The 105669-nt window shown below is 46.7% G+C and overlaps 10 protein-coding genes, 1 long non-coding RNA gene and 3 other non-coding genes across 27 annotated transcripts; 8 read left to right on the forward strand and 6 right to left on the reverse strand.

The window, feature by feature from the left end:
• Positions 1 to 247: 247 nt before the first annotated feature.
• Positions 248 to 6671, forward strand: LOC101167257 (amino acid transporter heavy chain SLC3A2). Its single transcript, XM_023951363.2, has 8 exons — positions 248 to 628; positions 1912 to 2102; positions 3628 to 3801; positions 3943 to 4040; positions 4167 to 4309; positions 5078 to 5369; positions 5446 to 5496; positions 5594 to 6671. The coding sequence occupies exons 1-8, from the start codon at positions 345 to 347 to the stop codon at positions 5927 to 5929; spliced, it is 1569 nt and encodes a 522-aa protein (XP_023807131.1). The 5' UTR covers positions 248 to 344; the 3' UTR covers positions 5930 to 6671.
• zgc:109986 (uncharacterized) lies at positions 6666 to 13651 on the forward strand. Its single transcript, XM_004082136.4, has 8 exons — positions 6666 to 7107; positions 8229 to 8350; positions 8435 to 8573; positions 8657 to 8778; positions 8891 to 9001; positions 12696 to 12802; positions 12889 to 12979; positions 13057 to 13651. Exons 1-8 carry the CDS (start codon positions 7011 to 7013, stop codon positions 13168 to 13170), a joined length of 903 nt encoding a protein of 300 aa, XP_004082184.1. The 5' UTR covers positions 6666 to 7010; the 3' UTR covers positions 13171 to 13651.
• A 129-nt stretch (positions 13652 to 13780) lies between these two features.
• baz1a (bromodomain adjacent to zinc finger domain, 1A) lies at positions 13781 to 30270 on the forward strand. Of its 2 annotated transcripts, none has more exons than XM_011490131.3 (30): positions 13781 to 13957; positions 14248 to 14381; positions 16344 to 16622; positions 16870 to 17049; positions 17189 to 17287; positions 18563 to 18650; positions 18728 to 18853; positions 20407 to 20646; positions 20712 to 20807; positions 21407 to 21545; positions 21858 to 21986; positions 22062 to 22382; positions 22587 to 22752; positions 24311 to 24418; positions 24676 to 24749; positions 24833 to 24912; positions 25000 to 25238; positions 25317 to 25537; positions 25614 to 25744; positions 25816 to 25958; positions 26025 to 26176; positions 26250 to 26321; positions 26393 to 26478; positions 26553 to 26717; positions 26797 to 26996; positions 27288 to 27398; positions 27469 to 27623; positions 27699 to 27880; positions 28202 to 28289; positions 28918 to 30270. In XM_011490131.3, the coding sequence occupies exons 2-30, from the start codon at positions 14269 to 14271 to the stop codon at positions 29091 to 29093; spliced, it is 4359 nt and encodes a 1452-aa protein (XP_011488433.1). In that variant the 5' UTR covers positions 13781 to 13957; positions 14248 to 14268; the 3' UTR covers positions 29094 to 30270. The 2 variants fall into 2 exon arrangements, with proteins under 2 accessions (XP_011488433.1, XP_078797264.1); XM_078941138.1 differs by having other exon boundaries at positions 13840 to 13883.
• Positions 30271 to 32715: 2445 nt separating this feature from the next.
• On the forward strand, positions 32716 to 36850 carry cfl2 (cofilin 2 (muscle)). The gene is made up of 4 exons (XM_004082135.5): positions 32716 to 32853; positions 34745 to 35052; positions 35613 to 35689; positions 35770 to 36850. The coding sequence occupies exons 1-4, from the start codon at positions 32851 to 32853 to the stop codon at positions 35880 to 35882; spliced, it is 501 nt and encodes a 166-aa protein (XP_004082183.1). The 5' UTR covers positions 32716 to 32850; the 3' UTR covers positions 35883 to 36850.
• A 1272-nt stretch (positions 36851 to 38122) lies between these two features.
• Positions 38123 to 43213, forward strand: snx6 (sorting nexin 6). 2 transcript variants are annotated; one of them, XM_004082134.5, is made up of 14 exons: positions 38123 to 38217; positions 38372 to 38422; positions 39932 to 40036; positions 40117 to 40227; positions 40401 to 40522; positions 40593 to 40716; positions 40793 to 40888; positions 40961 to 41066; positions 41147 to 41222; positions 41298 to 41337; positions 41414 to 41500; positions 41578 to 41737; positions 41804 to 41889; positions 42187 to 43213. In XM_004082134.5, the coding sequence occupies exons 1-14, from the start codon at positions 38212 to 38214 to the stop codon at positions 42238 to 42240; spliced, it is 1224 nt and encodes a 407-aa protein (XP_004082182.1). In that variant the 5' UTR covers positions 38123 to 38211; the 3' UTR covers positions 42241 to 43213. The 2 variants fall into 2 exon arrangements, with proteins under 2 accessions (XP_004082182.1, XP_011488431.1); XM_011490129.4 differs by having other exon boundaries at positions 38168 to 38217; positions 38375 to 38422.
• Positions 43214 to 43991: 778 nt separating this feature from the next.
• On the forward strand, positions 43992 to 47451 carry psma3 (proteasome 20S subunit alpha 3). Its single transcript, XM_023951354.2, has 11 exons — positions 43992 to 44135; positions 45508 to 45590; positions 45680 to 45803; positions 46046 to 46147; positions 46221 to 46294; positions 46403 to 46475; positions 46548 to 46613; positions 46849 to 46895; positions 46979 to 47046; positions 47168 to 47232; positions 47309 to 47451. Exons 1-11 carry the CDS (start codon positions 44115 to 44117, stop codon positions 47351 to 47353), a joined length of 768 nt encoding a protein of 255 aa, XP_023807122.1. The 5' UTR covers positions 43992 to 44114; the 3' UTR covers positions 47354 to 47451.
• Positions 47452 to 47517: 66 nt separating this feature from the next.
• Positions 47518 to 62407, reverse strand: arid4a (AT-rich interactive domain 4A). 5 transcript variants are annotated; one of them, XM_078941140.1, is made up of 25 exons: positions 62269 to 62407; positions 61276 to 61330; positions 60065 to 60175; positions 58241 to 58306; positions 58053 to 58143; positions 57639 to 57718; positions 57458 to 57555; positions 56505 to 56637; positions 56336 to 56415; positions 56161 to 56237; positions 55906 to 56069; positions 55746 to 55818; positions 55573 to 55667; positions 55399 to 55496; positions 53076 to 53301; positions 52782 to 52993; positions 52517 to 52678; positions 52364 to 52439; positions 51485 to 51695; positions 51335 to 51397; positions 49777 to 51258; positions 49600 to 49704; positions 49273 to 49428; positions 48640 to 48786; positions 47518 to 48556 (listed from the first exon to the last, which is right to left on the reverse strand). In XM_078941140.1, exons 2-25 carry the CDS (start codon positions 61279 to 61281, stop codon positions 48453 to 48455), a joined length of 4116 nt encoding a protein of 1371 aa, XP_078797266.1. In that variant the 5' UTR covers positions 61282 to 61330; positions 62269 to 62407; the 3' UTR covers positions 47518 to 48452. The 5 variants fall into 5 exon arrangements, with proteins under 5 accessions (XP_078797266.1, XP_011488429.1, XP_011488430.1 ...); XM_011490127.4 differs by having other exon boundaries at positions 52358 to 52439; XM_011490128.4 differs by having other exon boundaries at positions 52517 to 52681.
• On the reverse strand, positions 56742 to 56826 carry LOC111946897 (small nucleolar RNA SNORD53/SNORD92). The gene has a single exon (XR_002872710.1). It is a non-coding gene; the product is annotated as a small nucleolar RNA SNORD53/SNORD92 (small nucleolar RNA).
• LOC111946899 (small nucleolar RNA SNORD53/SNORD92) lies at positions 57903 to 57987 on the reverse strand. The gene has a single exon (XR_002872712.1). It is a non-coding gene; the product is annotated as a small nucleolar RNA SNORD53/SNORD92 (small nucleolar RNA).
• On the reverse strand, positions 59417 to 59501 carry LOC111946898 (small nucleolar RNA SNORD53/SNORD92). The gene has a single exon (XR_002872711.1). It is a non-coding gene; the product is annotated as a small nucleolar RNA SNORD53/SNORD92 (small nucleolar RNA).
• Positions 62408 to 64016: 1609 nt separating the features above from the next.
• On the reverse strand, positions 64017 to 71249 carry timm9 (translocase of inner mitochondrial membrane 9 homolog). 2 transcript variants are annotated; one of them, XM_020713425.3, is made up of 4 exons: positions 71109 to 71249; positions 68019 to 68067; positions 67017 to 67112; positions 64017 to 64431 (listed from the first exon to the last, which is right to left on the reverse strand). In XM_020713425.3, the coding sequence occupies exons 1-4, from the start codon at positions 71150 to 71152 to the stop codon at positions 64297 to 64299; spliced, it is 324 nt and encodes a 107-aa protein (XP_020569084.1). In that variant the 5' UTR covers positions 71153 to 71249; the 3' UTR covers positions 64017 to 64296. The 2 variants fall into 2 exon arrangements, with proteins under 2 accessions (XP_020569084.1, XP_004082180.1); XM_004082132.4 differs by lacking the exon at positions 71109 to 71249 and adding an exon at positions 69917 to 70184.
• Positions 71117 to 92273, forward strand: LOC101166019 (interferon regulatory factor 2-binding protein-like B). 6 transcript variants are annotated; one of them, XM_011490124.4, is made up of 25 exons: positions 71117 to 71384; positions 72271 to 72340; positions 72866 to 73058; positions 73136 to 73206; positions 74255 to 74339; positions 74427 to 74529; positions 74996 to 75110; positions 82867 to 83029; positions 83167 to 83690; positions 83766 to 83838; positions 83933 to 84157; positions 84236 to 84449; positions 84532 to 84723; positions 85443 to 85555; positions 85932 to 86048; positions 86184 to 86356; positions 86432 to 86556; positions 86646 to 86842; positions 86906 to 87059; positions 88526 to 88685; positions 89914 to 90164; positions 90233 to 90285; positions 90478 to 90570; positions 90723 to 90828; positions 91488 to 92273. In XM_011490124.4, exons 1-25 carry the CDS (start codon positions 71117 to 71119, stop codon positions 91592 to 91594), a joined length of 3945 nt encoding a protein of 1314 aa, XP_011488426.1. In that variant the 3' UTR covers positions 91595 to 92273. The 6 variants fall into 6 exon arrangements, with proteins under 6 accessions (XP_011488426.1, XP_078797269.1, XP_078797267.1 ...); XM_078941143.1 differs by having other exon boundaries at positions 90236 to 90285; XM_078941141.1 differs by having other exon boundaries at positions 85443 to 85554; positions 85928 to 86048.
• Positions 92274 to 93441: 1168 nt separating this feature from the next.
• dact1 (dishevelled-binding antagonist of beta-catenin 1) lies at positions 93442 to 100031 on the forward strand. Of its 2 annotated transcripts, XM_078941147.1 has the most exons (5): positions 93442 to 94103; positions 96154 to 96283; positions 96884 to 97009; positions 97086 to 98071; positions 98141 to 100031. In XM_078941147.1, the coding sequence occupies exons 1-5, from the start codon at positions 93537 to 93539 to the stop codon at positions 98873 to 98875; spliced, it is 2544 nt and encodes an 847-aa protein (XP_078797273.1). In that variant the 5' UTR covers positions 93442 to 93536; the 3' UTR covers positions 98876 to 100031. The 2 variants fall into 2 exon arrangements, with proteins under 2 accessions (XP_078797273.1, XP_023807120.1); XM_023951352.2 differs by having other exon boundaries at positions 93446 to 94103; positions 97086 to 100031.
• On the reverse strand, positions 93611 to 95586 carry LOC144989121 (uncharacterized). The gene is made up of 2 exons (XR_013653276.1): positions 94914 to 95586; positions 93611 to 94817 (listed from the first exon to the last, which is right to left on the reverse strand). It is a non-coding gene; the product is annotated as an uncharacterized LOC144989121 (long non-coding RNA).
• Positions 100032 to 105669: the final 5638 nt, after the last annotated feature.

Raw genomic sequence — 105669 nt, forward strand, 5'->3', positions numbered from 1 at the left:
CACGTACACTCGGAAATGTTTGTTCAGTAATCTGATGCAAAAAATAAATAAATCAATATACCAAAAATTTGTAGCTGTCAATCACGTTAAATGTGCTCAGATATGTTTTTATGTTTTTTCCTGAAATTGTTATTTTTGGTCCTTTAATAACATTTAAAACATAATTATTGTATTTTTTCTGTTTTTGCGTATTATTAATTAAAAATGAGAAAAGAGATGGGGGGGGGGGAGTCAAACCTCAAATGTCCCACGGGTTTGAAAGCATCATTTTGCCGCAACATTAGCCAGTCATCTGTCGGAACCGGAACCACAGAGTTCGGGTGTGCACGCAGTTTCTGATCCTCATGGACGCGCAGCAGAGCCCCGTGGAGATGAAGGATGCTCCGCGGGATGCAGCGGATGCTGAGACCGATGTGAGCGAGGCGGAACGGGAGAGGGAGCCCATGACCGGGACCGGGGGGGCAGACGCCGATGAGGGGGCTGCGTCTGACGGGCTGATGGAGCCGCCGGCAGCGGAGGCGGAAAAGAACGGGACCGTGAAGCTGAAGGTCCTGGAGGAGGATGAGGAGCAGACGAAGTTCACGGGGCTGAACAAGGAGGAGCTGCTGAGGGTGGCTGGGAGCCCGGGGTGAGAGCTCTTTGGACCGGTTCTGCGCGTTGGTTCTGATGATGTGACGGGGTTCTGCAGCTGCAGGTTCCTAGTGTCTGAGCTGCTGTCGGTTGAGAACATCATGTTCCTGAAGGTCCAGCTCCGCTGATGTGTTTCCTGCACATCTTCTCCATTTCAAACGGTTTAATTTGTCATTAATCCCACCAGCTGATCAAAGCCAAAGTATGGGGGGTGGGGGTGGGGGGTGCTGAAATAAATGTGTGTCCTCCAGATCAAAGATCCTCTATTGACAGGACTCCCATCCCTCATGGATCATTGCTCCTCTTCTGTTGTGCTCTTTAGGAGAAAAACTGAACATCATTTTGGTTAACATCTTTAAAATGCTGAAAAAAGCTCAAATTTGCATTTTATTTGGTTTCACTCAGTTAAAAGTGGCAGAGACACTAAAATCAGTGCAACTTCCTCCATAAACCTCTTTTTGCTTTCCGCTTTACGGCTGTTACAGCATATTAAACCTTCATCGGCTCCTTGTTTAAAGACTCACTCTTGTTTTTAACATCCAGCTGATTCCAAAGTGGATCCTGTGTGCCGCTGAAATACATTTACAGTTTTATAGGATTTACTTTTGGCTCACAGGTGGACATTAGGAGAGTAAAGGATGGTGCACTTCTCGGTTCTGCTGAATCGGATCTTCACGCTCATTCGCCCTCACGTGTCACTGAACGCTCCAGAATCCGGAAGGAGGGTTTTCGGCCCGTCTGTCTGACCTAAATGGTGCTTTGTTGGTGGTTAATTATAAACACAGAGATGTTCATGAAGCTGAGGGATGTTTTTGCTTTTATTCCTTATTTGTCGTTTTGTGGAACAGAACATTCTCCCGCTTTATAAATATGAATGAAACCTTGTCATCACCAGCTTCTGTTACAGGGAGGGTTAGGATCTGGAGGACAGACTAAGGACTAGCCTCCTCCACGGTGGTTAAATGTACCCCCTAACAACAGGAAGAAGGTTCAAATCCCGGTCGGGTGGTCTCTCCGTGCATGGGTGGCGTCTTCCTCTGGTACTTTGGCTCCAGGCGTCCAGAAACCCGTTTCCTGGGTTGATCTGTGACTCTAAATTGTCCTCTAGAAGTTTGTGGTCCTGTGATGGTTACCTGTCCAAGGTGGGGATGGATAGACTAATAGAGGGGAAAAAACTACAGAAAATCTACCCGGTAACTGGGGATTTAAAATGAGTCTTTAAAACAGTTTCTTTCAATCGAACAACAGAAATGACCTGTTTTCCGCTCCTGCTGCCTCCAGGTGGGTGAGGACCCGCTGGGCCCTCCTGTTGGTGTTCTGGATCGGCTGGTTGGGGATGCTGGTGGGGGCCGTCCTCATCATCCTGCGGGCCCCGGTCTGCAGGGAGCTGCCCCCCACCGACTGGTGGAACGAGGGCCCGCTGCTCCAGATCAAGAACCTTCAAGCCTTCAGCGAAACCAGGGACCTGAAAGGTGGGTCCGCCCGCCCGTCCCCCTCGTGGTCCCCCTGGTGGTCCCCCTGGTGGTCCCCCTGGTGGTCTCCTGCATTCTCCTGCAGTTTGGTTTTCACTGAGCGGCCCAAAGTTCTGGTTCTGAAGAAGACGAATGTCAGAGTTCAGGATCAGCGGTTGAGCCAAAAGAATTCTGGCTTCTTTTTTCAGGTTTATCAGGATATCCACAGGAAGATTTGGAACTATTATGGGATGGCCACTAAACCTACGACTTGGCGGCCGTTTGGTGGCAAAGTGTGAAATTTGTCGACTTTTAACATTTTTTCCCACAATATGGATGAGGAAAACTTTTGTTAGAGCGATCTTCACAAAATTGAAGTCTACAACCACAACAACAGTTTTACTGACCTTTGACCTTTGATGCAGGCATCTTGTATTTTACAACAACAAATACTCTTTAGTAGCGACAAAAAAACCTTAACTCCCCCAAGGGATTTAGATTTATTGCCTCCCAACTGCTCGAGCATCAGTGGGAAGCTACTTGGGGGGGTGGGGGGGGGGGGGGGGGGGGGTATACAGACCTTTGAACAGCGTCACCGTGGCGATCCCACAAAACTGCTGTTTCCCTGTAGCTCACACAGTTTGTACAGGAATACTGTGAAAATGTAATACATGAATTGCTGGCTTAAGCTGAACAAAACGAGATGACACACGATATGAACATATTAGGAATGTGGGCGTGGCTAACGAAAAACCTCCGTTGCCAGGGTAATCCAAAATCTTTGCAGAGTCTTCTGAGAATGACATCGACTTGTTCGTCACTCCCAGGCGACCAAAACGTTAAATGGTTGCTACGGAGATAAAACCAACAGGATAGCCGCCATTTTGAAAAAAAGTGTCTTTTTTTAAATAATTTGTCACCAAAAGGGGGGCGATGGGGGGGCCGGGTGGTGCCTGCAGACGATACAACACCGCCCTTGGCTAAATTTTGTTTTGTTTGTCAATTGAGTGTTTGGCATTTTTACCATTTATTGAGCTTTTTTTCACTCAAATATAATTGTAATTTAACAGTGAAATCCTTTGTTAAACTGACAGGAAACAGAAAAACCTTCACAATAAAAGCAGAGGTTTTGCTCAAAAACTAATAAAATAAAAAAATTCAACCTTTACATTGATTTGGAAAGGGAGAAAGTGCTGTTGCTCTGGGGTTTTAATCATTTTATGAACAGAATTTTACATATTTAGTGGGAATGTGGCTAGAAACTTTTGTCACAGGGGAAGAGAATAAAAAGTTGACTTAAAAATAAACAAAAAAAACATTGAAATGATCCGAAGAGAATTTGGGGGAAATGCAGGATATTCGAAAAAATGATGACCAATACAGAAAGAGCTTTAAAATAATCGGGAAATTATGCCAAACCTGTTCAGAAATGGAAGATCAACAGACCCAAAGGACCTCCAGTTCTTCAAACAACAACATCTAGAACCTCAAAGGTACTTCAACAATAAAAGAGTGACGATGATGACACCTTCTCTGTCTTTGTCAGGTTTGGAGCAGAAAGTCAGCACCTTGTCGGGGCTGAAACTCAAAGGTCTGGTGATCGGTCCGATCCACGCCGCTCCGGCTGATGATCCAATGAACCTGGAGTTCGAGGAGATCTCTCCGGAGTTTGGGAACCTGGAGCAGTTCAACAGCCTCCTCCAGACGGCTCATAGGAAAGGTGAGACGTGTGCTGGAAATAATTCCAGAGACGGATAAAGAGATACTTTCTTAACGCAGAAGATCATGATTCTGATCTCCATCACTGATTTGGACCGATCGCGTCACACGTTAAACGGACTCCTTTTCCTTCTCCGTCCAGGTGTTTTTGTGGTTTTAGATTTGACTCCAAACTACCGGGGATCTTCTGGACCCTGGTTCTCCAGCGCCAGTGTGACTAATGTGGCAGAAAGACTGAAGGTGAGACAGGATGGCCGCCGAGCCTCATAAAAGAAGCAAACGCTGAAGCCGTGGCCCCTGGTGCTCCACAGAGTTACTGAATCGTTTCATTATGAAGTTATTGATGAGAAGAATCTCTGTCTTCAGTCTGCGCTCGTCTTCTGGCTCAGTGAAGGAGTGGACGGCATCCAGCTGCCGGGGGTCGAGGATTTGGCCCGCATGGTTCCTTCCCTCTGGACTGACATCCGGGCCATCGTCCAAAACGGGACTGACAAGTATCCCAACAAGAGGTCAGAGGCTGGATGGATGGATGGAGGGAGAGAGGGAGGGAGGGAGAGAGGATGTATGGATGGAGGGAGGGAGGGAGGGGGGGTGGATGGATGAGAGTACAATTAAAATCAAACTTTATTTATCAAGCACACAATGTAACACAAATATTTTATTTATTTAAAAAAATTACCGGTAACTTAAAAAAGTTATTACACTTACAGTGGTCGATATCACTGGACAGATAAAACGATTTTAATAGATAAAAGAAAATGAAACAAAATGAAATAAAGCAAAAAAAAAAAAAAATAATAAAACAAAGAATATGTTTAACCAAAAGCACACATAAAAAATGTAAATATCAAACAAGTATATTCCTAGAAATCAGGAACTCTGGGAGGCTGCTCCACAGGAAAAGTCCTTCATAACTGAATGAAGCCTCTGTGTGAGTTTAAGATCTAACTTTAGGAATGACTGAGAGTCCTGAACCAGAGAACTTCTGGGTCCACAAGAGCTCATACTGGAAAATCAGAGATATGATGGCCTAAGAACGCGAAACCATTTATCAACCAATAAAACTACTTTAAAATTAAACCTTAATTGCATAAATGAGAGATTATAAATCAGGTGTACTGTTTTCCCGCCCCCATCTCCCTTTTAGTAGTAGTTGATGGTTGAGGGTTTGATATCCTCCAGGGCAGGGCATTACAATAATCTAGAAATGGGCGGTCTCTGGCATTGCTTTGACATTACAAAGAAAGTCCTGTTTTTGATGTGTTTTCAATAATCAGAGTCCTGATCGGAGTGACGGAGGCATCCTCTGCTGAAACCGTGTCGGACCTTCTCTCCTCAACCGGAGTGGACCTGCTGCTCTCCGGCGTCCTCTCTGCCTCCGACCAGACTGAGCGTGCTCACAGCGTTCAGGTGCTGTATTCCAACCACAGTCAGACCAAGCTGGCCTGGAGCCTGGAGGCCCCGCGGGACCTGAGCCGCGATCTGGTCAAAGTGAACCAGCTGCTGCTGCTGACGCTCCCCGGGACGCCGGTGTTCATCGGCGGAGACGGGATTGGGCTGAAGGACGAGGTGAGGCAAACAAAGCTGCGACAAACATTATTAAAAGAGATGTTTATGCTGTCTTATTAACACTTCTGTGTTACAGGACATCAAGGTAGTCTGGGACTCTGAGACGGAGCTGAATTCCTCTCTGCAGGTAAACACGATAAGGAGCCCTTCTATTCAGAAAGGGTTCTCAGAAAGAGGTCCAAGTTTTGGTTTTTGCTCACGCTGTGTGTCCTCTCTGCCTGCAGGGCGAGCGAGGCGAGCGCAGTTTTTTCCAGTCCATCAGTGAACTGCGCGGAAAAGAGCGCTCCCTGCTCTTTGGGGACTTCTCCCTCCTCTTTAACTCTTCCTCCTCCCTGGCGTACCTGCGCTTCTGGGATCAGAGCACCCGCTTCTTGGCTGCTTTCAACTGGGCGGCGGAGGAGGTGGAGCTCCAGCTGAGCGGGGCGGGGCTTCCACACCACGTCACAGTCGTCCGGAGCACCAACACCAGCGCTCTACCCGAAGAGAGCAGCGTGGACCTGCGGAAGCTGCGTCTGGGGTCCGGACAGGCCGCCCTCGTCCGGTTCCCCCATGATGGATAAACGCCGACAGAGTCACGAGAAAGGTCACTGGAAAGGTTAAATGCATGAAGATGTAAGCTGTGTGACTTCAGGAGAACACTTCCTGCCACCATCAGCGTAACTTGAGTCAACCTTCAGTTGGGATTCTGCTGATTTGAACCATTTCTTTATTGATCTGTGGCTCCTCCTCCTTTAATGTTTTTTTTAAGTCAGTCAGAAAGCTGATTCAGTCCATGACATGATCCCACTGCCTCCAAAATAACATTCCCAACATTCCTGATCCATGCCCATCCAGGAATCTCAGATTTATTTGAAAGTTTCTCTGCATTGTTCCTCCTCTTCCTCCTCTTTTAAGATCTGCAATCTGAAAAACTGCCATTTCTACAGAGATGGAGCAGAAACTGGAAGTCTGACAGCAGCAGGAAACACTCAAACAACCCATTTGCAGTGTCACCTTCTTTGGCTTTCGGCTGCTCCCCTTAGGGGTCGCCTCAGCCAATCGTCTGCCTCCTTCTAACCGCACCCCCAGCATCCTCTTCGCTCACACCATCATTTGGGATTTGGCTTTGATTTCATGCATTTAACCGGGTTTTGGACCTTCTGGTTGCAGAATTTTCTGGTTCATAAAGATGAAATATTGTCAGTGGGTCAACTTCCATGTGACTGAGCGGAAGAGTATCTATATGTGATGTGCTCACTGTTTGTGTTGTACATTCAACAGAAAAAATAAAAACAAAAGATTTCAAGCATAACTAAAGAAAAATGTCTTCTTGTCTGTTTTTTGTGTGTTAAACTGTTGTTTAAAGACTAAAGTATATGTATAATACAGAATCTATTGTTTTTGTTTAGAGCCTATTACCGTATTTACTGTAAAATATCACATTTTACCCGCTTTCCTATCGGTGGCCGCAAAAATACATTTCGTTTGAATCACCACTAGGTGGCAGCATTGCGCCTCGGACTTCTTTGGAGCTCAAGAAGAAGAAGGAGAAGCGCGTCTTCTTCTCACAATTCTGAGGCACGTGAACATCAAATATATTCCTAATATTTGTGTCGACCCCCTACTGTATTCTGTTTTGGTTCCGGTTCTGGAGGCTTAAAAATGAACTTCGAGGCGGGCAGGTTGGAAGTCCTGCAGCTGCTGAGCAGATTGAGTCCCTCCGAGCTGCCGAAGCTACTGGACTGGATGAATAACTCAGGTGAACGCACGTGCACGTAGAGGATGTGACCACTTTGGGTGTGACGTCACCGGAAGTTAACCAGTTGTGTATTGGACGCATTGAAAGATGGACTTTTAAATGCAAAACATTCTTAAACGTCTCCTAACAACACTTATGTTTTATTTTCAACAGGGATATTACAAAGTATGTGGTCACGTGACCATACAGTTATTTTTTATAGCTCTTTTTTTATTGACAATTCGTTATTCAGCCTGAATTTGAATGCATGAGGTAAACATGCACAGGCACTGTATATTTTAAAATAAGAACTTGTACAGAAGTGTTCCTCAGACAAACCCATCAAAAACATGTTCAGGACTATATATAAAAAAAAGTATTATAAACCAATAAAGCAAAATTAAATAAAATAGGGTTCCGCTAGTTAGAAGTAATTGAAAAAGATATAAATAACGGAAAAAAATATATCAATTTTTCCTTAGAGGCCAAGTATGTTTTTAAATTTTAAGTATTTTAACATGTCTTTTCCAGATATGATGTCATTGGTTGTGTCCGAATTCCTTCATTTCTCACTACCTAGTCAGAATCTGCAATTCTAAAAACTAGTACCCCAAAAATATCCCAGGAGGCAACTACAGACCACAATGCATTGCGTTTTTCATGTGAAACCATTTGGTGGTTTAGCCCTGTCAATCCAACCCCCTAATTCAGAGTCAGTCAATGGCTCGGCCTTAGAATCAAACTCACAACCTTCCAGTCGGGGCAGACACTGTGAATAGACCTGTTTCCAGCTAATTTCTTTCTCGTTTTTTTAATGGGCTTAAAAGCTGGAAGTGAAAGGGCAGCTTCTTGATTTCAAGGACAAGAAAAGAGAAATGGTGTCTAAAACTTAAGTGAAAAAAGAAGTTTAATTTCATTTTCTTCAGACTAAAAAGCGAAAACAAAGGTGGAAACTCTGTCAAATCTGTTTCGATTTCATGGGTTCTCCTGAAGATCCAAACAAAGTTCTTCGTGGCGTGGGACACGTTTGAGGTTCCTGTGTTGTTGATCCTCATTAAAACATTGCTTCTGAGAACACTGAGGCAAGAAGATGTTCAGTGAGACTCAGGAGGGACCTCCTGCTGTGTCACGTTTGTCCTCAGACGACCTGGATCACCTGCTGGACGACAACAACAAGGTGATCCTGCAGAACATCGCAGACGACCTGAGGGCCCAGCTGCCTCTGGACGCTATGCTGCCCTCAGAGACCACAGCCCACCTCAAGGTATGGAGTAATCAGATTACCACGGTGTTAGAATTCAAAGATCTAGAGCTCAGTATTTCAGATGGTCAATGTTTAACGTCTCAGATGCAGCAGTGCGCACGCCCCACCGTGCACGTGGACAGCTTCCTGTACTCTGACGAGCAGGTGGACTCTCTGTGTGAGGAGGGGGCCATGAGCAGAACCTACTGCCTCAGATGTGGATCCACCCAGACCGCTCCTCTAGGTGGGACTCCAGCTGCAGAGATGGTCCAGGTCTCTGGTGTTTGGCTGTCAGAGGTGGTCACCGCCATCTTCTTCTCCCTGCAGACTTCATCTCTCACTCCTTCTCAGCGGCAGAACTTCAGTTCCTGTTCCAGAACGTCCTTCCGGACCTGAGTGGCCGGACGCTGGTGGACGTTGGCTCCAGATTGGGGGCGGTGTTGTACGGGGTTAGAGATCAACCCCCCCTCCTACACATTTAAACATTTGGTTCTGAGTTCTGTTGAGGTTCTGATGTCATGAGCGTTCAGTATGTGTGTGTGTGTGTGTGTGTGCGCACAGGGTTACGTCTACAGCTCAGCCTCTAAGCTGGTTGGTCTGGAGCTCAGTGGGGATTTTGTCCAAATGCAGAACGACATGCTGCAGAAGTACCAGATGACGGACAGAGTCCAGGTTGGTCTCAGAACCTCCACAAATAACCAGTCGGGATGCACAATATTGGATTTTACGATGGAATTCAATGTGCCGATCATTTTAAACACACTTCCAATGGAGTCCGAAAAACTCCACACTCAGTGTTTCTTTTCTTCACAAAAAAACACAAATACATCTAAATGCACTTTCTCTTAAATTATTGTGAATTTCTAAATTTTTTGTTCCGTTCAGTCCGACTTAGCTTGTCGTAATTTGCATATCGGGTCTGGTAGTGCCTGTATGAACTCCTTAAAAAATAGAGCTAGTTTCTTGGTATATTGTCTTGTATTTCACTGAAAAAAATAACCCAATTTCAGTTTGTTCTGGAAATTTTTTTTTACAACGTAAGTTAGCCAACAGCAATCAAGAAATCGTACACACAAGTGTGTGTTATTGACATATTATTGGTTTATAAGAGGAGCCGGTGAGAATGTAAACACGGGCTGCATTTGTCCGGACTTTGGACACGCCAGAGTTATGGTAATTCAGAGCATCAACCGCAGAGCTAAAGCGCTGTTGTTAAAGGGTTAAAAAAGAGACAGAGCTGTGATTTAGAGTGTTTCATGGTTTAAACTGCTGCCGTAGCCACATGCACCCGACCGGGGGTGGACCCGTACGGGTGCTGAGGGTTTGTGGGGTTGTCCAGGTTCGTGGAGGGTCATAGAGAGGAGCGGCTACATCTAAGGGGGCTCAGGTGTGTCTTGCAATTCCCTTGAGGCTCGTATGGCCACCTTAAGGGATATCATAAAAATGGAACGTACCATTAACATGTGTAGTAAGTGTGATGTGAAGTATTCCTAAGGATAATGGAAGTTGCAGACACTCGTGATGAACAGGTGATGCTGTTGTACGGTGCTCTGATGCAACACTCTAGTCCATAATACTCCTTACTGACCGCTCAAGTGCTGCATGCACAAAGTGTGCATGTGATACAAAAGTACCCTTAGGATGTCCACGCCAACTAATTCCTTCCCTACGCACTACATAGTGCACATTTTGTAGTGCTGTCTGAATCTACAATTTCAAAATCCAGTGCCCTAGAAATTTCTCAGAAGTCTCAGCGAAAACCAGTGTGCATCGACACTCACTAGATCAGCGAATATAGACCACAAATTTTGCCAACAAATGTATTTAAAAGTATTTTAACCGTCAACGTGTTTATCTTCAGAAGACAGTGGACTCATAAATAAGAGTCTCTAAACCTCATATCAATTAGATTTTAACTTCGTGAATTCAATTACGTCATATTCGCCATTTAAAAAAATGAAAGGAGCGAGCTTGGTGTCTGAATTGCTCTTGGTAAATGGCGTATACTTATATAGCGCTTTTCTACCTTCAAAGCCCGAAGCGCTTTACAGTCAGTCACTGACCCATTCACCCAGTCACACACACACATTCACACACACACATTCACACACTGGTGGCAGCACCGCTGCCAAACACCGGCGCCAACCTCCCACCAGAGGCAAGGTGGGTTTCAGTGTCTAGCCCAAGGAAACATTGACTCATGGGCGTGCAAGGCGGGAATCGAACCTGCAATATTACGATCATGGGTCAACCGCCCTACCGCTGCACCACGGCCACCCCTTTTGACATTCACGGCACTACATGGTCCTGCACTTTATAATTTTTTTTAAAGTTAGGGAGGGAATTCGGACAGAGATGATTGTCTAAGTTTCTCATTTCTAACAGTATTGCTGCATGCAAGGAGCGCACTTACCACGTCGATAACACGGGCTCTGTGTGCAGTCAGCAGGATTGGGGGGGTGGGGGTTGAAAAAGAAAAAAAAATACTGACTTACACACCTGCTTCCTTTACTTACAGTACAGACCAAAAGTTTGGACAGACCTTCTCATTAAAAGAGTTTTCTTTATTTTCATGTCTATGATAATTGTAGATTCACACCGAAGGCATCAAAACTATGAATTAACACGTGGAATTATATGCATAACAAAAAAGTGAGAAACAACTGAAAATATGTCATATTGTAGGTTCTTCATAGTAGCCACCTTTTGCTTTGATTACTGCTTTGCACACTCTTGGCATTCTCTTGATGAGCTTCCAGAGGTAGTCACCTGAAATGGTCTTCCAACAGTCTTGAAGGAGTTCCCAGAATGCTTAGCACTTGTTGGCCCTTTTGCCTTCACTCTGCGGTCCAGCTCACCCAAACCATCTCCATTGGGTTCAGGTACGGTGACTGAGAAGGCCAGGTCATCTGGTGCTGCCCCCCATCACTCTCCTTCTTGGTCAAATAGCCCTTACACAGACTGGAGGTGTGTTTGGGGTCATTGTCCTGTTGAAAAATAAATGATGGTCCAACTAAACGTAAACCGGATGGAATAGCATGCCACTGCAAGATGCTGTGGTAGCCATGCTGGTTCAGTATGCCTTCAGTTTGGAATAAATCCCCAACAGTGTCACCAGCAAAGCACCCCCACACCATCACACCTCCTCCTCCATGTTTCACGGTGGGAACCAGGCATGTAGCGTCCATCCGTTCACCTTTTCTGCGTCGCACAAAGACACAGTGATTGGAACCAAAAATCTCAAATGTGGACTCATCAGACCAAAGCACAGATGTCCACTGGTCTAATGTCCATTCCTTGTGTTCTTTAACCCAAACAAGTCTCTTCTGCTTGTTGCCTTTCTTTAGCAGTGGTTTCCTAGCAGATATTCTAGCATGAAGGCCTGATTCACACAGTCTCCTTTGAACAGTTGTTGTAGAGATGTGTCTGCTGCTAGAACTCTGTGTGCCATTGACCTGCTCTCTAGTCTGAGCTGCTGTTAACCTGCCATTTCTGAGGCTGCTGACTCAGATGAACTTATCCTCTGCAGCAGAGGTGTCTTCCTTTCCTGGGGCGGTCCGCATGTGAGCCAGTTCCTTTGTAGCGCTTGATGGTTTTTGTGACTGCACTTGGGGACACTTTCAAAGTTTTCTCAATTTTTGGGACTAACTGACCTACATTTCTTAAAGTAATGATGGACAGTCGTTTTTCTGTACTTAGCTGCTTTTTTCTTGCCATAATCCAAATTCTAACAGTCTATTCAGTAGGACTATCAGCTGTGGATCCACCTGACTTCTGCACAACACAACTGATGGTCCCAACCCCATTTATAAGGCAGGGCACACCTGTGAAGTGACAAACATTTCAGGTGACTACCTCTAGATGCTCATGAAGAGAATGCCAAGAGTGTGCAATGCAGTAATTAAAGCAAAAGGTGGCTACTATGAAGAACCTACAATATGACATATTTCAGTTGTTTCACACTTTTTCCTTATGTATATAATTCCACATGTGGTACTTTACAGTTTTGATGCCTCAGTGTGAATCTACAATTTTCATAGTCATGATAATAAAGAAAATGAGAAGGTGTGTCCAAACTTTTGGTCTGTCCTGTACATGTTAAGTGATTGCTACAACTCGTCTCTCCCAGCATGCCTGTAGAAAGAATGCATAAACATTTTCGCCCTTCATTGAGTGGTCTACGGGGGCCACTTGCATTTCCCAGACGACCATTTTTCGCCCACAGATGGCCCGTATCCACCCGTAAAGGCAGGTGGGACTAAGACTTCACCTGTCAACACTGATTTCATGCCCAAATTCCGGTTCATCCTTCTTCCAAACAAGTCCAGAGCTTCTCAAAAACAGTCGCCTCCTCTGCTGTGTCCAGGTTCTCCATGCTGATGTTTGCACCCAAGATGTTCTGCTGCAGAACGCAGATGTGCTGATCATGAACAATGTCTTTGAATTCTTCATGGAGCCCAGCGAGCAAGTCAGGTGGAAACACAGAGTGGCACGAAAAAGACAAAAACAAAAAAAAAAAAAGCTGCATGTCTTCTAAAAAGAGCGTTCTTTGGTTTCAGAGCATGGACTTTTATCATGCAGAACTTCAGGAGGGCAGGATGTCTGCTGGTTACTGTCCCCAGTCTGCAGGAGAGTCTGAACCATCTCCAGGTAAAACCAGCATCACCCACACCTGGTTGATGTCCTCATGACATCGTCCTCATCAAGATTTCTTTGCTCCTCTCCAGATTCAGTTGCAGCCGGGATGGCTGGAGGAGCTTCCTGTGGATCACAACGTCTATCTGGGAAAAGATGCAGACCCCGAAAGCCTCGCTCTGATCCACCTGTACAGGGTCATGTGATCGAGGAACGTCATACCTCAGACACACCTGTGCCAGGTCATGTGAACAAGGAGTATCCCACTTGTTGTTTATGTGACAAAGGACAGCCACACCTGTCTGGGGTCAAGTAATGACAGGCAATCACACCTGTTCAAGGTCATGTGACTGAAGACATTCACCCTTCTGGTTCTCCTGTGATATAGACAGAGGACAGTAACGTGTGCAGGAACAAGTGACAGAACCTGTGTAGTATCATGTATATAATTGGCTGATGTAGTCATTTGTGCAGATGTGGTTACCTGAAGACAGACACTCAACAGATCACATAAAGTGATTTATATATAATGCAAATTCAACTGATAAATAAAGCTGTTCTCTGTCTTCCATGCAAATTCTAGCTCATTATCTTCTTTGCAGTAAAAAAAAGACTAATTTTACCACACTTTTCTGGAACAATTCCTCCATTCTCCGTTTTTTATGTAAATAAAAGGAAAAAACTAAATGGGTCAGTGTTCTTGGATTCGAGAGAAGTGAAGAAGATCATGCAGGTCAATATTTTTTTTATCCAGTTCATTCATTCATTCATTCATTCATTCATACAGAGCTGGTGTTTTTCTGGAGACATCCTGTAGGGGGCGGTAAAGAACAGGCAGGTTTCATGCACTCTACCAAAGTAGTAGTAGAAGAAGAAGAATGAGTCTGAAGTGGGATAAAACTTCGTCAACAAGCCGCCAGTGAGTCGCCTCAGCCCGCGACTCTTTCTTTTATCTTCGCACCGGCGGGAGCCGTTCCATCGTAGCTCATTTTGGTAAAACATTTATATTTTTAAAAAAGTTCCAGAAAAGCTTCTTATCGCGGATTTGAGCCGCGTGCTGAGCGTTTGGCGTGGAATTGGGTCATAACCGAGCGCGTCGGCTCTCACGTTCAAGAGGAACACATCCATGCGGGCAGATTATCGGCGCGTCTAACAAAAGACTCGCTCCCCTCCTCTTCCTCACTCCGCCGCGCTCAGACTTCGGTTCCGTTCGGACGCTCCGCTTTCTTGTGTCGCCGCAGTTCGGATGTAATTGTTCGATTTTCCCTCCTTTTTTATTCCAGCGCAGAAGCGGAGCTCCCGAGATGCCGCTGCTCCACAGGAAAGCCTTCATCCGACAGAAGCCTCCGGCGGACCTGCGGCCGGATGAAGAAGTGTTTCTCTGTAAAATCACCCACGAAATCTTCCGGACCTACGAGTGAGTAGCCGCGAGGCCACCGATAACCGCGGCGGGGAGTTCGTGAAACTTTCTGTACTAACTAAGCTAACTTTTTTTTCCGGCTGGAGGAGGAGGCTGTTGCGGGTGGGGGGTGGGGGTTCCCTCCGCGGGTCAGGTGTCTGTCTGACCGGCCGGTGGGGCAGGTGGCCGGTTAGGGCAGCCCGGGTTTGTTGGCAGGAGGAGGAGCCGGGAGTTTTGACCGGGAGTGAGCAGCGACGCCGCCTGAGTGTCAGCCGCTCGTTAGCCGTTAGCAACCGATCCGGCTGTAGCCGCCGAACGCGCTCGCGCCACGGCGGTAAAAGTCGTTCCACCATTTAGAGATGCTAAGCAGGAAAATAAATTCCGAAAAAAATCTCCTTTCTGAGCCACATTTTCCCTTTTACACACTTATTTTTGAGTTGATGTACTTTCTCAGGAGTAAAGCTGAAGAAGATGGTGACACAAAAAACGACCTGCTGGGTTTTCGCTGCTTGTTTATCAGAACCAACCATAACGTTCACTAAGTGTTGTTTTCAGTGATAAAAAGCTTTAATCACGTGTCATTTCCGCTGTAATCACGCCGAAACGCGGTTATTACAGGATTTAGACCAAAGCTGCGTCTGTCTGGGCGGATTGTCTCTTTATTGGAGTCGAAAGGTTTAATCTGCCGATTAAATAATAAACCAAAAAATACAAAACAAGTTTTTCTTCCCCTGTTTTTTTGTCTTTGTTTTGCTTTGGCGTTTTTCTGTTTTGCTTTTGCGTTTTTTCATTTAGTTGAAACATGTTTTGTGTTGCCAATGTATGAAAGTGCTTTTTAAACAAAGTTTGATTTGAATCAAAAACCTTAAATTCTCATCTTGGGATTAAATGTCTCAGGACTGGAACTATTAAAAAACAAAGTAAAGTCAGTGTAAAAACATTTTTTAAAAAAAATTAAAGGTATGATTTTCTCTTAAAGCTGTTTTCTTAATAGCAAAAAAAATCATACTAATTGTTGATTGAATGAAATAAAAATGTTCATATTGTTATACGATATCTTTATTGTATGAATCTACTTGATTTTGCACTTAAATTCGTCTTTGTAAAATATACAATTACATTAAATTAATTTAATGCAAAGTTATTTATTGATCATTTGCTCCACTGGTGACATTTATTTCATAGTATCCAATACTTTCTTTATTGCACCAATGTGATCTCATTTACTTAATTCTTTTATTGTTAGAATTCTAAAATGTTATTTTGCTTCTAAAACCAATAATTTGCACTCTCGGTTGGATGTTGACTGTATTTCACACATGTTCAGTGACAAAGTAAAATACATTCTAATAATAATAATACCTCCTGAAAAATGGCACTTTAGATTAAATTTTGTCAAATCAGTCGTCAAAATAATCGTGTTAAAAGAGAAACTGTGAATTTCTGGACCAGAATTGCGTCGATTTAGTACTTGGCCCTCAAATCCTGAGAGTTGGTGCACATTTACTGAGTAGTGAACAAAATCCAGCTGACGTTTGTACTTGTTTCAGTTCCACTCCAGAGATCCAGACTTTTTATTTAACTTCGTAAGACCCGAACTTTAATTTGATGCCATTTTTATTTTATTTTTTAAACTTTCACTAGACCTGTGTATGCCAGGTCGATAGAGGTTAAAGTGGTTCTATTTAAGTTTCTACGATTTCTCAATATTAGCCCTTTTTCACGTATTTTACATCCTCACAGTGTTTCATTTTTGGATGATATCATTTTTTTTTCTTTAAGCTTTAGTTAAAGACAGTTCAGTGTGACAATCCATTTAGGAACTCTGAAAGGTTTAAGATGCTGACATAGAAGTCAAAGAATATGAGTGAAAGTGGAGAAATCGGCTTCAGTAAATAGTTTGAGCCGATTCTAATCTTCGGATCAACTTTTGTCATGTATGCGGATATCCACACGTGAACATGTACCTCCCTTCCACAGTGAGTTCTTCGAGAGGACCATCCTCTGCAACAGCCTAGTGTGGAGCTGCGCGCTCACGGGGCGAGCGGGCCTCACCTACTTGGAGGCGGTGGAGAGCGAGCAGCGCGCGCGGCAGAGCCTGCGCAGCTTTCCTCGGGCGCTGCTGGTGCCCCTCCTCCACCTGGCTGCGATGAGCCAACGCAGCCGACTGGTGGAGCTTTGCGAGGACGTCTACGGTTTCGTCAAGGACCGCTTTTTTCCCGGGGAGGTGGTGGAAGTCAGCCGGCGCAACGGGGCCAGGTACGCACTGGGGAAGTGCCGCATCGCTTTTCAGGCTGCACAGTTTTCATAGTAACAGATGCTGCTTTAGTTTCAGTTCACCGTATTTGTCGGTTTGTGACTGAAAATTATAAAGAAATTGGTGTTCTTGTTCTTTAATCTTTGTGTTTTTGGGAAAACTTTTTTTTTTTTTGTTTGTTCTTGTTGTGGTTGGTAGTTTGACCTCCGAAACCTCGGCACCGACACCGAACTGAATCTTGTGTTCCAGGCACATGTGTGAGATCCTGGAGGTGCACTCGCCTTACTCCAGCGCCAACGGAGTGGCGCCCACCAACGGAGCAACGGGCACCAACGGCCACACCGACCCATCTCAGGTGGACACCATCGTCATCAGTGACAGCGATGAGGAGGACGACGCCTTCCAGAGTCCCGTCGTACACGTCAAAGGGTCAGTCAGGCAGATTCTGTGCTGCTATAAAACTCTAAAACCAGCTTTGAAAAATAAATGTTCCTCCTTATTTGAGTTTCGGTTAATGAAATGAGAATCAGATGCTGGTTTGAGTTTGAACTCTGCGTTTGTTTTCCAGGAAAAAAAAGCCTTTGAGTCCTTCTGTGTTCAAATACACCGTGAGGATGATGAGTGACAAACACAGCGAGCCGTTCACCGTCAAAGCCAATCAGATCAGGTGAGGAGCTTCACCTGGAGTTTGTTCTGCCGGTTCAGAGAGGTTCTGTGACCACCGATCCAAATGCAAACTAGGGTTTGCAGTCTGAATGGTCTGGTTTTTGGTAGGCCTGGGCGAAAAATCGATTGGATGAATTAATTAGAATATTTTGTTACAGGCGATTTAAAAAAACAAAAAAAACAACGAAAAACTCAATCGACTCCTGCTGCTTCATCACCGCGATGATCAAAAATCCCACACCGTCACAGCTCAAGTTAAGATCTTGTGGGACACATTTGCAAATGGTACCCATATATACCGTGGAGAAGACGAGGGTTATTAGTTTAATTAAAACCTTAGCCCCCAGATATGAATTGTATTGTTTTAGAAAATGGTGCTACTCTCAAGGTGAATGTTTGTCTCCTTTTAGTCTAGACTACAAAGTGTGACTCAAAACACAGCTGGGACTTTGTTTCCTAGAGTGTGATCATTTTAGTATTCATCCCAGAAATGGGGGCTACATTTGTCTTGCGTTTGATTACATAAAAGCAAAATTTGCTTTAACTTAAGTTGTCTGTCGTTTGTACTTGTTGCTTTCCTTAAGTGGGAAGAATCGGAAATCGAATTTAAAAAAATAAAATCTGAGATCTTATGTTTAGGCCATATCGCCCAGCGCTAGTTTCCAGCTGGTTTAGCGTGTTTCACTGATAAACTGGAGCACTGATGCTTTGGTGTCGGGCTGCAGACGCTCCCTCTAAAATCCAGAGTTTGTTTAGTTTTTTCACGTTGGATAAAAATACGACAAACGTATTCTCCTGAAGAAAACGGAACAAAAGAAGCAAAACCTCAGTTTGTTGTGCAGCAACCGTTAAATGATGTTGCTGGAGTTTTTTTTTTCCTGCTTGTTTTTACTATGAACTGGAGTGAGTGACTCCTCCCCCCGTGGCGTTCCAAACAGGAAGTACGTGCTGAAACAGCTGTGGAGCAGAATAACAATTCTTGCTCTGATACCTTTCTATCAACACGTTCTTGATTATCCTCCTTTTTTCATGATATTTTATTCCGTAGTTTAAGTCATTCCAGTTATAAATTGACCAATCAGATAACTCAAAAGTCCAAAATCCAAAACTAAAAACGACGACAGAATTGACTTAATTTCTATGGATGACATCACACTCGCTCGCCCAAAGTCTCAGATGCAGTCGAGGGTTTTCGCCGGCCTTTTCTCTGAGTTCTTTTGTTAAAATTTAACGCCCCGGTCAAAGTTGCCTGCTGACCTTCATCCCCGTCTTTCAGTCGCAGGAAGTCCACTCTGTCCAGAGAGAAGCTGAAGCTGCTCTACAAGCAGCACTGCGAGCCTCAGAGGGGCTTCATCATCCTCAAGGTGAGGTCAGAGGTCAGGACGGTGACCCGTCGAACCGTCAGAACAGCGGTTCTGAGTGATGTGTCCTCCCGTCTCAGGCCTCCACCGTTAAGAAGTACCAGCTCTCCGAACAGACCTTCTCCCAGTTCTTCCCCGATGAGCCCCCCCAGGTCCCGTTCAGCTCTCCCTCCTCCAACGGTGGAGTGTGCGCCTCACCTGGACAGGTACGCGCACATCCAGATTTGTTCTTTCTATGTCTTGTTGAAGAAATGCAAATGTTTGGAATTTAAAAAATGGATTTAAAAAAAGCAACCTTGATTCATCAAACGAATGAGGTGATTCTTCTGAAAAATGTTATTTTTGACAAACAAAAAATGTTTTGCACATAGTTATTATATTCTTAAAGTCTTGATTGTTCAGTTAAATATGATATTTATGTAAAACCTTATTTTCATAAGCTAAACTTTATTTTGTAATTAAATGTGACAAAGTTTAATTGACTTCAGGATCATATCAAATTGTAAACTTGTGAATTTTGTTTTTTAGCAGCGATGAGTAATTGTTCATTATTAGTTAATGATCCGGTTTCAGCAGAATGGCTGAAACAGAAAGAGAAGCGAAGAAAAGTGATTTTTATCCGAGCTGCAAACTCTTCTTCCTCATTTCAGCTCGGGTGATTGTGGGGGATTGAACCTTTGTGTTTCTTCATCCACCGTCTGCTTCTTCTTCTTGTTGTTTTGCAGCAGAATTATCACGGTTCTGCTCAAACCTGCAGGTCGATGCTCCTCAAACGTTCCATGCAGCAGTAGTGGGGGGGGCTTTAAAGTTTGTTAGGTTCCACAAAATGCAACAAAATAAATATCCAAATGAAGATCAGTGTTTGATGGTCAAAGCGACTTCCTCACAGTTTTTGACGGAACTCTGCCGGCAGGTGGTTCCAAACCCAGATCTTCTGTGGATGTAGACGTTGACGGATCCTTCTGTGATGCCATTTCTGTGGGGAAATGGCATCACTTCCAGAACTTTAGTATGAAGATGGTCCTTAACGACTTCGGCTGGATGTTTGGAATACATTTAGGGCCAGTCTTTACCTCTGTGATGACGGTGCATGACGGGTAAACTGTGTTTTCTCAGCGTGGAGAACTCCTCTTCCATGTATGGAAACGCAAACCTCCAGCGTGCTTCAAGGTTTCCTTCAGAGACTCATTATGGTTCTTCTGTTGAAGAAAAAGCTTCCTTCCGTTTGCATCTCTTCCGTGTCCAGGCCTCTCTTAGCAGTAGATGGGTGAAATTTGGGTTTCACTGGTTTCTGCCAGTTCTGAGCTGATGAGCTTCATGTGTCTTTCATCTTCTGCACAAAGTCTCCTTGGCCAACCACAGCGTCTGCAATCCTCAATGTTTCTTTGTGCTTCTTCAGAAGACCGTGAACATCTGGAAACTCCAGTCTGCTTTGAGATCTTTGTCTGATAGAGACTTAGCTGATGCAGAAGAGCGACCTCCTGTGCTTCATCTCTGCTTTGTGACGTTAGTTTTTACAGAAAGTGTCGCCGTTCTTCATCCCAAAGCATGAGGACCTTAGTTCAGATTCTGATTTTTCAAGAGGTTCGGGTTTTAACTGTGATATCAGAGCAAATGTAAATGTTCTTTCTGGACTTATCTGTCAAATTTGTCTCTTTCTCTCCAAAACATCATCTTTAAATAGTTGAAACTTACTGATATCCCTTCAGTTTAAATGACCGTAAAGGAGGAGAACTTATGCTGATCTTTGTGTTTGCAGGCGAGTCTGTCGCCTCTTCAGGCTATGGAGGAGAAGCTGAAGCTGCTGCAGAAGAGGGAGGAGATGGCTGCTGCTCAGGACAGAGCTCGACTGAAGAAGGAGCGAGAGGGGGCACAGGAGGCCAAGAGGAGAGAACGGGAGGACAAGGACAGGCTTAAGGAGGAGCAGAGGAAAAGGTTTGAGGAGGAGAAGCAGAGGAAGAAAGAGGAGAAGGAGCGCAGGAAGCTGGAAAAGGAGAGGGTACGTCTGGCCACGTTAACGTTCGATTTGTGAAAGAGCAGAGAAGTGATGGAGGTGATGCACAGGAACGCGAGAAGCTGAAGGAGGAGAAGAAGAAGTATGCCCAGAGACTGAAGCTGCTGAGCAAACCCATAGAGGACATGGAGTGTGAAGGCCTGAAGGTCAGTGAACGCACCATCACTGCTAAGGATGGGGGTCATTTCTACAAACACGGAGGTTAAGCAGACATTCAGTTTTGTGTAGGGATAGAAAAACCTAACCCTGAAAGGGTTTGGCCACCAGGAGGCGCTGTCCAGACGTTCTGGAACCCGCTGTTGGTGATTGATCAAGGAATTCGTTTTAGATTTCTACGATCCTGATCTGTCTGCGGGAAGTTGGTAATCAAATCAACTTGTACCTTCATACAAATTTATTTCCTTATGAAATATTTGATACTGGAAAATAGCCTTTGGATTGAGACACACTAGGTTTATTTTGCTATAACATAAAAAAGACTAATGAACTCCTGCCGCTCAGAAGAAACTATGTCCACAGAAACGATTTTCCTTAAAAACAGCTTAATCCTAATTAAGAGACCACTGGGGTTTGTTGAAAATAGATGAAAAAAGGATCTTAGTGGGACTTTAATGGTCTGGTTGATCAGGTGTCTCCTCGGCTTCTTTGTGGTGAAGGTGGAGGAGGATGGCGTGTCCTCATGGATGAAGTCATCAAAGCCTTGGGGGTCTTCAGTTCACGAATGGACCTGTGTGTGTTCTTTCAGGAGCTCCCCAGTCCGGTTCCAGTGAGAACCCGTGTTCCATCCAACCTCTTTGGAGAAGCTCTGATGATTCTGGAGTTCTTGCGGGCTTTCGGCGAAGCTTTTGACCTGAAAGACGAGTTTCCGGACGGCGTCACTCTAGGTGAGAGCCTCGCGGCGTCCGTGTTGGCGGTCGTATTGAATCGGTCGGAATAAACATCGGGTCAGCTGCAAGTTCTGCAGCATCACAGCTGATCCGCCTCAGTTTTTGTCTGCAGCTTTGCATCAAGAGGAATTTCTGTTGTTAAAGCCTGAGGTGGTTCCAGAACCGCTGCTGATCCGGTTCTAGGGTTACTGGGTGAAGCGCCACATCCCGAGGCGCTTCCGATCTGCTGCTTGTCTCTCGGAGGACAAACTGGCTTGGTGTAATTCAGGAAGGAAAAAATCTTGCTGACAGATCTCTGCTTTTTCACAGAGGTTCTGGAGGAGGCTCTGGTTGGTTCTGATCCCGAAGGTCCTCTGTGTGAGCTGCTGTTCTTCTTCCTGACGGCCATCTTCCAGGCTCTGGATGAGGAGCAGGAGGAGCTGAAGGATCAGGCTGAAGGTGGGACAGAACGACCCCAGTGTGCGCTGCGTTGTTCCGCGTGGTGGATGGCTTCAGGTGTCTGTTCTCCTGCAGACCTGTGGGACGCCCTGGACGACGACTCTGACCCTACCCAGTTGGCGCTGAGCGCCGTGGCCTCGCTGGCCGCGGCCTGGCCTCAGCTGCATCAGGGCAGCTCCCTCAAGCAGCTGGACCTGGACAGCTGCACGCTCTCGGAGATCCTGCGCCTGCACATCCTCGCCTCTGGGGCCGACAGTAACCATGGCAACGCGAAGTTCCGCTACCAGAAGCAGGGCGGGTTTACGGTGATGGATGACCCGTGCGTAGAGCTCCGATTGGCTGAGCCAGCACTGCTGAAGAAGCTGTCGTCCACCCCGGTGTACGACCTGACAGCAGGTTAGTGTCTCGCCCCAGTCCTCCTGCAGGGGGCGCTGTGGTTTAGCTGCTGCTCTGAAGTGCAGAAGAAGCATTCCCCGAGGTCTTTCTCAGAATCTCTAAGGTGGTAACTGCTGCATTAGTTTTGAGAACATAAAGAAACATCTGTGTGACGTCCGGCACTGTAGATCTCTGAGTGAAGGAGCTGCTCTTGTTCTCACGCAGAGGAAAAGCTTAAGATCCTGAAGGCTCTGGTGGGGAAACTTCTGACGCTGGCGTCCAGCAGGGATCTGATCGAGGACTGCGTGGAGGAGCAGAAAGCCGCGAGGCAGGAGCTGAGGGAGATCCGGGCGGAGCAGCACCGCAGAGGGAGGGAGGAGGCCGCGCACAGGTGCTTAAACAATCGCGCATTCATAACAATGTCAATAAATAAAACCACCAGATTTGAGCTTAAAGATGGTACCTCAAAAGGATTTAAAGGAATGCGACCACGGAAATGCGGTAAACTCAGGTGTGTCCCTCATCAGCATCACAGGTGTTTCTGAACCTGTTATCAGTCTTTCTGCCTGTTCAAAGGTCTCATGTTTGTTTATTCTCATTTTATTATTCTCATGAGAAGAATTGATTGACTTGCCAAAGTAATTGAGAGGTACTCGGCATGCAGTAGTAGTGCCTTGCAAAAATACAGATGGAAAAGTACAAAAATAGTAAAACAATTCACTAAAGTCCAGGTATGTTGGAATGAAAAGGTGCCGTTAGGGTTAAAATGGGTCTTGTAGCCTGTAACTGCACGTGTAACAGTAGCATTGGTAAAGAAGTAGTTGTATACATGCATTCAGGTATGTAGTAGGTCTGCACAATAAATGGTAAATTTATTGTTATCGCAATATCAAGCTGTGCAAATCTTATGGCAGCTTGAAGAATTTAACGAATCAAATAAATCCCTTTATGCATTTGACCAAGGGGATGGTCAAATCCACGCTGAAGGTGGAGCACAGAAAGAGAAGGAAAGGAGCAGCACGTTAAAGGTGAAGGCCATAAAAAGCTCTCTGACGTTTGAGCGTTCAGAGGTTTAAGGTCCACTGAGATGAAGATAAACTTTCAAAGGTGAAAGTGTCCCATTACACCATCAAGAAAAGTCTGAACCAAAGTGAACCTCATTGGGGAATGATCATTGAGGACCCCACTGTTTGGGGGTAAACATTAACGAAATTTCCCAGAATGCATCTGGACAAGTCCCTCTCCGGTCGTCTTTGGATCTATTTTCAAAGCGTTCCCAGTGGTCTTTTAAGCACGATTATGCTGTTTTAAGCCTAAATTCAAAACCTGTGCCGATTTCTAGGACAAGGTTTCTGGGACCGTTGGTACTGAGCAACCCCGCCCACTCTTCCCGTCACCCTTAACTGAGAGCTCTCTGTTTTCATGCCCTCCCACTAGCCTATAGCCCCTATGCATCTTTCAAATGTTTTTTTTTTTTTTTTTCTTCCCATTTGCTCCTGAATTTGAATCAAAAAATCCTCAGAAATGCAAGTTTGAGCTTAATTTTCTTCATACAAGTCCTCCATCAGAAATTAGTCGTAGCGACTTCAAAACCAAACAGTCGCTGAGAGGCTGACGCTGGGTCCGGGTACTGAATGACGTGCTCAAAACAACCATAAAGCATAACGAAGTTTTAATAATGAAAAATGAAGGTAATTAACTCCACTTATTGTATTGTGATCAAAAAAGAGGAAAAACATGAGTCAAGAAAAAAGCGTATAAAGCGGTCAACAAAATATTTTGTTTGATCAGAGTCTGTTTAAATGATTCTCAAACATTTATTTACATGTCAATTACTACTAGTGTTGGTTTCAAGTTGCTTCGGTGAACATTGCAGATTTTTTTCTGTTGTCTTGTCAAATCTGAGTGATCTGGATCAGAACCTGACTTACCGATTCTGCACTTTAAAGAGTTCGTCTGCGAAAGGAGGAGAAGCTGAGGGAGCAGGAGCTGAGGATGAAGGAGAAGGAGGAGAAACTCAAGGAGCAGGAGGGTGTGGAGCGCCTTCCACTCAACGGGTAAGGATTTACCGCTCCGTGTAGAACAACCGGGTCAGGGTTTTAGCCGTTTCTGCTAAGATTTAAAGGGTAGAGAACCTCCTCTGGCTTTATTTCAGCAGCCTACAGTTCTGCTTTGGACCTGGTCAGGAAGCGTTTTGTAAACGTCGAAGTCTTAGCTTTTTTTCAGAACCTGCAGAGGTTCCACTGATGTTCTTCGGAGCTGTCTGAACATGTCAGATGTGTGGAAATCCACATTTTCTGAAATTGTTTTCCAGCGAAACGACTGCAGGACACCAGGCTGAGGATTACAACGGAGAGTTTCCTTCATCCTCCAAAAAGGAGATGAAAGGTAACGGCAGTCCAGGAGGTCCACCTCAGGATCTGCAGGAAACGAGAAGACTGTCTGAACATAATCAGTTCTTGTTTTTGCAGCTGAAGGAGAGCAGAAGGAGAACAAACCTCTTCCTCCTCCTACTCTGACTAAAGAGGAGCTGGAGAAGGAGCAGGAGAAGGTGGGAAGCGTGTGACGCAGCTGCTTCATTGGCCCCGTCAGGGTTTAGCTCAGACACAGGATGACCCCGCCTCCTTTGTGCCCGCAGGTCAGAGAGCTGCAGGAGCGGATTCAGAAAGCGGCGGCCTGCACCTGCTTGCTGCCGCTGGGCCGCGACCGCATGTACCGCAGGTACTGGATCCTCCCCTCGGCCTCCGCCCTGTTTGTGGAGGACGACTATTCTGGCCTGACCGAAGACATGCTGCAGCCGCGACCGAAGCCGAGCGAGGACGGCGGCACCAAGACGGAGGAGGGAGGGCGTGTCGGTGAAGAAGGGACCACAGAGAGGTTCGGTCCCGTCGTAAATGAGGACTTGGTGGTTTTTGTGAGAGCAGAAACCAGAGCTCTCTCTCTGTCACCCGACAGTGCCGCTTCAAGCCCCGCCCCCCCATCCGGGGATATGCTGCCGGTGAACCGGCCCAACGTCTGGTCCTTCTACAGCTCAATGGAGGCGGTGGATCAGCTGATTGAGGCTCTGAACCCCCGAGGTCACAGAGAGAGCAGCCTGAAGGAGGCGCTGCTGCAGGACAGGGAGCGCCTGCAGCAGCTGCTGAGCGCCTGCGACTGCAGCGAGTACACATGCACAGGTGACGCCTGCGCAAGCGGCAGCCGGCAGATGACCCGTTCTCTGGCGCAGCTGGTTAACATGTTCTGCTTGTCCAGGTGAGCCCGAAGGGTCCAAAGGAGGTCCAGGTGGTTCTGCAGCAGCGGAGTCCATGATGGAGGGCAGACTGAGAGACCTGCTGCTGGACCTGGAGGACCGCGTTCACCAGGGAACTCTGGGAAGCCTGAAGGTGACTAAAGCTGTCGCAGCTGCAGGTGAGATGAAGGTCAGAGCGCTGCTCACCTGTCTCGCTCCGTTCAGGTGCTGGACAGGCAGGTGTGGCGCGCGGCGCTGGAAGCGGGAAACTACGAGCTACTGGGCTCTGACGGCAGAGAGAGTGTGAGGGTGAACGGGCAGGCGGACGCCACGGAGGGGGACTCTGCACACCTGAGAGCCAGAGACAGGTGTGTGGCTGCGAGGCTCATTGAGTCTGAAACGCCGGCAGACGCGCTGAAGTGTGTCTGCTGCAGGCTGCAGGAGCTGAGGGCGGACGCATCAACTTCATGTGGGATCAGCGGCAGCGGCACCCCTCAGGTTGTCAGCCGTTCGGTTCGAATCCTGTCCCAGGCCCTCGCCAACATTGAGCAAGGCATTGAGCGGCGTTTCCTCAAACCTCCCCTGGGTGCGTCCTGGGACCATTTGTCAGCATGTGGAGGTTTGTGTTGCTTTGATGCCAACGGACCTTCTCCCTGCAGGAGAAGAAGACGTCAAGAAAGACCACAAGATGAAAAAGAGCAAGAAGAAGGAGGAGGACCAGGCCAGTGATGGTAGGACCTCTTGGACCTGCAGGTAAAGGCAGGAGATGTGGTTTTTTGTTGCCTAACTGTGTGTCTGTCAGATGGCGGCAGCGACAGCGGCCGGGCCGTGAAGACCGTGTTGGAGCGCTGGAGGGATTCTTTGCAGGCCTGCAGCAGCTTGTCCCAGGTCAGAACCTCACACCTCCACCTGCTTCTAACGTCTTTCCTGAAGGCTTTCAATAAAGTTTTGTCCACCCCCAGGTGTTTGTTCACCTGTCCAGTCTGGAGCGGAGCATCCTGTGGTCCCGCTCCATCCTCAACGCTCGCTGCCGCATCTGCAGACGCAAAGGAGACGCAGACAACATGCTGCTCTGCGACGGCTGCGACCGAGGACACCACACCCACTGTCTGAGGCCCCGCCTCAAGGTAAGCCCCGCCCCCGATGCCGTTTACAGCCACCGGTCCAGAGGAACCACGATGAGGAGCCGACACCGTCTTGTTTCAGTCTGTTCCAGAGGGGGACTGGTTCTGTCCCGACTGCCGACCCAAACAGCGTTCTAGCCGCATCCCGTCCAGACAAAGATCCTCTATTGATGAGGAGGAGGACGAAAGCCAGGAAGAGGTGGAGGAAGATGATTCTGAGGAGGACGAAGATTCTGACGATGAAGAAGACGATGAGGAAGAAGAGGAGGAAGTAGTTGAAAGGTGCGGATCAAATCCTGGCTCCACTCCATCTACACGCGTCATTACCTGGTATTGGGCCGTCCTGTCATGATGTTCAGAAGATGTATCTGAGACCCGGAGACGCTTTCTTTGTGTCCACATCAGAGCAACTAAACCCAACTATTTTAAAAATTTAGTAGTATTTAAACAGAGTCTTTTCCAGTGGGACTGTGAACTAATAGACCAAAGAAGATCCACAGTTTTCACCACAACTCGTGCTGCGAGAAAGCTTATAGTTTAAATCCCAACTTAACATTCTTTTAATCTTTGCAGTTCTCGAAAGAGCCAGGCCCCGCCCCCAAAAGGAAAGACCCAATCAGCACCTTCCAAAGCCCAGCAGACCACACCCAAAAGCAGCTCTGTCCCATCAGGAAAGACCTCCAAGTGAGTACGAGTTTCTGATGGCGCCCAGGTGATTCTGCCCAAACCTGAGCTGACGTGAACCTTCAAACAGGTCCTCGGGGAAGAAGACCACGCCCCCTAAGTCAAAGTCAAACACGTGCAAAGCTCCGCCCCGCTCGGGGAGAACCGGCGCACGTCTGAGCCACGAGAACTCGACCCCAACAAGCAAAGCCAAAACATCCCCCGACCAAAAGAAGTCGCCGACAGGTAGCAGTAGTGGGGGGGTCCAAGGTGAGGGGACGTTAAGGACGAACCACCCCCACATGTTCTGCATCTCCACAGACTCCACCCCACCCAAGCCCTCCAGAGCCATCCTCTCGCCAGCAGACGCGTCCTCGTCCAGCCGGCGTTCCTCCGGCAGGAACCACGGCGTCCACGAGCTGTCGGCCTGCGAGCAGCTGACCGTGGAGCTGGTCCGACACGAGGACAGCTGGCCCTTCATGAAGCTGGTGTCCAAAACCCAGGTACCGCGTCCGCCGCCGTGGTGCACGGTCAGCCGCTCCGCGTTCTCTCCAGCATGAAACCAGCTTTCAGAAAGCTGATCAGATGAACTGCAAATGACCGGATCTGCTTCTGTTTTAAGTCATTGAAATGAATGTAATATTTAGCCGCTTTTTAGGATTAAAATGTCAAACTTGGTTTTAAGAGGTTTTAGGTCCAAAAATGTTTTATTTTTTATGACCGTTTGCAAACTAACAATGACTTTCACCAAGAAAAAGTTATTGTATGAACGCAGGAAATCTTCCAGCTGAAGAGTCGCTCACTTCCAACGCGTTTCTCCGCAGGTTCCTGACTACTATGACATCATCAAGAAGCCCATCGCCCTGAGCACCATCAGAGAGAAGGTCAACAACTGCCAGTACCAGAGCACAGGTGAGCTCTGCTCTCAGCTCTGCGTCGGAGTTTCAGGCTGCATCCGCTGATGGGCTTCTATAGGAAGAAGGCCGGTGTTGAGTATCTGAATACTCAGATAAACACAGTCTGATCTCGAAAAATTAAATATCTGGGACACTGACGTGCAATCTTTTTAAATGTAGTGGGGTATAGTAAAAATATACTCCAGGGGATGCGGTTATGGCTCTATAATAGCGTCATAATGTTGGATTTTAAGTATAAAGGAAAAATTACAAAGTGCTGCAGTCCACAGGAAGTAAATGAATCTTTAAAGCTAGTGAAGGTTCGGATTTTCAAAGTAAAACTATAAAGTGTTTGTCATAGAGAAAAAAGATCAGACTGAAAATAATTTCACTGAAACGGGGTCTGAAAAGACAATTTTGTTTTAGATAGTCGACGATTTGAAAGAAATGCGTACTGAAAATGAAAGTAAAATATGAAAACCTTGTGGTCATCTATGTGACATCATGTGACTGTCTGCTAGCACGGCAGAGACGTTTTTCTTCCTCATTATAACCAGCAGATGAACGCCGGCGAGCGCAGATTTCTGGTTGTAACGATCAACGACTGTGTTCCAGATGTTTTAAACCCCGCCCTCCGTCCACAGGTGAATTCATCTGCGACGTGGAGCTCATGTTCTCCAACTGCCTCCAGTACAACCCCCGCCACACCAACGAAGCCAAGGCCGGCGTCCGCCTGCAGCAGTTCTTCCACTCGCAGCTCAGCGGGCTCGGCCTGTTGGAGCGCAGCGCAGCCCCGCCCAGCAAGCGTCCTCGCCACTGAACCACGGCCCTTCAATGTGGGGGGGCCACTTTTTGGACCCTGGGCAATCTGTGACTGGTGTTCTTAAGGTCACTTAGCTCCGCCCTTTTTCCCCCTGTTCTGAGGTCAGTCTTAAAGGAAGGAATCGTCGCTTCAGCAGCCCGCCACGTGGGCCGACGGTCCTGGACACGCCAGGGCCCGGCTCTGCTGCAGAACCTGTCGAACCCTGAGCGGGTTCAGCAGAAAAAGTAACCACTGAAGAACATTTGCACTGATGCAACCAGAAGCTGTGAGGTGGCAGGTGTTCACTCAGGGACAAATCTGTCGACCTGTGAGCTCAGGGCGTCCAGAAAACGGCAGTCCATGTGATGGAGGAAGTTTACACAAAATACCGCCAGAATAAGAGCTTCTGTTTAAAAAACAATGACCAACGCTGTCCCTGTACTGAGCCAGATGGTCAGATGACCAGAGCAACACAGCTGTGGTCATGTGACCAGCTCCAGCTGAGTGACGGAGTCTTCCTCAGAGCTGCTGCGTTCTGGTTCAGTCTCAGAAGGTCCGGTTCTGTTTCGTTATCTCAGGTTCTGTCTGGATCTTTTCGTTTTGTTTGCTCAGCAACTCCAATTTAAATTAATTATCATCCAACTTTTTAAAATGAGTATGTCTTGATGCTGTTAAAACACATAATTATAGAATTTATATATTTTTCAAGAAAATACTTTTGTTTTTTTTTGTACTCTGGTTCTACTTTGGTGCCGTGTGTGTTCAGCCGTTTCCGTTCCTAAACTGAAACATCTCGTTTCCTCGTCAGCCTCAGAGGTGTTAAACCATGCATTTGTGCATAAATAAATTCCAGTTTTCAGAACACTTTTGACAAACCAAACCATTTGTCACAAAAATTAAATTATTTCTGAAAGGCAAAGTTTTGAAAGAGGAACGTCTGAGGTGAAGCTACAGGTGACTCGGCAGCTTCAGTTTCCTCGCTGTACGATGCAGGCAGGTGAGGTTAAGCCCCTCCTCCCCGCAGTCGTGTCTCTGTTTTGTGGTTGGACGTCAACTGTCGACACTACACTGGAGCCCCTCCCCCTCTCTTATTTATTTAGCTGTAGCCCATCTTTGGGTTTATTTATGCCCTCAGCTTCCTCTCAGTTCCACCTGTTTTTGTTTTGATGTTAAAATAAAGAGTTTTTGTACTTGCCTCTCTCTCCTGTCGTCTATGAGGCTCGTCCCATCACAGCTTCAGTCTCTGAAGTGTTTCTGGAGCCACACGGGTTTATGAATCCGATCCCAAATGATCAGATTAAAGGGTCTATGACATCACAGCCCGATTTTAATGAAACGCACAAATAGGAATATTATTTACATGAATATTTTCCCTATTTTTTTGCTGCAGATGGTCCCTGACCTGCTCCACGAGGTTCAGGTCAGAGGTCATAGGTGGCCGTACCATATTAGGCACTCCTACGTTCCGAGGTCCAGCTGTGACAGTTGTGGTACCATGTGGTGGAGCGTCATCATCCATGAACAGGAAGTTGGAGGTTTTCTGATGGATGATGATACATGAACCTGCAGGGACTGGACCATCTACGATAATTCAAATCGTTTTGCTCAGACTGTTGTTCCTCCACCACCAAAGTGATCCCTGGGCACCATCGCTCACCTCAACGACCACCATTTCTGTGATCGATACTCAGTGCTGCATTGTCCAGGTCACATGGTCTTTATGTCTCTGTGTCAGTGGAGTCCCCTGCAGCGGTCGTCTCAAGTCAAAGCGGTGGAGTAAACCCTAGTATCACATCTTGTGAACCGGCCTGCAGCTGTGCGGCCTTTGGTAGTCCTCAGATGCTAGTCATGGTTGTGCGGCTCCACTCCTGGGTCTGTCACAAACTCTGACCGTAGCCCTGAGTCTAGGTTAAAGTCTGCTAATGACACTGTGAGACTACTGCAACACCTGGCCGACTACCATCAGCCTGAAGGCGCGGTATGGTCAGGTGTTCGTCCGTTAAGCGGCGCTCTGTGTTCATGATTTTCTGGCTAAATGGTCTTTTTACTGAACACTGAAAAGGTTTCTCCAATTGAGTTTTTTTCTTTTATTTTGGCCCCAATAAGCAAGACGTGCTGAACACAGTGAGACAGACCATCATGTGGGAAACACCAAACCAGGTGTGTCTGTTGCTCCAATGCAATTACAAACGCTGTGTTTACTGAGTTTTGCATTTGAAATGTGACTTTGTGTCATTTGTGCTGCGTGTGATCTTCTTTCATATATCTCAGTGGCTTTTCATTCAGATGTTTTGTTTCACTGCTGTACAGAGAGGAGCTGATAAAGTTAAGCATCTGCTCCAGATTCAAACGTTCTTCCTGCTTTGGTTTGGTGAAGATAAAAAGTTGCTTTTGTCTCATTTTGTGCTCCGTTGGTTTGAGTTGAGATCATGCAGGAGCGGCTGGAAAAAACAGATCTGAATGTAGACGAAGCAGTTTTTTTATTTTTATTTTTTAGGAGTTGAGCAACAACAGAAGACTGTTAAATGTTGACTCATAATGTAGATGTTTTTATTTAAAACCTTTTTAATGGTTTAACTGTTTTAGAATCTCTGATCAGGTGTGAATTTATAGATATTTCTGTTTTCTCACTTCAGTTTATCTCACAAATGCAAGCAGAACTTTCCCAATCGATCAACAGTCTGAAGCAGGAGGGTTGAGTCTGATCTGCAGGAAGCTTATCTGCATTATCACATATGTATTATTTGGCTTTGCATTTTAGAAAAATCATGTAAATCATTTTATTTTCTGCTTCAGACTTTCAGGTATTTCCTGTTTCCTCGTCACTTGAGAGTCTGACAGATTGCTACAGGAGCATTCTCAAACCGGACGAGCATGTTTGCTTTTGCAGGTAGGATCATCTCTGTGGGCTTTGTCCTCCCTGAGCTGGGAGGTGCCGCCGTGTCTGGAGCAGCTCCAACTTCAGCGTTGTTCGCTGGTTTATGAGCTGTGGACTTTGCACACACCTGGATCCACTCACACCTGCAGGAAAAACAGGTGTGAGTGGATCCAGGAGACTTTGTTTGAGTCACTGACATGGGTGGAGTCAGACCAAAGGAATGGAGTATTATCCGGATAAGAATATTTATTTATATTCTTACACAATACCATTTCTTCCTCGAATTCTAACCTTAAATCAGAAAAAAAGGATGATGAAAAGTAAAATAAAAGCAGGAAGTTGACTCCAGAAGAGGAGGAACTGTCTCTGATGGCATCTCCAGAAGTTGCTCAAAGATGGTGCAGAGAGCTCCTTTTCATGGAGGATGCTGGTCACAGCTCTGTTTGCAGGTCACCCTGGCCTGTTTAGATCCAGATGTGAGCTCCTGGATGGGGTTCTGTAGTGTAGATCTGCTGTGGTTGTTTTAGGAGGCTAAAAAAAGGCGCCTGTTTCTCCTTCACTGCTACAGAGAACCGCCATTCAATCACTATTTTTGAAATGACTTCAGTAAATATCCCTGATAAAGATCTCAAATCTCTACATCCAAAGGTTTGTTTTAATTGTGCAGCACTTCAGATCAACGTGACTGTCTGCGCGCGCTCCGTATTTAGCCTGCATTTACAAATAAAGTTGATTAAAAGAAAAAAGGGCTGCCTCGTGGCCCCGCCCACCGCCCCGCCTATCAGCCTCCGCGCCCCCCTCCTCCTCCTCCTCCGCTCGGCTACATTCCCAGTTAGCTTTGAATCCCGACAAACCTCGCTCTGAAACCGACGCAGCGCGCTCAAACCTCCGGACAAAATGGTAAGAACCGAGTCAGAACCTTCCTCCGGTCGATTCGTGGTTCCGAAAATCCGGTTCGGTGGAGTGACGGTGCCTCTTGAGTGTTTAGTGGGATATTATTAGGCGGGTCGGCTGGTAGCGTGTTGTTAGCTAGCATGGCTGCCGCTTCTCCCCGGCGGTTGATCGGTGTTTAGGAAATCTACATACAGCTGGAGAACCGGGATTTTATCCCGTCATTTGAACAAAGACACACAAGTTTTGCAAATTGTTTCGGCTCCGGTTTCGGTGCGCGCGGAGCCGAGTTGGGCCGCGTATGCCGCCCGTGCCGTGTGGCCCGGGGCGGCCATCTTAACAAAGCGCTCATCCTGTTCGGTCAGCCAACCTACACCCATCCAGGCCAACTCGAGCCGGGCCGGAGAGCGAGTGCGAGGCGGCGGTGTTGGATCTGGGAGGGCGGCTTCGTCCGGATGGTCGAGTCGGAGCGTGACTGTGCACCTGCGGAGGCCTCGGGGCTCGGCTGCAGCCAGCGCTTAATCAGCTAATTCGTTCCCGGGTTTCCGCACCAATCAGTGCGGCCCTTTCATTCATCCACAGACGCCGCTGCTCGGCGTTTTTCGTTTTGACGCGGTCACGTCGGTCGTTCAGAGTACAGGAACGCCATTTTTCTGTGATTACAAGGCGTTTATGGCGGACAGGAAAAGCCGAGGCCGATAAAGGAGCACCTTTTTGGACTAAGCTGCCGCATCGGTGCTCGTCGTTGACGCACCCGCGCATTCTAAGGGTTTCCTGACGGTTTTTCACCCGAGTTTCTAGTCGGGTTTTTCACGTGTCTCTTCAGGAAGGAACTCTCGATGACTTTTTCTTTATTTATTTTTCCTTCCACACTTTCAAATATCCAAACACGATGGTGACCCGCAGTAAGACACGTGCGGGGCTTCCTTCAGTGCGTTTCCTCCATTGACGCCGGGCCTTAATCTGACCAGCAGACCTGCCTTTTTTTTTTTTTTGCCCTGACACCATCACAGACGAGCTGGTTTCCCTTTTCCATTGAATCCTGTCATTTGCATGTAGCCTCCAACAGAGTGGAAATGTTTGTTTCTGTCTCTAGATATGTCCAAGTTGGTTTGCAGAGTTTACACCCTATAATATTAGCTAAATAAAAGGCTTAAAGAAGAAAAGCTGCAGAGAAAATCTAGAGATAGAAAACAATTAAATCAGTCATTTCTTTTTCTTTGTGCAGTTATCAGACCCAACATTAGCCTGCAGTCATGTGGTCTCATTTTCTCTTAAAACATACAGTGGGGGGGGGGGGGGGGGGGGGGAAATGTAAGCAGGAAGCTGTGTGTTGTTTTTTTTAAATCCGCTGGAACTTTTCTTTTCCTTGATGAGCCGGGCTGGAGGTTCTCGTGATGTCATTTCCTTGCTGTGACTCACAGCGAGAGGGCGAGGTTCACGACACTCCCTGCAGTCGCTTCGAGTGACACCGCAGAAGTCTGAGCTCCTGCAGGAGCGGCGCCGGCCGGGCCGTTTTTCAGGAAAGATGAACGTTACGCTTCTCCCGGATTCTCTCCTGACTCATCAGCCCTGCTAGTTGTTTTTTTTTCTCCCTGAAAGTCGATGCAAAAAGGATCCGGGCTGATGAGTCAGGACGTTTTTGTTGACAGTCATGAAGGAGCTCAACTTTTGTCCGTAGTTGGTAACGTTTAAACTATAAAGGCCGGCCATATCTAACCTAATGAATTAACCTTTCACTGTAACATTGAGCTTTTATTAGGAACCCGTTGGGTCTTTCTTGGAGGCTCAGCAGGATTTAATGTACTGGGGCTCCTGTGTAGAAACCTGCTCCTGCTTTTGGGAAATGTCAGTGAATGAACCGCCTTCCTGTATTCCTCCTCCTCCACCTCCTCTGCAGGCATCAGGTGTGACAGTTACCGATGAAGTCATCAGGGTTTTCAACGACATGAAGGTGAGGAAGTCTTCAACTCAGGATGAGGTGAAGAAGAGGAAGAAGGCCGTCATGTTCTGTATGAGCGAGGACAAGAAGAATATCATTGTAGAAGACGGAAAGCAGATCCTGGTGGGAGACATCGGGGAGACCGTGGACGACCCCTACCTCTGCTTTGTCAAGCTCCTCCCTCCCAATGACTGTAGATACGCCTTGTATGACGCCACCTATGAGACCAAGGAATCCAAGAAGGAGGACCTGGTCTTCATTTTCTGGTACCGTAGCATCATTTTTACTAAATTAAAATGAGCGAAAGGTTAAAACGATGCCTCTGCCGTTCTCACACTGAGTCTGAAATAACTCCTGAAGACGAAAGACTGGGTCTATTTCTGCAACCTGGAAGGCTTTTCAAGAATTGAGTGTTCTTTATTTAAAAAAGGTTCATTTATTTAAACAAAAATTCAAATATCTGACTATAAGACATCTGTTGTTTAAAAAAAAAACAGATAAAATAAAGTGTAACTGCTTCTGTGAATGTTGGAAGCTTTTGATGGGATGTTTCATGTTTTGCCTTCAGCTTATTGTGATGTAAACAAACCCAACTTTTCGTGGTCAGACGGGCTTCACGCTGCCCTCTTCCTCCTTTACCACCCAAACACACATGAATCTATTATTTCTATTAGTGTTCTTATTGCCCTTGTTAAGATAAAAAACGCTCTTCCTAACCAGAACCTATTCCAATTCTGTGTTTTTTGAACCAAATGTGAGCAGCAGTTGTCCTCTGTGTTTACCCGAAGCTGCAGCTGATGGGGGGGCTTTTATTTTGGTCCCACAGGGCTCCGGAGAGCGCTCCTCTGAAGAGCAAGATGATCTACGCCAGCTCCAAAGATGCCATCAAGAAGAAGTTTACAGGTGAGGCCGCCTCCCGCTCGCTCGGCTGATACTGGGAGAGCACCTGTGATCCCGCTTTGACCCCGAGCTCGTCTCCCCAGGTATCAAACACGAGTGGCAGGTGAACGGCCTGGATGACATTCAGGACCGCGCCACGTTGGCGGAGAAGCTGGGCGGGAACACGGTGGTGACTCTGGAAGGCAAGCCGCTGTGATGTCGCAGCAGAGCCGAGCCAACCGCTGTGCCATCAGGACCGAAGCAACCGACCCCCCACCCACCCACCCAAACACGCCACTTCACCCAGCAGCTCGCCATGTCTGTATCCATGTCCTGAAGGAGTTAGCATCTCTAGGCCTCTTTGTTCTTTTTGTTCTGGTTCTTTTGCTTGTTTTGTTTTTTTCTCAACCTAACAGGAGATCTCAAGTAACAAAATGGTATGCAAGCACCCCTCCACCCCCCAGCTCACAAACAGTACAACTCACCCCCACCCCACCCCCCTCACTGGTCGTCTTTCCCAGCCAGAGTTTTGCCAAAAAGTCGGGAATGAAGGAAGCAGCCACGTGTGGAAGAGGGCGCCGCCCAACACTGCCTCCTGCCGCACACGGGTCACACTTTGTCCATGTGACTCCCCCCTCCTCTCTGTAACCCCCCCGGTGTTGTGTTAGACTATGCATCCCGTTTTTCAGCACTTTTTGTTGAAACATTAAACGTTGAATTCTGTGTTTTCTTCTCGTTCCTGCCCCCCCTCCGCCTCCAAACACATCATCCTTCTAGCCGTTTGATCGTCGCCTTACTTTCAGTTTGAATGTAATCGTCGAGCAGAGTTAGAGTGCACTTTTATTTAGTCAAGAAGCACTACAGACGCAGAGTTCACCCCAGCAGTGAGAGATGACCCCCCCCCCCACCCCACCCCCCAAAAAAACACGCCACCTCCACCGCAACAAGATCCGGAGCCTTAAAGTGGAACGTTGTTTCTGAGATCACAGGAAGCCACTTTGCAATAAAAGCCTGTGGCAGATCTCGCGCTTCCCGCCGTGTCTCCTTCCACCAATCACAGCCACACCTGGGAACATACGACACGCATAACGGCGCCTCCTGTCTGTGGGAGGAGCATCCGCAGATTCTCATTCTGTCTAAAATGGTCTTATTGAATACAATAAAGCTGAAGGTCTCGAACTTGAACTGAAAGAGGGAATTTTTGGGTCTGAGATGTGTATTTTGTGATGTTTAACACGCTTTTGTTCTGCTGTGCTAAAAGGTGTGAAATCGACATTTTGGGGGAAGTAAAAATCCTAGAAGTTACTCAAATATTCAAACATCAAAAGGTGATGAATTCAGCTCCTAAACTATTCTAAAGCTGGTTTAGAATGTTCCAAATACATGAATTTAACATAAGTGAGCTAATTTACACCAATTCAGGAGTGAGGTTTTCTGGGTGCAATTTTATATGTTCCAAAAAACCTAATTTAAACAAAATTTACCTTATTTGCATCCTACTGTTTTTTGTTCTCTTGAATGGCTGCTTCTGTTTAGGTCATAACTAGGTGGAGGTGAAGTTAACACACTATGATGCCTTCAGGCTCTCAATGCCTAATAAAACTCCTATAAAGCTGACATTTTCTGTTGTTAGAAACACATGTTAAGATCGGGTCTCCTTTCAGAACAAAGTATATCCTTAGTAAGGAGGTTAAGTCATATTATATATATAATATATATATAAATTCCAAATTTAAAAATGCTTTGAGAAAACTAGTCCAGGATGCTGCAGCTCCGCGTCCATTCAGCTTACAGTTATAATGGAAACAAATTCACATAATGAATTATGACTAAGTTATTGGAGATTCTGAATAAAAAAATCTTGCCTTTTTTTTCTTTTGTCCTGAAATCAAACAGCATAGAAACAGTAAATTGATTTAATGTGAGCCTGAAATGTTCAAAGAACAAAAAAACTTAAAATTAAAACCTAATATAATTTTTCTAATGCTGTTTTTTGTTGGTTTGAGATGCAAGACGGTCAAATATAGAACCTTTTTTATTTATTCCAGTGACTCAACATGGCTACTTTGCTGAACGACAAAATGTTATTCTAACAAATTTTTGACAAAAGAATTTAGGGATAAGACCTTTGATCAATCTAACAAACATCCTGGAAGAAAAATTTAATACACTTACTGAGGTGTTATTTGCTTAAAAGAAAACATATTTAATTTTAAATATATATCATTATAAGCTTTCTAAATTAAAGTAAATGGCTTTGAATACAACTGTTTTGAAACCACATAAAATGTATTTAGTAACGTGAAATAATCGCAAATTTAAGAAAACATTTTTTAAAAGACGAAGTTTAGTGAAACTTCATTCCTGAAACAAATAATTGATAAATTAAACCTTTTTCTGGGTAGAACTGTCCTCTTTTTGTTGTTTACTTTGATTTGTTGTTATTTATTACGCCGCCCCTCCCCCTAGTTTCCAATGAGCTGCTTGATTCTCTCGCGAGATCTGGCAAACCACGGCCCACTTCCTGTCACCAGCCGCTCGCAGCCATGATGGTGGGTGTCCGCCGCCTCTCCTCGGGGTTCCTTCTGCTTTCCGTCCCGTTATTCGGGTTGAGCGCGGCTCTGCCGGGCGTGCGGGTTTTCCGGGGGGTGTTCCAGCCTGTCTGGAGCCGGGGTTGAACTTACAGGTCTGTTTGTGTCTCTGCAGCAGGAAGGGCTGGACGACGGACCTGATTTCCTCTCCGAGGAGGACCGCGGGGTGAGTGCTCTTCTCTCCAGGGGACTGTGTGTGTCTGTCCGCGAAGATGTCCACCTGTCTGTCACAGCACGTGCTGGTTCGGATGCTCGGTTCCGATATGCTCAGTCTCGGGGTTGGAATTGTTTTCTGCACGTTAGCAGTGCATGCTAACATTAGCTTGGATTGGAGCTAACGGAACTCGTCCCGGGATTCTGGCTTTATTATCCGGCCCGGAGCCACCTGACGGCCCGGGAGCGGCCGGGGGAGGGAGGGCAGCCGCAGGCCGCGAGCTCCGCCGGTGAGGTCAGCTGTGAGTCAGCTGACTGTCCGTCATGGTGAGCCCATCGGCGGGCAGCGAGGCCCTCCCTCCGTACTATCAGGAATAAAACCATTAAGTGGAAAAGACTGAAGGTTCTCCAAACACCAGAACCATCTTCAGTGGATCCTCCAGTGTGTCTGGTCTCTGGTTGTCCTACAGATGAATGAGTCTCCTCCTCCTCTTCGTCATGTGAGCGCAGCTGCTTCACTGATGCTGACTTCAGAGCAGACCTGCATCTGAGAGGGACCACACATTTATAAGTTGGTGACCACAAACCACAGCGCCTCAAAGTCTGAACACAGAAATAAACAAAATGGACCTCAATTCGAACAAATTATTAATATTTTACGTCTTTCTGATCGCCTTTGTTTTGCGGATAGAAAACTTACACACATCAAGGCTTTTTGGACTTATTCCATACCATATCTGTGCTCTAAACATCATCATTTTGTCACAGGACATTGAAAAAGTGATTCCCAAGTTTTTAATATTTTGTAGCAGATTGTTCGTTTAATTTTATTACATGCTTCACATGTAATTACATGCTGTGTTAAGGGCTTGAACCTGCTTTTTCCCAGGCTTCTTTACATTATTTGTCATGATGTGACGTGTGGGATTCAGGTCTGCAACGACGAAGGTCGTGCGTTTCCTCAGTGTCCTCAATGTTCAGGGGTTGGTTTTGGGGACCTTGGACGAAGCTGTGAAATCGATCCAAAGTCACGAGAAAGCTGCTGCTGGTTCACAAATGTCCGCTAAGTCCACTGGACCTTTTTCACAATCATAAATGAAAGTATAAGCGATCCCAGTGAGCAAGGCATATTTTAACACAGTAAATGTTCCAATGTGGAAACCAAGTTCCTTAACGGTAAAGTGGACATGTGCAAACAAACGGCGTGCGCACTGACACCCTTTAGCGGTGCCTACATCTGAGAATTTGTGGTGGTGGTAGGAACCAGCATCTTTGTGACCCGGATCAGCTGTGATTCGGAAACACAAACCTGTACTTTTGGTGCCGATAAAGAAGTTCTGGAATCTGTCGGTTATTTTAAGGAGGTTTGACTGCTCAAAGCAGTTCTCCTTCAGACTGCTAGTTTATGCCAAAAATTCTGACATCAGATTTAGAAAAGAGAATTTTGATGTGAGGTGCGCTGCCAGCAGAAGCTGCTCTCTGTGACTGTTGCATCATGGGATTTGTGGTCTGTATTTTGAAGCCACGGGCGGTCAACGTGGATCTGGAGATGGACGCGACGCTGCAGGTGGACATCTCAGACGCTCTAAGCGAGAGAGACAAGGTGAAGTTCACCGTCCACACCAAGGTGAGCCTCAGCCGACTCGAGCCGTGACGCTCCTCGCCGCTTTGTTGCTCGCCTGCCGACGCGCCTCGTGTTTTCCGCAGAGCACGCTCCCCAACTTCAAGCAGAACGAGTTCTCGGTGGTCCGTCAGCACGAGGAGTTCATCTGGCTGCACGACTCCTTTGTGGAAAATGAAGACTATGCAGGATACATCGTAAGAGCCTTTTTCATCTCCGCTTCTTTAGAAGTCGTTCTGCAGTCGGGTTCTGTGTGACAGAACCCACCTTTGTGGGTCTGTGTGGTCAGCAGCACGTATGTAACCGGATCCTGAGGCTCTCCTGTTCGAGATTTGAAACTGATGCCTTCCAACTGTGTTTTGGACACTAGATCCCCCCGGCGCCCCCCAGACCCGACTTTGATGCGTCCAGAGAGAAGCTGCAGAAACTCGGGGAGGGAGAAGGCTCCATGACCAAGGAGGAGTTCACCAAAATGAAGCAGGAGCTGGAGGCGTGAGTGGACTCGGTTGTTATGTATGCCCCGCCCCCCGCTGGTTATGTCTGACCTCCTGTTTCTCCTCAGGGAGTATCTGGCCATCTTTAAGAAGACGGTGGCCATGCATGAGGTCTTCCTGTGCCGCGTGGCCGCCCACCCCGTCCTCAGGAAAGACCTGAACTTCCACGTCTTCCTGGAGTATAACCAGGATGTGAGTGTTGGTCTTTGAGGAGCTCCTGCAGAGGTTCCTCCGTTCTTGCAGCTGTGACTTCTCCCTGTTTTTACAGCTGAGCGTTCGAGGGAAGAACAAGAAGGAGAAGCTGGAAGATTTCTTCAAGAACGTGGTAAAGTCTGCGGACGGCGTCCTGGTGGCTGGAGTCAAGGTGAGCGTGCGTCCAGGTGAGACCGCGCCCGCCTCCCCTCGTCTCTGAGCCCTCCGTTTCTGCGACCCTCAGGACGTGGACGATTTCTTCGAGCACGAGAAGACGTTCCTGTTGGAGTACCACAACCGGGTTAAGGACTCCTCGGCCAAATGCGACCGGATGATCCGCTCGCACAAAAGTAAGAACATCGCCCGCAGAACGTCAGCGCCGATGTTTGTGCGGCGGTGCCTGAAGGAACCGTCTCCTTTTCCCACTCAGACGCCGCCGATGACATGAACAGAATCGCCTCGTCTCTCTACACGCTGGGGACGCAGGACTCCACAGATCTTTGCAAGTATGCTGGCGTTCTTCCGGTCAGTCTGGTTCAAACCTCCTCCTCCTCCTCCTCACGTCGTTTCTTTTCCGGTAGATTCTTCCTGAAGGTGTCTGAGCTGTTTGAGAAGACCCGGGTGCGTCTCCAGATGTTGCAGCTGCTGTTTGTTTTTCTGCTGCTTGTTTTTGACTTTTTCGTGTTTCATTCTGAAGAAAATTGAGGCTCGGGTTGCAGCAGACGAAGACCTGAAGCTGGCCGACCTCCTCAAGTACTACCTGAGAGAGTCTCAGGCAGCAAAGGTCAGGCCGCTCCCAGATGGCTGAGGTGTGCGTTTGAAGGCCAGTTACCATGGAAATGCTCTTGTTTGTGTCCGCAGGATCTGCTGTACCGCAGGAGTCGCTCTCTGGTGGACTACGAGAACGCTAACAAGGCTCTGGATAAAGCACGAGCGAAAAACAGGGACGTTATGCAGGCGGAGAACAACCAGCAACTGTGCTGCCACAAGTTTGAAAAGATCTCAGAGTCTGCAAAGCAAGGTGATCCGTGCAGAACGCAAAGGTTCACGGCGGCGTCCTTCCTTCTAACACCAGTTCTCTTCTCAGAGCTCATCGACTTCAAAACGAGACGAGTGGCTGCCTTCAGGAAAAACCTGGTGGAGCTGGCGGAGCTGGAGCTCAAACACGCCAAGGTACTGAGGGCCTGACCACACCTGCTGGTCACACACGCCTGCAGGCCACGCACACCTGCAGGCCACGCAAGCGAGGTTCCTTATCAAACTTTTTCTGAATTACAGCACATCTGTTGCTGCAGTTTTGTCAATTCCATAAATGTTTCAGCTGCAGGGGGGTCACAGGGGGTCACAGCTCAGGTGCAGCAAAAAATAGGTTGAACTGATGCCGTTTTGTCATGCTCAGCCTCCAATCACAGCCTCTGGCTGTGGCCCCGCCCCCTCACCTGTCCAGTCTGACCCGTTTTTTTCCTGCAGGGGAACCTCCAGCTGCTGCAGAGCTGTCTGGGTGTCCTGAAAGGAAACACTTAACTGTCTGGACCCGCTGGACCCGCCACGAGGACTGAACCAGTGGAGACAGACGAGCGACACTAACATTTCTGAACCGGAGAGCGAGAACAGGAAGTCCGTTTCCGTCATCAGCTCCACTTGGTCCTCCTCTCCTTCTCTGGTTCCACATCAGAAAGTGGCACCTGTTCTGAACCCGGTCCAGCAGAACCACTTGTTACATTCATGGCCTTCCTCTTCTCGTTTTTGATTTGTCTTTACTCAGAAAAAAAAGTTTGGGGTCTTTCAGCTGCAGTGTGGATCCGTCCAGTAGACGTGTTCCAGCCTCTGCAGCTCAGAGGTTCTGGAGCTCGGCGTGTTCCCGACTGTGCAGACGAGGTTGTCCTTCCTACAGAGTCTGAGCACACCGAGGGGTTCCGTCTCGCTCCGAGTCCAGGTGGAAAGCATCAAACTGGAAGCTTCTGGGCGGGTTCTGAGGGTTCAACTGGACAGGAAGCTGTCCTGAGGAGAACGTCCGGACTCTGAGGAGGCCGAACATCTTGATGTGTTGGAAATGGCGGCTCGTTCTGTTTCTGCTGCTCCTCCTGGAGTCCGGCCCCCCTCCTCTACCCCCATTATCAAAGTGTAATAATAAAGTCCTTGTATATGTTTTTATGAACTAACAGACGCTCATCATCCGTGTGGCTCGGTTCTTCTGGTCTGACAAGCTTCTTCTTTATCTTCTCGGCGGTGGAGCTTCAGTCTTGTTGCCTTAACGTCAGTCACACTTTGATTTCCTGTAAGAACAGAAAAAAAAATGAATCACATGTTCAGTTCCTGTTTTTTAACAGCACTGTAAATGAATGTTCTTCACTCTGATGTGACCAAAGCTTTCGGATCCAGATGGAGATGTGAGGAATAAACTCACTGGTTGTTTGGTTGAACTTCAGCAGGTCTGTAATCCACACGGCTCTCTCTCTCACGCTCAATAAAGTCTTTATGGACACTTTTCTTACAAGTTCTGTGTGTGAACCTCTTACTGTCTTCTGCCTGATGGGGAGGGGGGTACAGGTACACCTGAAGGTCCTGCGAGGTCTCTGTAGCATAGAAAAATATTCACTGGTGCTTCAGTGTTCACAGGAGCATCTGGTCAAGTTTTATTTTGAAAGGGACCTGCAGAAAACCATGTTCTGTTCAGGGTTTTTTATAACAAAGAGCTGCATGACCTCCAACATACCTGTTGCAGTGACACCCGGACTCTCCTCAGAAGACTGGAATTAGGTTTTAGGTGAATACATTAATGCAGTGCAGTCAAAAATGGTTCAAGTATTGTTTCAGTAAAATATAAGTACATTAAAGGAGTTAAACTGAATAAAGTAAGTATTTTATTGTAAGTATTATAAACAAGTGCAGACGTTTATTTGCATATTTTTCAATCTGAATGTTTTTCAGGGATTTCACTGTCATTTTTAAGGTGTAATTTATTATGAGAAGAAAACAGAATAGAATTTTTAAAGTTAGTTCAAAAACTTGAAAGCTATAAAATGGAAACTACGACAAAAATAAAGTAAACATTATTATTTTAGTTATTTTCACATGTTCTATTTCAAGCAAATAAATAAAAAATATGATGAAGTCAAGAACCCAGAACTTGACAAAAATAACTGGGAGGTACAATACTTTTTACAGCTAAAAGATATTATTTTTCTAATCAGAATTTAATTGTGCTTATTAAAAAAATACAAGTAAAAAAAAAAACAAATTGGGGACTTTACTGTGTTTTTTAAAGGCAAGTTGTGATTAAAAAGCTCTTCGTGGGTAATGTGCTGAAGGAAAGCGTTTTATTGTGAAGGCGACCGGCGGAAGTGATCGAGCGTCACCGGAAACACGGGCTGAAGCTTCTTTAAGTTTGTGTGAAAATGAGTTCCATCGGAACCGGGGTGAGTCTTTTATTGCCTCTTTTAATCCAGTACGTTTGTGATAAAAGTGCTAAATGTTGTGAGTTTGAGTCCATATCGGTTTGAGGGGGGAATAGGCCGGTCACATTACCAGGAGCGTGGGAACACAGCAGCATGAAGCTAGCCTGTTAGCCTGCTGCTGAGTCACAGAGCGGCTGCTAACAGACGAAGTGAAAGTAAAACCTGTGTTTAAAAAAATTTATTGTTTGTTTTAGATACTTGAAATCAGTAAGATTTGAAGACTGTTCGAGAGAATTCTCCGGGATTGTTTGGCCTCTTTATCTTTGCTTGTTTGTTTTTTTCTTCTACGTGGAGTGATGCTAGCAGCTGAGCTAGCTAACAGAACTGGTGAAAATGTGGAAATCAAAATCGCGTTGTTTGGTAGATCTGTCAGTTTGAAGCGATTTGTTTCTGGTCTAATGTTAGGTCAAATTGACTTTTTTTTTTGCTTAGACGAGTCTCTATAATAAAACTACATTTTTTTTAAGCTCCTGTTAGTGTTAAAACATAAAAAAAATCTATCAATCAAGGTTGTCTAAAAGCGCTACACTGGAAGCCTAAAATCAATTATATTGAATTACTTTTGTTATATTTCCATTCTTTTCATATATTATCCTGACTTTTTTTTTAATGGTTCAGTTCAGTCCTGATCATTAAAACAATCCTAAATATATTATAAAATTGCATGTAAAGAGGAACGGATGAATTTTCTGTGTGATTTATGTTTTGAGCTCAAAACTGTGGAGAGGAAAACACCTGAAATAAAAACGATAAGCTGTGGATGTGATGGATGAGAATGGATCCAGTGACCTTGTTTGACCTGCTGAAACCAGGTTCAGTCGCTCGGTCCAACCCAGCACTGATCCCCTCCACCGTGAATGCAGAAAAACTGATGCGGAGTCACTTCTATCACCGGATGAGACCCTAAACTGAATCTAAAAAAGTTGTTGTGGTCAAGATTTTTTTTTTACTCTAGATGTGTAGAAACATGCAGCATATTTACAGAACTAAAAATGTTTTTTTATTTTTAAATTATATATTATATTATTTAAATTAATAATAAATTGATTACTGATGGTCTATAATTGTTTTTAATCGGTACGTCACAACACCTGGTTGGTCAATAATGAAGGCTTTACACTCATTTTTGTAGAATTTCTTTAAAATCAGACATAAAAAAAGTGAATATATATTTTTGTTCTGGTTATATTTGATTTATGGTTTGGTTGATTACAGCAAATCAAGGCTACACGTCCCCCCCTCGAGGTCTGGGTGTTGTCCTGGATTAGTGGACTTCTGTTTGTTCTCCTATTTTGCGTATAATGCTGATGTTGTGTGTTTGTGTGTCTTGCAGTATGACCTGTCTGCCTCCACTTTCTCCCCTGATGGTCGGGTCTTCCAGGTGGAGTACGCCATTAAGGCGGTGGAGAACAGCAGGTCAGTTCCGTCCTCCTTCTCCTTCCACGCCTCTCATCTCAGTTTGTGTGTCTGTGTGTAACCTGTGTGTGTGTTTGTGTAACTTCCAGCACAGCTATCGGGATCCGCTGCAAAGATGGAGTCGTGTTTGGGGTGGAGAAGCTCATTTTGTCCAAACTTTACGAGGAGGGGTCCAACAAACGCATCTTCAACATTGACAGACACGTTGGCATGGTAACAGCTGATTTTTTTTTTTTTTTGTCCCCGGTTTCTCTCAGCTGCGATGGTTTAAAGCGTCACGCCGAATCTGTGGTGTTTTTTTTTCTTCTGCTGCTCCTGTTTTCTCACAACCTCCTTGCAGGCAGAGACCGTTTATTAAACTGTTTTTAAAGTGATGCATTAAAAAATGAATGAAAGATCTTCTGTGAGTGACAGTTTCTGGTGTGCTTGATGGATGTCTGTCTCTCTCTCTCCAGGCGGTAGCAGGCCTGTTAGCTGATGCTCGCTCACTCGCTGAAGTAGCCAGAGAGGAAGCCTCCAACTTCAGGTCGAATTACGGACACGACATTCCTCTGAAGGTTGGTTTTCCTACCGTCAGGTTGTCACGCCTGTTTCCATGGTGATGCTAAGGGTGTGTATGTTTTGTTGCAGCACCTATCTGACAGAGTGGCCATGTATGTGCATGCGTACACGCTGTACAGCGCAGTGAGGCCGTTCGGCTGCAGGTGGGTGTTCTTCAGCACGTTTAAAAAGACCCGTGGTGCGTTCAGGGACAGTGCAGAAGTGTTTGTAGTCTATGATCTCTAACCCCCCCACGTGTTTGCTCCTCTCAGCTTCATCTTGGGTTCGTATGACAAAGACGACGGTCCTCAGCTCTACATGGTCGACCCGTCTGGTATCTCTTACGTGAGTCGGGTGTGTTCGTGTGCGTTCAGGTGACTCCAGGTGAGACCGACTAACCAGCCTCTGTGTCTTCAGGGTTACTGGGGGTGTGCGATCGGGAAAGCAAAGCAAGCTGCCAAGACGGAGATTGAAAAGCTGCAGGTGAGTCTGCAGGAACACCAGCGAGCGTTTTACTGTGAAAGGTTGGTAAAAGCGGGCGACTGCTGAGACCACCAGCAGCTCAGGCCTTCACGAAGGGTTTCTGCTGAGCTCAGACACGATTCATGAATCTGGTTTAGTTCTGACGTTCTGGAGCTGCTGTTTTGTGACTAATATTTCACACGTTGAACTCTGCGAGCAGAGACGTTCTCACATATCCGACCGTTTCCTCCGACAGATGAAGGACATGACGTGTCGAGAGCTGGTCAAAGAAGTCGCTAAAATGTGAGTTTCACTCTGTTCATGAAGAAGCTCTGAACCAAAGAAGGCTGAAAAACTAAAATTTCCCTTTTTTTTTTTTTATAAAGAATCTACATCGTTCACGACGAAGTGAAAGACAAGGCCTTTGAGTTGGAGCTCAGCTGGGTTGGAGAAGGTGAGAAAGAACCTGTGCCGTTTTAGCTGGCCTGACCCAGAGCATGATGGGAAGGGAGCTGTGGGACTAAGCCCGTGGTCGGCACGGCGACGGCTGATTCTCCGCTTCTTGTCCTCCGCAGTCACAAACGGACGACACGAGTTCGTTCCTAAAGACGTCAAGGAGGAAGCAGAGAAATACGCCAAGGTGAGTGTAGAACGCCGTAGCTCCTGTTGGCGCCTGCAGAGGGCGGTGTTGTCAGCTGACTATCTTTCTGCTGCAGGATTCGTTGGAAGAAGAGGACGACTCTGATGAAGACAACATGTGAGCCCAGAGCTGCTGCTGCTGCCTCCGGTCTCCTCTTCGTCTTTTATTGTTCGTCGCTTCCTTTGTTTTCACATTTGGAAATAAAATTCTGGAAATGTTCAGCGGCTGCTTTACTTCTTCTGCCTGGAAAAAAGTTTGAGGTTCTAGAATGAGGCTCCAACAGTCTGTGGTTACAAAGTTTATTAGAAACTGAGAGCTGCTCATTGTGCACACACACACTTCTGTGCGTTTCTCTATTTACAAGTTTTGCTCTCGAATCGCTTCCGGAAAAACACCACAAGGAAAAAAAAAACAACCGAGGAGTTTATAGGACTACAGTACAAACAGTCTTCTCTTAGAAAATATTAGAAATCATTCTGTGCCGGTGTGAAAAATGTAGACGTGTGGTCTCTTCTCAGAGCTTTATTTACAGAACAAACGGCTTGAGGAGCTGAACGTCTGGGAGGCAGAGCAGAAACCAGGGAGGAGGCGGCTTCAGAAGCGGCTGTGGGAGGAGCTTAAGTGCATGAAGATCCAGGTGGATCTTCTCAGACCACCGAGCTGCTGTTCAAATGAAAGGAAAACTGGAGCTGAAACGCCAATCTGACCAATTCAAAGATGGCGTCCTGGAGTTTGACAGTAAATCTGCTTCTCTTGATAAAAAGAACCAAATTTCTGTTTATAAATTGATAAATTCTCAAACTTAAATACATGAGAAATTCTACTTTTAACTTCCTTTGGGGAGTTTACCAAAATAAAAGCAGAAACCTTTTTGGAAAACATTTTTAAATAAAGATTGAAAGAAAAAAACAACTTTGGGATTCTTTTCTGTTCTGACCTCCAGCGTTCAACAGCTGCAACAAAATCATCTGTCAGATTATCCTGCAACCTGCAGGAAGTGGGCGGAGCTCTGCAGCGGCTCACACTGCACCTCCTAACTGGAATTGAGTCCACAGGTAAGACGGCAGCTCCTCCATGTGCGGCCACAGGTGTGGGCGTGGTCAGGATCCCATGTGCCTCTGTGTCAGTCCCAGGCATCGTGGGATGCTGGCAGCTGACTGTGGGCGGAGTCTGTGGCAGGAGGGGACTGGGCTGCTGGTGGGGTTCGTGTGGGCGTGTCATCACCTGCACTCTACAGCGACAGCGTTCTGAGCAGGTGAGGCAGAGGACGGACTCATGCCGGTGTCTGAGGAGCCAGACGAGGTCGACACTGTCGTGTTTGAAACTGCAGGGAGACGCCACAAGTTAGCGCGGTTCCAGGTCCCGCAAACCAGCTTTGACGGACGAATCCCAGCATGCAATGCTCACCTTCTCGCTCCTTCTTCTTCAGCCTCTTCCTGCGTCGGTCGATGGATGCCACCTCAGACTTGAGGCTCATGTAGTACTTCCTGATCTCCTGCAGCTTGTCCTGAAGGAAGGAGATCCTCTCGGCGCTCGTCATGCTGTCCAGGTCATCTGAGGCGAGAGGGGCGGGGTTAATTCTGACAGAGGTGAAGCCACGTTCGGCGTGTTCTTGAACGCACACCACACGCCCAGAGGGAGCGCAGCCGGAGAATAAAAGAAAAAAACTAATGAAGAAATTCAGCAACAATCTTATCAGATCAACGTATTCAATGTTTAAAGAAGAATTCCAGAGGAGGTTTTTAGACGAATAGAAAACGGTTTCCGTAACAACAAATGTCAAACTTTAAAGCCCACGACCTCCTAATCTGAAAGATCTTTTAGTACGGGACCAGCCGCCTGTATTTTAACACATGCATCCAGGCACGCTAGTTCTTCACAGAGACTTCTGGGTAATTTCCAGGGCACTGGATTGTAGGTTTGGACATCCCGACAAAATGGAAACTGCCCGTTGTAGAGGGCACTAAGTAGTGAGTGAATTCGCCGAGTGCACCAGCACCCTTGGCGTCGCCATGACAACAGCAGCAGCAGCGTTCTCACCGAGCTGGAGCGTCCACTTGTAGGAGCGCTGAGGCGACGGGAAGCCTTGCTTGTCTTTTCCGTGAGCGGTCGGCGACGACAGGGAGGGGCAGCGCGACTTGTGAGACTTGGAAAGAGACGAGACCCGAGTCTGATCCTCGCTGTCGCTGCTGTGACCTGAAGAACAAGCAGCAGGACGTTTGGACCCTTCAGACTGAAGCTCTTCCACTTTAGGACAAATAGAACGACTCATGTCGTCTTTTGAGGTCAAAATCACGTTTAAGACTTTAAACTACGTCAGATATGCTAATTAATCTGGATCTTTATGGCGTTGGCGGTCTTGCTCACCTGCTCCGTTCTTCTCGCTCTTGCCGGGGGTGTTGGGCCGTTTTTGGCTGCGTTTGTGTTTCTTGGCGCTCGGACTGGAGTTGCACTCGTTTCCTCTTTTCTGGCCTGAAAGGTCAAAGGTCAAAGGTTACTCACAGCTCAACGCCACGGGTCGGCCTGCGGCGTCCAGGCCTTCACCTCTGTCTTTGGTGTCCTGCAGGGAGACGAGCGACGTGGACGACGGCGAGGTGCTGCCGGTAAAGCCAGGACTGGAATCGTCCTCTTGCTCCGCCCTCGTTAATGCTGGCTCCGCCCCCGTGTTTGCCGGCTGCAGCTCTTCTGGGCAGGGGACGGTGGTGGGAGTTAGGATATACGATCGGACTTGAGTCTGAAGAGGGGGCGGGCTAATCTGGGCGGGGCTTGAAGAGTGAACAGACAGGCGAGGAGGAGGAGCTTGCTGATCTCTCATGAGGAGGAGGAGGTTTTCAGCGGAGGCGGGCTTTTCCCTCTCGTCTGGGTCGTCCAGATCTACCTCGTGGCAGACCAGCGCCTCGGGGCCAATCTGTGGTTCCTGCTCTTCGTGGGGGGCGGGGGCCACCATCCCTGAGACGGTGGGGGCTGTCCCAGTACAGCTCTCCGGCCTTTTCTCATCACCAGCTGACAGACGGTCCTCTGAGTTCTCCTGTGCTTCGTCTCCCTTGGCAACAGCCTCACTCCTCCTCTCTGGGCGCAGGGGTGAATTGAGGGTCTTGGGGGAGGAGCCTGGGGTGGTCTTGGGGGTCACTGGGGCGTCCTCTGACCTGCCGTCGCAGCACAGCTTCTTCTCTGCAGATCTTTGCTCTGCAGCTTTTCGTTTCAGCGCGCAGCTGCTCTGTTCCGGAGGTGCCTCCTCCTGTGGCTCCGCCTCCTCCTCAGAGGCAGAGTCAGTGTCTGAGTTGGGAACAGGTGACTTGACGGGGAGGTGCTGAGAGGGGAGGCAGTGGAGGACCACCATGGGCTCCTCCTGTCTCTTCAGGACGCTTCGAGGGGGAGACGGCAGCAGAGAGGTCTGAGGGGGGCTGCTGGGAAAGATGGGGGCAGGGCTTAGAGCGCAAAGCGGGATGGTGGGAGGAGTCTCAGAGGCTTGCTCCCTTTGGTTGGCCTTGCGACCTCTGACACGGGGGGAAGAAGTGAGGGCTGAGCGGCTGTCCTCATCGGTGGCAGGTATTGAGGACACAGGCGGCGGCGGCGTGTTTGGTGGCGGCAGCGCCGGCGCTTTGCTAGGAGATGTCGCATGGAGAGCTTCCTGTCCAGGCGACAGCTTGTTCTTGTTGGGGAGGGGCATCGTTTTCACAGCAGGTAATGTTCTGCTCTCCTTGTCTGATTGGCTGGACATCATGGAAGCTTCTCCTATAGGCTCCTCCCCTTGTTCCGCCTCCCCTCTCTCTGATTGGCCCAGGCTTTCCTCGGACCCCTCCTTAATTGGGGTTATGGCGGCTGCTGGCAGTGGAGTTGATGTTGCCGTAGCAACCTCGTTCTTAGCAGGTGTTTCGGTGTCAGGCACCTCCTCTTTCATCTCCTCCGCTTCAGGCTCCTCCTCCTCCGGTTGGTCACATTCGCTCTCGGCTCTTCCTCGCCACGGTGAAGACTTCGGAGGCTTTTCCTCTGATTCGCTGTCGTTTGAGGAGCTTCCAGAATCTTCTGTGGAGTAAAGAGAGGCGTGTCTGATCCACTGGAGGTCAGATATTGGAACAACAACCGGGGGAGCGGTTCTCACCGACGGAGGCTCTGTCGGAGTCGTACACGCCTGACGTCCTCCTGGTCCTCCTGTGGGGGGTGTCTGCATGGAGGGAGGGGGGGGAATACATTTTTGGCACTTTGATCATCACAGCAGTAGATTTCTGTTGGAGCGCGCTCAGTGTCCTACCGTCTCCGTTAGCGATGCCGGGCACGCCGTCGCCTGCGCTCCTGCCATTGGATTGGCCGTCGCCGCCGGACAGTCTGGCCAGGCCGCGTCCCGCAGAACCGGTGGGCGTGGTCCTACTCTGAGGCCGACCGCGCTTGGCGCCCGTTGGTTTTAGTGGCGCGGCGATCGGCACCTTCTCGTCGTCCCTCTCTGCCTCGTCCTTGTCTTTGTTCTGTCAGACCACATTTTGTTCAAAAAGAACTTCAGGAAAACATGGAGACAATAACCATCCGCTGGTTTTAGGGGCCGACCCATAAATCAGCCGTGGCGAACGGCAAAGCATTAAGAAGGCGTGGCCCATTTTCGTTTGCTCTTTTTTTTCTGAGCAAACAGATCGGAGCTGAAGGCCTTTTGTGTTGGACAGGTTTTATTATCACGAAAAGAGGTTATATAACATAAAAAAACCAGGGTGAAGATTTGTATAAACCGACCCAAGAAGCCCAGAGATCACCGCGCAACCACAGCTCCACCCCCCCCCCCCTTAACTCTTTACAACCCTCCTCACCCGCCATGTTCTCCGACCCCTCCTCCCGTACCCCCCCTAATGCCCTCCCCACTCTGCGATGGGAAGGGAGAGCCCCAGAGGATCCCGGCGAGCCAGCCCCCAGGTATGTCCCACCCACACACTCACAATCTTCTGGTTGCCCCCCACCCCCCCGACACCACGCAGTAGGCTCTTCTTCTAACACGAACCAGAGTTGTAAAGAATCTTTCATTAAATAAAGGTTTTTGGGGCGATTGTGACTCCAGTGGAGTTCAGGTCCAGATGGAGGTCTGATGATCACCTTATGTTCACATGTGAGGCTCCATGATTTAATCTCATCTGTGTCTCACCTTCACCTTCTTCCTTTGCCTCCTCTTCGTTCCTTTCTCGCTTGGCCAGATGATGCGGTCGGCCTTCACCCACTCGTCATACCTGAGGAGAACACACCTGTCGCTCACTCGTCTGGACTGCAGCTGCTGCCGATGGCTGCAGCGGGCCTGCAGGCTCACCTGACGTTCCAGCCGTAGTAGTGGACCAGGTAGAACTGTTCTCCGCTGTCCGAGTCCGTCTTCTTGATGTGAGCCTCGTAGATCTTCTGCGTCTTTCCTCTTCCGTACTTCACTCTGACTTTTGTTCCTGCCAGCGAGTCTCCATCCTCCTCGTCGCCGCTCCTGCTGAGCAAACGCATCATTTGTCATGACGTGGAGGAGCGGACTCGCACAGAGAACACCATTTCACTGAACATCTGACGGATACTAAAGCAGACGGTCTCACCTGTCCTCTCTCCTGACTTCTTCCTCAGCATCCTCCTCTTCATCCTCTTCATCCTCATCCTCGTCCTCGGAGCCCCTCTCTGAATCTTCCGCTCTCCTGTTGCTCCGCCTCCTGGCCTCCCTCTGCTGCTCCTCGCTGCTGTCGGCCGCTCTGGCTGCGAACTCCAGCCTGGAGGGCGGTTTGCCGCGGCTCCCGGCTCCCCTCCTCCTCCCCTGGGGTCAGAATTACCCGCTGCGAGTTAGCGTCACGCCGGTGCTGAAGCTTCTCCCCCACTGACCGTGAGCGCATACTTACCCTCAGCGACGGTCTCTCCCTGATCTCCCGCTCACTCTCGCTATCAGACTCCTCCCTCTTGTCGTCGACAGGCTCCTCCTCTGTCAGCGTTGGCACCGAGGGCTCCTTCAGCTCCGCCCGAGCTTTCTTGTGATTGGCTAGAGTTGGAGGAGGCGGGTCGTTGTGATGGATGGTCCTGAAGGCGATGGAGGCGGAGCGGCAGTACTCCTCGAAACCAAACAGATACCTGACAGCACAGAGGTCAAAGGTCAGAGCTATGCATCTTTGAGGTGACTGCAGCTCACGGTCATTTAGATCTTCATCTATCAGAAAGGCTTTTCATTGGTCAGATCGTTTTTGTACCTTACTGAACTTGGAGACATTTTTGACCTCTGTCACATCCTCAGTAACTAGCCAAAATACCCCCCCCCCCCACCCCTAACCCCCCTTCAAAGGATGACATCACAGCGAATGAGGGCAAATGTCGCAAAATCCACCAACAAAACCAACTAATTATTTGTAGAAATTATTATGGGATGGCCACAGGATCTACGGTTTGACACTCATATTGTGTGGAAATTGTGGATTTTCACATTTTGCCACAATGTGAGAAAAGAAAACTTTTTGCTCGATCGATCGTCACAAAACTTCACGCCACCAGCGTACATCTACAACCACAATGGAGGTTTTGCTGACCTTTGACCTCAGGAACATCCAACTTACAATTTTGGCCAAAAAAACAACAACAAACCTTCAGTTCCAGCTATAAATTTAAGCTCATTCTAGGTATTTTGTATTTTTTTTTAATCTATAGCCTCATAACTCCTCGAGTATCATTGGGAAGTTTTAAAGGTTCTAGTTTTTGAACGGTGTTAGGGTGGCGAGCTCTCAAAGTGCCGTTCCCCTATAGCTAGCATATTTCTTTCTATAATTTTGGGAATATTTAAATGAAACCATACGACATACAATGTGAACACATGAGGAATGTGGGCGTGGTTAACAAAATACTTCCGTTGCCAAGGTAATCCAAATGATTCTTCTAAAAACTACTTTGACCTGTCCGTCACCCCCAAGATGACCAAAAAACAAAACGGTTGCTATGGAGATCAAACCAACTGAAAGCCGCTTTTTTTATCCATAAATTTGTCACATGCAGCTGCAACCAGGGTGGGAGGGGCTAAAAAAGAGAGGGAGGGGCCTGAGGCAGCCGCTTAGCCAGCATGTTGGTGGCGAGGAGGGTAGCGCCTGTGGGCTAATTCATTTCTGCACCAACGCAAACATCAGAAGTGATGTTTAGGTTATAGATTTATGTGTGATTTTTAAAAAAGATTGAATGTACAACAGCTATTCAATGTACAAGTTCTTCAAAAGATCCTTTTCAGGTGTTTAAGGCCCAGTTAAAACATGAACATTGGAAACAAAAAAAATAATAACAACTTGAACTAGGATATATATATATATATATATATATATATATATATATATATATATATATATATATATATATATATATATATATATATATATATATATATATATATATATATATATATATATATATATATTTTTCTATATTATGTATTTGAACTAATATTTAACTTGAAGTTTGAGTAATATGTGGTTGATTACATTCAGACATCAAGTAGATAGAATAGATTGCATCTCAGCAGTTATCTTAGGTTGGTGGAACTGGGTTCTTCCACTTTCTTGTCATAGTTTGAAGAATCTGCAGCAGCTTTTAGTCTGTCTTTTGATCTAGAACTGTAATGTTGTTGAGGTAGAGGTTAATAAAGTCAAATCTGGGTCTTAAAGACAGATTTTAACAAGTTATGGACATCTTTCCGTTTATCTTAGGAAAAATAACATAATATAATATAATCTGAAAACATTTTTCAGGGCCAATGTACACGATTGGATTCTAATCCGACCATTGATCCCATCAAGATATTTTGCACATGTAACCGGGTCTTATGGTGTCGACTCGCAACGTGGCGGGGGCGTGTCATCACGATGGTGTCACTCCATCGTGATGCCACTCACCCATCACGATGGGCGATGGTATCATGGTGCACCATGAGTTGAGCTACACATCTTTAAACTTCTACAGTAACCAGCAGAGAAGTTTAATTCCACTGCAGTCTTTTTTTCTGCCTCACAGGATTCTGTTCGTCAGGAAAAACCGAACTGTCACTCAACTGCGGAGCATCCCAACGTCTTCAACGTCTAGCTGCCCTGAAGAACAGAGAATCGGCCTCATAATGCGACACACTGGAAATAGAACCGCGTTTCCAGATGTTTACTGCTGGCCATGAGGAATCTCTTAAGAAGAATCAAAGACTCTTACTTCTTGTAGGCCGTCTTGACATTGTAAGAGGCAGCAGAGTTCAGGACGGGGATCCCCAGATCCATGTAGATCTGCTTCCAGACGGTGCCGGACTCGATCTGGAAAAACAAAACAGGTCAGCTCCTTCACAGCTTTCATCTTCTGCCGTCAGACCTGGCAGGAGGATCTGCTCACCTTGTGGCAGCCGCCCTGCTGATAGACCAGCCGGAAGAGCTTGAACAGGTTCAGGTCTTTGTATCCCAACACAGGCGGCTTGTTGATGGGAGTTCCTGAGAGGCACAAACATCGGTCACAAGCGTTTCAGCTGATCTGGAGCGGCGGAATCATCGGAACCTTCGCGCTCTCACCTCGGTCCTCCATGAACTTGTAGAGCTGCTGCAGGAAGTTGTCCCTCTCCTCGGGGTCGGCCTCCTCCTCCGGCTGCGGAACAGAGACCATCACATCTTCACACAAGCCATCTAAGCAACAAGCTGCGCCGCTTTGAGAGCAGCAGACCCCGTCGCTTACCTCCTCCCTGATGCGTTTCTTCTTCTCTTCCTCCTCCTCATCGTCCTCCTCGCTCTGTTTTTCATCCTCCTCGCTGGAGGACGTGTCCAGGATCTGACTCATATCCATCTTCCACACGTCTGGAATCTCTCCGTTCTTCAAAAACATCTGGGCCTCTTTGAGACCTAAAAGGGGGAGGAGCAAGAGAAGGATGATGAAGAGGAGCAGAGAGGATACAGACTGAAGGCAGGAGAGGGAAAAAAAAAGAGGCTTCACCTCTCCGGTTTAGGAACTGAGCCTTGGAGATGCTGATGGCGGTCACCACGTGGACGTGTCTTCTCGCCACGATGCAGCTACAAGGTCGACAAAAGGCAGAGTCAGATCAGCGTTCAACGTGTGGTCATCCGTCTCCATGGAAACGACTTTTATAAAACCAAGAGGTGAAACTCACAACTTCCCATCGTCGAAAGACCTGACCAGACACTGATCCTTCTTCACCTGCAGCTCTTCGTTGCAGCTGGTAGACACCACCTGCAGGAGCATCAGCCCTTTACACACGTGCACATGCGCACGTGCACAGCAGCACCTCAGTCACTTATTTGAAGGTGGGGGGGTCTCACCAGAGCCAGGAACCAGCTGGCAGAGTCCTCCACATTCTCGATGCTGCAGATCTGACCGAGCAGCTCTTCGCTTGGCCTCTTCCTGTCCTCCTCTTCTTCCTCACTGGATGTGGTGTCGTTCTCCTCATCTAGACTGGAAAATAAAGAAAAAGAAAAATAACTCTTACAGCCGTGGATCGCCATCCCGATGTGCCAAAAAGAAAAATGTATGTCATTGTCGTGGCGAGAAGCAGAGGATTGGTCAGACAGCCAAGAGAAGATGTGACATCATGTGACATCATCAGCTCAAAGAGCGAAACCATTCTCAGCATCATCACTCCTCTTCCTCTGCCTGATCCAGATGGATCAACACAAGATGGCTTTTTTACCTTTACTCTTTGGTTACAAATATTGATTGACGTTATTGGTGACTTCAGAATTACTACATCTATAAACCAAAGTACTTCTCCAAAGATATACTTTAGCGACACGACAGGCGTTTCTAGTTCAGGTATTTTTAAATTCGTTTGAATATTTTTTTTATTCAAAACATGTAAATCTTTCCTCGCAGGCTTTAATTTTTCCTGATGAAACTCGGAGCCTCTTTGTTTTGTCGGGCAGATCAAATAAGGAGAACTGGGCGGAGCTTACAGGAAAGAGTTGTAAACAGAAATCTCTGAGGCTGAGCAGAACACGGCACTATGGATTCCTGTGTGAGCAGGACTTTATCACGTGGAGACGAACCGCTCTGCTCTGTCAAGTACAAGTTCATTTTGGACCAGAACTGAACCAGAACATGAAGATCTGATGGTGAACGTGGTTGAGGCTGAGAAAATCAGCATCAGCTGTGCCGTTGCCACAGAGCCACACTCGGCACCAGCTGCTTCGTTTCTCACTAACTTTCTGCAGCGTTTATCACGGAGGGGGTCCGGAAGCAGCTGGAGACTCAGGGACTTCACGGGAGCAACACTCACATGGCCTGGGAGGAGCGCCGTCCGCCTCGGTTTGACTTCTTCCCGATGACCGGCGTGCCGAAGTGCTCCGGGTTTGTGAGCGGCAGCTGGTCCAACGTCTGCGTGAGGCAGAGGATATCTCAGCATCCAGACCCCCAGCTCCAGGTGGTGTTAGCACTCAGCCACCCGTCAGGAGACTCACCTCACTCTCTGCAAAGTGTCTCTCCCCCTTCAGACACAGAGACGTCCGGCGAAGAGTCTTCTCGTCGCCGTCGTCAAAAACTGAAGCGGAGGACAGACGCAGTTAACCCCTCACTGCTGGAACCCCCACAGCGAATTCTTCATCTTCATTAACTTTCTGACTGAAACATTTCCGTCGGTCTGATCCACAGCAGTTAGAGGAGCAGATCAGAACCAGCATCTGATGCTCAGAAGAAGCTCTGAGGTCGTTCTCGAGAACAGAGGATTGGTCAGACAGCCAAGAGAAGATGTGACATCATGTGACATCATCAGCTCAAAGAGCGAAACCATTCTCTGCATCATCACTCCTCTTCCTCTGCAGACGTGGGTGAGGTTTTCAGATGAGAGTGACCCCACCACGAGGCAGGAGACTCACCCACGGTGTACAGGCTGGCATCTGTCAGCTTGCTGATGACGGCCTCGCCGCACAGACCCTCGTTAGTCTTCACCTCCACGGTGGAGCCCACCTGAAACGCAGAGAGGACATCCAGCAGTGAAGCAGGAGCCGAAGTCAGGAGTTCCTGACGGAGATCACGTTTCAGGGATTCAGAGCTCCAAACCTACCCTGAGAGGACCTTTGACCTGGTCGTCCTGCACCACCTGAGACGCGCTCTCACCTTTCAGAGTGACCTGTGGACAGGCAGGAGCATGGGGGCTGTTCAGACATCCACATTTTTAACCCAGCCCTTAGAAAACAGATTCAGATTTCCGTTTAGAGACGGCTGGACTCTCCCCAAACAGAGGAAGCGGCCCTGGAGTATTATTCTGGAGCTTCTGGTGTTAATCCGGCGCCTCATTGAGACAGAAAGCGTGAAAAACATCTGAAGACTTAATTCCTCCGAATTCAGTTCAGTCGATTATTTCTCATTGGCACCAACATGAGCGGTTGTGCCTGCTTTGGATCTACGCTGGCTGCAGACAGACCATCATTTCTTTCTGATGTGTAGAAAGTTAAACGATCCAAACGTATCCCATAGTCCTAACCTCATCGTGTAAACAAGCTAGCGCCCCGGCTTTGACTCTGGTGTCGCACGGTTATGATGTCACTCGCATCCAGAATGATGTTAAGGGCCCAGCTCTCTGTTCAGGTTGGAATGGACTCACACATTGGGCCTGCAGCGCTGATCCGGTGCACTTTACGTTTTCATTTATTTTTATTGAATTTGAAAGCAGGAACACGACGGTTTCTGATGCTTCCTGTTCCCACAGACGCCACATCAAATGTGTCAAATTCACAAACAGCTGTTTACCAAACAACAGCTGGGCGGGGGTGTCGGTGCACCTCCCGCTGTCTGTTAGGGTGCAGCTGGAGGTGGTATGGACCAGAAAATGGTTTCAAAGGTCAGAGGTCTTCATAGCTGACCAACTAAAGTTCTACAAGAACAAACGGAGCCAGACTACCACCGCCTTCATTCAAAGAGGATCATAAACTACATGAAATTGTTCAAGACTTCCTCCGAAAGCTTTGGAGAACTTTATCTGCACTGACAGCTTTCACTTCTAAACCATGATGTGATGAAAACCAGCAGGAAGATCTCTTTTAGCAGTGGGATGCCACAGGGATCTGTCCCAAGCCCCACCCTACACTCCCTCCTCCCCTTTAGAAGAAAACATCACGTCAGCTGACATGACACGACAGAAGACTTCTACTGCACATTTCGAACTGACGCTGTGGAACTCTTTTTGTTGTTTTTAACCTGTTGTTTCTGGTCAGATCGCACAACCATCGGCGGCAGAGGATTGGTCAGACAGCCAAGAGAAGATGTGACATCATGTGACATCATCAGCTCAATGAGCGAAACCATTCTCAGCATCATCACTCCTCTTCCTCTGTCGGCCTCAGAGCGTATACGAGCGGTGGAGGACAACCTCCACCGCACACGGCTTCCCTCAACAGCGACGGAGGAGACCGTGAGGATGACAACGTGACCCATCCGAGGACAGGGTTTGTTTTTTGGCTTCGCTACCGGGGATTCACATGAGAGATGATGTGAATTCCATCCATGGGTTAAATTTGGTTTTATGGTCTTGACTTGGACTGACGTCTTTTGTGGTTCTGATCCAGTGCTGTTCCTAAAATCTCATTCATCTGGAATTTGTCTTTTGTTATGAAAATCTCCATCAAACTGTCAACGTTTGTGCAAAAACAAACCTCACTTGAAGACTTTCAGTAGCAATAACCGTTTGTGTTAATGAGGTAAAATGTCACACTTTGTGTGTCCAAGTGGCTGTATGTACTTTACTGTGACTAATCGACAGGAAGTGATCAGCTGGTGTGATTGCATAAGCTGTGGTTTGATCCCGTTTCCTGGGCCGTCGTCATCCTGCGGATGCACAATCACACACACACATCCAGCTCACGCGCACACCTGCCCCCTCAGGTCTTACCTTGACCTTCACCATGCGCTTCACGGTCTTGATTTTGGCTTCACAGAACGCTCCTCTGTACTTGGCGCTGACATCTGTGCCGACTGTCAGGTAGGCAGGCTCGTCCGCTGCCTGAAACACAACACAGGCCTGCTCTCAAACAGAGTCCATAGCAAAAGATGGAACTTCATTTTAACAGGAGGAGAAAAAAAATCCAGCTTCGATGAATTTATATTTCATTTAAGTTCAGTAAACTGGCAGGCGAGGGTGGACTGCAGCCCGTTCAGCTCTGCATGTGCACGGCACCATCTGTGCCGTGATGGAGGACATCTTCAGACATCCGACTGCTGCTGCGGTCAGAAGGGAAGCAACCCGGAGCTCCTGAGACTCATTTTTACCATCAGGACTTTAGGACACCAACAGGAAACTCTCATTGCTGTTGAGACACAGCCGGTTAATAAGTATTGTGGTCTGTCTGAACTGCAGCGCTCCATTTCTCCGTTCTTACGCCACTTTGAGAGCGTCTGAATCCGACAACGTGTCCAAAGCATTTCTGCCGTCGGTTGGCCGATGTTTGGGTTCTCTCACTGACCCAAGGTCCAGATCGGCGGCCTCATGATCGAGCCGAAGAAGCAGTCGTCTCCCTGACTCAGAGAGCAAAGTGTAGCTGGAGAACTTCTACAGGGAGACCCACACTTCTGCAGTGACAACACTTCCAGACCCGAGTACCGTCCAAACATTTACGTTTGTGCCTAGAACTGATGCGATATACATCCGAGCATCGGGCCGACGAACACCAGATTCTACAGATAATCTGAATAAATCCATTTGACAGATTCGGTTTTCCTCCTTCAACGGATAAATACGTTTTTCTAGAATCCTGTCACAAATCCTCTTTGATCAACGGTGTTTGTAAAAGTGCCTTTTTCTTAAAGATAAAACAACTGATTTCTGTTTCTATTTTTGGACTTTAGGAGCAGATCCAAAATGACAGACGACTTTCTGACTGACTGACCTTTAAGCGTCTGGAGAAACTGCTTTACGGGCTAATTAACACACGGTTCCGTTTCAGATACCGAAAATAACGCCAAAGTTCTGAACCTGGACTGGGATCGGAGCAGAACCGATGTGAACGGCCCGGTGTGAACAGCCATAACAAGCCGGTTCCACCATGATGGACGGGCTCAAAGAAGAGTGGACGCGGGCGCCGTCTTCTTCAGGAAAACACTCACCTTCATCTCTCCGTCCGGGTTTTACTGGGAGTCCAGCTCGAAGGGCTTACGATCTCTGGAAGACAAAAAGCAAAGCGGGAGGTGAGGCGCTGGGGCTGCTGGGAGCCGAACGGCGGCGGGGGCTGGGTCGAACCGGAGCCGCGTAAAAGCTAACAACTAGCCACGCACTAGCTGAAGCGTTCTCCTGCCCCGCTGCTGCTCCTCCCCTCCCCTCCCTCCTGGATCTGGGCAAAATATGTGACACAAACTTAGCCAACAACAGCGTCCGCCAAATGTAAGCTCCGAATCCCCGCCGGTTCCAGACCGACGGTACTAGAGGATAGAAAAAAAAAGCCCCGCGGAGGGCAGTCCCTTCACTTCCCGCTCCGCTCCCACAGCCGCCGAGTCACGTCGCCATGATCACGGCTCGCCATGTCAGTCGAGTTAGCTCGGCTAACTTTACCACGTCCCATGCTAGGGGGAGAGAAAAAAAAGCCGCCTTTTGGACGACACGAGGGCGGACGGGCTTCTGCGACACGACAGAATCCCGACACGGAAACAGAAAAGTGCGAACCGCGCGCGAGCTTCGTCTCTCTCGACTCGTTCGCGGCGACATCGAGCTATTTTAGCTAACAAGCGTCTCAACTAGCTAGTTAGTGATCACACGGTGATTTAAACTGTCTGCCACTAGCAGACAAGCCTCCGCCAACTGCTACGCATCGCTTTTGTTCCGAATATGAGAGGCGGTTCGGTCCGAAAAGCCGCGATTCGGTGTCATCGGACGGAGCGGGAGCTGCGCGAACTTATTTATTTAATAAGCGGCTCTTCTGCCTTCCACAAAGGCGCAGAAGCTCCACATTTCTTCACTGCCATTCAGTTCCCAGGCAGCCTCCGTACAGCGGCCAGCCCCACTCTCAACTGACACCCGCGCGCCCCTCTTCTTCCCGCTCTCCGACACACTTTACGCAGTAAAAAAAACGGTGTTGATCGGTTAATAGGAATATTCGTTCTTACATTCACTGCCGCGAATTCTTCCCCTCTCGCTCGAGCTGCAAAACGATACACGAACAACAAGCTGTTGAGCCCCGAGCTGGCTTTCTGGACACGTGATTGGCTGCGCTGACAGCGGGAGTGACAACGGAGACATTTCATTGGTGGGTGCGTTCTCTCGTTTCCATTGGCTGTTTCCATGCTCTGCTGCTATTGGTCCATACGAACACGGCGCCACGAGAGAAAATACTGCAACGCTTTGCCGGCTGTCCAGTCACAGCAAAAGTGACACGTGAAGGGAGGGGGTGAGGAAGAAACGGGAGAGATTCCTATTGGCTGTCCGCTGTTTGTTCCCGCAGCGCTACGTTCCTATTGGCTGAAGCGGCTTCCTTCTTTGTACCGACAGGACAGGAAGCCCAGCCCCCCCCCCCCCCCCCCGCTACGTGCTAGAAACCTTCGAACCAAACACAAAACCTTCGACACGAACACGTTTTTTCCCCCCCGTGCTCGTGCTCTGAACTTGAAGGACAATCCCGTCGGTGTCGCAGACGCGCGTGCGCCTAGAAGCCAGGAGTCGATACCGTGTTTACCGTGATTCACACGCTGCAAAACATTCGCTTCACGCAAAGACTCGCTTTGCCGCCATCAACCACCTATTTTACCGAGTCACATGATCAACTCGATGATGGCTGGACGCGTTTTTATTAAAAGGTCGCCTGATATTTCAGTTTCGTTGTTTTTTCCCCTGTCGTGGTCCGTCAAAACATTTAACCGCGAGGACGTTGAAGAGTATGGCAAGCCAAAGAGACAAAAAGTCGTCAGGAATTCTTCCAGTATCGCTGTCTGTAAACTCCACAATTTTTGTCAATTAACTCTATTTTTTGTTTTAAACAATTGACACAGCAGACTATCTGACCTCTATAGAATATTCAGATGTTTCCTTGTATTGATTTTAGACCGTCATTTATACTTACCTTCCAGCAAAACAGGATAAAAACTTCAATCTACTGACAGACATTAAACAAAACAGCAAGTTGTATTCAAAGATGCTATGAGTCGTACCTAACATTTTTTAAGAAAACTACCATTGAGTGTAGCTGAGAACTGGACTGAGCAACGGCACCCATAAAAAAATAGTTTAGTACCAAATGAAGTCGATTCAGTCGCCATTTCTTTGCGGTATGGACGCCGTCATGTTGGAGCCAGGCATCAGTAGCCGCGGTTTTGTGTGCAAAATATCTTTGATTGGATCAAAGATGGGATTAGAATTGAACTGTGTACATAACAAACGTTTAAGGTTAGGGTTACGCCACCTTTTCGGTCAGAATAATTCATTTTTACACGCGCAGAACTCTCTAAAATACCGGAAACGTTTGAATGCCCCACGATCAGATCAACAATTGTCATTTTAAGTTTTACGGTTTTTTTGCTCTCCATTGCCCGATGTTACACACGTGACGGCGAGCGTCGCTGACAGACGTGACATTGTTTTGCTGTCAAATCAGTTTGGCGCTAGAAGCCACAGAACGTCACACGGCGTGGGCTGGCTCGCCGTCTCTGTGTGCGTAGGACTTATTCATGCATAGAGAAGCAACCTTTTCAGAAGAGGGCAGTGGAGAGGGTGGCAGATCCTCATGAGGGGGGTGCGGTTTGGCACTATGATTTTTATTTATTTGTTCTGGAGTTGTAAAACTTTAGCTCTTCTGTCCAAAGGTTCTACATCAGCTGGAAGAACCAGTCCAGCATGAAAATATAAAATCAAACAACAGAAACAGAATTTTTCTTTTTTTATTAGTTTTTAACATAAAGAATTTAAACAAAACTACTTGTTAAATTAAAAAAAAACACATTTTATTGTAAAACTCAAAATGATCCTTGCAGAGTTTTGGTTTTGAACATACAGTCTAACAGCTGTGTTTTCCATCTTTCTGTGACGGAGAAACAACTTATAGACGAGTAGGTGCAACTTCAGTCCATTTCCCGGTGACGGTGGATCTGCTGGACCAGGACCGGCGTGGTTCTGCTCACGCTCTCAGAGCCGCGGGGTCCACTTCAGCGAGGTTGACCCAGCAGACCCGCTTTGGCAGCCAGAGCCTCGTTCTGCTGAATGTGATATTCCTGGAAGCGCATGGAGATCCGCTGGGTCATCTTCAGGTACTTCTGCAGGCAGGACTCAGAGCAGCTGGACTGGAACCAGAGACAGTCCCGTTAGCAGCAAAGCCAGCGTTCATCTGTACAGGCCTGCTCTAGACTGGATCTGCGACGTGACGTGAAAGTTCTGATTATAAGAGATGGGGTGTGGAGGCTTTGGGCTGTTAACCCTTTCAGCTACGTCCACACCGCCCATGGCGACGTGCATTTAAGCGACTGCTTTTAATGAAAAGTCTATGTGAATTCGGCGTTTCGCGGTCTTCTGCATTCAAAAACCGCGTAGCTACGAACGTTTTACAACCAATCGCAAGTAAAAAACGCACGCCCACTGAAAGTAAAACTATGTCAAACGTTGACCAATTGGATTTGGTAGTGACTCTTAATTTGAATTCACGGAAGTTCCAACCATTTGAAAATTGATCATGATGGATAAATGAAAAATTCCCATAATTCTATGACACCAAGTCTTTGATATATCGGAACAGAGCTGTGAAAGAAAAAGCCTGAAGCAAGATTTCACACCAAGCCCCTTCCAACTGTGGGTGCTGGACGTGTGCTGGTCTTGGGTAGTGACAGTCTAGACTCTGCAGGGGTGGGCAAATTACGGCCCGGGGGCCACATGCGGCCCGTTAAATGATTTAATCTGGCCCGCCAAAGTGGCATAAATGACATTGATAATCCTTATAAAGGTCTTATTTTCCCTGTAATTCTGGAGTCTTCTCACAAATGGTGCTCTGCAAATAAAGTGACCTTTGCTTAGATGTAGAGAGTTAATCAGCATTCATGTGGTGTTGAAAGATTTGCTTTTCTGATGTTCCTGATCGTTCCAACGGCACATGAACGCAGCATTTCTCTAATTTGGTGTTTTCCCTCAGGGGCATCAATCCATCAGCGTCATTGGCTCTAAAATGAGAACAAAATCCAAAGTTTTCACTTTTAAAACATATGAATTTTTGATCAGTTCAAGCATGTTTTCATCCGGATTCCATGTTATTTCTTTCTCCGATGAGGTGGACGACCAAAACACCCCACACAGGAGCTCCTGGTCCGGCCCTTCTGTCAACTTTTAGAACCTTTTGTGGCCCACGAGTCAAAACGTTTGTCCACCCCTGGTCTAGAGTGAACAGCATACATGTTAAAAACCAGTCACTGTTGTGAACGTAGCACTAGAAGTCGAGGAATGGACCGAAGCGTTTCCAGGAATGACGCCCACCCACTGTTAAGTATAATTTTCCTTCAAAATGTAACCCAAAGGTTTCAAAAAGACTTAAAAATGTGGATTTAAAATGAACATAACGAGAGTTAAGACATGTTTCAAAGATGCTTCGGATTGAAATGTCAGAAAACGTGTGACCGTTCACTTCCCAAGACGCAAAAACAACAACCCTCGCTGCTCTTCTTTGTGGCGCTTTCAGCCAATGGGAACCGAGGCATTCAAATAAACAGGTGTTATTTCACAGCCAGCTTGTGAAATCGGTGAGCAAGAGCGACGACGTCTTGCCTGCGCGTTTCTGCGTGAGCCAGCAGAACGTGGAATCGCACATAAACAACAAATGTGACGCAGAAACGGAGGGATTTGGACGAATTAGATGATTTAGAAAAATAGTTTAATGTGGATCTTGAAATGGATGATCCCTCTAATCGGGTTGAAGAGGACACACCTGATGAGATGACAGAGGCGGAGCCTCCAGCCTCATTTAAGATCATTACAGGTAGTGTAGAAATATGACTCTACTAACTTTTATACAGTAAAAAAAATAAATTGTTTCAATTTGGTTTGTGGCTGTATTTACACCACAGTAACTTGGAGTTAATTATTTCAAAGTGGAGCAGGTGTGTCTGTGAGTTGAAAATCCTTATTTTCTACACGTATAGCATGAGTGTTGTTTTTACACTAAACCTCATGTAGACATTCAGTTGTTTCTGTAAAGGATAAAGTAGAGTTAAGAATAAATTATTACATTAAGATCTCCTGTAGTGAAGAGAGAACGGACAGCAAAGTGCAGCTTAAGAAACCCAAGACGGCCTTTTTGCCGTAAAAAATGACCACATTTACGGCTCTGAATTGTGTTTTTTTGGGGGTATATTTTCAGGTTCATTGTAAAAAATAATGAAAAAATATCTGTTAAAAAATGTATATATATATATATATATATATAAAATAAGAGTCTGGGGTTGTGCTAAAAAGGAATAACAAGCATTGCTGCAAAAAGCTGCCGTAAAGATCAATTATAAGAGCTTATTGTAAAAAAGTAAAAGATCCCCTGGACTACGGAGCCCCTAAAGGGACATTGAAGAAGAAGAAATTAACAGTTAGTTTATGTTTTTTAAATCAGTTGTTTTTTGTCCTTCAATGTCCCTTTAAGGCTCCGTACTGAACTACAAAGGGCAGTTAGTTTAATCCGTCAGTAAAGAGTTTCAGCTATATTGCCGATTCAAATGGACTCATTGTTGCCTTTCATGAGAGTATAAACTCACGTTTCTCTACAAACAAACGAAGCCCTGCATTTTTTTTCTCTGATATATCAAACGCGAGGCGATTCTGAAGTCGGGGCGGCTTGTATCAACGACAGGCGTGTGTGGTTTCATTAGGAAAAGGCAGACAGAAGCGGGGACTTCACCTCCTCTGGTTTGACGTCTCTGGTGGTGAAATCTTTGACGCAGTCCATGAAGCAGTTCTCCGTCACCTTGTTGTAGGTTCCCAGAAACTCCTTGAACTGAAAGACAAAACCAGACAAGTCAGAAACAACAAATGGGGAGACAAGAGACCCCCCGCTTCTCTTTGGCCACAGCTCCTCTGTGGAGGCTGCGTTTTTAGAAGAAGTTATGGATCTAATGTATGGTTTTAGAAAATAAAAGCACCATAACAGCTGACTGAGATCTGGGAGAGGTATAAACAAGTATTCTAGACTTAAAGGCATCGTGGGCGACGTGGCTTTGTTGCAGGAAAAACGTCTGAGGCTCGACGCGCTCGGCAACCTGCGTACGTACTAAACGCGCGGCCCTAGAAGACACGTTGCCAGTTAAACCAGGTCCTACTTTGACCAATCAGGGATTTGGTATCGACGCTTGGATGGAGCCCTTTTTAGCTCATAGAAGTACAAACCGTTTGAACGTTGATCATGAGAGAGAAATGAATAATTGCGGTTTGATCCCAGCTGGAATTCTACAACGCCAAGTCTTTAAAATATCGGAATGTTGTGAAAGAAAAAAACGTGGAGCGAGATTCACGGGATTTACACCGCTTTGACATTTCACGCCATGCCGCTAGTAAACATGGGGGGTGGACAGTAAACTGTGGAAAAACAAGTAGCCCCTCCCTGCTTGTCCAGTGTGAACACCGTGGGCTAAATGCACAAAGGTTGACGCGTTCTTGAACGTGCGTCACATGACGCTCCAGCCTTCACCTTTAGCTGCAGTCCCACTTTCTCTATTATCTGCTTTATTTACACGTCCTTAACCTTCAGCGGAGAACAGGTCGTTACTCCTCTCCGCCTCAGTGACCACATCCTGGCGGAAATGAACGCTGAAGCGTGACCGACTTCGCTTTAAGCGGGATGCCGGGAAAGCTGCAGGAACTTTCTCATCTCTGCACTCTTGAGGTTTTGAAATAAAAGGCCCACCTGCTTGATCTGATCGGACTCAGACACCTGCATCGCCATGGTCGCCGCTCTGCAAAGGGAGACACACAAACAAACAGAATCAACAAACTCTCCAGATGCAGAGAGGCAGTGAAAAGGTGGGACACAGAGCAGAAATGGGGGTCAACAGGGAAAAAAATACCACCTTAAACGCTAAGAAGGCGTGGAAGAAGAAGAAAAACTGCTTCACAGTCCAGAGCTTTTCTGGAGAATCATCAGACGTTCACGAACCAAGTCATGAGAGACGTTTACATCACTGACGTGTAACCGAGTAACCGAGTCTGTAATCGAGCTTGAAGTGGAGGTTGTTGTTGGTTTTCTCTTCTTCTAAATGTGTGGAAACTTTCACCTTCGTCCAGCATTTTTATGATAATAGTAACTGTAGAAAACAAACAACTTTAAACATGTACAGTTGTTCTAAAGTCAGAAGATCTTCTTCTTTTCTGTCTGATTTTGTTGTAAAAGCCTGTTTATGTTATCGAAATCACACCACTTGTAAAGACCATCCATTTGTGAAATAAGTATGTTGGATGCAGCCATCAAAGTTCTCCAAGAAGTTCTGCTCAGCGCTTTAAAGTCCTCCTGTGGGGTTGTACCGATGGACGATGGCTGACTGACACCATCGTGATGCCACGCCCCCGCCACGCTGCGGGTCGACACCATTCAACCGTGTTCATGAGCCCAGAAAAACTTTATCCAATTATAACAAACGTTCACATGGGTCACACTTTCAGTCGGAATGAATCATTCGCACATGCGCAGTAGTGTTTGAAATACCGGAAGAGGAAATGAGTTCACCTGTAAACAAGCCGAGCTGCAACATACGTAGATACCTGGCAGCTTGGTAAAATACGAGATGATCTTCTAAAGGTAGTAGTCGGGACATGACCGGAAACAAAAATACGTATGATTGTTTGAAGGTTTCTAAGGACTGAGCGACATTTCTGCTTTGAAAAGCTCACACACCGCCCCAAAGCCACTGTGTGAGCTGATGGTCCGAACTCTGCCCGGACACACACTTTTACCGGGACACCCGGTTCTCATGAGTTCGGTAGCTCGTTCACGTAGAGCTGCTGGACGGATGGCAGTCCGAAGTCTCCCACACATAGCACACACGTAACAAAGCATCCTCCCTTCCCCTCAAACACAAAGCTATACGTCCGTCTGCGCTGCTCAGAGACACGGTCGCTCGGTCCACCGGTCCACTTGAATAATCAAGTGCAGGAGCGGGCTAATTCTTTTCTATTTCGTTTGTTTTTTTGTTAAAGTCACTTCGGTCAGTTTGTACTGGATCATCGCGGATGAGTCATTAGTTGGGAAATAAAATAAATAAAGTAATAAAGTAAAAGAACGGATAAGAATTTTATAATAACGACAAATTAATCCCCACCCAACCCAACGATATCATTGTCCATCACGATGTTTTACTGTGAACATCGTCAACCCTATCCTCCTGCCTGCTTTGAGCTTTAGTTATCTTCAAGTTCTGTTGATTCTCGGAAGAAAATAAAACGTTCCAACCAAAAGCCCAGACTGTGAGGAAAAGACTGCATCAGTGACAATCCCAAACCTCCACAGTGAGTCTGGGGCAAAACTCTATTGGTCCTGATGAAAAATAGACATATTTTCCCTTCAAACTTTATTAATCCTGATCAAAATAAGTTGTTTGAAGGTAGCAGAGATTTGGCTTTGTCCACCCACAGTGCACTTTGTGTTCCTTTTTTCTAGTTTCGGTACAGCTAAGATAATAAATAGACAAAGAGGCGCGTGCTCAGCTCAGAGGCTAACAGTTAGCTTCTTCCTCCTCCGATTATGTTTTCCTTTTTCTCGGAAAACCACTCATCATTTGTGTGTACCCGTGTGATCATGCAGGGCATTACCTGTGCCGGGACGCGTGCTACAAGGGCGCGTGCTACAAGATTTCGTGAAGGGCGCTCTATGGAGCGCGTGCTCAGTTGCTTCGAAAAGCCCGTCTGCGGTGAAACTCGTCCCGCACGACGATAACAGCCACGCAATTTTAGAAACTTGGCCTTCGGAGGGGAGAGAAACAACAGACTCGAAACCTTTGAGGAAGAGAAGTACAAGAAAATCTCAAAAGGAACCAAGGAGGACCACAGACATGCTGCGTTCATGGAACCTCGGAATCCCAATAGTTTACATTATAAAATAGTTTTAACATTAACGACAAAAAACAATAATACTTTTATTGATAATATTGGTTTTGGATACTGAAATTATATTTTACGTATCCACGTATTACACACATTATATTGTCAACACAACGAATTACTCACGCATCCAGGGACGTATTCAAATTTCCAATAAATAGCTCATAATTTTAATCTCTATATTGCCTAAAATATTCCAAACTTTTATAAAAGTTTAACTGAGTTATCTTAAAATTAACCAAACACAAATAATTATTTAATCTGCGATACTTTTAAATATGAAGTTGTAAAGTCCGATGCGTTAAAATATGAAGTGGTAAAGTCCGTGTTACAAGAGTGTCCCTGAAAGCAGTCTGACAGCTGATTGGTTAAATTTTACTTCTACGTCAAAGTTTCTCGTCGCAACATTTCACAATCGTGCACTTTGTCGCCATCAGGTGAAACATACCAGGTAATGGAACTTACGCAATCTGGTTTAAGGAAAAATAAGTAAATGAGATAAAACAACACTAATAATTTGTTTATACACATGCACAGAGGCAAAGTGGCCCGAAGTAAAGTATTGATATTGTTTTATCCACTTAGTCCGCCCCGCCGGCAGAGGGCAGCATCGGTCTTTGAGCGTAAAGTCTACAGGAAATTTTATAGAAAAGAAGTGTGTCTGTTTTTAGGAGTTAGTGGGAACGTATGGTTATTTTTCTTTTATCGCTTTATTGATCTTTGTTTTCTCCTTCTGTTGTTTTTTCTGTTTGGATTAATATAAGCCCCATCTCTTAAAACATCCACATTTTGCTCTAAAGTTAAACCAAACTGCGTTATTATTTCTTAATTCTTACAAGCGGGAGCGGGAAGTTTGAACGGAGTTAGCTTACTTTAGCCTGCTTGCTAACAGGTAAGGGCTCACCTGTCGACATGTTGTCCTCCTCCCCTCCCCTTCCCCAAGGCCATAGTTCGGTTCGGTCCTCGTGCGGTTCAGAGACCGCGGAGGTTTTGCTCCACTCCACTCGGGTCTTTCTGCCGGACCGGAGCCGTGCGTCAAAGTCAGACCATCGATCCGTCCACATCAGTGTTCAGAAGCTGGCGGACTCCACGGGGGTTAGACCGAATCGAGCCGAGTCGGAACCAAGTCGACAGAAACAAAGCCATCTTCGAGGAAGCCCGGAGGTGGAACCCAAGCCCGGTATGAATCCCGGGGGATGTTTTTAGCATTTTCTATGTAGTTGTGTGCCATCACCATGGCAACAGATGCCTCACATCCACGCTGAAGTCTGTTTCTCATTCAAGTAACTTAAAGAAACAATGTGTTTTATTTATGACAGTCTATTTATTCCGAAACTATGTTTACTAGGTTACATGTGATAACTTTGTAAGCCATTTTCCTCACAAGAATTGTGTTATTTTTAAGGTCAAACTAAACTTGGACTTGGTTTGTGATCTAGATCTGCAGTTCTGAGGCTCAGTTTCAGCTTCTGAGCAGCTTTTAGATTTTGTTAGAGGAACAAAACAGTGTTGCATTATCACACTTTGACAAAATTCAACCAGAAAACATAAAAAACACATATTTAATTTCTTTGGGTAACAGAAAACAAAGAAATCTAAAAATGCTTTTATTACGAAATGTGACATGGATCATTACTGATAAAAACTATTTCCCATCTGTTAGAAATAGTTCCCAGTGGTCCTTTAATTATGAATAATAAAAAAGATAATAATAATAATAACACACTATTTGAACATATTAGGAATATGAGTTGTGGTAGAAAAAAAAAAAAAAAACCTCAGTCAATCCAAAAGTTGACTGTTGCCAATTCTACTAAAATAACATGGAGCTGTTCTTCACGCCTAGACAACTAAATGGTTGTTGTGGAGATATAATTAAAAAAGCCAGTGAGGGTAGGGGAAAGTAGGGTAGGAAGGGCGGGGGTGGGTAGTGGTAGTGGGTGGGTACGCCGCCGCTCCAGGCTTTAATTTGGAAACGGCTTTTGTCTGCGACTCCTGCTGACTTGAAAGAACTTCCTCTGCTTTGGATTGTGCCATCTCACTACCGCGGTCTTCCTCGCCCTCAGATGAGGATCTGCTGACATCGCGCTTCACCGCTGGAGGTCGAGGAGTCGTCCTGGGGGCTCTGAGGAGGCGGTGAGGAGACGCTGATCCTAGATCTGCTCCACGGAGGAGTTATTACAGAGAAGCTTAATATCAGAGAAAACTGTGCATAGAAGATAAACAAAGACATGCAGGATGTTTCAGAAACTCACTGAAGCATGACATTTTAGTTGTTAGTTTTAGCGTTGTTGTTGTTGTTTTTCTGTGGTCATTGTTGGTTCTGTTTTTATTTTTATTCAGAACAAACAAAGCACATTAAACCGTACATCAATTGTTCAAAGTAAACGCCATGGGGGATACATACACAAATATAAACGTATAATACAAAATGACACGTTGGAGGGTAAGAAAATCTCGTTCAGGCCAATAAATCAAAAAAATTGGGAGCTCCAGTGCTCATTCATTCATTAGTAAAATCAGCAGGTAAATAAAATTTAGACAAAAGTTAATTAACATAATTAATGAAACCAAAAAATATGTTTTTTCAACAACCCCTCATGTCATCCTCTTATCACGTGACCCCCACGCCATGATGATAGATGTTTCTGTGCCGCTCAGCTCCCACAGCGCCCCCAGCAGGAAGGAGGTACGAGTGCAGCTACTCGACAGCCGGACACCCCAGACCTCAAAACCCCCCCAGAAAGTTTCTCAGAGCGATCATGGCGCTCCGGGCGAGGTGGGGGTCCAGACGGAGGCGTGGCCGCCTCCTGAACGCCGTGGCGATGTTGCAGCAGCTGCTCCTCCCGTTAAGGTAACCAGCAGACAAACATCCAGGTTTTCCTTTTCTTCTGTAAGGTTTTTTGTTTACTAATCATCTCTGACCTTCAGGGTCAGTCGGATTTGGAGGCCCGGGTGTCTCAGCTGCTTGAAGACATTCACAACCTGCTGGACTCTCACAGGTACAAACGCATCACTCACACCCTAAACAACAAGAACAGTTCTGTGTCCTGGAAGATCAAACCTGAGTTGAATGTGGATGTCGGGTGTGTTCGCACTGGACACGACATTTCGTCAATCCCCTCTCTGCATTTTTGCTTTAGTGATGTCACAGAATGAGCGGCGCTGAAGAAGAAAATGAAAAAGCATTTCTGTTCATCCATTTTAATTGTCAAATTACATATTTCTAACTGAATTTTGCTACACATTTACTATAGAAGGTTTTGAAATGAATTGTCAAATACTATTTACTTTATCATTTTAACTAAGTGACAGAATGAGCGGTGTTGAAAAGAAAAAGCGGTTTGGCGGATTGCTTTTTCTTTTTAATTTTGTTTCAACAAATGTGGCTTCATTTTGAAAATGAAAAAGCATTTACTTTAAAAAAGAGACATGGACATAAATAGACATAAATTCTACAGAGCGGCAGGGGTACATCCGAAATTTGTTTGAGTAGGGGGTGGGACTGTAGGTGAGTAGAACCCCCCCCCCCCCCCCCCCCCATCATTCATCTGTTTACACTCTCTCCCGCTAGCTTACAGCCCCTCACATTCCAAACCTAACATTACTGATGCAGTTAAGATGGCGAGCAATGTTGGAGCTGTCCAGCCGTACAGTTCTGATCCAGACTCCAGCTCAGTCGAGGATCTACAAGTGGATTCATTGTAATGGGGCGGAGCAGGAAGCTTGTGGCCCCGCCCTCTGTATTTTATACATCACAAAGACGATCTTTTTCAATTGTCTTTTTTGATTCACAAGGATTTGAAAGAAATACTCAAAAATAGAGTTTTAAGCTTAAGATTCTTAGCAACAGTCCTCAATCATCAGAAAAATGCCCTAAGAACACGTTAAAGACACACAAAAAACAATTTTCATCTGAGTGGCTCTTAACAAAAAGTTCTGTTTTCCTAAACAAGCTGACACTATTTTTTAGTTTTCTGTTTCTGGGTTTTGTGTCTGTCGTTTCTGTTTCTGCCCTAAGAAATTCTGCTGCGACCTCCCTGTTTTAAGGCAGGATGGTGGCATGGGGCGGAGCCTGAACCAGCAGACTCTGCAGCACCTGGACGCTCTGCAGCAGCAGCAGCTGCGGCTACAGGTAAACTCACCTGTCGGAGGTCTGAATCTCCGTCTCGCCGCCATCTCGCTGCCGCTCATCAGCTTTTCCCCGTTGTCCTCCAATCAGGGCCAACTGCTGGAGTCAGCACTCAAGATAGTGACAGGCCACGCCCCCGTGACCTCCGATGTCACACCTTCAGCCCGCCCACAGAGTCTCCAGGTTACAGAAGGTAAAACACACCTGACGTTTTGTCATGCGTGACAACTGAGAGGCTAAACTCAGCCAGCAGGGGGCGCTTCCTTATTGAGTAAAGAACAGATGTTTGTCTACATTTTCTTAGGTAAACACCTAAAATGCTTATGATAGAATAGAATAGATCTTTATTTGTTATTGTCTCAGGTACAGTGACATTAAAAGATGTGAAGGTAGGCCAGCGGTTATGAGCAGCCAGCAGGGGGCAGCATTGCCAAGCTGATCTCCTGTATGGGAAGTGTTAAGGTTTCCATGGGAACCACTATGTTTGCAGATCTGAGCTAAAAATAGCTTTTATGTTGAGTGCACGTGTGCATATCACAGAATAAAAGCCACAAATCTCTGACGTCCAGAAGACTTCTTCTCAAAGGGGAAACCTTCTGATGAAGATCTTCGGCGTATTCCTGATTGATATCGTCTTCTCATCTCCTCCTCCTCCTCAGTGGATGCCGTCTGCAGCCGGCAGCACGGACGTCTCCCTGTCATCACCGCAGCCGCTGGAACTGCCCCCGTTACTATGGAAACGCGCCACCGTGACTGCAGGCATCAGCTATCCAGGTGAAGGAAGACGGGTTTGGGGAGGTTCTGCCACACACACGGTTGTTGTTGTTGTAGGAGGCGAGGAGGACGGATTCACGCAGCTCTGCTGCTACAGTGCCGCCTCCATCCATGAAGGACCGTCGGCGGCCAATCAGCTGGTTAAACCTGCAGCAGATGCTGACCTTTGACTTAACCGTAGAATCCAACCACAACCCTCCCTAATGTCAGAGGATGATCCACTAAAGCTGCTGAGGTGGTTGTTTAGGAGGAAAAAAAATAGGATGTGATTTCAGCGGGAAACCTTCAGGGTTCTTTGTAGATCTGTTCTAAAAACGAAGACCCGTCAAGGTTTGTCTTGAGCTTCGCTGCCGGTCGGCGTGTGCACCAGCTGCAGCCGACCGACGTCTCTTCCTGTCGTGACATTGGCGGCTGCAGCTCAAACGTGCCTTGATGTCCTTCACCTGCGTTTCCATGACAACAGGGAGACATCACAGCATCCCTTCTGCTTGTTTTTTTTTTTTTTTTTTTTTTAAGCATTTGTTCACAAAAGGATGGAATAAATAAAGATGCAAATGTGGAAGCTTTTAGCTCTGAGACGATGCAAAGACCAGCATGCATCAGCTCCATGTTGTGGACGGTTCTCGCCTCTCAGAAATATCTGAGGACGATGATCCCCGGCGGGAGTTAAAGCATAAATCACCCCTGCCTGCAGCAATTTAAACCAACGTGCTTCTGCAAAGTTTCCGCCTTTTTGCCCCTAACAAAAATCCAGTTTGCACAAACGGAGCTCGATGTCTGACTCCAGAGGTTCTGCTCCGACGACGTTCCGACACGCCTGAGCTGCAGCTCAACCAGCCACTGTCTGACACGCCAGCATCCGTCCAGCTTTGTGTCGGCCGTGACCTTCACCAGCACTGCTCATCTGTTTCAGACGCTGCTCACTGATCTGTCAAAAACAGCAGGGTTTACCCCCCAACCCCACCCACACACCCACCCATTTGTTTCGTTCAGACATGCAACAATTCAGAGGATGAAGAGCTGATGAGGAGGAAGGCCAGCAAAGGGATCTTTGCCAGGTGCATCTGTGGGGGTGCTGCAACCAAATTCCTCATCTTGGCTGGTGGATGTGGGGGGGGGGGGGGGGGGGGACCCCCTCCCCCACCACCTCTGCAGCAGGAGGAGGAACAATAACCTGAGAGGAGCCGCGGCAGACCGCCAGTCCTCCTCTCTGCGCAGGAGCAGCTCAGCGGAGAGGCCGTGCGGGAGTATGTCCTCCCCACAGCTCTCCTCGTCCCGCAGGCAGTCATGCTACCTGTGCGACCTGCCCCGCATGCCCTGGGCCATGATCTGGGACTTCACCGAGCCCGTGTGTCGCGGATGCGTCAACTACGAGGGAGCGGACCGGATCGAGTTCGTCATCGAGACCACCCGCCACCTGAAGCGGGCGCAGGGCTTCCAGGACGGCCGTCCGTCCTCGGCGCTCCCCGGCGCGGCGAAGGCTCAGGCGGCTGTGCTGCCCGCCAAGGAGACGGACGGAGCGGGGAAGTCCCTGCAGCCGGGTCTGGACCGGTACTCGGGGGGAGCGGAGACCCGCTCTCGCTTTGACTACAGCTGCGGAACCAGGCAGGCCAACGGATATGTTGGACCGAACGGGTACAAAGCGGACGAGGGTCCTCCGGACCTAAACCGGCAGAGCCCGAACGCCCGCACGAGGAGCAGCGGGGGCCCGGTGTCAGCGGCGGCGCAGACCAACGTTCCCCCGAACCTGCTGCCGCAGACGCTGCTCGGTGGACCGCCAGTCCCGCACGGCCTGGTCGGAAGAGTGGCCCCGCAGAACTCCATGGTCGCCGCCTCCATGTCCGTGCAAACTGGGCTGCCAGAGCCGGGGGGGCGGCGGCCTGCCTCGGTCTCCAGCACGGACCAGGAGCGGGAGGCGAAGGAGAAGCAGCGGAGCGCCGAGGCCCTGGTGGAGCTGAGCGAGAGCCTCCGGAACCGGCAGGAGGAGTGGGCGAGCCGACCCAAGGCGGTGCGGGAGACGCTGCTGGCGCTGTCCGCCTCCACGCCGTTCGACGTCCGCTTCAAGAAGGACCACGGCCTGGTCGGGAGGGTCTTCGCCTTCGACGCCGCGTCCAAAACTGGCGCGGAGTTCGAGCTGAAGATCTTCATCGAGTACCCGAGCGGCTCCGGGGCCGTCTTCTCCAGCGCCTCCGGAGTGGCCAAGCAGATGTACCAGGACTGCATGAAGGACTTCGGTCGGGGCCTCTCCTCCGGGTTCAAGTACCTGGAGTACGAGAAGAAGCACGGATCCGGGGACTGGCGCCTGCTCGGGGACCTGTTACCGGAGTCCCTGCGGTTCTTTAAGGAGGCGGTTGGGGAGGACATGCTGCCGCAGGCGCACACCGACACCAGCTTCCCGCTGCTGCCCACCTCCCTGCTGCTCCCGGGCCGGGCGCTGGGCTCCGGCGGCGGCAGGCCGGGCGGCAGGAAGAGGAAGGCCTCCCCGGAGCCGGACTCGGCGGACGGCGGCGTGAAGCTCGCGGAGGAGCAGCAGAGGCAGCAGTGGGCTCCCGCGGGCTCCTTCGGCGGGACTCCCCCCGCGCTCGCCCCGGGGCTCTGCTCCGGCCGCAGCACGCCTCCAGAGGCGCCTCCGCGGAACGGGCCGTCCCCGATGGCGGCGGACGCGCTGGGGAACCCGTACTCTCCCAATAAGGACAGGGACTCCGTTCACTCCACCTCCTCCAGACAGAACAGCAGCCCGGTGTCCCCCGCCTCCCTGAGCGGCCAGCGGCGCCTCCCTTCACGAAACGGAGACCTGCAGTCCGCGGGGGGCTCGGACCAGGCGCACCCTCCCAACGTGCCGGACTCCCCGGTGGCCAACAGCGGGCCCCTGTGCTGCACCATCTGCCACGAACGCTTGGAGGACACGCACTTCGTCCAGTGTCCCTCGGTCCCCGTCCACAAGTTCTGCTTCCCCTGCTCCAGAGAGAGCATCAAGGCCCAGGGCGCCTCCGGTGAGGTGTACTGCCCCAGCGGGGAGAAGTGCCCCCTCCTGGGCTCCAACGTGCCCTGGGCCTTCATGCAGGGAGAGATAGCCACGATCCTGGCGGGAGACGTGAAGGTGAAGAAGGAGAGAGACCCCTGATGAAGAGGAGGACTCTTCCTCTTTGTGGAGATGCTCCAACTAAATCAAAGCTGGGAATCAAACCGACAGTCATAAATGAAGCAGAAACTGCTCCCCTCAACCCTTTTTTGTAAAGAAAGTCTTTTTTCTTTGAGAGAACTGTCAAACCTGTGAGTTCAAACTGTTGTTTGGTTGAAACCTGAGTCTCAGGTGGGACTTATTTATTTTTTAATCTACTTGTCAAAAGATTCTGCTGATCTCCTGGGTGGTAATGTGGTGGATTCTTGTGAGCTTCCTGACTTCTCATTGGTCCCCTCAGCTCAGAGGAAAGACTTCTGCCTCTGAAACTTTCCTTTATTCGTCTGAATTTGTTGCAGCTCAGCTCTGGCGTCTGAAAAAAACGACAAAAAGTTTGGTTTGTTGGTTTAATTTTACACACAAACGGTTCAAAAGTTTCGGAAAATTCAAGTTTTTTTTTCATTCAAAAGCCAGAAAGTAATCAAGAAAGTTGGAAAACAACAGTTTGCTGTCTCTCTTCAGTTGCTTGTCATTTTTGAAACGACACACAAATAGAAGCTGTCTAACAATATGAGGAGCCAGGGTTCCAGCTCTGCACTGTAAAAAGAATACGGTGAATTTTACAGTAAAAAGTGGGAGCCGGGCGAAAGTTTCACCGTAATAAGGTGTTGCTTTTAATGATATGATGATAAAAGCTTTTTTTTTTTTAAATTTTTCTCATTTTAACTGTAAATGGAAGTGTATTTACCCTTTAAAATTATATGTAACACTATAAAACTAGCAGGGGAATAAATTAATTTTTCCCACACAAAATAAACCCAAACTGGCTGCTGGAGTTACCAAAATTTTACTAGAAATAATGTGTATTCATGATATGACAATTTTTTTTTTTATTGGATCTTCTTGAGTTTTCATTTTTCAAACTTCCCTTTAAAATGACATGTATTCACCTCTAAAATTGTTATGTAACACCACAAAACTGGCAAAGACTTGTATTAATATTTATGGTAAAATTAAAACCTGCAGCTGCACTATAAAAAATAAGGTGTTACTTTTAAGGACATTGACGTAAAAAAATCTTCTTTTTTTAAAACTTTTTTTAAAACTTACAGTTCTTGTGTAATCTTTTTTTAAATTTTAGCCATAAAAGTAAATGTATTTACCCTTGAAAATACAATGTGGCACTGTAAAACCTGACAATGTACACAATTATTTTAGGGTCAGACAGTTGAGGTTGCTTGCTGCAAATTTTATTTGCAGTAACCCGATAAGCCAAAGCAAAGACGAAAATTACTACGGCAAAAAACTGGAAACAATATAAATCAATATGTTACGGTAAAAAATGTTTTTCTGTGGTTACAGAGTAATCTTTTACATTTTAATTGTAGAAGGAAAGTATTTACTCCCACCCTCCCAAAAAAAAGCATTCTTAGACGATAAAAGTAGCAAAAACATACATTCTTTTTTTTACAGTAAAAAGATGGCCAAAACTTCACTGTAAAAAATGTGGTGTTACTTTTAAGGACGTTGTTGTAAAAACATGTTTTTACAGTTCTTCCAGAGTAACCTTTCTAATTTTAACTGTAAATGTAATTACTCTAAATTCAATGCATCATCATAAAACTTCAGCAAATACCATAATTTATACACACTGTAAAATAAATACGGTGGTACTTTCTCTGACACGTTGTGTTTTGTCTACACCTGTAGGAGCGATTGGATCGACCTGCACAAAAACGGCTTTAAATTTAATCATATATCTAGTGTATATTTAGTGTTCCACTAAAGAGTCTTTCTGTTTCTGAAGTTTTTCCCACCCAGACAATTCACAAGCAAATTTTGTACAATTTTTAAGTCTTTTATTGGACTTTAACACCTTGGACTAAAAAAAAAACGGGGGATCCAATACAGAAATGCTGCTTTTTTAATGGACACATTTATTTCTGACTTTATTTAAGATAAATATTTTGTAAATGAGGAGTTTGGTTTAAATAAACAGTGTTTAATTATTCTCTTTTAATTTTCTCTCCTGAACTTACAAATGTGACATTTATGATCAAACACACAAAATATTGTTGTTGTCCTTTTATGTGTCTTGTCATTTAAAAAGACTTCTCGGTTTGAATCCCTCTATTCTACGTGGTCACGATGGTGTTGAAGCGCTGAAAGCTGCAGACGTGTTGCTGACAGAACTCCTCATAGGGTTATATTTAACACCATAGCATATCCTGTGACCTGTACTTCTCTATGGGGAGCGTCCTCCCCCCGTGCAGTACCGGCCTGGGGTGTGGGCGAGGCTCCAAGCGGCGCAGTTCCATGTTTAGGTGTCATAGATGTTTCCGAGGCAGCCTCCTCGGGGTGTCTTTGTGTAGAAACCTTGACGTGTTTTGTGGTTTGAATGTTGTTGGAACACCTGCTGCAGGTGATTCCAACACATCCTGGTCTTGTAACGTGCCTTGAGGCTGAGCCACTTCTAATAAACTCCCCCTGTATGAACGTTTCCGTCACGTCACGACTTTTGCTCTGGTTTTTTGTTTTTACTCCCCCAGCTTAAATGTGAGTCTGGAGCTGCTGGAAACAAACAGAGAATTTCTGCAGAAATGCAGCGTTCTGTTGAAGCTGTTGGTGCTCGCCAGCAGCGGCCTCGGTGGACTCTCCCAAACCCCAGTTACAGCCGACACGCAGCAGGTCAGGCGGATGCAACTTCTGCCGTGTAACCTAATGAGAACGTAACTTATGGGAGCCCATCTGCTGCATCAGCAGGTTCCTTCACGGGCGCCACGGAGGGTTCCAGTGCAGCAGATGTCTTATTTGTGAAGAGCTTCTGTCTTCTGCAGCTCCTCCGTGGAAGCAGTGGTTTGGATATAAAACCCTGACGACACAGGAAGCAGTGAGAACATCAGCACAGTTCTGGACCATAAAGATCCAGCTCCTGCTGAACGAAAAGTCAAATACTGTTCACAGCGCAGCAGGACCTGATCCTCAGATCTCAGCGTCTTTTCTTCATCGTCTTTCTGACCGGATTGGTCGTCCTCTTCCTCCACACCTGCAGCCCTCACCCTGAACGGGTTCATCTGATGATCAGGTTCTGTCAGGAGGACCCGGGTGCAGTGGATGCTTTAGAGAGGAGCGTGTGTGCTGAAAGCAGCCCTTCTTTATGGAGTCAGTTCATGTCTAAAATTGTTTGCACGTCAGAACAAAGGTCCAGGCAGGAGTCTGTCTTCTCCGCCGCCGCTGCTGCGGCGGTGGCGGCGGCGTGTCGGGACTCGGCTTTTCAGAATCTGGAGAGCAAATATTTCGGAGCTTCATGCTGAAAAGCTTCAGCCCCGCACATCTCTGTTTTTCTGTCTCCACATCACTGCAGTCGGTGCCCACCCTTCTCCGCTGTTGCCATGGAAGAGGATGTGGTTGCCATGGTTACAGCTACCCCGGCTGAGATGTTTTCAGGAATGCGATAAGAAAGGCGGTGACATTAAAATCTCATGCGGGCTTGTTGATGGTTGGAGCAAAAACTAACTGATGATCAGCGCCCCACACCCCAACCCCCCACCCACAAGATCATCATTTATACATAAGAACACCCCCCCCTCCACCACCACCACCACCACCAACCCTGCATCGGACTCCAGCATTATGTGTTTATCGGCAATCTGAGGCGTTCCAAGCATCATCACAACAACCCCCCCCCCCCCCCCCCCCCGGATCTTGTTTGCCTCCATCTGAGTCTTCTGTCGACCCCTCCCCCTTACTCCCACCGCCGCACCCCCCTCCCCGTGACGATGGCTGACAAACATGTTCTGATGCTGACCTTGCGTCCTTTAGCGGCGTCGCTCACGCAGAGCCTCGCTGTCATTTCAGATGGAAAGCCAACACAAAGACACCCCCCTCCCCCCCAACAATGCAAAAAAAAACACTAGGTTACACAAAATCTAAAATATAAGCCGACTGCTGCAGATGTTGTGGTACCATGAGAAATGTAAAAAAACAAATAAACATGTACACCTTTTTATATTTTATCATTTTATTTGCAGCAGAATAATAAAAAACATGTTGGATGTCAAAGGTCAGAGGTTGACCACTTCATTATAAATTCTGGATTTGACGACAGCAGCAAATGTGAGTAAGGACAAAGGGCCACCCACAGGTCAGACTTCATTCAAATGGTTTTTGTGACAGAGGCAGAAACATGATCAATCTACAGACTTAAATGATGAAAATAGGTTCCTCACTGGTGAACCTCAAGAAAATGTCACCGTCAACGGCATCAAAAATCCTCTGAGAAGAATCCAGGGGAATCTCTGTGTGCCAGGGTTAGCAAACTGCTGACCTCATTTGATTACAGCTTCAACACGATTCAAATAAATATCAAATTATTTGCCAAAATTTTGATTCTGTTTAATTTGAATTTTGAAAACCTACGTTAAACTGTAAATTTTGAAAAGGTAGCGGAAACACAAAACTTTATCCTTTTGTGAAAACGCAGGTCAGTCGTCCTTCAGTTCATTGTCACAGAAGGATTCCGCCATGATGCTGCTGTTTCCTAGCAACGGCACAGGCAGACTGTCTGCAGTAGCTGCACTATGGTCATCATTTTATCTCCGCCCACTAAAAAAAGCGTTGTGTGGATGTTTGCAGAGTTGGAGATGGTCGGCGTCTTCAGAGCGATCCGAGCGTTTCTGGTGAGGAAGCTCCCGATCTGCAGGCTTTGGCCGGTCAAAGCCTGGAGGCGGCCAGGAGAGCCCAGGACATGCTGAAGGAGATGCAGCAGCTGAAGACGGAGATGAAGATGCTGCTGGCAGTGAGTTACACTACAGCTGTCTCTGCAAGAACACAAACACACACACACACACACAGCAGATGAAAATGAACTCGGCATTTTTCCGGAAAAAGGTCAGACACTTAAGTCAAATTATATTTTCTATTTATTACTTGTAGCAGCCTCAAGAACCCTCCGAACTCACCAGGTCAGAACCAGAAAACCTCCTGGTTCAACACAACCAGCCTCAGTCCAAAGAAAAGACCCGTCAGAACCTGCCCCATCAGAACCAGCCCCATCAGAACCTGCCCCATCAGAACCTGCCCCATCCACCTCAGCAACAGTCTCAGCCGCCCCATTTCCAACCAGACCAGTCTCTCTCCAGCGGGCTCCAGCACCTGCAGTCCAACCACAACCACTCCAGACAACCTCAGCTCAACCAGGCAGCCCCCCAACAGAACCACCCCCCATACCACCAAAGCCTGTTCCACCATGCCCCGCCTCAGGAGGACCAGACCCATCAGACCCAGTCTGAACGGCCTCAGAAGAGGCCTGTGGTCCTGTCGAAGCTGGAGGAGGCTGGACGAGTCCTCCGTCAGACTCAGAGACAGAAGAGAGTTCTGGAGGAGAACCTGGAGGTTCTGCTGAAAGCTAGAACGGGAGAGATCCTTCACTGCCAGCTGCAGGCTCTGACTGCTAACAGGTAGTTGAAGCTAACAGCAGATCGGGAGGCTTTGAATCCTCCAGGAGCTTCAGGCTGCATTTGTGTCCTCTGCAGAGACTACACAGAGGAGGTCCGGATCAAGAAGGCCGTGGACGCTTGGATCAGCGTCTTAAACAGGGACATTCAGGTGAGCAGGCCCTGCAGCACCTGGACCTACTTAAGACAAATGAGCTTTTTTGTTTTCCTTCCAACCACGGCCGCTCTGCTTTCTCCTCCCTCAGACTCGTGGTTCTCCTCCTGCTCAGAGGTCCGCAGAGGACGCCGGCAGATCAGCTGCTTCTAAGGTGCCACACTCGAGGGCTGCCGGGAGACCGAAGCCAGTGAGCATGCTCAGAGGCGCTGAACGAAAACCAGGGATGACTTTTAGGACAACACAAGGGAATGCATTCAAGAATAAAGATGCTCCAGGAGAATCAGCCAACCGAGTGCCCAAAGGAGGCAGAAAGGTCCACCCAGCTCTCATAATAATGATCGATCATATTGATTTGTAACAAGCAGCTGTCACTGACCCTTCATGTGTGCAGCTTCAGGAGGCGGAGCCTATCAAAGTCACAAATAAAATGACGACTAAGCAGCAGCTGGAGTCAGATGCAGAGACATTTCTTGCTCGGTTGTACGGAAAAGTTCCTCACGAGGGTCTAAGAAGAACCCTGAAGAAAAGCCCGTACCCTCGCTTCAGCTCGCCTGCATCGCCACTCAGCAGGAGGCCCCGCCCCCGGCTGGTGGAGAGCGTCAGAGGTCAGGATGAAGGCATGTTTAGCTGTGAAGGCTGTCTCCTCAATCGTCTCTTGAGTTTCCTTTCTTTCCTCTGGACTCTCAGGTGTAAAGCTAAAGTCCTGTAAGACTCAGACCAGTTATGCTCCGCCCCAACTTCTGGCTCCTCCCATTGAAGTTCCGCCACTGCAACCACAGCCACGCTATCCTTTCAGCCCATCCCACTTCTCACCGCCAGACCTTGCCCACTCAGTGAGCCCTGCAGAGAGCGCTCCTGTCGCCATGGCCGTTCCTCTGGGTCAGTGAAAGTTCCCGCGTTTATCGCTGAAGTTAGGTTCTAAAATGAAATAAAAGGGAGAAATCCACAAAGTAGGCGAGAACTAAGGCGGTAAAACTCCTCACTACACACTTTCTACGCTTTTTTCCCAGACAGATTTGAACATTTTCTCACTTTCCTCTCTGGTTTAACCTCTCAAAATTCCAAACCTTCATAGAAAATAAGTCCAGTATTAAAGAATGAAAACTAAGACATGATCGCGATCAAAGATTTATACAGATTTAGCATAGTGATCGCCCTCTGTACAGGACACACGGCACGGAGGAGATTCAGTTACAGCCCATCAGGAGGAAGAACACAAGTAAAATAAAAAGATTTTCTTAAAGAAAATCTGCGAGAACCATGTTGTAGGGAGGGTCTACTGTATACCAGAGTCAAAGTCCAAAAAGAAAGGAAACAGTTCCAGACTCAAGTCCTCAGATGAAGTCCAGACTTGGAACGAACTGCAACTTTTTCAGAAGATTTGCCAAAAAAAAACAGATTATTTTCTTTTTAAAAGATTCGCTAAATGATCACTGTCATAAAATGTCTTAGGGTTTCATATGACAGCAGCTTATTTATTCATTTTATTTTCATTTTTGTGATGTTTTATACATTAAATGACGTTGGATTCAGAGTCCCTGGGTACCTGAGACGTCATCATCCGTAAACTAAAGTGCTGACCAATTCTCTTCGTGTAGATCGACCCAGGATAAACTCCAGGGCAGAGATTGCTCAGGAAATGACATCACTGCCTGCAGATCCCGCCTCCACTGGTGTGGTTACTGTGGGAACCAGAGCACCTGACCCACAGGTAAGCTGTGTCATCTTTGAGGGGAAATTTTGATTTTTTTTTCCGATCCTGAGGTCACAGAAAAGCGACTGATGTTAAAGTCCCATCAACTGTCACACACCTGGGCGTGTCACAGGTGTGCTCTGCTTTTGACCCAGCCGCGCTTGGGAACTCTTTGGCGGTTTAACCCCCTGATCCAACCCCTTAAATGCAGAGGGAGGCACCAAGTCCCATATCTTTTGTAAAACCTGATTGTGGTATTGAACTCACGACCTTTCTGTCTCAGGGCGGACACTCTACCACAACGCCACTGTTTGGTTTCATGAGTTGATGTGGAGAAAAACCCTGACGAGAGATGCCTGTGACTTTACTGGTTTTGTTTTTTCTTCTCTGGCAGAAGCAGCATACGGAAGCAGTCAAAGCCCCGCCCACTTCATCCGTGGACATCTTTGAGGTACAAAGCCTGAAAGAAGAAGAGGAGGAAGAGGAGGCTGTTCCCCCTGACAACCATCAGGTAAGCTCCACATCCTCCTCACCAGTGGGTCAGCAGCTCCTCCTGCTGGAGGCTGACAGAACAGCATGGGGGGGTTGAAAGGTGGGTGGGGCTGTCTGTGAAATACCCATCATCCTCTGTGATTGACTCCCCCAGGAGGAGGGTAGTGGGCTGACGGAGGAAGCGCTGGTTTTGGATGGGGGTCCGTCTCCAACTCCAGTCCTGTACCACGGACCGGCCTTCCCCCCGGCAGCCCCGTCCTCCCCCGCCGCCCAGGATCCAGCCGTCAGCCAGCAGCAGGTGTCTCTGGAGGCCCGGCTGATGGAGTGGTGAGGAACCAGTCAGAACCGGTCCCACCTGCTTTCACTCCTACAGGTTCTATGACTCGGGTTCTTCTTCATTAGGGTGGAGCAGCAGCTGATGTCCAGAATCATTTCAGAACTCTATCGCCCCCCTCCACCCGACCCGGTCCACAGTTACATCTCTGACCAATCGGAGCTGGAGGAGCGGAGCCTCGCCTCAGATATCGGTGAGGAATCCTCACCTGCTCGTCTTCCTCACCTGCTCGTCTGCGTCCGCCTCTGTCCTGGACTCACCTGTTGTGTTGTACCTGCTCAGTGGAAGCAGCTGGAGGTGAAGGTCTGCAGCTCTTCGTCGACACAAACACACCTGTGGACTCCGGCTTGATCAGACAGCTGGTCAGTGAGGTTTTGACCGAGACCATAGCTCAGATGTTCGGTCAGAGAGAAGCACCAGAACCAGAACCTCAACCAGAGGAGGAGCCTCTAAAAGCAGGAGGAGCGGCTGACTCTGAGGTTAGAGGATCATCCATCTTCTGCTTCCTTTCTGTCTGTGTCTAATGACTCCATATCTTCTAGGTGAAAGTGGTTCCTCTGGTTCCTACACCAGTTCTGACCCCAGAGCCCAGCATGAACCAGTCCAGCAAGGAGCCTTCGCCAGTAACCACCCCGCCTCCATCCCAACCACCCAGCCCTGTGAGCCAGGCCCCCCCCCAGCCAATCCCTGTGGCAGGTCTGACAAACAGAAAGCCCTTCAATCTGGTCGTTGCTTTGCCTTAATCTGAATAGACTTTTAATAAACGGATCACATCTGCACTGTAATCTTACTAAACCCTCAGTAATCTGATTACATCTGCACCATAATCTTACCGTAGAGGTTTCTCTTTGGTTCTTTTCATCAATCTTGGTTCTTCATCTTCCTTCTTGCTCTTCCGGGTTTTAACCTCTTCATAAAGTATGGACGACACGAATTTTGACGCGTATGGACAACCATTGACGTCAATGAAATAACTGTGTTGCTCCTACCTCCAACTTTATTGACAACAGTTCAAAAATTTATTGACAACAGTTCAAAAAGCAACAAAACATCTGTGAATGACATCAGCACGGAACAACGGCTTTGCGCCCTCTAGTGTTCAGACAATGTATTAGGTTTGATCTGAACAGCATCGGTTTGAACATTCAATGTTTTTCCACAACTATTTAAATCTGATCATTTAGATGAATAAAAAATAACAAAATAAAAAACAATTCCTATGAAATTGCATATTCATAAAATGTAGCTTACACTTACTATACTCTCAGTAATCTTATTACATCTGCACTGTAATCTGGCTACACGTCAAGTAATCTGATTAAATCTGTTCACAACCGTATTTTAATATGGACTGCACTCCTAGTAATCTGATTATATCTATACTATAATCAGACTACACTCTTGGTGATCTGATAACACCTGTACTGTACTTTGTTACACTCCCAGTAATGTGATTTTAATTGTACTGTAATCTGACTACACTCCCAGTAATCAGATTGTATCTACAGTGTTATTTTACAATACTCTCAGTAATCTGAGAACGTCTGAAATGTAATTTGAATTGGCTTTGTTATCTGATTATATACTCACTGTAATGTGATTACACACCTGCTGTAATCATGCTACATTCCCAGTAATCTGATTACATCTGCACTGGCTACACTTTAAGTAATCTGATTTAATCTGATCACACATGTATTTTAATCTGGATGGCACTCCTAGTAATCTGATTGTATCAATACTATAATCAGATACTATAATCAGACTACACTCTTGGTGATCTGATTGCACCCGTAATGTAATCTGACTACACTCCTAGTAATCAGATTACATCTGACTACACTCCTAGTAATCAGATTACATATGTACTGTAATGTGAAAATAGTCTTTATGTTCTTCCTGACAGTGGATTATTTTGATTACCTTTTAACTATAACCCTGTTCTGTAATCTGACTATAATCATATGCCATATGTTACAAACTAAGTGATTCAGTGATCTGGTTGAACAGGTGAAACCAGATTACTGAGTACAGCCTGACTAGTCGTGTTAATCTGATTACATAAATACTTTAATTCTATTCTGAATACACCTCTAGTGGGATTTGTGTAGTTTTCAATGTTTCAGGCTCTTCTCTTACTTCTTTTGTCTCTGTGACCATAGAGCCAGTGGCCACGCCTACCAACAGCCCAGAGCCCCGCCTCTCTGAACAAACCCCACCTGATGATAATCGGGCCCCACATCCATTGCCCTGGGGAGACCCCGAGCTGCCGCTGGATGAGGAGAAACCGGAGGAGGTCATGATGGAGAACAAACGGCAGCTGTGCGTGTACACACACACATACACACAGTTACTGTATGTGCACATCAGTAACCAGGTTTGTCTGAGTAACCAGGGAGAAAGTTAGATTTATTTTGACTAATTCTTTACAATTTATAAACACTAGTTAACATGCAGGAACCTGGCTCTTGAAGCTCCATGTCTGGATGGGGTAGATTAGTAATCTGATTACACCAGCAACACGTCATAAAGGATAGATTACAGACACAGCATTACAGATCAGACGTACGATTTGAAGGTAAAATATATATTCTCACAACATGAGGTTGGAAACGGCGTCCTCCACCATTTCTCCCCTCTAGCTGCTCCTCTGTCCTGCTGAGTTTACACTTTTTGTCCTGAACTTGTTCTCTGGTGAAGAAAAGACTATAGTTCTGTGTTTGCATGGAACATTAATTCAAAAAAATGTCCAAAAAATCTGTTTTGTTCTCATTTAAGAGTACAGAAGGCAGGTTTCTATAGTTACCTGGTCAAGTGCAGCTTGAAGTTTAGTCTGTTTAGAGATGGAGAGAGCAGAAGAGGCTTTACATCTGGTCGAATTCTCCGCTTCTGTTGCCTTCATAGATCCAGAACAAAAGCCCAATGCAGGTATCAGATCCCACCAGCAGGTGGTGCTGTAGTTACATCAGAACAGGTCTTGAACAAAGTCCTTTGAGAACCCAAACCCCATCAGCTGATCTCTGCAGCAACAAGCGGAGAACGAACGTTTTTAAAGTTCTGAAAGAATTCCAACGCTCTCTCCATGAAGACGGATGGGATGAAGAATTGTGAAACAACAATCAGTGGTTTAAAATACTCTCCGCCTTGAAGACCATCACGGGAAGCTTTAGGAGGTCCCATGCTGGTCTCCCGTGTCTAACTTCCCTCTGGCACCTGCTGGAGGAGGTAGGGGAACGTCCTGGAAGACCTGAGCCTGTAGATTTATGAGGGATTCCTCTCACCCGTCATCTGGCGTCTAAGAGGACACCACTGGAATCAAACTGCCGTCTTCTTGGCAGCCATTCATCCTGAAACGGGGTCTGAGGTGTGTTGGGTTCAGAAGGAGAAACGTCTCAGATATTTGTCTAACCTTCTGTCACAATGAAAAGTTCAGACGAGCGGGAACATTTTGAGGAATCACAGAAAAAGCAACGATTTGCAGAAGGATTTTCCAAAAGAAACGTTTAGCTTAGTGGTTTTTACGAAGTTCATGCAGTTTCTCTCCATGCAGGATCATGTCAGTGGCAGAGGAGGAACCTCCTCTCTGCTCCCCGTTTCCACCATCCGCACCTCCTCCTCCTCTGTCTCCTGCGCCGTCCCCGCCTGCCGGAACTCCCTCCGGCTCCTCGGAGGAGCCGACGGGAAGCTCCAGCAGCTCCAGCACGGTGACGGCTGAGACGGAAGCAGCTCTGAAGCACATCTCTGAGGGAGAGCTGCTCATCAGCATCAACCAGCAGCAGCAGCAGCAGCAGCTTCTGACGGGTACCACCGCCTCGTTTCCTTCATCTCCTGACGGGCTTCAAATTCTCATCCTAATGTGTTTTCTTCAGCAGACGACAGCGTTTGCAGTTTGTCCAGCTCTCTGCTAGAGCTGCAGGACATGGTAAGGAGTCAGGAGACCCGATGTTTCACCCATGATGCACTTTTTCAACCTTTCAGCTCAACATTTTATTTAATTTGGATGTAAAGATGTAAAGTCTTCTCAGAACCACAGAGAAAACACCTTCAGGAGAGATGAAGACTTCCGTCTGAGTTTAAACAAACTGTTTTTCTCACTTCTTATCTCCCCTGCCAGGAGTTTGATCCTCTGACCTTTGAGGAGGTCAGAGGAGGTGACCTTCTACCCCTGACGTGTCAGGCGGGCTCACACAGGGGACTCCAGCTGGAGGTCAGTCAGAGGGATTCTTCTTCCTGTGTGCACTTTCAAAATAAAGGCCTTTCGGTGTTTTCCTCTTTTTCCCTGGAGGAGCTCTGATGCAGACCTTTCTTCAGGATCTCCAGCAGCCATGCTCAGTGACCTCTGACCTGCTGTGTTTTCAGGAGGAGGAGATGAGCTTGGGGGAGGTGAGAGACTATGAGACCCCGGGACAGCCTGCAAACACGGCCCTGCAGGAGAACATCCATGAGCAGATCGATCGGGCTGCAGGTAGGAGTGTAATCACCAAGCGACCATGAGCATGATTCACCCTCATGAGGATCCCTGTCGGTGTCTTCTGAGTGATGTTGCCTCCGGGGGGGGGGGGTGAACTCACTGAGCTTCATCTCCAGCTTCGGCTGTTGTCATGGCAGCAGCCTGAGCTGTCTCCTCCGCGCGAAACACAAAAGCTGCCACGAGCTCTTTGTGAGCACCACAGCCTGCAGCTCCAACCCACACAGAAGCGGCTCAAAGCGCGTCGACGATCAGAGGAGGCTTCAAGGCTGAGTGTGAGGCTGTTTCCATGGAAACCAGAGCCCTCTGCAGGCTGAGGAGCAGCGTTGTTTCTGCTGCCTGAGGCGTCAGGATGCAACAGTTGCAGGAGGAACTTTACGGCACGTTTAGAAGAAGCAAAGCCTGAGCGGATTTCACTGTTTTAGCTGTAAAGTGAAGCTTACTGCAAACGCCGAAGCTTGACTCGGCTGCAGGCCGTGCTGCGTTCACTGACCCTCAGTTCTGTTCATTCAGTGAGTCTCCCTCTGTCCTCTTCGGCCTTCGAAAGCACCTTTCGTTATGTGAAGCTTTGAAGGAAGAGGGCAGAGCTTGTGTGATTAACATAACACAAACATGCTCTCATCTGTCTGTTTGGTGGTCTGCTCCTGAAACTGCAGACCAAGAGGAGCCAGGAGACACCGAGAGGGACGTTCATGAGTCCTCCATCAGACCTCAGCGCGAGCTGACAGCAGACTCAGACTCCTCAACCGGCGACATCTTCTGATCCGGTACCCGTTTGAGCAAGAACAGGGTGAGGTGATGCGTTTGCTGACCAATGGGAACTCAGACATGCTGGATCCAATAAACAAGCTCCCAACTGTCAGAGGTTCATCCCTTTCACTTCTGTCTTCACGTTGTTCTCAAATATTTGAGTTTGAGGGTTGTCGCTCATACAGAACCCAAACGTGGAACCTTCAGGAACGTTCTTCTGCCTCCACATCTCAAACGCCACAGTAAAAGCCCCCAGGGATTCTTGAGAAGTATTTTTATCCCTGTGATTTCACAGTATTGATCCCCGTTATTGACCTGCTCTGTGTGTCTGAGAGAAGGTCGATGTTCTCAGGCTCTGGATTAAATTGAGCAGCTTTTATGGAGTTGCAGGTGATCCTCTCCTGAGGTCTCCAGCTTTATGAAAGCAATATTTAAGGAAAACCTTTTCCCATGTTTCGTCATTCTTCTGCTGCATTCGTCTCTTCTTCACTTTTCTCTATAGACACAGAGAAACCGTTGGTTTTTTAGGGATTAATTTGTCCTCTTTTATTTTGTACGTGGAATACTGGGTCAGATTTTGGCTTCTGGTTTACCTGAAGCCTGATCCAGCTCACCTTTTTTTCCCCATCTGAGCTGTTGTTATCACCGCCTCATTAAATGCAGAAATGAATAAAATGTTTATTTTCTTGAAACTGCTTTAGTTGTTCTTGTAGCAAACATCTATCCGATTTTTAAAAATAATTCAAGGAGAACTCAGGTTTTACAGGTAAACAAAACGGAGTCTGGGATCAAACAGAACCTGGAGGGCTTTAGGACCCCAGAAAAGAGGTGTCATGCTAAAAAAGTAAAAACTACTCTTCCTTTCACAATAAAGGTTAGAATAAAGAATTTTAGATTTTCCAAGTTTGCAGATTATGTGACAGATGATTTTCTAAAAGTTATGTAAATTCTGATAAAACCAAAACAGAAACAGTTTTAGAAAAGTTGGAACTTCCCACAGAAATTCTGGACATTTTTGGCCCAGTTTTATAAAGAAATCTAGAACATAAATGTTTGGTCAAAATGTTTGCTTTTTCAGAACAAATCCTGCTGCTGCTGTGGTGCAGAGGTGTAGCGGTTGACCTCTATTGCATAATGGAGGCTTCTGTTCCTGATCTTTGTCACAGAGTTCCTAAGAACGACACTGAATCCCTCCTCGCTCTCAGCGGCCTGGCGAGTGGTTTGCCTTCCGCCATCATACAGCCATCAGTGAATAAATGTGTGGCTTTCGTAAACCGCTCTGTACCTGGAAGAAGGTGAAAAGTGCAGTGCAAGTACAAACCACTGAACCAAAAATGAAGAGGAAGTCTATAGAACAGCTTGGAACATTATAAAAACGTTGGCTTGAAATATAAACAGTTGATTTTACTACCACAAACAAGTGTAGTTGTGCTGAAAAATAAACACAATTTCTGTCACTTTGAAGGTCCAGATATGAAAAGTGAAAATATTATTTCACACAAATGATGAATACTACTAAATGTATCATCAAAATGTTTTGTATTTGTTGCTATTTGAATTTAATCTAATTACAATCAATATTTCTCAATATTTTACAACTGTTTTCATCAATATTTAACAAAAGTTTGGAAATCTGAGACTTGATCTGAAATATTGTGATGTGAAATTTAATCCTAAATTTTTTTCTATATTTTGAGATTACATATGTATTAAAATTAGAATCAAATTACTGTCACTAATAATACGTTAGGATTACCTTTATCTGTTATTTTAATGGAAATGAGAGGAAGTTCAATGAATGACCTTTAAATCTTACTTCTCATGCTCCTTTTCTTTGTTATGTCGTTGGAATTTTGTGTTTTTAGTGGATTTAGTTTAGGTTGTTTTATTTTGAAGGAGTCAATAGGAAGAATCTATTTCGAGCTGACGTCACTCATGGCGGTGTGCTTGGCTCGATGAAGGGGCGTGGTCTCGAGGGGCGGGGTTTTGTTGCGCTGCAGCGGCTCTGGCTCAGTGTTCTGGGAGCTCCAGAGGCAGCAGCGGGTTTTGGGGAGACTCTGCTGGATCTCCGAACCGCTGGCCCGAACAGGTCCGGATCCTCACATCCATGTGGACCCGAATCCCGCCGCTGGACCGCTGAACCACCCTTTTTCATTGCAACTCCGGGGTGTCTGGATCTCTGTGCCCGCCGCCCACGCTTCGTTCCCGCAGGTGCGGGTCAGCGGGTGCTTTTGCGTGATGCCTGCCGGGTCATTCGGAACCTGATGCCGCAGAGAGCCCCCGTCGCCGCAGAGGAGATGCCGCTCAGCAGCGCCTGCAGGCGGGACAGTCACAGGGCGGACGCGGCGGAGCGGCTGCGCTCCGTGCGGGAGCGGCTGGACGCGGTGGTGTTTGGGCTCAGCGAGCTGGAGAGCATGCGGCAGCGGCAGCAGGTGCTCATCCGAACCGCTCTGGAGAAGCCCGGGGATCGGGAGGCCCAGCTGAGTCCCGAGGAGAACATCCTGGTGCTCAGGAGGCAGCTGGTAGGTCCTGACCCCCCCCCCCCCCCCCCCCCCCCAACTATCCATGTCGAGGAATGCGTGAAACCAGAGCAAAGTCTGATGAAGTCTGATGATTTCCTCTTATCAGGTGTAGATTTCTGATTCTGGTTCTGCAGATTTAGCCTTTCAGTCTTTCCGTCGGCTGCAGATCTCTTCAGAAATGATTTTGGCCCACAAGGGCAAGACGTGATGGATGAGTTCAGGTTTCTACAGATCTTTATTCTGCTGTCATGAAGGTCCTACCAAGTGAAAATCAGATGTTGCATCATCTGATCTTCTGCTGTGGCTCCAGAGTTCCAAATCTTGTTCAGTTTATTTGGTTTTCTTCTTTTTTTAATCCCTGCTGAAGGACTTCTAGATGCTCGATGATCAGACCTAAAGATAATCGTGCAGTCTTGGATTCTTCTGTGTCTCAGAACATCAGGTGGCAACAGGAACGTTTCATGAGAAAAAGAGCTCCAGCTGGTGTGATGCTGAGCTCAGATTCCTGTCAGGATCCATCCCGGTGTTCCACCAGCAAAAACCTTAAACCGAAGTCCTGCAGCCTCAGATGGAAACTGCTAAACACAAACAAGAGTCACAAGCAGATTTAACTGAATCTGCATGACTGTGCGGTCTCAAGGGTCCAATGCTGCTCCTCTGCAGAACCCAACCAGAACCACTCTTGGAGAACCCAGCAGAAATTTCAGGATGGAGCTTAGAAAGTGACAGAAAAGGGGCTTTAGGCTCTTCATTCTGCTGCTTTCTGAAGATGAGGATGATGTCTCAGTAAGAGACCAGAAAACCACTTACGGTAAGTGGGCGGGGCCTGACAGAGTGTGGTCAGCTGACCTCCACAGAACAGATTTCAAAACTGATCAAAGATTATAGCTTCAGGTTGTTTACAGGAGCGGGACACACAAACAAACATAAACCTGTAGACAAACACATATACACAAACTAAAACACACAAACAAACACACATGTTCAAGCAAACATGAAAAGATGAACAAGTATAAACAGGTGAACACAACAGAAACAAACAAATAACAACCAAACAGATATAAACACAGAAGTAAACACAAACAGAAGTAAACATACAAAGAGACAGACGTATGTAAACACAGACAAAAATAAAAGTTGTAAACACCCAAACAGTCGTAACGCACACAAAAATATAACCACAAACAAACAGATGTTACCACAAATGCACATTAACACACAAACAGACGCAAACACACAGAATCAGACAGACATAAACCCAAACAAACAGTTATAACCACAAACAAAAAGATGTTAACACAAACAAACCCTTACACACAAACAGTCATAAATACACTCTGAAGTAAAAACACGCAAACAAACAGGCGTAAACACACACAAACAGATGTAAACAGACACAAACAGTTGTAAACAAACACAAACAAACAGATGTAACCACACAAAAACACACAGTCGTAAACAGATATAAACGCACATACAGACTACAGCTGAGCTCGGCTGTTCTGGTCACATGATCAGCATCAGTGGCCAGTTTCAGCTCTGGAATGTGGCGCCGCATAACCCACATGTTTTCCATCCTGCGAGAGCAACAGATTGTGTGTGTGTGTGTGGGTGTGTGTGTGTGTGTGTGTGTGCGTTTGTGTGTCCCTATGCTTGTTACCTTATAAGGACCTTCAGCTGCGGAGATGAATAAAGTTCATCCCATGTTGGAGTCATTTCTGTTCGTGGGTCTGCGTGAAAATGTGCTTTCAGTATAAACGCACTTTTGATGTTTTCACAACTGAAACAACAAACTGGAAAAACTCCCTCAAGAGAAGACGAGATAAGTTACAGAACAGTATTCTTCTGTTTCATGTCTAATCTTCGTCATTCAAAAGTTTGCCTCTTTGTTCTTGGAGTGAGGAACATGAGCAGATGGACTGCAGCTGGAAAGAGCGTCTAGTTCTCTTTGACGCTTAAAAACCACAATTGTGTTTAATTTTTTAAAATCAAAAACATCACAAAACTTTGTTGAAAATGTTGTAAAACATTTGCCATTTTTGTCCCTTAGAGCCTTTTGAGGAGGGGGGAAGCGGTCCTAATGGGTCCACTTCAGGAGCTGGACTTACACATCAACCAGCTGCGGCTGGATGGACAGACACCAAGTGACCAGGTGGACGTGGACAGCCGACCGAGCTCAGGTAAGACCCTACTGCTCACCTGAGGCTACGGGCTCGGAAACTGGCGTTCAAGGGCCCACTTTCAATCAAAAGTCTAGCTACGTGCACGTTTCAGGCTTCTGCGGTCAAATTCGTTTGTGAGCTCTGTGTACAAAATGCACGGCCGTTGTGGGCGTGTCAAAAGTTAAACGTGTCGATCTTTGGGCAATAAAGGACTCCGCTTTGGTTGTGTGGTAGTGACATATGGATGACGCCTTTTTAAACTCTCTTAAGTGCAAATCATTTATAAAATTGATCATGGAAGAGAAAGGAAAACTTCGATTTGTGTCCGACCGGAAGTCTTTCATTTATCGGAATAGAGCCATGAAAGAAAAAGTCGGTGGCAAGATTCTCGAGATTTTCCGCGCTACGACATTTCCCACCAAAACTTTTCCAACTGTGAGTCTATGTGCTAGTATCCAGTAGTGCCAGTCCAGTGTGAACACCATTTGCTAAAGGCTCGTTCCAAATTAGCCCCTTCTGGAAGGTGCATTGCATGCCCGGTGTGGACAAAGCATGAAACTCCAATGCCTGATTTTAGTAGGTTGGTCCGTCAAAACTTGTCTCTTCCTTTCTTCGCAGGGTTCTACGAGCTTAGTGACGGAACGTCTGGGTCGCTCTCCACATCTTCTCATTCTGTCTTTAGTGAATGTTTGTACTCAATGACTGACACTGACGGAGCCCCCACATCCACGGATGCATCCCGAGGTGAGTCCTGCTGTAAAACCCCAACCAGAGCTTTCTTCTGGTCCTCGGTCTGATTGCAGGTTCTGTTTGTCTCCAGAGGAGCTGGCTGACTGTGAGGAATTTGTCCAAGGACTTTCCGATGCCTCATCCTCTTCAGGTGTGGTTTGTCCCTCGATCTCATCTGCTCACCTGCCCCCACCTGAAGCTGCATCTTCAGAGGTTTCCACCAATTCCTGCTCTGACCCGCCGGCTCCAAATAGCAACCTCATTTTTCGCTATCCAAGTCCGCTGCGCACCAACGCCACTCAGAGCCCCGCCTTCTTGCAATGTGGAGGTCGAGGCAGGGATGAAAATGGTGCTGATGGTCTCAAAGCAGAAATGTACCCGGCTTTTAAGAGCTCCTCTTTGAAGCACCTGGATGGCTACATCTACAGTCTGCTGCAGCGAAGGACCCAGCCCATTAGGACCAGCAGACCCAGGACCAGTATCAGCACTGACCCTACAAAAAGTGTCCTTAGACAGTCTAGTTTTTGTGCCAAACAGGTTTCTGGTTTTGAAGTTCTGAAAGGTTCTGAGGAGAAACCTAGCAGATCAGCAGAGGGAATTTCCAGGTCATCTCCTCCAAAGAGCCAAAGTGAGGAGCAGGATGATGGGAACACAACAAACAAGAACAACTGCAGATCTTCTGCAAGCCCTCGAATCCATATCTTTAAAACGACTAATAGTCTTAAGACCAAGCGGTCTAAAGGATCCCTTTCTCACTCAGGTCTTCTCAATGGCTCTAAAGAACTAGGAGGTTCTCCACTAAACTCCTCCCTGGCAGGAGAAATTCAGCCATTTCGGTCCACCGACCAGGACCTGCTTCTACGATCTCCTCCAAGTGTAAAGACAAAGTCTGGTTCTATCAAGAACCTTTCCAAGTCTGTCAAAAAGAGCCGAAAAAAGGATGCTGAAGGGCCCGTGCCAGAACGATCTTTCATTATGGAGTCCACTCCAACCTCAAAACAAGGACCAAAGGAAGGAGGGAAGCGTCACAAGGTTTTTAGCATCTCGTCCCATCACCTTAGTGCCAAACTCTGCAAGGTTGGTAGTAAGAATGTTAAGTCTGCTAAAGTGAAGACTTCTCTGATGTCTGAGACCTCTGTGCTCCAGTCAGAGAGAAGACAAGAAAAGTCCCGGCACAGGTCCAGCTCCGGGAGGTTGCAGTGCCTGGGAGATGGAAGCACCGCCCACACCGAAGCGCAAAGCAAATCTGTTTTGGCGTCGTCGCTAGAGGACCAAGATAAACACACCCCATTGGCACCATTCAGAACACAAGAAGCCGTGTTGAGTCACCGTCACCGTGGGAACCGTCACCGCAGAAGCCGCCAGGTCCACGACCAGGTCAATGTCGTTGGAAAGCCAAAACACAATCGACCCAACTATCGGCGGCTGCATTCTGGCAGTGAGAACCATCACTGCACGGCCAAGAGGCATGGCGGGCAACTGCAGAGGGAGGAGGGGCAGAGCACCAGCAAGTGCCCCGCCCACCAAAGTGGCCCGTGCTCCCGCGCCGCAGAGAGCGACTCGGAGTACTCAGCTGAGTGTTTGTCGCTCTTTCATTCCACCATTGCGGACACCAGCGAGGACGAGAACTCTGACTACACCGCCAACCGTTTCGGAGACAGCGAGTGCAGCTGCGGCGAGGCGGAAGAGAGCACCACTGACACAGAGGAGGGGGCAGGGGCTTTGGGCGGGAGAAGCAGGAGGTTGGTGCATTTTGAGGCAGCTGGGGTGGGTGGGCAAGCACCGATGAAGACCCTCGTGAGGGTCAAGGCTTCCTATAAGCTGAAGAAGAAGATCCTCAGGTTCCGATCGGGTTCTCTCAAACTGATGACCACCATGTGACTGATGACCAGAACGTGTTGGATCTGGGACTTTGATCACATTACCCAGACCTTCTGATGGACCTCAGAACACGTCGGAATAAGGACTTAAATTTGACACAACTGTTTTTTTATTCCTCCACACCACACGGGGGCGCTGCAGCGACCGTCAGACAATAGTTTGTTCCTGCATTTTCCAGTTTTTAATCTGATCTCAGTGCCATCTTATCCCTCCTTCTTTGAGAAGTTCTTGATTGTCTTTTTACTCATAATCTTTGTTCAGCAGTCCAACCCCAAAGATCTCCATTTACTGGATGAATCACTGGCTATGTCCGAATTCCCACACTAACACCTAACTACTAAAAAACTATATAGTGCGGCACTATGTAGTGTGGATATGACGTCATCGATTTCACAAAGTTAAAATCGAATCAATATGAGCTTTTTCTGACAATTATTTATGAGTCCACTTTCTTCTGAAGATAAAAACGTTGATGGTTTATTTTAAAAAAATGCATTTAAATCCATTTTTGGGCAACAAATTGTTCTGACGCAATGCATTGTAGTCTATATTTGCTGATCCTAGTGAGCATCGATGGACACTGGTTTTTCGCAGAGACTTCTGGGAAATTTCTAGGGCACTGGATTTTGGAATTGTAGATTCGGACAGCACTAAAAAATGGCAAAAGCACTATATAGTGCATTATATAGTGAGTAGGGAAGAAATTCGGACACAACCACTGACTTTCCTGCTCAGTCTGAAGTAGGAACCATGAACGGTTCCCACAGCTGAATGGAATCTGTGTAAAAAAGAAAAGTTTAAAGAATGTTGAAGAGACGTGTTTGAACTCGTCGGCTTCTGTTTTTGAGCAGAAAGCTGCAGAAATCTGCTGAAGTTCTTCTGCCTCTTCTTTGAAGAATGTTACCCCGAATGTTCCCATCTGATTGGATTCACCTGAAGGGACACTTCTTGTATCCGTGGATCCATTGCATAAAGCCATAAGACCCTCACATGCTGCCTTCTCATTTAGCTCCTCTGGATCCGTCTGACCCTCCCGTAGACCTTCTCATATCTCTGCAGACTGTTACAGATGTGTGTGATATTCTCAAGTATGTGACTCTAATAATTCTTCATTTAATGTGGTATATGTGATCCACTTTACACCTTCAAGTTCAAATTTAAATTCTAATTTATTTGATTTCTATAGCACCTTTCATGAAAAAAGAACCGCACAAGGTACATAAAAACAAACACGAACGCAAAAACACCAATTTCCTCACATGCAATAAAATAATAGAATAAGCCCCTCATAATGACATACCCCCCCAAAAAACAATCAAACAAATAAAAGAGAAAAATTATTCTAAAAAGCTAAAGAAGTTCCGTCCGCCCTTTCCTCTGGTTGGCTGGGGTGTCAGCATCTAAGCTGCACAAGTACAACTCACCCCCCCAACCCCCGGGTCCAATGTGCCCAACGTGGGCACACAGTTCTGTGTTTAACCCATATGAGCAGCTCCAGACGTTCTGAGGCGGAAGATGTGGACCTGCAGCAGCTGTCAGGAAGGGGAGCGGGCATTGGTCACGTCCTTTTAGCGTGATGACTTGTGTCTGCAGCGGTGGCGGCGATTTTATGGGCTCTTAAGGCTGATTTACGACGTCAGCCTGGGATGAACACAAACACAAATCATCAGACGTTCATGGAGGTCAGAGCTCATCTGCTTTTACATCTTCACGAATAGCAAGCAAAAGGTCGTCTTTCTGCTGAAGGGATACACTTTCCAGATTTACCCCATTGTATTACTTCTACTTGAAAGAGGGGGCATTTTGTGAATTTTTCATGAAGTGATGAGAAACTTCTTTCACCAAAACTGCAGTTTCTTTCTTTCTGAGTCCACTGAGGATTGGAGGTGGAAAGAAAATGATCTATGAGCCCTGAGAGGAACTGCTGACTGCTGGTGTGGCTCTGCTGTGCTGGCATTCATCTCCATGCAGCTGCTCCTCAGAGGACACTTGTGTTTGCACAGAGAAGCTCTGTTCCTGCCTTCCCCTCAGCTCTGTAGAACCTCTCATCTGTGCTGCCGGGGCTTCTCTCCCAACATCCGTTCATGTTATAATCCTGGAAGGTCAGGCGAGCACGTTTACTGTGGAGCCCCCATAAATCTGTGCAGACGTGACCTTTAATGTTTACAACATGCGTGCATTTTTAAATACGGGCAGAAGATCTTAAAGTTCTGCAAACTTGTGCCTTACGGAGGGTTGGAGAAACCCCAGCAGCTTCTCGCCACGTACAGATGTGTCTGCAATGTTCTCCCAACACCAAAACGCAACTGTTCTCTGGACCTGTGGCACAACACCGTTATGGTTCATGTTTTCTGCAGCCGCTTCAATATCTCTGGGATGAGTTCAGCGGGTTAAAGCTAAAAGGTTGAGAAGTTCACACTCAAGATGATTCATGTACTTAACAAAAGAGATGCCTCACTTTCTACCGGGTGGCCTAGATTCCCGTGGAGCCCGAACGCAGCAGCTCTGCTCCAATTTTTCTTGTTTCTCTGGGAGTACAGCTGCAGGTTCAAGTGCGACTCACACACATACACACACATACACACAGAACTAGCTGTCAGCTCAGAGGAAATGGGAATAAATCACTGCCGTCTTACAGGAAACACTGAAAATCCTTGAGTGACCTTCAACACACACAGTAGCTCTTCACACTCTTATTATCGTGTTTGTGGCCTTGTGAGGACTTCCTGCAGGACCACCACCATTACTTTGGGGACCAAAGACTTGATTTTTTTTTTTACTTTTTTGTGTGTTCGATGCAGAGAAACACATTTTTTGATTCCCTTTGAGATTCTGAAACTTGTGTTTAAACACAGCTTTATTTTGGCAAACGTGCATGTGGCGATTAGAACCTGTATGTGTGGAGCAGCATTTGTTATGAAATAATATTTTATTGATATTCTTATTCTTTTTTACAGACAGGACATACATAGAACAAAAAACAGAAATTTTTTTGTTTTCTGTAAATCACTCTTTTTCCTAAACATTTTTTTTGTTTTTGTTTTTTACGTTTTGGTTTCTGAACTTTGGTTTTGTTTTCTAAAACATAATGCTCTTTTTAAAAATATTTATTTTGCTTTTTTTGTTGTTGCTGTGATCTTTATGAGGTTTTTGCGTCAAGTGACTTCATTCATTTTCACACCCTGCCTTTGCCCATAAGGTTGCCAGTCTGTCACACACCCATGCATACTCGCATTCACACCTATGGACAATTTTTAGAGTGACCAATTAACCTATGAAGCATGTTTTGGGAGGAAGCCGGAGTCCCCACGCACGAGGAGAACATGCAAACACAGAAAGGTCCCCCATTGATGTTCCGTTTCAGGAACCCCAGCCGGGACTTGAACCAGGGGCCTTCTTCCTGTGAGGCAAGAGCGCTAACCATTGTTGATGTGATTTGGACTTCAGGGCCACCATAAAACGGTGAGCGGCGTGGCGTATTCAAAAGGTGTGGCCTCATCTGTTGTCTATGTAAAATAGCATTTAACGATTGCTAAGAAAAAATGACACAGATGGTATAAAATCTTTTCAACCAGATTCAGGAGCAGGCCGTTTTTTATTGTGATGAGGTTCCACGTGGAACCGATGACTCCACTTCAGCAAATATGAAGTTAGTTTGACCAGACTGAATTTGAAAACTTCTGTTTTTGATTTTTTTTCTTAGAATATTGAGCTATTTCATCCTGATCGTACCTCCTTTTTAATGCAAATATAATGCCTAAAATGAGCTTCCCATCTGTACTATATTCAGGCATAGTGCCACCTAGAGGAAGAGCTATTCTAATGTAGAACACTACAACTCAGGCCTCATCTGACCTCTTTGCTGCCTATTTTCTGCCCATACCTAGGCGTTTATATCATAATACATTTAAAATGCTGTCTGCCACCATGCCATGTTTCCATTTGATCATGTGAGTTTATTCGATAGCTTTTCTCTCCACTGTCACCACAGGTCTGCTGTGATGCAGAGTCATTCTGCATCTGTTTTTGAAATACTAAATGACTCTGGATCAAATGCTTACACTTTTTTTGGCTTCGTTTTTATTGCTTTTGGTCTGGGATGCTTGATGGCGTAGAAACTGCTGAGCTGGTGGATATCTGCCTGGAGTGAACCAAATGTTTCCACCATCTTTGGATCTGTGCAGATCCACGTGTCCCGTCTAAGCGGCGCCTCTGAAACTTGCTCCATGCAGGGGGGGGGGGGGGGGGGGGGGCGGGGGGCGGTTTCCTACCCGACCTGATGCATGAGGTGCGGAGAAAATGGTCCAGCTTCAGTAATCCCGTCTGTCAGTATTGATGCTGTAACAACAAACTATGGGACAGAGATGATGAGGAAGCTGCAATCTGTAGCCTTTTCCTTCCAGATTATAAATGTTTTGGGATTTTTTGAGATGAGTAGTCGTGCTTCGTTTTGCGTCCTGTGATCCCATCACTTCTTCTGTGATTGATTAACCCATAGGTTTGAAATATGTTTAAAGTCCAACTCTGACCATCTTTTGGTCAATTTTGTAAGTGTTCCCAGTGGTCCTTTGATTATGATGATGCTGCTTTTTTTATGTCAAAATCAAAAAAAACGTTTCGTTTTCGGCAGGAGTTATTGCGGGACATTTAGCGCTGCTGAGCAACCCCCCCCCCCCCCCCCCCAATTATCTGTCTGTTTACATGCTCTCCTGCTAGCTTACAGCCCCTCACACCCCCGACTTAACATTAACGGAGCAGCAAAGATTGCAGCAATATCAGAGCTATCCAGACGTACAGTTTGGATCCAGATTCCAGCTCAGTTCCGGAAAACAAAGACGTTCATGGATCTGTTTGTCTGATAGTGGATTCATCAGAATGGAGCAGGGAACTTGAGACCCCACCCAGCATATTTTCTACATCACAAATATGATCTTTTTTAAACTGCATTTTTTTCGTCTGCCCCTGATTCACACCGATTTGTAAAAAGGAACACTCAGAAATTCAGTTTTAATGGTCATTTTCTTTATTTATGTCCTCCATCATCAGAAAAACACCAAAAACATATTTTTTTAAAAATCAGATTGGGTCTTTAAAAAAGCGACCGCAAATCAACTTTATGATTAAAAATTTAAAGTGAAGCTTCAGACACAAACGTAACAAAAACAACAGTGACTCATTCAAGCTGTTGGTTCGAAACTCTTTAACCCATAACAACCCAGTGACATCAGTGCAACAGAGAACACTGGTCCACTTGGTCAGTGGTTTAGATCACATAATTTCCCTTCTTAGGAAAAAATGGGTCTGAGTTCTGATTTGTTAAAATTATTATTTTGCTATTTTATAGTTAATTCAACAAACAGCATGTTCTTGATCTGTCTTTTATCATTTTCTGCTGCATACTAATTCAGCATTTGGTTGAAGCCTAGTTTACTTTAGGTTAGTTTAGTTAAGTTTAGTTTAGTTTAGTTTAGGGTTTTTGCACATTTAAAATAGAGCAAGAATATCCTTAAAGTAAAAATTAAATCGAGGACAGGGAGAGGCAAAAAACCCAAAAAACTTATTTAAGACCTCTACCTGTAACTCAAAAATATAGAATATACATAGGTGGAAAAATAAAAGCAGTGAAACGTCACATGTATTTAAATAGTTTGACTATAAAAACAGTAGCAATAAAATCCTATGTGAACAATAAAAGTGTGATAATGTGTGTATTAAGTATAAAAAGCATGAAAGTAAGAAGGTTAAAAATAATAAACATCCCAATGAGTCAGACAAATTTCATCGACACAAGACATTCTAACAGTTATTGCTTTTTAAAGCATCTTTTGCAACACTTTTAAAGAAATACAGGAATTTGTTTCTTGGAAAAAGTCATTCCACAGTTTCGCTACCCTGAATCTTTTTGAATATTGACCTCAACAAGTGAGAAACTTATAAAGATGAAGAGGTACGAATTGAATGAGAATTAACCATAAAATACTCAGTGAAAGGAAAGTTCCTTCATTAAAAGGTATTTTACTGGTAGTTCTGATGAAAGTTCTGGTTCTGCTGGTTGTGTCCTTCCTGCACTCCAAAAGCTTCAACTTTATGAAAGAAGGAAAACATTTTCAATGTCTGCCTTTAACCTCTGGGCTGCTGAAGAGCACCTGACAGGTAGATGTTCTCCTGCAGCTCAATTCGCTGCAGGAACGCAGGAATACGAACTGAACGGCAGGTTATTTTCAGGAAATCAAACAGAGGAAGACTCCTGCAGGGTCTTCACATCCTGAGAAAACAAGCTGGGTTTTCTATATATCAGATTTTTTTTTTTGCCATGTCTGTGTGAGTTTTGGCTCCAGAGGAGAAAAAATCAATATGTTTTATTGATGGAACTCGGGGAGCTTTGATGGAGCCGTTAAAGTGTGACACACCAGGATCCTTCCTTAACAAACGTGTTTTTATTCTAAAAACCCTTCAGGAGGTAAAAACAGCAGAAGCTACAGTTTCTGAGCATGAATTTAGAGTCCAGGGTGAGAGCTCAGCTCTGCAAACGAGCCTTCCTCCACAAACCTGCTGTTCTTCATCTAAAAATCAGTCAGGTGTATTATTCTATGTCTCAGATGATCCGCCGCACCCCTGTGTCCGTTTGGAGCAAAACATTCCTAAAGAAAAAACAAGCTTTCATTGTTTTTTTTGTTTCAAATTGGGGGTTTGAATGACTGAAGGTACGCTGGCTCCCTCAAGAGGCGACTTGACAGAAGACAGTTCTGTCAGTATGTTGTGTCTTTACCTTCAGCGTTGCTTTGAGGACCACC

This window comes from Oryzias latipes, chromosome 22, assembly GCF_053564925.1.
Source record: "Oryzias latipes strain Hd-rR chromosome 22, Olatipes_Hd-rR_3.1".
Lineage (NCBI taxonomy): Eukaryota > Metazoa > Chordata > Actinopteri > Beloniformes > Adrianichthyidae > Oryzias > Oryzias latipes.

Coding starts and splice junctions, on each gene's coding strand:
- LOC101167257 (XM_023951363.2), top strand. CDS start 345: ATGGACGCGCAGCAGAGCCCCGTGGAGATGAAGGATGCTCCGCGGGAT. Junction 629..1,911: donor AGGGTGGCTGGGAGCCCGGG/GTGAGAGCTCTT, acceptor TGCTGCCTCCAG/GTGGGTGAGGACCCGCTGGG. Junction 4,310..5,077: donor GACAAGTATCCCAACAAGAG/GTCAGAGGCTGG, acceptor TTCAATAATCAG/AGTCCTGATCGGAGTGACGG.
- zgc:109986 (XM_004082136.4), top strand. CDS start 7,011: ATGAACTTCGAGGCGGGCAGGTTGGAAGTCCTGCAGCTGCTGAGCAGA. Junction 8,574..8,656: donor CACCCAGACCGCTCCTCTAG/GTGGGACTCCAG, acceptor TTCTCCCTGCAG/ACTTCATCTCTCACTCCTTC. Junction 9,002..12,695: donor AGATGACGGACAGAGTCCAG/GTTGGTCTCAGA, acceptor TGCTGTGTCCAG/GTTCTCCATGCTGATGTTTG.
- baz1a (XM_011490131.3), top strand. CDS start 14,269: ATGCCGCTGCTCCACAGGAAAGCCTTCATCCGACAGAAGCCTCCGGCG. Junction 16,623..16,869: donor AGCCGGCGCAACGGGGCCAG/GTACGCACTGGG, acceptor CTTGTGTTCCAG/GCACATGTGTGAGATCCTGG. Junction 28,290..28,917: donor CTGCCAGTACCAGAGCACAG/GTGAGCTCTGCT, acceptor CTCCGTCCACAG/GTGAATTCATCTGCGACGTG.
- cfl2 (XM_004082135.5), top strand. Junction 35,053..35,612: donor GACCTGGTCTTCATTTTCTG/GTACCGTAGCAT, acceptor TTGGTCCCACAG/GGCTCCGGAGAGCGCTCCTC. Junction 35,690..35,769: donor CATCAAGAAGAAGTTTACAG/GTGAGGCCGCCT, acceptor TCGTCTCCCCAG/GTATCAAACACGAGTGGCAG.
- snx6 (XM_004082134.5), top strand. Junction 40,889..40,960: donor TCCTGGTGGCTGGAGTCAAG/GTGAGCGTGCGT, acceptor TGCGACCCTCAG/GACGTGGACGATTTCTTCGA. Junction 41,501..41,577: donor GAGAGTCTCAGGCAGCAAAG/GTCAGGCCGCTC, acceptor TTGTGTCCGCAG/GATCTGCTGTACCGCAGGAG.
- psma3 (XM_023951354.2), top strand. CDS start 44,115: ATGAGTTCCATCGGAACCGGG. Junction 45,804..46,045: donor TTGACAGACACGTTGGCATG/GTAACAGCTGAT, acceptor CTCTCTCTCCAG/GCGGTAGCAGGCCTGTTAGC. Junction 46,614..46,848: donor CGGAGATTGAAAAGCTGCAG/GTGAGTCTGCAG, acceptor TTCCTCCGACAG/ATGAAGGACATGACGTGTCG.
- arid4a (XM_011490126.4), bottom strand. Junction 52,440..52,516: donor TACTACGGCTGGAACGTCAG/GTGAGCCTGCAG, acceptor TGTTCTCCTCAG/GTATGACGAGTGGGTGAAGG. Junction 48,787..49,272: donor CAAGTGGACGCTCCAGCTCG/GTGAGAACGCTG, acceptor CTCTCGCCTCAG/ATGACCTGGACAGCATGACG.
- LOC101166019 (XM_078941141.1), top strand. CDS start 71,117: ATGTTGTCCTCCTCCCCTCCCCTTCCCCAAGGCCATAGTTCGGTTCGG. Junction 84,450..84,531: donor GCTGGTGGAGAGCGTCAGAG/GTCAGGATGAAG, acceptor CTGGACTCTCAG/GTGTAAAGCTAAAGTCCTGT. Junction 88,686..89,913: donor ATGGAGAACAAACGGCAGCT/GTGCGTGTACAC, acceptor CTCTCCATGCAG/GATCATGTCAGTGGCAGAGG.
- timm9 (XM_020713425.3), bottom strand. CDS start 71,152: ATGGCCTTGGGGAAGGGGAGGGGAGGAGGACAACATGTCGACAG. Junction 68,068..71,108: donor GGAGGACAACATGTCGACAG/GTGAGCCCTTAC, acceptor CTCCCTTTGCAG/AGCGGCGACCATGGCGATGC. Junction 67,113..68,018: donor AGTCCGATCAGATCAAGCAG/GTGGGCCTTTTA, acceptor TTTGTCTTTCAG/TTCAAGGAGTTTCTGGGAAC.
- dact1 (XM_023951352.2), top strand. CDS start 93,537: ATGAAGGGGCGTGGTCTCGAGGGGCGGGGTTTTGTTGCGCTGCAGCGG. Junction 94,104..96,153: donor TGGTGCTCAGGAGGCAGCTG/GTAGGTCCTGAC, acceptor TTTGTCCCTTAG/AGCCTTTTGAGGAGGGGGGA. Junction 97,010..97,085: donor ATCCACGGATGCATCCCGAG/GTGAGTCCTGCT, acceptor GTTTGTCTCCAG/AGGAGCTGGCTGACTGTGAG.